This window comes from Macaca fascicularis, chromosome X, assembly GCF_037993035.2.
Source record: "Macaca fascicularis isolate 582-1 chromosome X, T2T-MFA8v1.1".
Classification (NCBI taxonomy): domain Eukaryota; kingdom Metazoa; phylum Chordata; class Mammalia; order Primates; family Cercopithecidae; genus Macaca; species Macaca fascicularis.
The window spans coordinates 16558735-16702913 of NC_088395.1; the positions used below are offsets into that span (position 1 = coordinate 16558735).

The following is a 144179-nucleotide window of genomic DNA, read 5'->3' on the forward strand; positions in this document are numbered from 1 at the left end:
GCCTCCCAAGTAGCTGGGACTACTGGCACATGCCACCACATTGGCTAATTTTTATATTTTTTGCAGAGATGTGATTTCACCATATTGCCCAGGCTGGTCTCAAACTCCTGAACTTGCATTCCTCCTCCCTTGGCCTCCCAAAGCATTGGGACTACAGATGTAGGCCACCATGCCTGACCCATTTTGCTTTTAGTTTTGTTTTTCATATTCAACCCTCAAGATTTTTATTTAATTTCTCTGAAGTGAGCACAGTTATCAATTGATGATATGATGATGATGATTATTATTATTTTGAAACACAAACTTACAGAAAAATTGGGGATACAACATAAAGAACTTTCTTGAAATCACTTGAAACCTAATGTTGCATCACTCCCAAATGCTGTAGTGTTATACAAGCATTCTCCTACATGACCACAGTGTGCCCATCCAAATCAGGAAATGATCATTTACACATTATTGCCATCTCACTCTCAGACCCTATTGAGGTTTTTCCATTCATCCCAATAATGTCCTTTTTAGCAAAAGAGCCCAGTTCACACTCACAGGTTACATTTGGTTTTCATGTCTCATCAGTCTCCTTCTGTCTGTTGCATGCTGTCTGGTGGCACATGCAGCCATTTGTCCCATTACTGTTCATACTTGGGTCATTTGATGCAGGTGGTGTTTGCCAGGTTTCTTGACTGTAAAGTTACTCTTTTCCTCTTTGAATTAGTATTTTTCTGGGATGTGCTCTGAAACTGTGAATATTCTGTTCATCAGACTTTCCATGTATATATATTTGTACAGACTCATGCAGTGGATTATAATCCGACGCTGTTGTTTATTTTCATGCTCAAATTATTACCAGTTTGAGGCCAAGCATGGTGGCTCACACCTATAATCCCAGCACTTTGGGAGGCCTAGTTGGGAGGATCACTTGAGCCCAGGAGTTCAAGACTAGCCTGGGCAACATGGTGAAACCTCATCTCTACAAAAAATTAGCTGGGCATAGCCGGGTGTGGTGGTGGGCGCCTGTGATCCCAGCTACTCGGGAGGTTGAGGCAGGAGAATTGCTTGAATCTGGGAGGTGGAAATTGCAGTGAGCCAAGATCACGCCACTGCACTCCAGCCTGGGTGACGACAGAGTGAGACTCCATCTCAAAAAAAAAAAAAAAAATTAGCCAGGCATGGTGGCATGTGCCCGTAGTCTCAGCTACCCGGGAGGCTGAGGCAGAAGCATCACCTGGGCTGGGGAGATCAAGGCCACAGTGAGCCATGTTCATGCCACTGCACTCTGGCCTGGGTGACAGAGTGAGACCCTGTCTCAAAAAAAAAAATTACCAGTTTCGCCAGTGGGAGACTATTCAAACTGACTTGTGTCTTTCTAACTCGTCCCCATCATTTCTTCACACGTTTCCTTGCTTTCTGGCACAAGATAGTGTTCTTCCTCTGCTCTTACCCTGGAATCGGCCATTTACCCAGGGAGCTCTGGATCCTTTTAGTGGAAAGTCTAAATCTTGGTATTTAGAAAGCAAGATCTGGATGCTAGGTGTGCTCATTGCCATTGGGGTGCCACTGCTCTGCATGCTCTCAGTGGACACAGCCAGGGAATGTGTGTGTGCTCATTTCTATGTGGAATGAAAACCATGTGTTCATGGTGCTACCTCATGACAGGGATCATTTTCATTTTTTCCCTCCCCATGTTTGTAACTCTCCTCTCTGGTGGTGAGAAACCTGGTTTCTACTATCTTTAATATTTTTACTTATTCCCCATGCATGTGGCTGATCTGTCATTTTTGCTGCCACTCACTCCTCTACTCAAATACCTTTCTCTCCCTGCTTGGTTCTCATTCTCCATTCTAGGCCACCCCCCTGTGTGGACACTTACCTGACCCACTTGGGCACCAACACATTACACCAGGTGATTCTAATAGGTAGCTAGGTTTGAGAACCACCAAGAGTTTTCAGATTGAACTGCACTTCAATCTTTTTATCAAGCATTTCCCACCCCATTGCTAACTCTTACTGGTTACTGGTTACTAGTTTAGCAAGCTGCCAAACATTCTCTTTCATAAGGAACAACAGCCACAATGCTTTCTTCTCACTGCTGGAAAGCATTTAATTGTCTGAGAAACAGCAAGTGATTGGTGGAGTCCTGACTCTGCTTCTCGTTTCCCAGGTTGATTATGCTAGTTTCACAGCAATGCCCTGTTTTCTTCTACTGAGAGCAGTATTGGTATCATTAAGATACCAAGAAATGTTGAGGTTTCATTGGTATTCTGTAACTTGTATTTTGCTGCTACGGGGAAGATAGCTGTTATGTTTATCCTGTTGTTAGCTTTCAATTCTAAAGCGAATACGGACTGGGCGCAGTGGCTCACGCCTGTAATCCCAGCACTTTGGGAGGCTGGGGCGGGCAGATCATGAGGTCAGGAGTTTGAGACCAGCCAGGCCAACATGGTGAAACCCCGTCTCTACTAAAAATGCAAAAATTAGCTGGGCATGGTCACGGCGACCTATAATCCCAGCTACTCAGGAGGCTGAGGCAAGAGAATTGTTGGAACCCAGGAGACAGAGGTTGCAGTGAGCTGAGATCACACCACTGCACTCCAACATGGGCAACAGAGCAAGACTCCGTGTCAAAAAAAAAATTGTTAAAGCCAGTACGAACCCCCTCTGAACCTCACTCAGCTTTGAAAGTGCTCCTGCAAATCATCTACTCCAGTCCCCTCTACAACAAATAACCCCTGCGTGCACTTGTCTTTGTACGTTCTCAAATGTGTTCTTGTCTATCTGCTTTTTATTCATTTTTAATTTTGCCTTTTTCCACTGTTCTAATTTGCCTTTCTTTAAAAGTGTGAAGGAAGAAGTGTTCTGGAGGAACTACTTTTACCGCGTCTCCCTGATTAAGCAGTCAGCCCAGCTCACGGCCCTGGCCGCCCAACAGCAGGCCGCAGGGAAGGAGGAGAAGAGCAATGGCAGAGAGCAGGATTTGCCGCTGACAGGTACATTCCGGGTAGAAGACAGCACTCTACAGAAAACATTGTTCTTAGAGACTCAAATGAGCTTGACCTTTTATACATACCAGAAATGTCATTGTCTTAGGGAAAAATTATTTTCCTCCTGGAGGAAATCTTCATTTTTCTCTTACTGCCTTCTCTCTAACCCATCTCAATCATGTCTTCCCCAAGCTTTCCTTTACTTTGCTTATCTCCTTTCTCATTCCTTGTTTTTATTTTTGTTTTTTTTTTAGACACGGGTCTCACTATGTTGCCCAGGCTGTCCTCAAACTCCTAGACTCAAGCGATCCTCCTGCCTCAGCTTCCCAAGTAGCTGGGACTTACAGGCATGAGCCACTGTGCCTGGCGAGTTTTTTTTTCTTTTTTTTTCTCTCTCAAACATCTGTCATCTTCCCCACCTCTCATTTTTGGCCCTTAACCATGTGATTCTTTATACTTCTGTCCCCTACTCTGATTCAGTCCGCCTCCTTTTTGTTTCTTTCAACCTGATGTTTCTCCAGTGCATGTAGTCTATAGAGCAGAACAAAGCTCCATTCCACTCCAAGTTACAAGGATCTATCTAGTTCTGAGCTAGGCACTGATGAACATTGGACTCATTGTGACACTAACTTACCACTGGTTGTGGGAATGTGTTGTATAATAATGGCAGCTGTTTGAAATCTGTAATAATTAAAACAAGAAACACATTTTGTGTCATATTTTAAATTTTTAGTGAGTACCTGCTGTGTATAGTAGGTACTCATTACAACTGGACATGCATCCCACGAGAAGCGGGGTGATTTCATTCACGGAATTTTAAATGATTAAGCAAAACAGCATGTCCTGAGGTACAGGTTATATAGAATACTAGGACAGGATCCGACACTGCTCTTAGTGTCAGCGAAATGGAGTGAAGTTGCTCTACACAGGAAAATTTGTCATTTTGTATATCAGTGTTAACATGCATCCCAATTGTCTATCATTCTTTAGCATTTATGTTCATTTTGTTGGAAAATTCCATTTTATCAAATACTGCCTTAACAAAATGGACTTATGACAGTATTCCATAAAGACTGCCTTTTTCTAGCACTCATGTCAGCAGGCAAACTTGATAAGTAACTTAATCCTCATTATCCTAAAAAAGTACAGAACTATTCTTCAATGAATTTTGCTCACACTGTAGTTAAAAATTATTTCCTGCTGGAAATTTTATATAAGGAGTATTGAATATGATGACATGTTAAAAATATCCCCAGAAGGCTGAGGCAGGAGGATCACTTGAGCCCAGAAGTTTGAGTCCAGCCTGGGCAACATACTGACACTCCATGTCTAAAAACAAATAAATGAATAGATAGGTAGGTAGATAGATAAAAATATCCCCAAAGTAAGAGGTTGAGATGGTTTCACCATGGCTGTTTCTTATAACTTAAGAAAAGCTGAAAGCATAACATAAAAATTCATTTCTGAAAATTATTTAGTATCATAATACTTGTGGATATTTTACTGTGATTATAATATATATTCAGAACTGAACCAAGCAATTATTGTCTCTCTTATTCTCACTTCTTAGAGGCAGTACGGCCCAAAACGCCACCCGTTGTAATCAAATCTCAGCTTAAAACTCAAGAGGTAATCCAGTTTTACATTGTACCTAGTAGTTGATATCTGGAAATAAAGTAACTGTGTTAACTATCTCTGATACCATTTAAAACTGTGTATGAATATGGGTTTGGAAGAAGCAGCATCTGGTACTTGAATAGTCAAGGAACTATGGCTGAGACTTGAGGGTGATTTACTGGCATATGTAATTCTAGATGTGCTCATCAGGGATTGGAGAGAACGGTTGGAGTGATTCAAGCTGTGAGGGAGAATAATAGCCTCAGGTGGTAACTCATGTAGTTACCAAGCAACTGCATGTTAGAAGGTTGGAGAGCAGTGCTCATTGTCTTACAGCTCACGGAGAAAAGAAATAAAAATAGCATGGCATTAAATTGTGAGACAGTAGCAAACCAGAATAACACAAATGTCGCTTAGCAAACCATTTCAAGAGCTCATTTGTTGCATTTCAGGATGAGGAAGAAATTTCTACTAGCCCAGGTGTTTCTGAGTTTGTCAGTGATGCCTTCGATGCCTGTAACTTAAATCAGGAAGATCTAAGGAAAGAAATGGAGCAACTAGTGCTTGACAAAAAGCAAGAAGAGACAGCTGTACTGGAAGGTAAAAAACAAAACAAAGAAACTATTCACCTCCCTAATTCCAAAGCCAATTGTAGAAAATTGTTATTCTGAAGCCAGTGCACAATCTTGTAAATTTTGCATCAAAATTGATTCTTGGCCGGGCGCGGTGGCTCAAGCCTGTAATCCCAGCACTTTGGGAGGCCGAGACGGGCGGATCACGAGGTCAGGAGATCGAGACCATCCTGGCTAACACGGTGAAACCCCGTCTCTACTAAAAAATACAAAAAACTAGCCGGGCGAGGTGGCGGGCGCCTGTAGTCCCAGCTACTCGGGAGGCTGAGGCAGGAGAATGGTCTAAACCCGGGAGGCGGAGCTTGCAGTGAGCTGAGATCCGGCCACTGCACCCCAGCCTGGGCGACAAAGCAAGACTCTGTCTCAAAAAAAAAAAAAAAAAAAAAAAAATTTATTCTTACTGGACGCGGTGGCTCATGCTTATAATCCCAGCACTTTGAGAGGCCGAGGCGGGTGGATTGCTTGAGGTCAGGAGTTTGAGACCAGCCTGGCCAACACTGCAAAACCCTGTCTCTACCAAAAATACAAAAATTAGCCCGGCATGGCGGCATGGGCCTGTGGTCCCAGCTATTCGGGAGGCTGAGGTGGAAGGATGGCTTGAGCCCAGGAGCTCCAGGTTGCAGTAAGCCGTGATCACACCACTGCATTCCAGCCTGGGCGACAGAGTGAGACCCTGTCTCAAATAAATAAATAAATAAAATTGATATTCTGTTCCCTACTAGAAGGTGGAGTCTAACAAACATGACCAGACCTCACTCATGTCCTTCTGCCTTAAGCACTCACAGAAGCAAATCAAAGGGTTAGGGAGTCTGGTGTGACTATAGAGCTCCTCTGATGAAACCCCCAATGTAAAGGGGAAAGCCTGAGACTCAGAGAGGTTAAGTAATTCACCCAGGGCATCTCAGCCCCAAGGACATGTAACTAGGAATGGGGTGAGGGCATGTACCCCTGGGCACATGGAGATACTGCCCTCCAGCCTTCTGCTTTAAAAGCTGGCATTTTGCTGGTATGTTGTCACGTGCCTATGGTCCCAGCTACTCAGGAGGCTGAGGCAGGAGGATCACTTGAGCCCAGGATAATTTTTTTTTTTTTTTTTAAAGACAGAGTTTCTGTCACCCAGGCCGGAGTGCAATGGCACGATCTCAGCTCACCGCAACCTCTGCCTCCTGGGTTCAAGCGATTCTCCTGCCTCAACCTCCCGAGTAGCTGGGATTACAGGCACATGCCACCATGCCCGCTAATTTTTGTATTTTTACTAGAGATGGGGTTTCACCATGTTAGGCTGGTCTCGAACTCGCAACCTCAGGTGATCCACCTGCCTTGGCCTCCCAAAGTGCTGGGATTACAGATGTGAGCCACCGCACCCAGCTGAGCCAGGACTTGAAGGCTACAGCAAGCTATGATCACACAACTGCACTCCAGACTGGGACACAGAGCAAGACCCTGTGTCTGAAAAATTTAATAAAATAAATTTTTGGCAGCCGGGCACAGTGGCTCACGCCTGTAATCCCAGCACTTTGGTAGGCCAAGGCAGGCAGATCACGAGGTCAGGAGATAGAGACCATACTGGCTAACATGGTGAAACCCCGTCTTTACTAAAAATACAAAATAAATTAGCCGGGCGTGGTGGCAGGCGCCTGTAGTCCCAGCTTCTCGGGAGGCTGAGGCAGGAGAATGGCGTGAATCGAGGAGGCGGAGCTTGCGGCGAGCCGAGATCGTGCCACTGCACTCCAGCCTGAGTGACAGAGCGAGACTCCGTCTCAAAAATAAATAAATAATAATAAATGTTTGGACCTGGTGCAGTGGCTCACGTCTATAATTCTAGCTACTCAGGAGGACGCCGAGGTGGGACGATCACTTGAACCTGGGAGGTGGAGGTTGCAGTGAGCCGATATCGCGCCACTGCACTCCAACCTGAGTGACAGAGCAAGACTTCATCTCAAAATAATAATAATAATAAATTTTTAAAAGCTAGCGTTCTGCTTGACTGTAGACATGTACATGGAAGATTCTTTTCCCAGCTGCTGCATGCCAAAAGAGCATTGCTTCTGGGAAGGACCAGGCTGCTTTTAAAAACCAGTTTTTCGGCCAGGCGCGGTGGCTCAAGCCTGTAATCCCAGCACTTTGGGAGGCCGAGACGGGCGGATCACGAGGTCAGGAGATCGAGACCATCCTGGCTAACACGGTGAAACCCCGTCTCTACTAAAAAGTACAAAAAAACTAGCTGGGCGAGGTGGCGGGCGCCTGTAGTCCCAGCTACTCGGGAGGCTGAGGCAGGAGAATGGCGTAAACCCGGGAGGCGGAGCTTACAGTGAGCTGAGATCCAGCCACTGCACTCCAGCCTGGGCGACAGAGCGAGACTCCGTCTCAAAAAAAAAAAAAAAAACCAGTTTTCTTTTTGAGATAGGGTGTCACTCTGTCACCCAGGCTGAAGTGCAATAGTGCCATCATAGCTCACTGCAGCCTCAAACTCCTAGGCTCACACCATCCTCCCACCTCAGGCTCCAGTGCAGCTGGGACTACAGACCTGTGCCACCACATCAGGCTAATTTTTTAAATTTTTTATAGAGGTGGAGTCTTGCCGGATTGCCCAGGCTGATCTCAAACTCTTGGGCTCAAGCAATCCTCCCACCTCAGTGTCTCTAAGTGCTAGAATTACAGGTATGTGCCACCACACGCAGCCCAACAACCTTTTTTTTTTTTTCTTTTCTTTTTTTTGAAATGGAGTCTTACTCTGTTGCCCAGGCTGGAGTGCAGTGGCACAACTGTGACTCACTACAACCTCCACCTTCCAGGTTGAAGCAATTCTCCTGCCTCAGCCTCCCAAGTAGCTGGGACTACAGGCGCACACCACCACACCGGGCTAATTTTTGTATTTTTTGTATCGCTATGTTGGTGGGCTGGTCTCGAACTCCTGGTCTCTAGTGCTCTGTCTGCCTCGGCCTCCCAAAGTGCTGGTATTACAGGCATGAGCCACCATGCCTGGCCCCAATAGTCTTTTATTTATTATATGTCTTGGCTCCAGGACTAAATTATAAGCTCCCCAAGGGCAGTTACACATTGTCTTTCTATCCCCCTACAGTACCTAACATGGAACTTAGCACTCAGTAAGCACCCTAATAAATATTTGTGAAATTGGTGGCTTCCTGCATAACACAGGGTGTCTTTTCCTTTGAGGTTGCTGCTGTAGAACAATTAAAGCATTTCATTTTTTGTTTTCTCTATAGCTAAGTTTAAGGTTTATTTTTAAAGACAAGCCGGGCGCGGTGGTTCACGCCTGTAATCCCAGCACTTTGGGAGGCCAAGGCAGGCAGATCACGCGGTCAGGAGATCGAGACCATCCTGGCTAACATGGTGAAACCCCGTCTCTACTAAAAATACAAAAAAAATTAGCCTGGCCTGGTGGTGGGCGCCTGTAGTCCCAGCTACGCGGGAGGCTGAGGCAGGAGAATGGCGTGAACCCAGGAGGCGGAGCTAGCAGTGAGCCGAGATTGCACCACTGCACTCCAGCCTGGGCGACAGAACGAGACTCTGTCTCAAAAAAAAAAAAAAAATACAAAAAGTAGCTGGGCATGGTGGCGGCACCTGTAATCCCAGCTACTTGGGAGGCTGAGGCAGGAGAATCGCTTGAATCTGGGAGGTAGAGGTTGCAGTGAGCCGAGACCATACCATTGCACTCCAGCCTGGGCAACAGAGTGAGACTCTGTCTCAAAAAACAAAAGACAAAAATGAATCTTAGCTTTACTTTTTAAATAGCCAGTTTGTTTTATAACATTACATAGCAGATGCATTATCCCACACACACACAGGTATATTGAGTGTCCACACAGAAAGTTGCAGCTCTACATCTCAACGTGAAAGACCAGTGTGAGAGCTCCAGTCAGAACACCATCAGAGAGTCCAGGCTGACTTCAGACCCCGGTGTCTGTCTCCACTCTTAAGGAGACAACTCTTTGTCTGCATAGTGGTTAAGCATAGACTGTGGAGCCTGCAGATTTGGTTCCATTCTTACATCTGTCGCTGTCAAACGGTGTGATCTTGGCCAAGTTGCTTAACCTCTCCTAAGTCTCCATTTCCCCATCTGTAAGATGTGGCTAATAGTAATACCTTGTCCATGGACTGTTCTAAGGATGAAAAGCATGATACACAGAAAGCAGTTAGGCCAGTGCCCAGCTCAGTAAGTGCTCAATAAACATTAGCTGCTTTTGCTACCATCATCATCATTGGTAGTGGTAAAAATTAACTTGCAACCAAGTATTAATTATCAATTACCCATTTAAATAAAAGGAAAAGCAGAGGCATAGGGAAAGCAAAATAATACCCAAAATATATTGATGACATCTGATACCTTTGCTTCTACATTAACAGATACATCTTTCTAATTGTATTTATCCTTGGTCACTTAAAATTTACTGAGTTTTTCTGAGCACACACAGTAATGAAGGCTGAGATGTTAAAAATTACGGCAGCTAGGCCTTTACGTAGGTAATTGAGATGGACCGAATTGTGAACACTAGCAGTACGAATTCAGAGAGAATCTTTTTCTTCTCCTTTGTTTCTTTTAGAGGATTCTGCAGATTGGGAAAAAGAACTGCAGCAGGAACTTCAAGAATATGAAGTGGTGACAGAATCTGAAAAACGAGATGAAAACTGGGATAAGGAAATAGAGAAAATGCTTCAAGAGGAAAATTAGCTGTTCCTGAAATAGAATAATAATCCTTAACAGTCTGCAAACTGACATTAAATTCTAGATGTTGACGCTCACTGAATCAGAAGGCATAAAAAAGTATAACTTTATGAAATTCAAAATTACCCTTTTTTCAGGTTGAAACTTGCCTCTTCTACTTTAAAAAAGTATATAGAACAGTTACTTCTAATAATCAGAAAGAGATGTTTTGTAGAACGTTTCTTTAGTATAAATAGAGTTAGAGATGTCCTCGTAGGCAGTATGGCTATCTTTACCACAGAAACATAAGTAAAATTTTAGAGTTCTGTTTTCCATGAGGTCAAAAATACAATTTATTCCTCAGTCATGGTTTTCTAAATATCTGTACTCTACATTCCATTTTAATTGATATGTGGGTGTTAAAGTACCTACTTAATGGGTTGATTACTATCAAAATGACCAAATTATACCAAAGAACTTAAGAGGAAGCACTTTCAGAACTATTCGCTTGCCAGGTATTTTCTAAAATTCCACCTGAGCCGGGCACGGTGGCTCAAGCCTGTAATCCCAGCACTTTGGGAGGCTGAGACGGGCGGATCACAAGGTCAGGAGATCGAGACCATCCTGGCTAACACGGTGAAACCCCGTCTCTACTAAAAAATACAAAAAACTAGCCGGGCGAGGTGGCGGGCGCCTGTGGTCCCAGCTACTCCGGAGGCTGAGGCAGGAGAATGGCGTGAACCCGGGAGGCGGAGCTTGCAGTGAGCTGAGATCCGGCCACTGCACTCCAGCCTGGGCGACAGAGCCAGACTCAGTCTCAAAAAAAAAATAAAATAAAAAATAAAATTCCACCTGAAAGCCAAAAGATAAAATAAATAAGTTGATTTTAATGATATAAACATCACACAATTTTACATTAAGAAATACTGTGCAGGCCAGGCGTGGTGGCTCAGGCCTGTAATCCCAGCTCTTTGGGAGGCCGAGGTGGGTAGATCGCTGGAGGTCAGGAGTTCAAGATCAGCCTGGCCAACATAGTGAAACCCTGTCTCTATTAAAAATACAAAAATTAGCCGGTCATGGTGGCGGGCGCCTGTAATCCCAGCTGCTAGGGAGGCTGAGGCAGGAGAATCTCTTGAACCCAGGAGGCAGAGGTTGCAGTGAGCCGAAATGGTGCCACTGCACTCTAGCCTGGGCGATAAAGCGAGACTCAGTCTCAAAAAAAAAAAAAAAAAAAAAAAAAAACTGTGTGAAAATATTTGTTTTTCTCTGGGGCCTTTTCTTTCTTTTATTTTTAAACTATACCAGAAATTTTACATCACAGTTTTTATACAAAGTAGGACCTTCCATCCTTTTTCTATTATAATAACCTTCAGAAGCTCATTCCCCTGCAAGGCTGTTGTTCTTGTTTTTTGTTGTTGTTGTTGTTGTTGTTCTTGTTTTAATCATCACCACATACAAATGTTTGAGCTTTGTCTTAAACTGAATCTTCATAAAATTGTGTTCCTCCGAGTTCACCTTCTAGGACTTTATTGATTAATCCTTCTGTTTCTGCTACACCAGCAGACACATGTTCATAGAATATGATTATTTTTAAAGAACAAGGTGAGGAGGCTGAGGCAGGAGAATCACTTGAACCTGGGAGGTGGAGGTTGCAGTGAGCTGAGATCACGCCACTGCACTCCAGCCTGGGTGACAGAGTGAGACTCTGTCTCAAAAATGAATGAATGAATGAATGAATGAATGAATGAACAAGGTGGTTTAATGTCAGAAAACTTCCTAAGTATTTGCTCGCCAAACCTTTCATGTTTTTCAAGAAGCCTTTATTACATAAAGGGGAATAGAATTAAAATGTTTCTTTATAAGAAAAATATACATATTTGTGTTCTTGGCCCCATTAAAACTAGTCAGTAGTCCTTTGGCAAAGATAGAGTCAACAGGAGAACTGGGTATGGGTCCAGGCATTACTCCTGTTCATAGTTGCGGATGCATGTGTCTGAATGAGCCAGACTGTCTCAACTGGAGTCTCTTGGGTTATAGCAGTAAACCCGTGTATTCCATGAAACCACTGGCCCCATCATCAAAAGGTTTCCACTTGTGGTCCCACAGTTGCTTATTACTGAGTTTGGGTTCCAAGATGACTGGCAACTTCTGAAATAATCTCATTGCAGGAAAGAGTTTCTTTTTTTTTTTAAAAAATAGAGTTTGCTGGAGGAAAAGAGGCATGTTAAATGTGTTTAAGCAGCTAAAAGTCCTAGATGGAAGCATATCAGGATGTGTCGGTGCTTGGCTCTTAGTGAATGCACTAAAATTCTTATTGATAAATGTTGAATAAACACACCAAAAAAAGTATCAGAGAAAGAGAAAAACCCTAAAATGACAATAGAGGTGTGTGACAGTTATTGCTATCAATTTTATATTTAAAAACAACCTAATTATGCATTGCCCTGTGAAAATAAAAGGATAAAATAAGATTTTGTACATACTGTAAGAATACAGTTATGCTGTATTTTTATGGATTCATCAAGGAGTAAAATGTTCTGCTTTAGTAAATTATATAGGTAATAAGTGTTATTCCTTTAAAGAGCAAAATAATTTATCACCATGTTTGGTAGAAAATTTCTAAGTATTTATTACATGCCCAGGGATTAGCCACCAAGATATACCGAGCATGAAAACCTGTAAAACTTAATAAAATGCTAAAATATGAACATCACACTATGGAGATTATGCCTCACTGCTCAGAGTGTGGCTCAGGAACCAGTGTAGCTCGGCCATGGCCTGGTAGTATGTTAGAAATGCACCATCTCAAGCCTGCCCCAGACCAGTTGATGTTACCAAGAACCCCCAGGGGATGAGAATGGACTTTATTTACAGTTTGGGAAGCACTGATCTAATATGCTCTCAGGGAAGCTGAGGTTTCTACTGCTTTTTACTTTTTACCCTTCCACTAGATGTCCTTTGCAGCAGTGTTTTTCTAGTTGGCATTACAGGTGTCTTCTCTGAGGTTCCGATTATTTCTATACTACCAAAATTAAAGAGACCCAAGGGCTGGGCGTGGTGGCTCACACCTGTAATCCCAGCACTTTGGGAGGCTGAGGCAGGCAGATTACTTGAGCTCAGGAGTTCAAGACCAGCCTGGGCAACATAGGGAGACCCTTGCCTCTACAAAAGTACAAATGAGCCAGGCATGGTAGCCCGCACCTGTGGTCCTAGCTACTTGGAAGGCTGAGGCAGGAGAATCGCTTGAGCCCAGGAGATCCAGGCTGTAGTGAGCCGTGATCATGCCACTGCACTCCAGTCTGGGTGACAGAGACCCTGTTTCAAAAAAGGGGGGGGGGGGGCAAGTTTTTAGGGGGATGAGAAATATTCTTGGTAAATCAGGCCTTGTTTTATTTTGTTTTGTTTTGTTTTGGAGACAGTCTTGTTCTGTCGTCCAGACTGGAGTGCAGTGGCTTGATCTCGGCTCACTGCAACCTCCACCTCCCAAGTTCAAGCGATTCTCCTGCCTCAGCCTCCGGAGTAGCTGGGATTACAGGCACCCACCACCATGCCCGGCTAATTTTTTTGTATTTTTAGCAGAGATGGGGTTTCACTGTGTTGGCCAGGCTGGTCTCGAGCTCCTGATCTCAAATGATCCGCCCGCCTTGACCTCCCAAAGTGCTGGGATTACAGGCGTGAACCACCGTGCCGACCTTAATTGGTAATTTTTGAAAAAAAAAAAAACTAGAGAAACACCATTTCAGAGATAAAGCAGCAATTACACTTGTACTCCCAGTGATTTAAGATGCACTATTGTAATCAAGATGATTTGCTTTAATCAAAATATTGTTAAAAATAGGATTTCAAGACATTTAAAAGGTTTCAGCAGAAATCTTATGATTATGTCTGACTTGCAGTATTTTATTTGCCTGTTTGACAGCTTTTTTTTTTTCTTTTTTGAAACAGAGCCTCACACTGTTGCCTGGGCTGGAGTGTAATGGTGCAGTCTCGGCTCACTGAAACCTCTGGCTCCCAAGTTCAAGAAATTCTCCTGCCTCAGCCTCCCTAGTAGCTGGGATTACAGGCATGCACCACCACACCCGGCTAATTTTTGTATTTTTAGTAGAGACAGGGTTTCACCATGTTGGTCAGGCTGGTCTTGAACTCCCAACCTCAGGTGATCCGCCTGCCTGGGCCTCCCAAAGTGCTGGGATTACAGGCGTGAGCCACCGCGCCCGGCCTTGATGGCTTTTTGGTATTAAAAACCAGGACTCTGAATGTGCATCAGTAATTCAAATTATTTTATATAGTTACTCTTTCTAGTAATAGTGAGATATCCCCCTCCAGTTTTAAGTAAAGATAAACATTTTTTAATTAGGAAAATTAGGCACATTTAATTTTAGCAAATTTAGTTTTCAACTTTTTTTTCTTTTTTCTTTTTTCTTTTTTTTTTTTTTTTTGAGATGGAGGCTCACTCTGTTTCCCTGGCTGGAGTGCAATGGCCACAATCTCGTCTCGTCTCACTGCAACCTCTGCCTCCTGGGTTCAAGTGATTCTTCTGCCTCAGCCTCCAGAGTAGCTGGGATTATAGGCCTGTGCCACCACACCTGGCTAATTTTTGTATTTTTAGTAGAGATGGGGTTTCACCATGTTGGCCAGGCTGGTCTTGAACTCCTGGCCTCAGGTGATCCGCCCACCTCGCCCTCCCAAAGTGCTGGGATCACAGGCATGAGTGGTAGAATTTTTTTTTTTTTTTTTTTTTTTTTTTGAGACAGGGTCTCACTGTGTCACCCGGTCTGGAGTACAGTGGTGGGATCTCAGCTCACTGCAGCCTCTGCCTCCCAGGCTCAAGGGATCCTCCCGCCTCAGCCTCCTGAGTACCTGGGACCACAGGCACACACCACCACACCTGGCTACTTTTTGTATTTTTTGTAGAGATGGGTGTCTCCCCATGTTGCTCAGGCTGGTCTTGAACTTCTGAGCTCAGGTGATCCATCTGCCTCGGCCTTCCACAGTGCTGGGATTACAGGCATGAGCCACTACGCCTGACCAAAAGTGGCAGAAATTTTGATATGGTTTATAATCAGTTTTATTGTGGAGAAGATGGGCCATTTTAATGAATGATTACTTCTGTAGGCTAAACTACCGAGTCATGACATGACAAATACACATGAAGCTTTAATCACATGCAGTTACATACTTCTCACAAATCATCAAATGATTTATCTGGTCTTCACACTAAGGGATTTACTTAGATAAAGCCATCTATGATTTCAGTTGTTGAAAGTATGGCTTTTAAAACAGCATTTATTCAATGCATCCTGATTTATTTCAAAATGAAAAATTGTATTACCCTTTTTTTCTGAATAAATAAACCTTACTTTTAGTGGCAAGGTATAAGTTATAATGGTTGTTCCTGGGTAACTAAAATTTCAGATAAAGAGGACCTGTAAATATTTCAAAGCCATCTGGTATGTAGGCTCCTATTGTTAGAATTAAAACTGCCTCGAGATAGTATTGCATTTTAAGAACACATTTTACTTTCACTGTAGACTTCTCAAATTCAATGGGTTGTCCTTCATAATGAAAGACCATTCTAACCCACAGTCAGTAGCTCTGGTATTCCAAGGCTGTTGTGGGATTTTTCCTTCACTGCCACCCGCCCCCAAGGAGTGATAATACGTAGTGATTTTTCTTTTTTCTTTTTTTTTGAGACGGAGTCTCGCGCTGTCACCCAGGCTGGAGTGCAGTGGCCGGATCTCAGCTCACTGCAAGCTCCGCCTCCCGGGTTCACGCCATTCTCCTGCCTCAGCTTCCCGAGTAGCTGGGACTACAGGCGTCCGCCACCTCGCCCGGCTAGTTTTTTGTATTTTTTAGTAGAGACGGGGTTTCACCATGTTAACCAGGATGGTCTCGATCTCCTGACCTCGTGATCCACCCGTCTCGGCCTCCCAAAGTGCTGGGATTACAGGCTTGAGCCACCGCGCCCGGCCCGTAGTGATTTTTCTTGTTCTTCCCTGCTAACCATAATAAACAGTGACTGTGCTTTTTGCTGGCCAGAGCTAAAACTCAGCGACGTTAACCAGCTCCTATGACCTAATAAATAGAGATAATAGATCAATTCATCATAATGGAGGTTTCGAGTAACTACTCCTACAGTATCCAGTGTCCAGCTATAATCAGCATAGTAGCCATAAAGTGCGTAATGTTCTCTGCCATTACTGCACTTAGACAATGAAAACATCCTGATATAGCAAAATGACTACATCACTCAGCAATTTTAAACTGTTTCATGGAGATTTGCTTTAGGGTATAAGTGGCATGTGAGAACTGAGCTAAATAATATGCCACTATCAAAGGACTGTGGCACAAGAACACCATATTGATGCCACTAACAAAATTGTTGAGTGTTCATTGTTAATTGGATTAACAGAATACATGCTTGTGAAATTGAGGCATGAAAATAGATACTATTTTAAATCTGGGGCCGGGTGTGGTGGCTCACGCCTGTAATCTCAGCACTTTGGGAGGCCAAGGTGGGCGGATCACAAGGTCAGGAGTTTGAGACCAGTCTGGCCAACATAGTGAAACCCCATCTCTACTAAAAATACAAAAAATTAGCCGGGTGTGGTGGTGTGCTCCTGTAATTCCAGCTACTCGGGAGGCTTAGGCAGGAGAATCGCGTGAACCGGGAGGCAGAGGTTGCAGTGAGCCGACATCATGCCGTTACACTACAGCCTGGGTGACAGTGCGAGACTCCGTCTCAAAAAAAAAAAAAATCTGGATAACACACAAAGGTAATTAATAAAAGTAGGCCAGGCACAGAGGCTCACGCCTGTAATCCCAACACTTTCGGAGACCAAGGTGGGCAGATCACTTGAACTCAGGAGTTAGAGACCAGCCTGGGCAACAGGATGAAAGCCCGTCTGTATTTAAAAAAAAAAATTAACCAGGCGTGATGGCGGGCACCTGGAATCCCAGCTATTCGGGAGGCTGAGGTGGGAGGATGGCTTGAGCCCGGGAGGAGGAGATTGCAGTGAGCTGTGATCAGGCCACTGCACTCCAGCCTGGGCAACAGAGCCAGACCCTGTCTGAAACAAATAATAATGAGCTTGTGATGGATGTCTTGATGTCCACATTACCATGCTTTTAGAAATGGGGCTAAACTGGTCAATCTCCTGGCAGCAGGTAGTCATCCTCAAGCATGGCTGCACAGTAGGACCTCCTGGCAAGTCCAGGTGCTACTGATGCCCAGGCTCCCCTGCAGAGAGACTGATTTATTTGGCGGGGGATGTAGCCCTGAGGGTACAGGGTTGTTTGAAACTCTCCAAGACTTTGTAACAGCAGCCAAGATTGAGAACCATGGGGCTGGGGAAAGAGATTCGAGTGGAAAGTCAGGAAACTTGGTGAAAATACTCAGCCTGACACACTCAGCTTCTTTAACAGTACAATGAAAGGGTTGGACTGCACGTTTTTTAACAACCTGTGTCTAAAATGTCATCCTATTTTTAAAGAGGCCTTTGTAAAATAAATACTGTTTTAGTTCTGTTTTTAAAGTGGGGTTTGGTTTTTTAGTTTTCTGAAATGTACAATATCTTAGGTTTTCACACAAATATATGCATTTATCGCCACTCCATCCACAAACCCCACTGAATGACAATAAAGGAATGAAAAGAAAAGCTGTAAATTCATAGTGACAAAAACAGAAGGGCCAGCAACAGTCAAGTGATAACAAGAACACTTTCATGCTTCAGAAGCCTGGAAAGGCTCAGGAATTCTGGAGGTGCAATAGCTCTGAAGGCTGAGGAAAAGCTGGTATCAGAGTGGGCAATTTGCAGTCTATGCACAATCTACAACTGAAAATCAAGGGCAAGTGGCGTAAGCATATTGTTATGAGACATAGATGCAAACAGACAAAACTGCTAAGAGTTGTAAATGGCTCCTGGGAAGTGGGAATTGGGGATGTGAAACGGCCTTTGCAAAAATTATAACAGTGAGACAGTTATGGCAGTGTGTAGATTTGACCTAACTGACTCCATCTTGCTTCTGTGTTCATTCCTGGGCATAGGCCAAACTAACTTTGGGAAGAACTTAGTTTATAATTTAACTTTGACACAAATTATAACAGCCCTTTCCTGAAACAAACCCCATTCTTGCGTGGGAACCAGACTGCCTTTGTAGGACTAACAAATTAGCCACAATATTATGGTTTAGTGTTACAGCTGTTTTAGAATTTATCTAGCAGGTTTTCTGGTCTTTACTGGAAAGCCCAAGAAAGTAAAAATAGCCGGGTGCGGTGGCTCATGCCTGTAATCCCAGCACTTTGGGAGGCCGAGGCGGGAGGATCACTAGGTCAGGAGATCGAGACCATCCTGGCTTACACGGTGAAACCCCGTCTCTACCAAATATACAAAAAAAATTAGCCGGGCTTGGTGTTGGACGCCTGTAGTCCCAGCTACTTGGGAGGCTGAGGCAGGAGAATGGCGTAAACCCGGGAGGCGGAGCTTGCAGTGAGCCGAAATGGCGCCACTGCACTCGAGCCTGGGCGACAGAGCGAGACTCCGTCTCAAAAAAAAAAAAAAAAAAAAAAAAAAAAAAAAAAAAAAGGCCGGGCGCGGTGGCTCAAGCCTGTAATCCCAGCACTTTGGGAGGCCGAGACGGGCGGATCACGAGGTCAGGAGATCGAGACCATCCTGGCTAACACGGTGAAACCCTGTCTCTACTAAAAAATACAAAAAACTAGCCGGGCAAGGTGGCGGGCGCCTGTAGTTCCAGCTACTTCGGAGGCTGAGGCAGGAGAATGGCGTGAACCCGGGAGGCGGAGCTTGCAGTGAGCTGAGATCCGGCCACTGCACTCCAACCTGGGCTACAGAGCGAGACTCCGTCTCAAAAAAAAAAAAAAAAAAAAGGAAAAAATAATAATAATAAAAGAAAAATAGCCTGGGCACGGTGGCTCACCCCTGTAATCCCAGCACTTTGGGAGACTGAGGTGGGCGGATCACCTGAGGTCAGGAGTTCGAGACCAGCCTGGCCAACATGGTGAAACCCCGTCTCTACTAAAAATACAAAAATTAGCCGGGCGTGGTGGCGGGTGCCTGTAATCCCAACTACTCAGGAGGCTGAGGCAGGAGAATCGCTTGAACCTGGGAGGCAGAGGTTGCAGCGAGCCGAGGTAGTGCCATTGCACTGCAGACTGGGCAACAAGAGTGAAACTCTGTCTCAAAAATAAATAAATAAATAAAAATTAAAAAATAAATTATGGTTCTGGAGTCTTGCAGCTAGAGGCCACAGGATTCTAAACCTCCTCAATTGCTCCTAGGGATAACATCACTACCCACTACCGTAAAACCTAAGGTTGGTGTTCAAGATATTTTTCAGTCCCTGCACTGAATGGACTAGCTGGCGCCACCCAGATCAATAAACTGGCTCATCTGGTGTTGTGGTCCCCACCCAGGAACCGACTCATTGCTAGAGGACAGCTTCGACTGACTCCCTAGGATTTCATCTCTGACCTGACCAATCAGCGCTCCCCACTCCTTAGCCCTCTACCCACCAAATTATCCTTTAAAAACCTCAGTTTCCAAATCTTCAGGGAGACTGACTTAAGTAAAGTGAACCTCAAAAATCTGAGACAGGCCTCAGTTAATTTAGAAATTTTATTTTGCCAAGGTTGAGGATGGGTGCCCATGATACAGTCTCAGGAGGTCCTGACGACATGTGCCCAAAGTGGTCAGAGCACAGCTTGGTTTTGTACATTTTAGGGAGACATGAGACACCAATCAACATATGTAAGATGAACATTGGTTTGGTCCGGAAAGGCGGGACAAGTGGAATCAAAAGGTGACAACTCCAAGCAGGGAGAGGGCTTTCAGGTCACAAGTAGGTGAGAGACAATGGTTTGCATTGAGTTTCTGATTAGCTTTTCCAAAGGAGGCAATCGGATATGCATTTATCTCAGTGAGCAGCGGGATGGCTTTGAATAGAATGGGAGGCAAGTTTGCCCTGAGCAGTTCCCAGCTTGAATTTTCCCTTCAGCTTAGTGATTTTGGGGGCCCAAGATATTTTCTATTCACAGTAATAATAAAACTCCGGTCTCCTGTTCGGCCAGCTCTGTGTGAATTAAACTCTATTACAATTCCCTTGTTTTGATAAATCGGCTCTATCTGGGCAGTGGGTAAAATGAACCCATTGGTAGTTACAGAGAGAGAAGCACTGGTCAGGGGTCTCCGTTGTTTTAAAAGCCTTGTGTAATTTGACTTCTAAAATTAAGGACATGCATCCTTTAGAATTTTTTGTTTTTTTTTTGTTTTTTTTTTGAGACAGAGTCTCGCTCTGTCGCCCAGGCTGGAGTGCAGTGGTGCGATCTCCACTCACTGCAACCTCTGCCTCCAGGGTTCAAGCGGTTCTCCTGCCTCAGCCTCTGGAGTAGTGGGATTACAGGCACCAGCCACCATGCCCAGCTAATTTTTGTAGATTTCTTTTAATACCTAATTTTGACACAGGGATGGGGAAAAAGCATAAAAATACTGTAAATGGGAATGTAAAATTGTTAAATCTTTCCAAATGGCAGTCGGGTAACAAGCATCAAAATGTTAAATGTGAGGAACATTTAACCCAACATTTCTACTATTGGAATTCATGCTAAGGAAGTAATTAGACAAGCACTGCTTTGAGTATACAACAGAAAAATTGGCAGCTACCTATATGTCGTACACCAGAACCTTGATTCGAACAAATGATTGTTCATCCACACGATGGAATTGTGTGCAAATATTTTAAGTGATACATTTTACACCCATCAGATAGTCAAAAATGTAGAAGTCTGAAGGCTGGGCTCAGTGGCTCACGCCTGTAATCAATCCTAGGACTTTGGGAGGCTGAGGTGGGCAGACTGCCTGAACTCAGGAGTTCGAGGCCAGCCTGGGCAACATGATGAAACCCCATCTCTACTAAAATACAAAAAATTAGCTGGGCATGGTGGTGCACGCCTGTAGTCCCAGCTGCTTGGGAGACTGTGGTGGGAGAACCACTTGAACCTGGGAGGCAGAGGTTGCAGGAAGCTGAGATCATGCCACTGCACTCCAACCTGGGCGACAGAGTGAGACCCCATCTCCAAAAAAAAAAAAAAAAAAAAAAAAAGAAGTCTGAAAATATCAAGAGTTAGTAAGCATGTGAAACAACAGGAACATTGACATGCTATTGGCGCGACTATATACTGGCACAATCTCTTTGGAAGAAAGCCAAAACTGGCATTACTTCAATGAAAAGTTGAATATGTACTTCTCTTTGCCCAGCAAGCAGTTCCTCTCCTGGGGAGTACCAAATGTATTAACCACTTATGAAAATAACTACCATTACTTAGTAAAGTGGAAAATAAAAACAACATATGGCATGTGCTAGTAGGTGGTACATGCACAACTGTCAATAAAAGTGATGTTCTAGTGACCTCAGGCTGCACCCAACCCAAATGTGCATCAACAGTAGAATGGAATTATAATGACAATGTAATAACCATAGAGAAGAGCCAAGAACACGAAAAAAAACCAGCTGTGCACAATGCTGTGAGTGAATCTATGAATCTCATAAATGTAATGTTAAACAGAAAATGCAAGATTGGAGAGAAGACCTATGTAAACTCCAAATATAGGTATAACTATACTACATATGTAGTAGAACTAAAAGAAACAGCTACCGTAAAAGTCAGATATTACATAGCATAAGATAAATCAAGAAACTACAGCTACATAAAACAAGAAGACAGGTCCCAACATTACACACGTCAATAAAACACCCAGTTAAAACTCTACTGACTGGGCCTGGCACACATATAATCTCAGCACCTTGGGAGCCCAAGGCTAGCAGATCCCTTAAGCCCAGGAGTTCTATACCAGCCTGAGCAACATAGTGAGACTCCATCTCTAATAAAAAAACTAAAAATTTGCCAGGCATGGTGGCATGCATTTGTAGTCCCAGCTACTCGGGAGGCTGAGGTGGGAGGATCACTTGAGCCTGGGAGGTCAAGGTTGCAGTGAGCTGTGACTGCACCACTGTACTCCAGCCTGGGCGACTGGGCAACTGTCTCAAAAAACAAACAAAAACCCAACAAAGACTATCTCATAAAACAAACAAAAAAACCCCCAACAAACTCTACCGTCTCAAAAAAACCAAATACATAAAAAGTAAAAATAAAAGATTAGCTGGGCATTTACTGCAGTGGCAAGAGAATGGCCTGAGCCCAGGAGGCCAAAGCTATTGTGAGCCATATTTGCACCACTGCAATCCAGTGTGGATAGCAGAACAAGACCCTGTCTCATAAAACAATAAAAATTTAAAAAAAAAAAAAAAAAAAGCGACTAACTCAAACAATCTAAAGAGAAAAAACCGCAACAACAGTAACCTCGGAAAGGCAGTTGCCAGGTAACAGCCACCTCTGGTACACTGAGGGTGAAATTAAGCCCAGCTCAAATACATACAGCAGTTCTTTCAGGCGAAAGTGTAAAGAAAAGTATCATTCTTCAAAACAATAGGTTTAAAGGACACCTACGGCTTTTAACTTGTAAATGTTTTGCATGCAGTGCACCATGGTTATGCAAATGAAGCTGAGTCATTGCCCTTTAGATTAATGCTGTAGCTCCCAAGCATGACTGCAGCCTGCAAGGCAGGGAAAAGGCCCAGTCCAGAGTCCACCTGGGAAACTGAACCAATTTGTTTTGTTCATCAATGCCCTGACTGTGATTTCTTTTGGATAAAGGATTTCTTGAATGCTTTAAAAAATGACGTCAAAGCGCTACATTTGACATGAGAGAAGGTTCACAAAATAATGTTAAATGAAATATAAAAGGGAATTTACAAAAATATTTAATATGATTACACTTTTTCTTCCAAAAATGCCCGTGTATGTGTGTGTTGGGCATGCGTATGTGTTACTGGTGGAGGGTGTCCAGGTTCTTGGCGTTTTGAACAAAGAATTGGACAAAACGCACAAAGCAAGGAAAGAATGAAGCAACAAAAGCAGAGATTTATTGAAAACAAAAGTACATCCCACAAGGCAGGAGCAGGCCTAGTATAGCAGCTCAAGAGCCCCAGAATTTTCTGGGGTTTAAATACCCTCTAGAGGTTTTCCATTGGTTACGTGGTGTACATCCTATGTAAATGAAATAGTGGCCTGCAATCAGTCTGATTGGTTGTGGAAAGCAACCAATCAGAGGATGAAGTGTAGTTACAAAGTTACACTCACTCCTATGCAAACGTCTGATTGGCTAAGAAAGCAACCAATCAGGCTAGGCGTGGTGGCTCACGCCTGGAACCCCAGCACTTTGGGAGGCCAAGGCGGGTGGATCACCTGAGGGCAGGAGTTTGAGACCAGTCTGGCCAACATGATGAAACCCCATCTCTACTAAAAATACAAAAATTAGCCGGGTGTGGTGGCACATGCCTGTAATTCCAGCTACTTGAGAGGCTGAGGCACAAGAATCGCCTGAACCTGGGAGGCAGAGATTGCAGTGAGCGGAGATCGCGCCACTGCACTCCAGCCTGGGCCACAGAGGTAGACTCCTTCCGAAAAGAGGAAAGAGAAGAGGGAAGAGACGAGGGGGGGAGGGGGGGAGGGGGGAGGGGGAGGGGAGCAACCAATCAGAAGAGAAGAGAGCAACCAATCAGAAATGCTTTCAATTTTCCATCTGCCACACAGAAAAGGTGTGGAGCGGGGGATTTGCAAAGGGAGTAGCTTCCAATCCTTTTGTTATTTAGGTGTGGAAAGTCGGGGTTTTCCTTTTGACTTAGTTCTAGGAAGCTAGCGTGAATTGGCCTTAGGTTCCCTGCCTCCAGACCCTATTCTCCTGCCTCATATGCATAGAAAAAAAAAAACTGAAGGCTTACACCAAAATGGCGGCTATATCTTTTTTTTTTTTTTCTTAGAGGGCGTTTTGCTCTTGCCGCCCAGGCTGGAGTGCAATGGTGTGATCTCGGCTCTCCGCAACCTCTGCCTCCCGGGTTCAAGCGATTCTCCTGCCTCAGCCTCCCAAGTAGCTGGGATTACAGGCATGTGCCACCATACCTGGCTAATTTTGTATTTTTAGTAGAGACGAGGTTTCTCCATGTTGGTCAGGCTGGTGTCGAACTCTGGACCTCAGGTGATCCACCCTCCCGGGCCTCCCAAAGTGCTGGGATTACAGACGTGAGCCACCCGCGCCTGGCCATCTTTTTTTTTTTTTTTTTTAAACTATTTGTGGTTATGTTTTTGGGAATTTCTGTGCTTAACATAGTAAGAAAAAAATAAGAAAAATCGGTAATAATTTACATTTCCTTCCCTCAGACCTGGAAGCAGGCAATTCTTCGAGGAATCTTGATTCCTTTTGATGGGAAAAGGTATTTACTCTTCAAGAATTGTCAGCCTGGGCCGGGCGCGGTGGCTCAAGCCTGTAATCCCAGCACTTTGGGAGGCCGAGATGGGCGGATCACGAGGTCAGGAGATCAAGACCATCCTGGCTAACACGGTGAAACCCCGTCTCCACTAAAAAATACAAAAAACTAGCCGGGCAAAGTGGCGGGCGCCTGTAGTCCCAGCTACTTGGGAGGCTGAGGCAGGAGAATGGCGTGTACCCGGGAGGCGGAGCTTGCAGTGAGCTGAGATCCGGCCCCTGCACTCCAGCCTGGGCGACAGAGCATGACTCCGTCTCAAAAAAAAAAAAAAAAAAGAATTGTCAGCCTGGGCCGGGCGCGGTGGCTCAAGCTGTAATCCCAGCACTTTGGGAGGACGAGAGGGGTGGATCACGAGGTCAGGAGATCGAGACCATCCTGGCTAACACGGTGAAACCCCGTCTCTACTAAGAAATACAAAAAAAAACTAGCCGGGCGAGGTGGCGGGCGCCTGTAGTCCCAGCTACTTGGGAGGCTGAGGCCAGAGAATGGCGTGAACCCGGGAGGCGGAGCTTGCAGTGAGCTGAGATCCGGCCAGCCTGGGCTACACAGCGAGACTCGGTCTCAAAAAAAAAAAAAAAAAAAAAAAAATTGTCAGCCTGGCACCGTGGCTCACGCCTGTAATCCCAGCACTTTGGGATGCCAAGGCAGGCGGATCACCTGATGTCAGTAGTTCGAGACCAGCTTGAACAACATGGTGAAACCCCGTCTCTACTAAAAATACAAAATTAGCCAAGCATGGTGGTGGTGCATGCCTGTAATCCCAACTACTTGGGAGGCTGAGGCAGGAGAATTGCTTGACCCCGGGAGGCAGAGATTACAGTGAGCCAAGATCAGGCCATTGCACTCCAGCCTGGGCAACAAGAGTGAAACTCCATCTCAAAAAAAAAAAAGAATTGTCCTGCAGGCTGGGTGCAGTGGCTCACACCTGTAATCCCAGCACTTTGGAAGGCCAAGGAGGGAGGATCCTTTGAGCCCAGGAGTTCAAGACCAGCCTGGGCAACATAGTAACACCAAGTCTCTACCAATAAAATGAAATAAATAAATAAACAAATAAATAAATAAATAAAAATTAGCCAGGCATGGTGGTGCATGCCTCTAGTCCCAGCTATTTGGGAGGCTGAGGTGGGAGGATCACTTTGTTACCGGGGAAGAGTGTCCAGGTTCTTGGCGTCTTGAACAAAGAATTAGACAAAACGCACAAACAAAGCAAGGAAGGAATTAAGGGATTTATTGAAAATGAAAGTACACTCCACAGTGTTCGAGTGGGCCTGAGCATAGCTCAAAGGCCCTGTTTCAGAATTTTTGGGAGTTTAAAAATACCCTCTACTTGAGGTATGCCCTATGTAAATGAAGAGGATAAAGTTACAAAGTCATTTACTTGGCCTACGCCCTATGGAGAGGATATTTCATGTCATAGCTGAAGTGTGAATCGGCCTTATAGTCCCTGCCTCCAGACCCTATTTTCCTGCCTCAACTTGAGCCCTGGAGGTCAAGGCTGCAGTGAGCTATGATCATACCACTGCACTCAGCCTCGGTGACAGAGCAAGACCTTGTCTCAAAAATTAATAATTAAATAAAAATTAAATAAAATATAATGACATTGATCAAAACTTCGTTAGTAGTATTAGAAGACAAAGTTGAGATCATCTACAAAGTACAGATGTTCCCTGACTTATGATGGGGTTATGTTCCAATAAACCCATCAGAAGTTTAAAATATCATAAGAGGAAAATGCATTTAATACACTTAACGTGGCTGGGTGCGGTGGCTCACGCCTGTAAGCCCAGCACTTTGGGAGGCCAAGGCAGGTGGATCACCTGAGGTCAGGAGTTCGAGACCAGCCTGGCCAACATGGTAAAACCCCTTCTCTACTAAAAATACAAAATTAGCAAAGTGTAGTGGCACATGCCTGTAGTCCCAGCTACTCGGGAGGCTGAGACAGGAGAATTGCTCGAACCTGGGAGGCAGAGGTTGCGCAAAGCCAAGATCACACCATTGCACTCCAGCCTGGGTAAGACAGAGCAAGACTCCGTCTCAAAAAAAAAAAAAAAAAAAAACAATCTACCAAACATCATAATTTAGTCTAGCCCACCTTAATGTAAGCTCATAATACGTTTGTTTGTTTATTTGTTTGAGATGGAGTCTTGCTCTATCGCGCAGGCTGGAGTGCAGTGGCACGATCTCAGCACACTGCAACCTCCACCTCCCAGGTTGGAGCGATTCGCCTGCCTCAGCCTCCCAACTAGCTGGGATTACAGGTGCCAGCCACCATGCCCGGCTAATTTTTGTATTTTAGTAGAGATGAGGGTTCACCATGTTAGCCAGGGTGGTCTCGAACTTCTGACCTCAGGTGATCCGCCCACCTTGGCCTCCCAAAGTGCTGGGATTACAGGCATGAGCCACTACGCCCGGCCAAGCTCATAATACTTACATTAGCCTACAGTTGGTCAAAATCATCAAACACAAAGCTGTTTTACAATAAAGTGTTGAATATCTCATGTGCTTTATTGAATACTTGTACTGAAAGTGAAAAACAGAATGGTTGTATGGGTACTCGAAGTCAATCTACTGAATTCATATCACTTTGGCACCATTGTAACATCAAAAAATTGTAACCCTGGAACTGTCTGTAGCAAAACAGGATATAGGAAAATAGAAGAGAAAAGAAACATGGAGCAGGGCACCGTGGCTCCCACTGAGGCGGGAGGATCACTTGAGTCCAGGAGTTTGAGACCAGCCTGGGCAACAGAGCAAGACCCTATCTCAATTAAAAAAAACAAAAAAAGAAACATAAAAAAGAAATTACTAATAGGATACTATACAACTAGGTTGTGGATAATATTTACATGAAAATAATGTAAAAAAATTAAGATATTAAATTAACAAAATGAAAACACCCATTTCCAGAGGATGGTGATGGGAGGAAGTGAGCATCTGTGTGTGTGTGTGTGTGTGTATGTGACTGTGAGTGAAAAAGCATAGACCCTCTTCCCTAGAAGCAAATCTATATATATCTTTCTGTGATTTCAGAATCAGTTTGATGGCAAGTGACAGAAAAATCCAAAATTACAGTGGTGTAAACTGGATGTTGATTTCTTTCTTTTCTTTCTTTCTTTTTTTTTTTTTTTTTGAGTCTCACTCTGTCGCCCAGGATAGAATGCAGTGGCACAATCTCGGCTCACTGCAACCTCCACCTTCTGGGTTCAAGGGATTCTCCTGCCTCAGCCTCTCGGGTAGCTGAGATTACAGGTGCCCGCCACTATGCCTGGCTAATTTTTTGTATTTTTAGTAGAGATGGGGTTTCACCAGGTTGCCCAGGATGGTTCTCTTTTCTTTTCTTCTCTTCTTTTTTCTTTTTCTTGAGTTGGATTCTTGCTCTGTCGTCCAGGCTGGAGTGCAGTGGCGCGATCTCAGTTCACTGCAACCTCCGCCTCCCAGGTTCAAGCAATTCTCCTGCCTCAGCCTCCCAAGAAGCTGGGATTACAGGCACGCGCTCCCACATCCAGTTAATTTTTTGTTTTTTTGAGATGGAGTTTTGCTCTTATTGCCCAGGCTGGAGTGTGATTGTGCGATCTTGGCTGACCGCAACCTCCGCCTCCCAGGTTCAAGCGATTCTCCTGCCTCAACCTCCCAAGTAGCTGGAATTACAGGCATGCGCCACCACGGCCGGCTAGTTTTGTATTTTTTAGTAGAGACGGGGTTTCTCCATGTTGGTCAGCCTGGTCGCGAACTCCCAACCTCAGGTGATCTGCCCACCTCAGCCTCCCAAAGTGCTGGGAGTACAGGCATGAGCCACTGTGCCTGGCCTAATTTTTGTGTTTTCTTAGTAGAGATGAGGTGTCACCATGTTGGCCAGGCTGGTCTCGAACTCCTGACCTCAGGTGATCCACCCGCCTTGGCCTCCCAAAACGCTGGGATTACAGGCGTCAACCACCGAGCCCGGCCCTTTCTTTTCTCTTTTTTTTTGAGACAGAGTCTTGCTCTGTTGCCCAATTCGAGGCTGTAGTGGGCTAGGATGAAAACCACTACACTCCAGCCAGGGTAACAGAGAGAGAGAGATTCTGTCACTTAAACCAAAAAAACAACAACAAAAAACACAACTTAAAAAAAAATTGTTTGACTGGGCACAGTGGCTCACACCTGTGATCCCAGCACTTCGGGAGGCTGAGGCCAGCGGATCACGAGGTCGGGAGTTTGAGACCAGCCTGACCAACACGGTGAAACCCCATCTCTACTAAAAATACAAAAATTAGCTGGGCATGGTGGCTCGTGCCTGTAATCCCAGCTACTCAGGAGGCTGAGGCAAGAGAATCACTTGAACCCAGGATTGCATTGAGCCGAGATCATGCCAACTGCACTCTAGCCTGGGTAACAGAGTGAGACTCTGTCTCAAAAAAAAAAAAAGTTTTAATTGTTTTGAGTCAGGGTCTCACTTTGCACGCTAGCCTAGGTGACACAGCAAGACTCCGTCTCAAAAAAAAAATTTGCTTTGTTTTGAGACAGAGTCTTACTCTGTCACCCAGGCTGGAATGCACTGGCATGATCACAGCTCACTGCAGCCTCAACTTCTCAGGCTCAAACAATCCTCCTGCCTCAGCCTCCCAAGTAGCTGTGACTACAGGTACGCACCACCACACTTGGCTAAGGCTAATTTTTTATTTTTTTGTGGAGATGGGGTCTCCCTATGTTGCCCAGGCTGGTCTTGAACTCCTGGCCTCAAGCAATCCCCCTGCCTTGAACTCCCAAAGTGCTGGGATTACAGATATGTGCTACCACGCCGGGCCCCGTGATTTTCAATAAAGCCTAAACTTACTTGTATTTTGTATTTTTCTTTTCCATTGTCTCTATACATGAACGTTGTTTCCATGTCCTTGAAGTTTATAATTATAGGCGAGACTTGGGGAAGTATATCAGAACAAAATTAATGAATCCCAATACTCTGAAATATGCAATATACGTATTCGAATTTTCGAAATGCACATACTCTCTCCCAATAGTTCATACATGAGAAGAGTTTTTATTTTAAAAATCCTCTTTCTGCTAGAGCTGGCACCCTGGTGTGTGCCAATCTAATAGTACACTCCATAGCCTGCCATCAGTATGCCTGAGTGATCTGTGTATAAAGTACAATCATTTTCTAAATCTTTCAGTGTCTGCCAGAAATGTGGACATCTATAGCAAATGCAGAAACTGGCCAAATTCCTACAAGGACTAAAATCAGGGTTAGCTCAGAAAGATGGTATTGTGTAATCATATTAAACAATAAGCTCTTTGTTCTGTGAAGAGGCAAACACTCTTTTTCACTACCTACAACCCCAATAGTATGCAACAAACATGAAATTCAACTCTTTTGATGAAACAATACTCTTGGCTGATTTAAAAGTTAGTAGGAGCTTTTCTTTCTTTGAAAGTACTCTGAGGTGGACAAGTCAGAATAGTGTGGCTAACTTAACTTCTGTTGCCCTTTAGACACAGCTCAGATGTCACCTTAAAACATCCTTAAACCACCCACCACCAGTAGAAAATAACCCTCAAGAGGTTACCCTGCAATACCTCCATTTTATACATTATTGTTTGTTGTACATGTTCAGTGTTGTACGTGTTCAGTGTTATACATGTTCAGTGTTGGCCTGGGTGCCCCTTATTCTAAATCAAGGTATGCCCGGTGGCTAATACAGTGCTCCTGTTTAACTGATGAATGAAAACTTTCTATTGCCACCAAGTTTATACTGGGTTGACCTTGGTCCGGTGGCTGCTGGAGGGTCTACACAGTGTTGCAGAGGGACATTGCTATCAGAAAACTCTCCAAGATGTTTCAACAAGGGATAGGATATCACCTTGGGGAACTGAAGGTTTGGTCCTCATCTGAACAGATTCAGAAAATTGATTTATTAATGCAGTTATCTATTCAGGGGTTCTTTTTCTCAGTAAGTATGTGTGGAGAGCTTTCTCTGTGCCTGGCTTTTTTTTTTTTTTGGTGGAGTCTCACTCTGTTGCCCAAGCTGGAGTGCAGTGGCACGATCTCGGCTCACGGCAACCTCTGCCTTCAGGGTTCAAGCAATTCTCTTGCCTCAGCCTCCTTAGTAGCTGGGATTACAGGTGCCCACCACCACGCCTGGCTAATTTTTGTATTTTTGATAGAGGTGGGTTTCAACATGTTGGCCAGGCTGGACAGATCACCTCAAGTGATCTGTCTGCCTCAGCCTCCCAAAATGCTGAGATTACAGGCGTGAACTACCATGTGCAAACTGTGCCTGGCATTCTGCTGGGCACTGGGAACACAGGAGTCTCATGGGTACAGTCCTTGCCCTCACTTTGTTCACCATCTGGCTGGGGGAAAGAGTCAATTAGACAAGCCACTGCCTTGAAGAGTGGGGACTGGCCTGGTATGGGAAGTACAGTATGCTAGGGGTGCATAACATGGGCAACTAAGCTACTCGGGAGGCTGAGACAGGAGAATTGTTTGAACCTGGGAGGTGGAGGTTGCAGTGAGCCGAGATCATGCCACTGCACTCCAGCTTTGGGCGACAGCAAGACTCCGTCTGGGGAAAAAAAAAAGAAAAGAAAAAAGAAAAGCCCATCACCACACCACGACCTGCTAATTTTTGTATTTTTAGTAGAGACGGGGTTTCACCATGTTGGCCAGTCTGGTCTCGAACTCCTGACCTTCGGCAATCCATCAGCCTCGGCCTCCCAAAGTGCTGGGATTACAGGTGTGAGCCACTGCTCCCAGCCACCTTTTTTTTTTTTTTTTTTTCTGAGACAGGATCTCACTCTGTGGCTCAGACTGGAGTGAGTGGCACAATCATAATTTGCTGTAATCTTGAACTCCTGGGCTGAAGAGTTTCCTCCCACCTCAGACTCCCCAGTAGTGGTGACTACAGGCACCCACCACCAGGCTGGGCTAGCTTTTCTATTTTCTGTAGAGATGGGCACTCACTATGTTGCCCAGGCTGGTCTCAGACTCCTGGCCTCAAGTGATCCTCCCACTTCCACTTCCCAAAGTGTTTGGGATTACAGGCATGAGCCACTGCACGGAGCCCCAAAGAGCCTTCTAAAAACCTCTTTATAAACATACTTGGAGGTTGGCTGGGCGCGGTGGCTCACGCCTGTAATCCCAGCACTTTGGGAGGCCGAGGCGAGCGCATCACGAGGTCAGGAGATCGAGACGAGCGTGGCTAACACGGTGAAACCCCGTCTCTACTAAAAATACAAAAAAATTAGCCGGGTGTGGCAGCGTGCGCCTGTAGTCCCAGCTACTCGGGAGGCTGAGGCAGGAGAATGACGTGAACTCGGGAGGCGGAGCTTGCAGTGAGCAGAGACCGTGCCACTGAACTGCAGCCTGGGCGACAGAGCGAGACTCGACTCAACAAACAAACAAAAAACACACTCGGAGGCAATTCTACATAAATGGAATATTTTTTCTATATCAATTTTTTTTTTTTTTTTTGAGACAGAGTCTTGCTCTGTCGCCCAGGCTGGGGTGCAGTGGCCGGATCTCAGCTCACTGCAAGCTCCGCCTCCCGGGTTTAGACCATTCTCCTGCCTCAGCCTCCCGAGTAGCTGGGACTACAGGCGCCCGCCACCTCGCCTGGCTAGTTTTTTGTATTTTTTAGTAGAGACGGGGTTTCACCGTGTCAGCCAGGATGGTCTCGATCTCCTGACCTCGTGATCCGCCCGTCTCGGCCTCCCAAAGTGCTGGGATTACAGGCTTGAGCCACCGCGCCCGGGCTTCTATATCAATTTTTAAAAAACGTTCATCAGTTTTAATGGCTTCGTGGCATTCTATTGTACCATTATTTAACTACAGTGCATTTGCCACTTGATCCCTGGAGAATTGCATTACCGATAGATTTATTCTGCATCTTGTTGGGACTTGCCTTTAAGAATATGAGACATGGTGGCTAAGGTCATCAGTTTTATAGAGTCCAGTTATCAGTTCATTATCAGTTGTCACCTACGTCTCAAACTATGCTTTGGTTTTGAAATCGCAAAGCTAGACTGCGATGTTCTGCCCAGGAAACAAAATAATGATACTTTTTTCTTTTCTTTTTTTTTTTTTTTGAGACGGAGTCTCGCTCTGCCGCCCAGGCTGGAGTGCAGTGGCCGGATCTCAGCTCACTGCAAGCTCCGCCTCCCGGGTTCACGCCATTCTCCTGCCTCAGCCTCCCGAGTAGCTGGGATTACAGGCGCCCGCCACCTCGCCCGGCTAGTTTTTTGTATTTTTTAGTAGAGACGGGGTTTCACCGTGTCAGCCAGGATGGTCTCGATCTCCTGACCTCGTGATCCGCCCATCTCGGCCTCCCAAAGTGCTGGGATTACAGGCTTGAGCCACCGCGCCCGGCCTCATAATGAATTATTTAAGACAATCTATCAGGCTTTCATGACGGTCTGTGCCTTTCAGAGGCTCGGCCATTGGAGATCTGGTTCCATCAGATGGAAATAGGGAATATTCCTGAGGAAAACTCCCCTCTCTCCCCCAACATCATATCAAGAAAAAAAAATTCGGTTCAGCAAACCGAGTTTGTTGAACAATTTAGGTAATGAAACGAGTAAATGGGGTGGGAGAAAGCAGGATACATTCAACGTGAATGAAGTGCCAAGTAAGTGTGCAGAAGCCGGGGCGGTTCAACCAAGGTGAATAGAATGCGGCACCTATCCTGCAGGAGCTCGGGACAAGTAAACCGTGGTGACAACTCTGGTGGAGGGCAGGACTCTGAGCAGGTGCCCGAGCACGAAACTTCAAATTCTAAGAGCCAATACGCCTTCCGTCTTGAAAGTCGCGAAGTATTTTCCCTTACCCCAAATCATTCGCGCCCGATTCCTAAGAACGGCAACAAAAACAAAAACACAAGAATGTGTCGCCGATCGTGCTCCTTCTCAAACACGGGGATATTTCTTAACTTTCCCCGAAGGATCATAACGAATACATTCCTGTAGCCAGACATCGCCCCCAGAAACCGCAAGTCCCACTAGGCTGCACACGAAGCACACTGGGTGCAGCACTCTCTCCTTCTCAGAACGCCGCTTTATGTTGTTCCAATCCCGATCCGAGCCTGCTAGCTGTGGCCGCACGCCCTGCTGGGACTTGTAGTCCACTCCCGAGTCCTAGTCCCGATCGCGCAGACTCACACGGCCTCTATCTGCCCTTCGGTCTTGCAGAAGCCCAGCCCAATATTCAACGCTCCCCACCCCCATCTCGCTCCGTCCCCTCGGGGGCCAACCTCCTCCGGTCACGTGGGAAGTCTCGCATGCGGCGATTGGTCATGGGGGCTCGGGGGCGGGGCGACAGGCCCTGCGAGATTCCGTGCCCCTTGTCGGGCCGCTTGTTTGGCTGCTGCCGTCACCTCATGGCGACGCGGGTAGAGGAGGCAGCGCGGGGAAGAGGCGGCGGCGCCGAAGAGGCGACTGAGGCCGGACGGGGCGGACGGCGACGCAGCCCGCGACAGAAGGTCAGTCAGGGGGACGCCCTCGTTGTTGCTGGGCCGGGGGGATGTTTGGGCTCCCTTTTTTGGGGTCCACCTCTTCTCTCTCCCTGGTTACCTTTAGCCACGGGACGAACATCCGGTCCTCTTCCCTCCCGGGGGTGACGACAGTGGGAGCAGGTGGGGGGGGTGGGACCGCGATGGATGGGGTGGGAAGGGACGACGGTTGGGGTTTGGCGGCTCGCGGCTGGGAAGCCGGGAGGGAGGGCAGGGGGCGCACGCGGTTCTAAGGGGGTAGGGGTGCGAGGCGGGGGTGCGCCAGGTGTGACAGCCACGTGCGGCCAGCACCGCGGGGATCCGGGCGCCAGGCGTTCGGTCTCCCAGTCCCCGCCGTCACCGTGCTCCCGGCGCTGAGTGCCGCCGTCTGGGGGCGCGCAGGGGTCGTGGACTTGCCCTCCTGGCGTCGGGCAGGTGCGCAGGGCGCGCTGCGGGGTGCCCCCGGGCTGCTCAGGCTAGGCTGTTGCGCAGTAAGATAACCGCGCCGGAGCCGGGGTGTGCTTGGCCCCCCTTCCCCCGCCCCCCTGCGCTCCCCGCCACTGCGCGGGCGGGCAGGCGAGCGGGTGAGCGTCGCAGGGCCGGTGCGAGCGGGACGCTCGGCCCCCGGGACCTAGATCCCGGCGCTCCGCGGGCTTGGCTGCACGTGGGGCCAGGGATGGATGGGGAGGCGATGCGATGCTGTAGGACCTTTTTTGGTTCCTGCAGAGTTGGGATGTCGCGTGATAGCTGGTCCTCCCAGTCCTATTTACCACCCTCCCCTTTTTTTTTCCTCTTTTCTTTCTTTCATTTATTATTAGTTTTTTTTTTTAATTTGATGAGCGGAAACTTGAACGCCTTCCGGACCCTGGCCTTGGGTCTTTCTTAATCTGGGAAACAGGCCGGACTGTTCCCCTTGCCTTACTTGACTCACGTCAAGGAGTTTTCAGTCCCTCCCTAGATACAGGAAAATTGAAACCTCTTTCAGAATGGGATAATTCCACTTGTTCTGGAGCTCAGTGGGTGGAGTTTGAAAAAGATTGCACAACGAATGGGGTACAGGGCTTTCGGGGCCCTGGAATGGATAACTGCGGGGACTGAGGCTGGGAAGATGGGAACCCCATCTCTTTTTTTCCTTGCAGGCAAACATATTGAAACGTTCAGCTTGTTGGATGTCTTGCTTCATCACCGAGGGCTATTTAATATTACTTAATTATGTATTTGAACACTCTTAACTCCTGTATGAAATTACGAAATAATATTTTTCTAATGCAATTCATAAACTTCAAATGGGAGAACAAAGGTCCAGTTTACATCTGAGCAGTGTGTTAAGAATTAGCTTTTTGGGGCCTGTTTCTAAGGTCAGGTATTTTCATGTTTTTGCATGACAGTGTTACTACTTCTCAATTACCTCTCTTTCTTTCTCTCCCTCTCTTTGTATTCTAAGAGAAAGATCCAGTGCTTGCAGGACTGAAAAAGAAGCTGTGGACCAATGTCCTGTAAGGGATTCAACACGTCACTTTGGACACTTTACTTATTCCCTGAGGGTGGGGTGCCAATCTCAGTATTTGATTTCATAGGTTCCCCAGGGGAGGAGGACTCCGAGGTTGAATTAGGAACTGAGGTTTAATCAACTAGCATTTTAAATAACCAAGATAGGAGGTAATGATCCTTTGGGGTGCAGAGCTCTGCTTAACAGCTGGATAGGAATAGTCATGTGTATGTGTACTTATTTTTGTTTACGTACCTCATATTCCATTCTTCTTTGCTTATGCTCTTCTGGGCATCTTTTTCCTTTTGATTTCTAACTGACAGTGACGGCATTCAAATACATGGTAAAATATTAATCTTTGAATTTTCATTTAGCAAATTGGGTGAATATCTTGTGTTTGCAAAAATCATTTTTAAGCCAGCTATGGTGGCATGCACCTGTAGTACCACCTAGTCGGGAGGCTGAAGCAGGAGGTTAGCCTGGGCCACAAAGTAAGACCCTGTCTCTTAAAAAAAAAAAAAAGTTTGTTTTTTTAAGTCAGAGTCTCACTCTGTTACCTAGGCTGGAGTGCAGTGGTGTGATCTTGGCTCACTGCATCTTCTACCTCCTGGGTTCCAGTGATTCTCGTGCCTCAGCCTCCTGAGTAGCTGGGATTACAGGTGTGCGCCACCACACCCAGCTAATTTTTGTATTTTTAGTAGAAACAGGGTTTCACCATGTTGGCCAGGCTGGTCTTGAACTCCTGGCCTCAAGTAAACCACCCACCTCGGACTTCCAGAGCGGCGGGATTACAGGCATGAGCCACTGCAACTGGCCAAAAATTTTTTAAAAAATCATTTTTACATTACTTCTTTATGTCCCTTAGTTTTTAAAATTTCCTTTGGGTCACTGACTTGAAAAAATATGCTTTAATTCCAACTTAACCTCTCCCCTTTTTTTTCAGGAAGCAGAAATGATGTTTAATGAATTGAGTTTTTTGAAAATATTGAAAGAATGAAAAGAAAAGTGACTGTTTTGTCGTTATCTAGTTACATCATGGGACCTGAAGTGAGGAACAATTGGAGATGGGCTTTTTTGGTTCCTGGTTGCTTTAACCATTTGCCTAGTCGTGACCTGCTCAGTTAATTGTGGCATTGTTTCATAACTACATTCATTTGAATGGTCTCTTGAGGTAACCTTTTGCTTCTAAAGGTAATGTTACAGTACATTACTGGGGTCTGTTGGAGTTGTCTAAAACTGTGCTGATAGTAGCTGCTAGTGACAGGTAGCTAAATTTGTTAACTATCATTAAAATTAAAATTTTTTTTCTTCAGTCCTACTAACCAAGTTTCAGGTATTCAGTAGCCATTGTGGCTAGTGGCTACTGTATTAGAGCAGATCTGGAATATTTCCATCATTGCATAAAAATTTTATAGAACAGCATTGGGCTAAAAAGATGAGTACACAATATCTAGTTTGTCAGGCATTTTTAAGAACACCAGGCTCATTCCTTTTACTTCCTAAATCCCTAAGTAGAATTTGCTTTATAAGGTTGATTTAAAAAAAAAAATTAATAGACTTTTTTTGGGGAATGGTTTTTAGTTTTACATCAAAATTGAGTAGAAAGTACAGAGTTTCCATATACCCTTTCACATACCCTCTTTCCCCCTATTATTATTATTATTTTTGAGATGGAGTTTTGCTCTTGTTGCCCAGGCTGGAGTGCAATGGTGTGATCTCGGCTCACCACAATCTCCGACTCCCAGGTTCAAGCAATTCTCCTGCCTCAGCCTCCCGAGTAGCTGGGATTACAGGCATGTGCCAGCATGCCTGGCTAATTTTTTTGTATTTTTAGTAGAGACGGGGTTTCTCCATGTTCGTCAGGCTAGTCTCAAACTCCCGACCTCAGGTGATCTGCCTGCTTTGGCCTCCGAAAGTGCTGAGGTTACAGGCGTGAGCCACTGCGCCCGGCCCTTATCCCCTATTATTTACATCTTGCATTAGTATGATACTTGTGTTAAAATTCATGAGCCAATATTGATATATTATTATTGACTAAGTCCATAGTTTACGTTAGGGTTCACTCTGGTGCTATATATTCTATGCATTTTGACAAATGTGTAGTGACATGGATCCACGATTACAGTATCACACAGAAGAGTTTCACAGTCCTATAAATCCCTTGTGCTCTACCTATTCATCCCTCTCTCCCTTTCTCTAGACTACTGGCAGCCACTGATCTTATTTTATGTTTTTGAAATTTTATTGAGATGGGAGTCCTGCTGTGTTGCCCAGGCTGGTCTTGAACTCCTAGGCTCAGGCGATCCTTCTGCCTTGGCCTCCTGAAGTGCTGGGATTATAAGTATGAGCCACCACACCTGGCCTGATCTTTTTACTGTCTCCATAGTTTTGCCTTTTCCACATGTCTAAGGTTGATATATTTTTTTTGTTTACTAGATTTTTGCTTGGGAATGTTAAAAATTATTTAACTACTATTAAACTAATTTTTAGGTCCATAAACCATGTGGAAGAATAATACAAGGTACCCAGGCCCAAATTAACAAAACCTTGCATTTACATAATGCCCTGTAGTTTTTATGGCACATTTGCACATACATTAACTCTTTCAACACCAGTCAGATGCTGTGGAAAAGGCTGGGCAGCTGTCACTGCCCTCATTTGCTGATGACAAGCTGCTCAACAAGGTTAACTCACTTGCCTAAGGGGTGAAGCTGAGTCTGGAACCCAATACTCTTTCATCTATACTACAGTAATAAGTAGTGTAGTACTGGGTAAATCTATGGATTTTGGAGTCAGGACTCCTGGCTTTCTGCCGCCCATAGCTCTGCAACCTTGGGCAAGTTTCTCAATCTTTCTAAGCTTCAGTTGCATCATCTGTAAAGAGGGGATAATGCTCATCCCTACCATAGAGGATTACTGTGAAGAAGGAGTTAATGGGACACATTTGGCACAGTGTGGGACATGTAGAATTTTACATGGTTTGGAGGGGAGGACATATGGAAGAGATTCATTTCTCTTGCATTTAGGGTGCTAATTTTGTAAATCCATCTTCCAACCTTTGTATTCTCTCCTCTTCCCAGAATCTCTCCGTGATAGACATAATGAGGAGAAATCAGGTCAGGGTTGGGCAAGAGTATGGGGGCAGGAAGAAGCCATTTCATTAATCTTGTTTTTCTCCTCATTTGCCAACTTGATGAACTTCCACTCTTCTGGTACAGAGATTAAGTAATGAGAAGTAAAGTGATCTTCTGCTTACACCATTGTTTTCTAATTGTATCACCAAGCTTTGGTAAATTTATTTTTTTCTTTTACTGGGATCAAATAGGACAAGCAATAATGAGAACAAACCAGATACAGCATATTCTGCTATTCATGCCACATTTTCATATCATATTATGCCATATTTATTGTTATTGGAAGGTGTTTTATTTATCTTTAATTTATTTTGTGTTTTTGAGATGGAGTCTTGTTCTGTCGCCCAGGCAGGAGTGCAATGGCGCAATCTCAGCTTACTGCAACCTCTACTTCCCGGGTTCAAGTGATTCTCCTCCATCAGCCTCCCGAGTAGCTGGGATTACAGGCATGCTCCACCAGGCCTGGCTAATTTTTGTATTTTTAGTAGAGACGGGGTTTCACCATGTTGGCCTGGCTGGTCTTGAACTCCTGACCTCAAGTGATCCACCTGCCTCGGCCTCCCAAAGTGCTGGGATTACAGGAGTGAGCCACCGCGCCCGGCCTGGAAGGTGTTTTATATGTTACTTTGTGTGTTATTTATATTGGTCTTGCTTAGAGAAGTTTTATTTAGGGAGGTATATATCAAATCCAAATGACATAAAACTGCTTTTGTGGGATTCTTCACAAGATTCACTATAATGGGCTTCTGTTAAATAGATATGCTGTTACAATTTTACACTTCTCAGAGTTACGTTTCAAAGGAAAGAAATTTTGAGGCCGGGCGCGGTGGCTCAAGCCTGTAATCCCAGTACTTTGGGAGGCCGAGGCGGGTGGATCACGAAGTCAGGAGATCGAGACCATCCTGGCTAACATGGTGAAACCCCGTCTCTACTAAAAATACAAAAAACTAGCCGGGCGTGGTGGCGGGCGCCTGTAGTCCCAGCTGCTCGGAGGCTGAGGCAGGAGAATGGCGTAAACCCGGGAGGCGGAGCTTGCAGTGAGCCGAGATCGGGCCACTACACTCCAGCCTGGGTGACACAGCGAGACTCCGTCTCAAAAAAAAAAAAAAAAAAAAAAAAAAAAAAAGAAATTTTGAGGCCTCAAATTTCATTTGTGTTTCATGCACTGTGTTAGTCACTTAAGGTGTGAATGCATTCTAATATCTCCTTAACTCTGCAAGGTAGGTGGTATCCCCAGGTATATAGGTAGGGCATCTGAGTCTCAGTCAGAAACAAACTTGCTTGAATAATAGAGCCCACAGTTGGTGAAGTTTGCTAGAGTGTATAGTGTGATTGATAATATGACAGATGTCTCCTAATGCATGGGAAGTTTCTGCTTACTTCCTTAAGTTTTAACTTAATACCTCAAGAAATCTGTTTGCCTGTTCCTCCTCTTCCTGCTGCCCTCCCCCTAATTCCTTTTGTTTGGTTCTAATGTGATTATGAATAACTTTTAGTTAATATAACAGATGTGTCAGTATTTATAAAGTGTGGGCCAGGCATGGTGGCTCATGCTTGTAATCCCAGTGCTTTGGGAGACTGAGACAGGAGGACTGCTTGAGGCCAGGATTTTGAGACCAGCTTGGGCAACACAGGGAGACTCCCGTCTCTATGAAGAATAAAAAACTTAGCCAGGCACAATGGTATATGCCTGTAGTTCCAGCTACTTGGGAGGCTGAGGTGGAAGGATCACTTGAGTCCAGGAGGTCAAGGCTGCAGTGAGCCATGATTGGGCCACTGCACTCTAGCCTGGGCAAGGGAGTGAGATCCTGTCTCTAAAAATAATAATAATAATAATAATAATAAAAAGTAAAGGCCGGGTGTGGTGGCTCATGTCTGTAATCCCAGCACTTTGGGAGACCAAGGCAGGTGGATCACCTGAGGTCAGGAGTTCAAGACCAGCCTGGTCAACATGGTGAAACCCCATCTCTACTAAAAATATAAAAATTAGCTGGGCATGGTAGTGCATGCCTGTAATCCCAGCTACTCGGGAGGGTGAGGCAGGAGAATCACTTGAACTTGGGAGGCAGATAATGCAGTGAGCTGAGATTGCGCCACTACACTCCAGCCTGGGTGACATAAAGGGAGACTCCGTGTCCAAAAAAAAAAAAAGTATACAATAATATACAAATTTAATATCATATTCATCAGCATTGAGATGGGGCATTTCTAGAAGAGGGTAGAAATAGGTAAGGTGACCTTTAAGATCCATTAAGACCCTGGGAGTATATTTTTATGATTGAATTTGCCTCCTAGTTGAAATTCTGTTGGCACTTATAAATACTTGCATTTTATTATTTGAAGGAAAAGATACATAAAATAACAGTTGTCCTCCTATGCTATCAAAATAATTGTATTAGCATTTATTGCTTAAGGTGTTGATTTGCATTCTGTGTTGCATTTCCAAAATGTCCCTAGAATGACCTCTGTTATCTCCTACTTCCCACCTTATAGTCTGTCCTGAGTAATATTTACTGGCTATTTTTTTTTTTTTTTCGTGTTTCTTTCCCTACTCTCAAGGTAGAATGGTTTGGCAAGAAAGATGTGCCAGTAGCTTAGAAACTCATTTCTTTATGGGTCTTTTGGATTGCAAAATGGGCCGTATTGGCCGGGCGCGGTGGCTCAAGCCTGTAATCCCAGCACTTTGGGAGGCCGAGGCGGGCGGATCACAAGGTCAGGAGATCGAGACCACAGTGAAACCCCGTCTCTACTAAAAATACAAAAAATTAGCCGGGCGCGGTGGCGGGCGCCTGTAGTCCCAGCTACTCAGGAGGCTGAGGCAGGAGAATGGCGGGAACCCGGGAGGCGGAGCTTGCAGTGAGCCGAGATCGCGCCACTGCACTCCAGCCTGGGCAACAGCGTGAGACTCCGTCTGAAAAAAAAAAAAAAAAAAAAAAAAAAGTGAGAATGGGCCGGGCGCGGTGGCTCAAGCCTGTAATCCCAGCACTTTGGGAGGCCGAGACGGGTGGATCACGAGGTCAGGAGATCGAGACCATCCTGGCTAACACGGTGAAACCCCATCTCTACTAAAAAATACAAAAAACTAGCCGGGCGAGGTGGTGGGTGCCTGTAGTCCCAGCTACTCAGGAGGCTGAGGCAGGAGAATGGTGTAAACCTGGGAGGTGGAGCTTTCAGTGAGCTGAGATCCGGCCACTGCACCCCAGCCTGGGCGACAGAGCAAGACTCCGTCTCAAAAAAAAAAAAAAAAAAAAGTGAGAATGAATACATTTTGTAAAATCTTTTTTTTTTTTTTTTTTTTTTTTTTTTTGAGACAGGATCTCCCTGTGTCACACAGGCTGGAGTGCAGTTAATGCTTATTGCAACCTTGAACTCCTGGTCTCAAGTGATCTTCCTGCCTCAGCCTTCCTACTAGCTAGGACTATAGGTGTGTGTACCACCATGCCCGGCTATTTTTTTTTTCTTTTTTTTTTTTTTTTGAGAGACAGGGTCTTCCTATGTTGCGCAGGCTGGTTTTAAACTCTTAGGCCCAAGCATGATTCTCCTGCCTTGGCCTCCCAAACTGCTGGGATTACAGGTGTGAACCACTGCACCCAGCCTATAAAATGTCTTCATTCAAATATCATAACAGTTCTGCTATGTGTCAGCAATTTATATCTATTATATCTACTTATGGCTCTAAGAAGCTAAGTACTGTACATCTCAGTTTACAGATAAGGAAACTGAGAGGTTGGCCTCCCTATGGTCACACAGGAGATGCTAAGTGGTATATTCAGAGTTTCGGCTCTTTGGGCTCCAAAGCCATTGTCCATATTTCGTATCTCTCATGTTAACATTTCCTCAGATAGTAAAGGTCACAAAAGTGCTCCTAGTTGAAAGTGAGCAAAACATGCTGGTAGGTAAAATAGTAATAGTAATAGTTTTTGCTAAACGAAGACAAATTATGAGGGATGGAGTTGGGTGATTAGGGAGTATCAAAAATTGATTGTAATTTGGGGACCAGAGGAGTTTTGAGCCTCTTAATATCTTTTGCTTCATTCACTTAGGCCCTAGGTTAACCTTAAGATTTATGATTTAGGAGGTATGCCATGCTGCAACTTCCTGCAACAGTACCTCCAAGTGTAATTTAAATAAATGGAAAGGTAGAGAGTTTAGAGAGACTCTCTTTAATTTCTTCTAAATAAAGTCCATATAACCTGGTGTTAGCACAGAGTTGAAGTGGTCTGGGGAAGTAAGACAAATAAAAAGAAGGCTTGATGTTTCAGAGGTGTATCAGGATTGGTCCATATGGAGCTAGGGAAGGATGACTTCATAAAATTGGGACAGAAATGTTCACTTAGGTAACCCATAAAAGTAAAGGACCATTTTACATGTAAGAGTCTGTGGCTTAAAGATGCTAGTTGTGTGACCCAGCCCCTGTCCTGTAAAATAGATCAGGCCCAAGTATATTTCAGTGGCTTTGGGCATTAAAATCTTTGAATTTATTGCTCCTTTGCTACTGAGATAGGTACCTACGCTAATACAAGTATCTTTCAGGTTGCCGATATTCACTGAGTTACAGTTTTAGAACTAGAAGTGATTTTGCAAATCATGGAATCCAGTATCTTTTATTTTTATAAAAGAATAATTTGTAAAAGACATAGCCACAGAAGTTAAATGCAAAATTTAATGCAGTCATTAACATTCACTTATTAAAAGGCACATGATGACACAGTCTAATATAGATGTTACCGGTAAATGTACAGTATTAGCACTTATACTGCTAGGTTATGAGACTAAAGAAGCTGTGTCCAAAGTAGACCTTTCCCGGATCCTTTTGCTCATTCTTGGCTTCTTCACCAGTGGGGGAGATCAGGTTCCCTCATCCCTTAGTTTAGCACTAGTCTGCCTCTCTTTTCTTGTCATTTACCTATTAATGGTTCCATGTGTTCTTTGTGCTCTTACATGCTGTGACAGTTACTCTGGATCCTTTAGCCGCCTGCCCCCAGATAGTAGTTAGGACAACTCCTAGAACTTACCCTGCCTCCAATTTATGATCCCTCCTCAGAACTCCATCATTTCTCTGGCTTCATTTATTTATTAATTTGTTTGGGTAACATGCCACACAGTTTGCCCATTTATAGTGTATAATTCAACTTTTTTTTTTTTTTTGAGTTGGAGTTTCACTCTTGTTGCCCAAGCTGGAGTGCAATGGTGCAATCTCAGCTCACTGCAACCTCTGCCTCCCGGGTTCAAGCAATTCTCCAGCCTCAGTCTCCTGAGTAGCTGGGATTACAGGCACACGCCACCGCGCCTGGCTAATTTTTTGTATTTTTGTAGAAATGGGGTTTCATCATGTTAGCCAGGGTGGTCTTAAACTCCTGACCTCAGGTGATCCACCCACCTCAGCCTCCCAAAGTGCTGGGATTACAGGTGTGAGTCATGGTGCCCGGCCTCACTTTTTTTTAGTATATATGCAGAGTTGTGTGACCATCACTACACTTGTTTATTTTTATTATTTTTTATTAGAGGCGGAGTTTCACCATGTTGTCCAGGCTGGTCTCAAACTCCTGGGCTCAAGGGATCCTCCTGCCTTGGCCTCTCAAGGTGCTGGGATTACAGGCGTGAGCCACTGTGCCTGGCCGCACTTGTTTATTTTTAATATAACCTGGGAAGAGCATGCTCTTTAGAGAGTATGCTCTTTACAGAGAAAGACAGGAATTCAGTCTCTGCTTTCCTTTCCTAGGTTCCTGACCGTGGACGTGGTACTTAAATTACCTTATCAGTGAGGCTGCTTGTTTATCATACCTGCCTATAAGATAGTTCTGAGAATTAAATGAGGAAGTAGTCTATCAGATACTGTTACAGAGGCTTCTGAATGAGCCAGAGCAATGAAGGTCAAGGGAAAGTGTTTATACCAGTTGTCCCTCACCACCCATTTGGATTCCACTGATTGGCACACCTGTCACTTAACAAAAAGGGGGAAAGACGCCTGTTTGTTAGGTGTAGTTGAATAAGAAGGAAGTGGCACTCTTCTCCCTGTTCTCCTCCCTCCCTGGTCCCAGGGCATATTCCCTAGGGGTGGATCTGCCTGCTTATTGCTGCCAAGATGTGGACCCCTTTCTGGTCATGATTTGACAGAGCTGGCCTTCTAGTCTCTCTATTCCTGCTCCCACCACAACCGGGACAGCAGTTCTCAAACTTTGGTTTGGGGATCTTTTTGTACACTTACACATTATTGACAGTCTCAAGGAACTTTTGTTCTTGTGGGCTTCTTTACCTAATTTACCATATTAGAAATTAAATAAAAATTTTAACATTATTAATTCACTTAAAAAATGAAATGAGGCCAGGTGCGGTGGCTCATGTCTAATCCCAGCACTTTGGGAGACTGAGGTGGGTGGATCACCAAGGTCAGGAGTTCGAGACCAGCCTGGCTGACACGGGGAAACGCTGTCTCTACTGAAAATATAAAAATTAGCCAGACGTGGTCGCGCATGCCTGTAATCCCAGCTACTGCGGAGGCTGAGGCAGGAAAATAGCTTGAACCTAGGAGTTGGAGGTTGCAGTGAGCCGAGATCATACCATTACACTCCAGCTTGGTCGACAGAGCAAGACTGTCTCAAAAAAAAAAAAAAAAAAAAGAAAGAAATAAATGATGTTGTACTCTAGTTATCTATCGCTGTGTAACAGATCACCCCAAAACTTACTGACTTGAAACGTTTGTGATCTCACAGTTTAGGGGTTTAGGAATCTGGGTGTGGCTTAGCCAAGTTCTTTGCCTTAGGGTCTCTCGAGGGCTGCAGTCACCTGAAGGCTTGACTGGGAAGGATCCACTTCCGAGCTCACTCTTGTGGCTGTTGGCAGGATTCAGTTCCTCGTGGGCTGTTGGACTGAGGCCTCAGTTCCTCATGAGCAGTTGGCCGGAGGCCTTCCTTGGTTCCTTGCCACATGGGTCTTTCTGTAAGCATCTCACAACATGGCAGCTGCTTCATCAGAGTGAGTAAGAGAGAGTGCCAGCACGAAAGAGAAGGAAGTTGCAGTCTTTTGTATCGTAATCATAGAAATGAGATCTTCTCACTTTTGATGAATTCTGTCTTCATTAGAAGCCAGTCACTAGGTTCAGCTCACACTCAAGGGGAGGGGACCATTGGGGGCCATGGCAGAAGCTGCCTACCATACATGTTAACATAAGTAACATTTTTAAAAAATTAAAAATAGCTGATTTTCCAAAATGTTATTGGGAAGAGTGGCATTCTTTTACATTTTTGCAGATCTCTTTAATGAATGGCTTAATAGAAGACATCTGCTTCTGCATTCAATCTGTTGTAATATGCCCTTTCAACCTACGTATATGAAGAGAATGTGGCCTCACACATGTATGTAGTTGGAACAGGGAGGGGTACTATAATAGTCTGTGGATAATTGTGGAAATCCTTTGATTCTGTTGATCTGTCTTGCATGTCAAATGGGTCTCTTTTCCTCATGTATCATTTTGTAATACCATCCATTAGTCATTTGGAAAATACTGGTTAACTGAACTGTGTTCATCTTCCAAATGTTGGTACGTTTTGGTATACTATATAAAAATCCCATTTGTTAATAAATCACTGATTTCATCAGAAAAGTCTTTTTAAGAATTGGGAAGCTGTTTAGCTCATGGTGGCAGATAGTTTTCAAAAATTCTATTTTTTGCTTGAAAGCTCAAATTTTATCATTGGCAACAAGTACTGTTGTTTGCTTGCCTTGAAGTGACAGGCTCTCTTCGTATATTTTGGAGAAAATGTCTGCCAAATACCCAGGTCTGAACAAACAACCATAGTTTGTCTATTTAAAAAATGTTCCATGGAAAGAGCAGCAAGTTGGGTTCATAATTCAAACAGCACTTGTGCTTTTTTCGAAGACCACCAGCATACTGTGGTGTACAGCAAAAGTTGTTTTTTTTTTTTTTGTTCTTAGAGACAGAGTCTTGCTCTGTCGCCCAGGCTGGAATGCAGTGGCATGATCATAGCTCACTGCAGCCTTGAACTCCTAGGCTCAAGCAGGCCTCCTGCTTCAGCCTCCCAAGTAGCTGGGGCTACAGGAATGTGCCACTGTACAAGACTAATATTTTTATTTTTTGTAGAGACAGGGTCTCACTATGGCTGGTCTTCAACTCCCAGGCTCAAGTGATCCTACTGCCTTGGCCTCCCAGAATGCTAGGATTACAGGTATGAGCCACTGCGCCCAGCCAGCATTTCCTTTTTTTTTTTTTTTTTTTTTTTAAAGACAGAGTTTTGCTCTTGTTTCCCAGGCTGGAGTGCAGTGGTGGGATCTCACCTCACCGCACCCGCTGCCTCCCGGGTTCAAGCAATTCTCCTGCCTCAGCCTCCCGAGTAACTGGGATTACAGGCATGCGCCACCACGCCTGGCTAATTTTGTATTTTTAGTAGAGACGGGGTTTCTCCATGTTGGTCAGGGTGGTTTCGAACTTGCAACCTCATGTGATCTGCCCGCCTTGGCTTCCCAAAGTGCTGGGATTACCGGTGTGAGCCACCACGCCTGGCCACATTTCCTTTTTAAGGTGGAATGATATTCTACGTTATGTATTAACCACATTTTGTATATCCATTCATCTGGCTATAGATACTTGGGTATTCATCATGATTCTTAGCTTTAAATGTGGTTCTTTAGGACGTCCCCTTATAGAAGCATCAACCTCCACACCAGGCTTAATAAATGTAGGTCTGAAATAATGGCTTCCCCCCCTCACTTCCTACTCTGCTCCCTAGTTTCTTTAGCTATACAATGGGGTAATGTTCTTACTATCTTAGAATTGTAACACTGAACTAAATAATGTATTTAAAATGTCAGGCGTTAGGCCGGGCATGGTGGCTCATGCCTGTAATCCCAGCACTTTGGGAGGCCAAGGTGGGCGGGTCATGAGGTCAGGAGTTTGAGACCAGCCTGGCCAACATGGTGAAACCCCATCTCTACTAAAAATACAAAAATTAGCTGAGCATGGTGGCGTGTGCCTGTAACATTAATTCACTTAAAAAATGAAATGAGGCTGGATGCGGTGGCTCACGCCTGTAATCCCAGCACTTTGTTAGGCTGAGGCGGGCGGATCACCTGAGGTCAGCTGTTTGAGACCAGCCTGGCCAATATGGTGAAACCCCGTCTCTACTAAAAATACAGAAATTAGCCAAGTGTGGTGGCTCATGCCTGTAGTCCCAGCTACTCGGGAGGCTGAGGCAGGAGAATTGTTTGAACCCAGGAGGCGGAGGTTGCAGTGAGCCAAGATAGTGCCACTGAACTCCAGTCTGGGCGACAGAGCGAGACTCTGTCTCGAAAAAATAAATAAAATGTCAGGCATTTAGTAATGTTAGTTTTTTTTCTTCCTTTTTTTCACTTAGAACTTAGCCTTGCATGTATTCTGTTAGCCATCTTGTGTATTCCATTTATCTCACATAGTAAACTTAGATATTGACCATCTAATTCCACTTGGGAATAATTATCCATCATCAAATCTTTTTTTTTTGAGACAGAGTCGTTGCTCTGTAGCCCAGACTGGAATGCAGTGGCATGATCTTGGCTCGCTGCAACCTTCGCCTCCCGGGTTCAAGCGACTCTCTTGCCTCAGTCTCCCGAGTAGCTGGGATTACAGGCATCTGCCACCATGCCTGGCTAATTTTTGTATTTTTAGTAGAGACAGGGTTTTACCATGTTGGCTAGGCTGGTCTCAAACTCCTGACCTTGGGCGATCCACCCACCTTGGTCTCCCAAAGTACTGGGATTACAGGCGTGAGCCACTGTGCCCAGCCACTTTATTATTATTTTTAATTTTTAATTTTTTTTAGACAGGGTCTCACTCTGTCACCCAGGCTGGAGTGCAGTGGCACAGTCTCAGCTCACTGCAGCCTCAACCTCCCAGGCTCAGGTGATCCTCCTGTCTATGCCTCCTGATTAGTTGGGACTATAGGCGTTCACCACCACACCTGGCAAATTTTTGTTTAGAGACGGGAGAGTTGCTGTATTGCCCAGGCTGGTTTGGAACTGCTGGACTCAAACAATCTGCCCACCTCAGCCTCCCAAAGTGCTGGAATTACAGGCGTAAGCCACCGAGGCAGGCCTGGAGAGGAGGAAACTTTTTTTTTTTTTGAGATGGATTCTCACTCTGTCACCCAGGCTGGAGTGCAGTTGCGTTATCTCAGCTCCCTGCAACCTCCACCTCCCGGGTTCAAGCTAGTCTCCTGTCTCAGCCTCCTGGGTAGCTGGGATTACAGGTGTGTGCCAACACATCTGGCCATGAGGAGGTACTTCTGAAAAATACTTATTTGTTAGTGTATTTCCTGTGAAGCAGTTCTTGGCTTCAGCAGCCTTAGACCTGATTTGGTTTGGATCTTGTTCCCTCCAAATCTCATGTTATATTGTAATCCCAGTGTTGGAGGTGGGGCCTGGTGGGAGGTGATTGGATCATAGGGGCCCTCGTGGCTTGGTGCCAACTATCCCCATGATAGTGAGTTCTAGTGAGATCTGGTTTTTAAAAATGTGTGGCACCCCTGACCCCTTAGCTCTCCTGCTCCTGCTCTCGCCGTGTGGCACGCCTGCTGCTGTTTTGCCTTCCATCATGAATAAGAGCTCCCTGGGCCTCTCCAGAAGCAGATGCCAGCACCGTGCTTCCTGTACAGCCAACAGAACTGTGAGCCAATTAAGCCTCTTTTCTTATAAATTACCCAGTCTCAGGCATTCTTTTTTTGTTTGTTTTTTGAGACGAAGTCTCGCTCTGTCGCCCAGGCTGGAGTGCAGTGGTGCGATCTCAGCTCACTGCAACCTCCACCTCCCAGGTTCATGCAATTCTCCTGCCTCAGCCTTCTGAGTAGCTGGGATTACAGGCACATGCCACCACACCCGGCTAATTTTTGTATTTTTAGTAGAGACGGGGTTTTACCATGTTGGCCAGGCTGGTCTCGAACTTCTGACCTCAGGTGATCTGCCCACCTCGGCCTCCCAAAGTGCTGGGATTACAGGCGTTGGTCACTGTGCTCGGCCTCAGGCATTCTTTTATAGCAATATGAGAATGACCTAACACACCTCCCTTTCCATTATGCTTACCTGAAGTCTACTCCCCAAAACATCCAGATAGTCAAGGACTTTCCCCCTTTACTCAGTGGTCAACTGATTTATTTAAAGGCAACCTACCTTTCTCCCAAAGATAGTGATTTCTTTTTTTTTTTTTTTTTTTTTTTGAGACGGAGTCTCGCTCTGTCACCCAGGCTGGAGTGCAGTGGCCGGATCTCAGCTCACTGCAAGCTCCGCCTCCCGGGTTCACGCCATTCTCCTGCCTCAGCCTCCCGAGTAGCTGGGACTACAGGTGCCTGCCACCTCGCCCGGCTAAGTTTTTGTATTTTTAGTAGAGACGGGGTTTCACTGTTACCCAGGATGGTCTCGATCTCCTGACCTCGTGATCCGCCCGTCTCGGCCTCCCAAAGTGCTGGGATTACAGGCTTGAGCCACCGCGCCCGGCCCAAAGATAGTGATTTCTTTAGCGTTATGATAGATTAATTCTCCACCTAGTGGGGTTGGAGGGAAAGAGGTTGGCTATTTTCTCTGCTTATAAACGAGTCCAGTCGTTGGTGAGTTCTCCTTCTGAAGCCCATGTCATGCATGTATTTTATTCTTAATGTTAGTGTTGCCTGTGAACCCTCTGACAGTAATAAAAAGCCCGGGCTTTGAACAAAGCCAGACTCCCTGTGTTTAGATCTTGGCCTGTTACATAATCTTGGGCAAATAAGGGATACTTTTTATTAGCGATTTATTTTTTTTATTTTTATTTTTTGAGACGGAGTCTTGCTCTGTCGCCCAGACTGGAGTGCAGTGGCGTGATCTCGGCTCACTGCAACCTCTGCCTCCTGGGTTCACGCGATTCTCTTGCCTCAGCCTCCCGAGTAGCTGGGATTACAGGCGCACACCACCACGCCTGGCTAATTTTTTTTTTTGTATTTTTAGTAGAGACGTCTAGGGTTTCACTATGTTGGCCAGATTGGTCTCGAACTCCTGACCTCGTGATCTGCCCACCTCGGCTTCCTAAAGTGCTGGGATTACAGGGGTGAGCCACCGCGCCTGGCCTTTTTTTTTTTTTTTTAAGGCAGAGTCTCACTCTGTCACCCAGGCTGGAATGCAGTGGCACAATATTGGCTCACTGCAGCCTCTGCCTCCCAGGTTGAAGCAATTCTCCTGACTGAGCCTCCCGAGTAGCTGGGATTAAAAGCGCACACCACCACGCCCAGCTAATTTTTGTATTTTTAGTAGAGACGGATTTTGCCATGTTGGCCAGGCTGGTCTGGAACTCCTGACCTCAGGTGATCTGTCCACCTCAGCCTCCCAAAGTGCACCTGGCCCCTTTTATTAGTGATTCTGACAGCTACTTGTGTTAAGTTGGCTTGGTTGCATTTCCCACTGGCATAGAGCAAGGCGAAGGGAAAAGATGACATGAAATAATGTATGACCTCCTGCCATGTACAGATTCTGAGCTTGCATTAGTAATGGAAAAGTGAGTAAGTATAACACTGTGATATTCAACCAAAATCTCAACTTAAAAGGTCTTTTTTAAAAAATAAAAGTAATACATTCATACAATAAAAAACACTGCTTTCGGTTTTCTGCTCGGAGGAGGCCAAAATGCTTTCTTTTTTTTTTTTTTTTTTTTTGAGACAGAGTTTTGCTCTTTTGCCCAGGTTGGAGTGCAGTGGCACGATCTTGGCTCACTGCAACCCCTGTCTCCCAGGTTCAAGCAATTCTCTGCCTCAGCCTCCCGAGTAGATGGGGTTACAGGTGCCTGCCACCACGCCCAGCTAATTTTTGTATTTTTGGTAGAGATGGGGTTTCACCATCTTGGCCAGGCTGGTCTTGTACTCCTGACCTCGTGATCTACCCTCCTCGGCCTCCCAAAGTGCTGCGATTACAGACGTGAGCCACCGCCCCCGGCCTGCTACTTTGATGGTCCCAAATCTGCATTCGTCGGACACCCGCTGCCTCCACCATGCAGCCTAAGTTTGACCTAATGAACTTTGCCTTACAGATGTGGCACGGATCTTTAAGAACTCTCCGTAACCATTAGAGATCCTGGGGACTGCCCAGTCTGGATTGCAGTGTTGATGGCTGTCACTGTCATGACATTGTAGATGACATCAATAGTGATGCAGTGCAATGCCCAGTTATTTAAGAAGCACAAAGGGGCCAGGCACGGTGGCTCACGCCTGTAATCCCAGCACTTTGGGAGGCCGAGGCAGGCGGATCACGAGGTCAGGAGTTCAAGAACAGCCTGACCAACATAGTGAACACTCCATCTCTACTAAAAATACAAAAATTAGCCGGGTCTGGTGGCCCACCTGTAATCCCAGCTACTCGGAGGGCTGAGGAAGGAGAATTGCTTGAACTCCGGGAGGCGGAGGTTGTGGTGAGCCGAGATTGTGCCATTGCACTCCAGCCTGGGCAGCAGAGTGAGACTCTGTCTCAAAAAAAAAGAAGCACAAAAGAAAATATTCCAATAAAGGATCATTTGACAGCCAAAATGTAAAATAAGGCAGAGCCAAGAATTATAAAAAGAAAAAATAATTCTTATTTCCAACTTCTAGGCCCACAATCCAAACAAAGGTAATTATGGTGAACAATTTTGGGGATATTCTTGTAGGAAAATTGTACATATATTGGCTTATGTAGTATATGGATATTTTAAATTTATACTGATGTATTCATCCTGTACTGGCCATTTGCCTTTTTTCCTACCTAATTATACTGTGTCAACATATGATCTATTTTATTCGTTTGAATGACTGCATAGTTTTACCTTGTATGGTTGACCATTATTTAACGAGTTCCCTCTTGGTAGATATTTAGGTTATTTTCTGGTTTGGTGAGTAACCATTTACACTTGAGTGAGAATATCTGGAATAAACTCCAAGTGGTAGAATAGCTGGGTGAAAGTGCATGTGAGTTCAGACATTGATAGAGCTTGCTAAATACCTCTACAAACCTACTCTACCAATTTAGAGCCCCCCACCCCCCGCCAAGAGTATGCTGAGTGCCCTCTTTGCCCACACCAAAGTTGTTTTTTTACTCCTTTAAAATGTGGTTAGTTAAAGATGGTACCTTGGTTTGCTTTGCATTTTTATTTGTATATTGGGCATTTTTAGTTCTTTAATCATGATCTGCTTGTTCACAAACCCTTGAAAACTGCGTCTCTGGCTCATTTGTAAGGGCTTCCTGCAGTCTTTTGGTTAGTCTGAAAGTTTTAGTTTTTAAAAATTTGTTGTAGATTTAGGGGGTACAAGTTTCGTTACATGGATACATTATGTAGTGGTGAAGTCTGGGATTTTAGTATAACCATCACCCGGAATAGTATAAGTTGGGCCCAATAGGTAATTTCTCATACCTCACTGCCCGTTGTCCCTCCACCTCAGGAATTTCAAAGATTTTAATTATTCAGTAAACTAATCTCCAATCACCACCACTGACCCTGCCTCCTTTTTTTTTTTTTTTTTGAGACAGAGCCTGGCTGTGTAGACCAGGCTAGAGTGCAGTGGTGCAGTCATACCTTGCTGATCTTCCAAGCTCAAGACATCCTCCCACCTCAGCCTCCTGAGTAGCTGGGACCGCAGATGTGTGCCGTCACACACGGCTGATTTTTAAATTTTTATTAGAGACAGGTCTTGCTGTGCTGTGCAGGCCAGTCTTGAACTCCTGAGCTCAAGCAGTCCTCCTACCTCCGCCTTCCATAGTGTTGGGATTACAGGCGTGAGCCACCACACACGCCCCCCACCCCCTTTTTAAAAATAGCTTCTGGGTTTTTTGCTTTCCTTTGTTTTTTTTTTTTTTTTTTTTTTTTTTTTTTTTTTTTTTTTGAGACGGAGTCTCACGCTGTTGCCCAGGCTGGAGTGCAGTGGCGCGATCTCGGCTCACTGCAAGCTCCGCCTCCCGGGTTCCCGCCATTCTCCTGCCTCAGCCTCCTGAGTAGCTGGGACTACAGGCGCCCGCCACCGCGCCCGGCAAATTTTTTTGTATTTTTTAGTAGAGACGGGGTTTCACCATGTTAACCAGGATGGTCTCGATCTCCTGACCTTGTGATCCGCCCGCCTCGGCCTCCCAAAGTGCTGGGATTACAGGCTTGAGCCACCGCGCCCGGCTTTTGCTTTCCTTTGAAAGGCCTTCTTGGCTACTCTGTGCTACTGAGATAGCCATGCTCTGTCTATGGAGCAGTCATTCTGCTGTATATAATTTCATAAAAATAAAAAAACCAAAACAATAACAACAAAAGAAAGGCCTTCTTCATGCCAAGGTTATGGAAAAAAATTTGTTTAGGACTTCTTCAAGCTCTTTGTGGTTTTCATTTTTCATGTTTCAATCTTGGTATATCTGGAGGGGGTAAGACAGGATACCCCTTTGTTTCCGCATATGGTTTGGGAGATATCATAAATCATTTATTTCCTTTACCAATTTGAAATGACATCATTTTTAATGTAGTAAATTCCCATGTATGGGTCTGTGTGGTCTGTTTTTAAAGACAGTGCTATATAATTTAGGAAGTCTTAGACAAGTATTTCATGCCTAAAATTTAAATAAGATCTCACCTTTGGGAGTTTATATTTGGAAACATTGAGAATTTATTATCTTAAAGAATATAGTCATGTTGTAGAGACATGTATACCAGAATCTAATTATATAATAGTGCACAATAATATATCATTTTTATCTGTTAAAAATAAAAATCCTTTCATTTCTTTGTTCTAACACAGTAAAACAGACTACTATTTAAGGAGGCATTGAGTTATGTAATACATATTATAAAGGCTTTGATCCAAAATGGTTAAAACAGGAATTTGAGATAAATGATTGATAAAGTATTAGCCGTGAGGAAAACTGTGCTATCCAGAATAGTTCTTTGGAAGATTAAAATAGCCTTAGTGTATACACTATTTTAAATGACTTGTACAAAGCTAAAGTCATTGTTGTAATTTAGCCACATGACAATGTAATTTTTATAATAGGTTTGTTTGTAAAACTTTGTATTTGGAAATGTGAAAGCCCCTCAAAATACTGGAAGAGTTTAGGAGGAAGGTTTATGTTTTACAAAATCAAATAAGGCCAATAGCTGATGCCCTGAGAGTATGGGGTATCTTTGATATCTTTCACTATTTCTTCATCTATTTCTGCCTCCACTGCCCCTCCCAGGGCAGCGCGAGCATGGTTGCACATACACTGTTGTCCGTACAGTCCTGGTTGAAGTTAACAACTCTTAGGGTAAATTATTAGACACATAGGGTTGGAAAGATTTTTAGAGATACTTTGGTTTATCCTAAAACACAAAATTAAGGCCAGGCATAGTGGCTCACTCCTGTAATTCCAGCACTTTGGGAGGCTGAGGTGGGTGGATCATCTGAGGTCAGGAGTTTGAGACCAGCCTGGCCAACATGACAAAACCCCGTCTCTACTAAAAAATATAAAAATTGGCCGGGCACGGTGGCTCACGCCTGTAATCCCAGCACTTTCGGAGGCAGAGGCCAGTGGATCACGAGGGCAAGAGATCAGGACCATCCTGGTTAACACAGTGAAACCCCATCTCTACTAAAAATACAAAAAAATTAGCTGGGCGTGGTGGCACGCGCCTGTAGTCCCAACTACTCGGGAGGCTGAGGCAGGAGAATTGCTTGAACCCGGGAGGCGGAGGTTGTAGTGAGCTGAGGTCGTGCCACTGCACTCCATCCTGGGTGACAGAGTGAGACTCCATTTCAAAAAAAAAAAAAAAAAGCCAGGCGTGGTGGCACACGCATGTGGTCCCAACTATTCAGGAGGCCGAGGCAGGAGAACTGCTTGAACCCGGATCGTGGAGGTTGCAGTGAGCCGAGATAGCGCCACTGCACTCCAGCCTGGGCGATGGAGCAAGACTCTGTCTTAAAACAAACCACAAAATTAAAAAACAACAACAAACTAACCTCAGTTCCTTAAATAATCACTTCAAATTATTTGAAGCTATCCCTACCCCCAAATTAGATGTGTCTTACCTCCCCAAATCCCAGAGTTAATCCCTGCTAAAAATTCTACATATCTTTCATGATGTTTTCTAAATGCATATTGGTATTTCTAGTGTGCTGTGTATTTTTAGACATTTAATTTAGATTTGTTTTATAACTGCGTCAGAGATCTGTTTGACTTTGAACTTGGCGTTTTCCAAAAGCTGATTAACGGTGTAATAGAGAGAACATTGACTCTTGAGTTTGGTGGACCTGGTTTTGAATTTTCCCAGCCCCTTTTATCGGTTTTAATATGATTTTGAGCGAGTTACTTAATCTCATCAAGTCTCATTTTCTGTACCTGGGAACAATAAGGCCTGTATTTCAGTGAGGCAGGGAAGGTTAAATGGGGTCACTTTGAGAACACCACGCACAGTGTCAGCCTGAGGTGCTAAAGGTTCCCTTTACTTATTTGATAAGTTCCTCCTAGACTGTTTGGGAATCTGAGGCAAGCTAAGGATGTCTGTCTAGGAAAATGGAGAAATATAGACAACCTCTCCCACCTGCTGCCTCTGAAGGTCCACTCTAGCTCTTGCTGGCAAGGACTGGGTAATTTGTGTCCTCTGCACATGCCTGGCCCTGGTCAAAGGTGTTTGAGCTCATGTGAGCAAGCAGTAGTTGAAATAATTAGGAAGTGAATGTAGGTGTTGGTAGAAGGGAAAGAAACCTAAAAAAGTTTTTTTTCCTTTAGGTTTTAATTTCCATGTTCTCAATTTTGAATGTTTTGATCCAAAAAGCTATTACAAGTAGTTGATGAATGCAGAGTACTTCCTTATGTCCATTTGCAAAAGTTTCTATGATAGTTGTTCTTTGCTCCTGCCATTTATTATTGATAAACTGGTGGCCGCCCATTTTGAAGGCATCTCTTGGTCAGTTAGCGAGTCCTCTTAACTCCAAGTATTGAGACAGTGGAAGGAAGATTGCGAAATATATCTTTTGACCGGAGGGGAGTGGCTAGGGTGGAGGATTATTGGTGTTTAAGGCTCTTGTAAACAAACATTTGTAGCACAGTGTTGTGCTTCTCTAAGAGGTACACATACTGCTCACAAGATGCAGATGTGTTAGCTTTTGTGTCATGATTTTCTATAGGGAAGGGTTCTAATAGAAATCCAGCTGGAAACTACTCAGTGTTGGTTTCATTTTCATTTGAGATTGGAATTTAAATAAACATTTCCTCCCCTTTTGTTTTTCCTAATAAGGCACTATATTAGAGAGCTCTCTTCATTTTGCTGTTAAAAAAAAATGTTAAAGCTCTTGTAAAGGTAACTCATGGCACCAAACTTAAAAGGTGAAAACACGCCTGCTGTGAAAGTCTTGTCCCCACTCACTCAGTTTGTCTCCAGTAATGTTTCTTTGTGTCTGGCCAGAGATTGGATATACTTCTCTGCTCATAAATTTATACAGTACCTCCTCAAGCCCCACATCATGGCATATGGTAGGTACTACAGGGTATTTTGCTTTTTCCCTTATCAACCTATCCTTACCAGTAATTATATAACTGCCTTATTCTTTTTTTTAACAGATACTACGGTACTCAATTGGATGGATGTACGGCAGTTTATTCATCCAGTCTATTATTTATTGATATTTAGGATATTTTGGATTTTTTGCTACCATAAATAATGCTGCATAAATAACTTTATATATTATGTCATTCACAAATGTACTGGTATATCTGTAGGAAAAACTGATAAGAAATGAATTTGGTGGATCAAAGCATATGTGACTTGATGTTTTCTCCCTCCAACATCTTATAAAAAATTTAAAAGATACTGCAAAGTTGATACTAAACATCAATTTTTCCACCACCTAGATTTTACCTTTGACATTTTACTCTGGTTGCTTTTTCAGTTATCTGTCCATTTAACTGTCGCTTCACCCATGAAGCCTTCAGAAGTGTATATGTGCTAAATTTTAGCAAATGCATGCAGCTCTGTAACTCAAATCCCCATCAAGATACAGAGCATTGCCAACACCCCAGAGGTTCCTTTGTGCTGGTTCCCGGTCAGTCCCTTCCGCAACTGGACTCTTTGGTGGTTAAGTCAATTTATCCTCCCACCAGGAATGCTTGAGAATGCCCCACACCCTCTCCAACAGTGTTGTCGAAGTTTTTGATGTGTAAAATGATATCTTATTTATTTATTTATTTATTTTTTGAGATGAAGTCTTGCTCTGTTGCCCAGGTTGGAGTACAGTGGTGTGATCTCGGCTCTCTGCAACCTCCGTCTCCCAGGTTCAAGCAATTATCCTGCCTCAGCCTCCCGAGTAGCTGGAATTACAGGCACCCGCCACCACGCCTGGCTAATTTTTGTATTTTTAGTAGAGATGGGGTTTCACCATGTTGGCCAGGCTGGCCTTGAACTCCTGACCTCAGGTTATCTGCCTGCCTCAGCCTCCCAAAGTGCTAGGATTACAGGTGTGAGCCACCACGCCAGGCCAAGATATTTTCTTCCAACACTTCTCTGTGAGTGTGTGTATATACATACGTACATGCACACATATGGTTCCTGGCTTACTGTGGTTCAACTTGCATTGTTGACTTTAGGATGGATTTATCACTGTGTAACCCCAACGTATGTTGAGGAGCATCTGTATACATATATATACTGCGTATACAAAATATACAGTACATTCTGTTTTGTAATTCATTTTTGTACATCGTATTTTGGGAGAATCTCTTCCCATTATTAAATAGGCTTCTCTAAGATGGCTGGGCCAGGACAAGGATGTTTGAACAGTGGTAGACAAAGGGTAATTATGAAGCGGTATATTTTTGTAGTTAAGAGCATGGACTCGGCAGCTAGACTGCTAGAGTTCAAATCTTTGCTCTGCAGTTTACTAACTGTGACCTTAGGCAGGATACTTAACTTTACATGCCATAGTTTGCTCATCTCTAAAATGGAGAAAATAATAGTGCCTACCTTGTGGCATTGTTGTGAGGATTAAGCTAGTTAATATAGGAAAGTTCTCACAGTAGTGCCTGGATGTACTAGTTACTGTTTGTTAGCTGCCACTACTATTATTTATATAAGAGATTGATCCAAGAAAAGGCGTCCAGAATGGGCATCAGAGAGAGAAGACAGAGTAGGAAATTGTACTGGGCATATGATATAGAATTCTCTGGTTGAGGAGATGAGGTCTGAGAAATCATTTACAATTTAATAAAGTTATTGGCCTAAGAATTTGCTTAATATTCAATAGCCCAGGTACAGAGCCTCAAGTATAGGTTGTTAATTGAATAGTCCTTGGGGTAGAAAAATTGGGGCCTGCTATTTCAAGAGTATTTGTAGACTGTGGTGTGAATCAAGTCCTGTTGGAACTGGGTTTATTAATAAACAAAAGGATTTTGTAGAGTCAAAGTATATCTTCCATTAGCAAATGTAAAAAATACCCCAATACTACATCAAAATTAGTTGTACAAGAGAGAAGGGAAATGTAATACTGTCTTGCTTCTAATGATAAAAATAGTGGTATTTTCTTTTTTCTTTTTTTTTTTTTTTTTTGAGACAGAGTCTCTCTCTGTATCCCAGACTGGAGTGCAGTGGTGTGATCTCAGCTCACTGCAGCCTCTACCTCCTGGGTTCAAACAATTCTTGTGCCTCAGCCTCCCGAGTAAACTGGGATTCCAGGCATGTACCACCATGCCCAGCTAATTTTTATATTTTTACCAGAGATGGTGTTTTGCCATGTTGGCCAGGCTGGTCTTGAACTCCTGACCTCAAGTGATCTACCCACCTCAGCCCCCCAAATTTCTGGGTTACAGGCATGAGCTACCGTGCCTGGCCAGTAGTGGTATTTTCTTTAACTTGTGTATTAATGCCTAGGTTCTTTTCGTGGACTGTTTTCAGCAGCCATTTTTGCCCCTGTATGCTCCTCATCAGTTGGCATTTGAGTACTATTTGTGCATAAGAAGCTGTTGCTACCTAGGAGGATGTATACATCAAATATGTGATATTGTAGTATGTGATAGGAGTTCAGAGGCAGGAGTGTCTGGAAAGACAAAAAAAATCAGAAGTATTAACTACAAATAGGAAGTGATGACATACATTAAAAGGAAAATAGGTGATGTGGTATTTGTGCAATATACAGATTAATTTAATGTTCTTGTTTATGCCATATGGCACCAGCTATTATTACACAATAGTTTTTTGGCCTTTTTTGAATCTTTTTTTTTTTTTTGAGACGGAGTTTTCACTCTTATCGCCCAGGCTGGAGTGCAATGACGCGATCTCGGCTCACTGCAACCTCTGCCTCCCAGGTTCAAGCAGTTCTTTGGCCTCAGCTTCCTGAGTAGCTGGGATTAAAGGCATGCGCCACCACGGCCGGCTGATTTTTGTGTATTTAGTAGAAACGGGGTTTCACCATGTTGGCCAGGCTGTTCTTGAACTCTTGACCTTGGGTGATCTGCTTGCCTCGGCCTCCCAAAGTGCTGGGATTACAGGCGTGAGCCACCGCGACCGGCCTGTAGTGCCATTCTTATACCTAATGGGTTTCAGGGAATAGGTTTGAAACTACTATTATTCTTTTTTTTGAGATGGAGTCTTGCTGTGTCACTCAGGCTAGAGTGCAGTGGCGTGATCTCAGCTCACTGCAACCTCCGCTTCCCGGGTTCAAGCAATTCTCCTGCCTCAGCTTCCCGAGTAGCTGGAATTACAGGCGTGCTCCACCATGCCCGGCTAATTTTTGTATTTGTAGTAGAGGTGGGGTTTCACCATGTTGGTCAGGCTCGTCTTCAACTCCTAACCTCGTGATCTGCCCGTCTCGGTCTCCCAAAGTGTTGGGATTACAGGCGTAAGCCACTGCGCCTGTCCGAAAATTTTTTTTTTTTAAATTGGGGAAAATGGTATTAATAGTACTCACTTTTTCCCTCTCTATTGCTTTTGTGTAAAGGGTCTCTTTATATATCTGTGCACCCAATTAGTACATGACATTTTATTTTTTTTATTTTTTTTATTTTTATTTTTTTTGAGACGGAGTCTCGCTCTGTCGCCCAGGCTGGAGTGCAGTGGCCGCGATCTCGGCTCACTGCAAGCTCCGCCTCCCGGGTTCACGCCATTCTCCTGCCTCAGCCTCCCGAGTAGCTGGGACTACAGGCGCCCACAACCGCGCCCGGCTAAGTTTTTGTATTTTTAGTAGAGACGGGGTTTCACCGTGGTCTCGATCTCCTGACCTTGTGATCCGCCCGCCTCAGCCTCCCAAAGTGCTGGGATTACAGGCGTGAGCCACCGCGCCCGGCCACATGACATTTTAATATTTGATTAAAGTAGAGGCGAAACTAGTAGTTACATGTGAAATGTAGCATTGAAATTATCACTTTGCACCTGTTCTGTTAATAATACTGCTATAGTATGTTATTCGGGTATATTAATGATTTTTTTTTTTTTTTTTTTGAGATGGAGTCTCGCTTTATCACCCAGGCTGGAGTGCAATGGCGCAATCTCGGCTCACTACAACCTCTGCCCGGCTAATTTTTGTATTTTTAGTAGAGACGGGGTTTCACCATGTTGGCCAGGCTGGTCTTAAACTCCTGACCTCAAGTGATTTGTCCACCTCAGCCTCCCAAAGTGCTGGGATTACAGGCATGAGCCACCTCGCCCGGCCTATTAACAATTTTAAGAAGTTTCTACAGTAGTGAAATCATACAAATGATTTTTCCTGAAACTTGATTGTGAATCCTCTCCCACCCCAAGAGATGAGGTCTCACTGTATTGCCCAGGCTGTCCTCAGACTTGCCTTAGCCCCACAAACAACTAGGACTACAGGCATGTGCCACGATGCGTGCCATCGTGAATTTTTGAAAAACTTTATGGGTTATGTTTGAGAAACATTGCTCTATAGAATATGATACATATGGAAGTGAATTTTTGAAATCTTTTCAAATAATTTAAGAGTTTCAGTATTTGTAAGTTTTTTCTATCTGAATTAGACTTAGAGTGTGGCATCAAACCACAACTGAAATAGATAACCCATTTCCCCTTAATGTGTTACTTTTTTTAAGAAATCAAAGTATTACATGTACATTATTTTAGAAGTGTCATGAAAAGCAGCGTATCTTTAATCTGTCTTCTTAGAGGAAAATATTTGTTTTGGTTCCTCTTGAATAATGTATAAATTGCAACTTTTAAAATAAGCTTTACTGAAATAAAACATAAATTGAGAAAAGTATACAAATCATAAATGTTAGGCCTAATGAATTTTCACAAAGTGAATGCGTCAACCTCATTTAGACCAAGAAATAGAACACTACAAGCACCCCAGGAGGCCCCACCCCCAATGGTAACCGCTATCCTGATTTCTAGCACCATTTATTAACTTGCCTTGTTTTCGAACTTTATACATAAATGATTTCCTATAGTAGATACTCTTCTGGCACCTTTTTCACAACATAGGTCTGTGAAACTCATCTATGTGGTTGCATCTAACAGTAGTTCATTCTTACTGCTTATATACTACAGTTTATCCATTCTGCTACTGATAGCAATTTGGGTTGATTCCATTTTGGAGCTATTACGACTAGTGCTCCTTTATTCTTGGCCTTTGGATACACATATGTACACACTTGGGCAAAATCCCAGGAGTAGAGTTAACTAGGTTAGAAGGTATCCATATTGCCAAAGAGTTTTTCAAAGTGTCCTTGCCAATTTGTTCTTATGAAAGCACAGTATTGGATTTATCAACATTAGACTATAAAATATAAGATTTTATTTTCCTTAACTTCTCCATCCCCTCCTACTTTGATACTTTGACTTCTTCAGTTGCATAAAATGATTATAACCTAAAATCTCAAATATCTGCTCTCCCATACATTTTTGAATGTAGCTTTTGTCCATTTGTGATAAGAGAAGGATACTAAACACCTCCTCACCTCAACTGTATTATTCAGAAAAGGAAGAGGCCCTCTTTCATATGGAGAGTAAATGCACAGAATTTAAATTTGTGCCACATCATGACCAGGTAGTGTTCACAAGGGGAAAAACCTCAAATAGGGTTAACAATGTGATAGAAGAGAGAGTAAGGTAAAATTACTGACGTAAGAATAACATACTGGAATAAAGGCATCTTTACCATGTGTATTACCTGTATGAAGGCTGGGATAGTTGCTTAAAATATCAGTCTCAAAATTTCCATGGCTTAGCATGAGAGAAGTTTATTTCTTGTTCACCTATACTCCAGTGTAGGTTTTCTTTGTAAGTAAGGTGGCTTTCCTGTATGTACATAGGATATGGAGGCCCAGGCTGCATTTATCCTGTGGCTCTGCCATCCCTTAGGGTCTTGGAGATGTCTGCGTTTTACCAGAGTTGGGGAGAGATGGTGGAGAAAGAACTTGTGCTTCTGAGAATAAAAGTCTTGTTACAGAAAGGACAGTCGTGTCCTATACCCACATTCAGTTGGTGGGAACTTCATGCGGAAGTCGCCCCTTGGTGTAAGGGGCCTGGGGAATGTAGTCCCTGGCTGGGCACTTGTCTCATAGTGTCAGCTCCACAGGAACTTGGGGGAGCATGGGAGTTTAATGGATAGCTAGCTAGCTATCCCTGCTGTACTCTCTCCTTGAGGATAAGATCAGAATAATTAATATTCATTAACTGGGGACAGTTTCACTTCTGTTAAGGTGCTAATTATGTTAAGTGGTGAATTTTTATATGGAAATCAATTTAGATTTATAACTAAATGGCTTTCTTGCCTCCTTTGGTACTGCATAGTTGTGTGATTCATTTTAACTTTAATTTCCTTATACTTTATAGTTAGGTCACCTCTCAGTGAAACCTAGAAAGTACCATATTTACATCAATTTTGCATACCACTAAGGAAGAAAAAACCGTCAGGCTATGATGTTCCGTTGCTTGTGAACATTGATTACATTTGATTTAACCCCTTCTCCATCTTTTTTCTCCTTCTCCTTTCCTCTAGTTTGAAATTGGCACAATGGAAGAAGCTGGAATTTGTGGGCTAGGGGTGAAAGCAGATGTGTTGTGTAACTCTCAATCAAATGATATTCTTCAACATCAAGACTCAAATTGTGGTGGCACAAGTAACAAGCATTCATTGGAAGAGGATGAAGGCAGTGACTTTATAACAGAGAACAGGAATTTGGTGAGCCCAGCATACTGCACACAGGAGTCAAGAGAGGAAATCCCTGGGGGAGAAGCTCGAACAGATCCCCCTGATGGTCAGCAAGATTCAGAGTGCAACAGGAACAAAGAAAAAACCTTAGGTAATAATCCGTTCAGTGGTTGGACGTTTCACATGCTAATCATTTTGCTTGTGTTTTCTGCAGCCCAGATCATTTTGAACACAACCACTTTAGAGGTGCTTAGCCAACACACCTAGTGTCTTCAGTGAGGTTAGTCCATGTGTCTGCTGCAGTTATGTGCAGGAGGCCAAAACAGCAGGGAGGACGCTTAGCTTTTTTTCCAAAATAATCAAGAATTGGCTAATTAAAAATTTTTTTTTTTAGAGACAGGGTCTCACTGTGTTGCCCAGGCTAGTCTCAAACTCCTAAGCTCAAGCAGTCCTCTCCTGCCTTGGCCTCCCAAAGTGCTGAGATTTCAGGTGTGAGCCTCTGTGCCCGGCCACACTGCAGTTATTTCTGATCATATTCAGTAATCATGTTTAATCGTCTCTTAAAGGTCTTATTGACTTTGGGTTAAATGAGAGAAGATTTCACTAATAAAATTTTATATGAGTAGAAAAGCATTCTTTTTTGAAGTCACTCTTTCCCCCCCACGGCAGTCCATATGTCAGAATTATTTTAAGATATATATTTTGATGCAATATCTTACATACAAGAATGAACATTACAAAAATAAAAATGGTACCTATCACCTAGCTTAAGAAATAAAAGATTACCCTGTACTTTGAAATGCCATTAGTCCCCTCCTGTTTCAGCCACCTGCCTCTCTCTGCCAAAGTCCTTACAGTATTGTTAAGGTCTTTTCCCCACGGGAAGAGCTATCTTGTCATCCTTTAGTTAGTTGACCTTAGTTAACACATAGAATATACTTAGTAAATCGTAAGAAAAGCATACGTTTTAAAATTGTTCATAGGAAAAGATATGTTCACCTGTGATTATGTGTGTCTTAGGCAAAGTGTAGTACCAACGGAAACTCCCTTTGAACTTGCTTCTATATTCGAACTTGGTTAGGAGGAAGCTTTAAAAAAATTTCCATGCAATTTGTAACTTGCCCTTTGTCTTAACTTGGACATCAGTGATTAGGCAAGGAAATTTATAAGCTTTTAACCAGAGTTCTTAAAAATAGCTAGCAGTGGCCGGGCGCGGTGGCTCACGCCTGTAATCCCAGCACTTTGGGAGGCCGAGGCGGGCGGATCACAAGGTCAGGAGATCGAGACCACGGTGAAACCCCGTCTCTACTAAAAATACAAAAAATTAGCCGGGCGCGGTGGCGGGCGCCTGTAGTCCCAGCTACTCAGGAGGCTGAGGCAGGAGAATGGCGTAAACCCAGGAGGCGGAGCTTGCAGTGAGCCGAGATCGCGCCACTGCACTCCAGCCTGGGCGACAGAGCGAGACTCCGTCTCAAAAAACAAACAAACAAACAAAAAAAAAAAAAAAAAGAAATTTGGGGTGGGGGTGGGGAGGGAAGCGAGGCCTGCTAATCCAGAATTTAAAAATTGCCTTTTTCATTGAGCTGGTAAATCTCTTGTTTATAATCATAGGTGTAAGTTACTTTACTCTGGATGTCAGAGCACAGGAATCGTTAGTAGAATTTACAGGTTAGATTTGATCTCATTCTTCTGGGACTTATTTCTTTTCTTGTTAATCATCAGGAAAAGAAGTTTTATTACTGATGCAAGCCCTAAACACCCTTTCAACCCCAGAGGAGAAGCTGGCAGCTCTCTGTAAGAAATATGCTGATCTTGTGAGTATTAAATCAAGGATGTGAGCCATATAAAATATAGTGAAATGTGTGTGTGCTTGGTAAGTTTCTTAAAGTACAAATTTGATATGGCCTTAAATGTAAAATTGTATTTTATTCTGAAATTGAAGAAGAGAATCTGCTTTGTTGGGGCTTTTTGTTGGTTGTATAGTTTCATTTTATGAGGTAGTATTTAGGGAACATTGTAATACTAAGATGTGGCAAAGATTTTCTAAAACTCAGTTTTAGAGTATAAGTCAGCCTTTGCATTGTTATGTTGTGATGCCTTAGGTGCCACTCAGTTGGGGTGAGGTGGTTCCTGTCTTAAACTTTTCCTAGTGGAATTCTAGAGATCAAGGGCTGTTTTGATTGAGATTGTGAGTTACATGAAATCGTCTGCTAAAACAATACTGTGTCTCAGAAATACTTATTTAGCGGCCGGGTGCGGTGGCTCACGCCTGTAATCCCCGCACTTTGGGAGGCTGAGGCGGGCGGATCGCGAGGTCAGGAGATCGAGACCATCTGGCTAACATGGTGAAACCCCCGTCTCTACTAAAAATACAAAAACATTAGCTAAGCTTGGTGGCGGGTGCCTGTAGTCCCAGCTACTCAGGAGGCTGAGGCAGGAGAATGGCGTGAACCTGGAAGGCAGAACTTGCAGTGAGCCGAGATCGCACCATTGCACTCCAGCCTGGGCGACAGAGCGAGACTCTGTCTCAAAAAAGAAATACTTATTTAGCATCTACTGTGTGTCAAGCATCCTTTTTTCCATCTTCCAAAAAACATTGACCTTATCAAAGAGTTTGTTCTCAGCTACATTATTACAGGTAGCATTAATTCTGTTTTTGGAGTTTCTTTCTTTCTTTCTTTCTTTTTTTTTTTTTTTTTTTTGAGACGGAGTCTCGCTGTGTCCCCCAGGCTGGATTTCAGTGGCGTGATCTTGGCTAACTGTAACCTCCGCTTCCCGGGTTCAAGCGATTCTCCTGCCTCAGCCTCCTGAGTAGCTGGGACTACAGGTGCGTGCCACCACGCCTGGCTAATTTTTTGTATTTTTAGTAGAGACGGGGTTTCACCGTGTTAACCAGGATGCTCTCCATCTCCTGACCTCGTGATCCGCCTGCCGTGGCCTCCCAAAGTGCTGGAATTACAGGCGTGAGCCACCGTGCCCAGCCCGTGAAGGTAGTTTCAACTTGGAAACCCTGCCATCCTATATGAATTGAAGAATGGGAAAGTCATAGAATCCTTGGAGGGAATGGTTGGGGGAAACTTTTAGAATAAGTGGTTCTAATATAAATGCTGGCATTATTGGCTTTTGTGAAATACTTAGGTGAATTCTCATGTACAATTTATGTGCATCTTCATCTGTTAAAACAGTTAATTCCGTATCAGAAGCATATATATATATATATATATATATATATATATATTTTTTTTTTTTTTTTTTTTTTTTTTTTTTTTTGAGACGGAGTCTCACTCTGTCGCCCAGGCTGGAGCACAGTAGTGCAATCTCGGCTCACTGCAAGCTCCACCTCCTGGGTTCACACCATTCTCCTGCCTCAACCTCCCGAGTAGCTGGGACTACAGGTGCCCGCCACTACGCCTGGCTAATTTTTTGTGTTTTTAGTAGAGACAGGGTTTCACTGTGTTAGCCAGGATGATCTCGATCTCCTGACCTCGTGATCCACCCACCTCGGTCTCCCAAAGTGCTGGGATTACAGGCATGAGCCACCGCGCTCGGCCCACGCCATTACGTTTTTTAAATCAATGATTAGCTCAAAAAAACCAAAAAAAACCAAAAACTGAATCCTATTAGTTTGTTGCTTCAAGAATGACAGTTACAGGCCAGGCAAGGTGGCTCATACCTGTAATCCCAGCACTTTGGGAGGCCAAGGTGGGCGGATCACGAGGTCAAGAGATTGAGAGCGTCCTGGCTAACATGGTGAAAACCTGTCTCTACTAAAAATACAAAAAAAGGTAGCCGGGCGTGGTGGCAGGTGCCTGTAGTCCCAGCTACTGGGGAGGCTGAGACAGGAGAATGGCATGAACCCGGGAGGCGGAGCTTGCAGTCAGCTGAGATCACGCCACTGCACTCCAGCCTGGGTGACAGTGAGACTCTGTCTCAAAAAAAAAAAAAAAAAAGAAGAAAGAATGACAGTTACTTTCCCTTAGTTTATGAAGTGGTCCAGGTATACCTCACTTAGCTGGCATTCAGCAGCCTGGCACCTTCCACTGTTTGTAGCAACAGCACGCCCTGTGCATCAGTGAAAATGTCCCAGAACAGTCACAAATGCAAAGATGGAAGAAAACAGCGTGGTTGGATTGATGGCTTCAGGAAAGGAATGCTTCCATTGTCTGTGGAAGCCAGTTCCCCTTGGTGCCTTTCACATGGGGAGAATCATGCAAGAAATGGTGGAAAAAGAAGAAAGACAAGAATAGAAAAGGGAAAAGAAAAAATGGAGAAAAGAGTAAAAACCAGAAAAAGCGGTGTCAAAGGTTAGCTACCCAACCCAGTGATGTGACAATGACAGCCAGCCTTGAATTAGTTAGAAGAGAGAACAAATAGTGATCTGGGATAGTTGTTCTCAGACTCACACCGATCATTGAACTTTTGGTTAAAATGCACATTCTCGGCCGGGCGCGGTGGCTCAAGCCTGTAATCCCAGCACTTTGGGAGGCCGAGACCATCCTGGCAAACACATTGAAACCCTGTCTCTACTAAAAAAAATACAAAAAAAAAAAAAAAAAAAAAAAAAAATGCACATTCTCATTCACTAGGTCTTGGTTGGGGCCTGAGGATCTGCATTTTAACAAATGCCCGGGCAACAGTGATGATGCTGCCAGACCTTGGATCACACTTGAAGTAGCAGGGGCGTAGGGTGTTTTTGTTTGTGGCTTTTGATTTTATTGTTTTGATTGTGGGTTTGGTTATTGCTAAGCACCAGCAGTAATGACTGTGTTCATTTCAGGATGTGACACATCGAAGACTTGCCTAGTGAGTAATCTCTCTTTTATACAGATTTGTGCCGAAAATTTGAAAAACAAAATATGTATTGTTTCCAGAAAATGTTCTAAAGCTTGATTTCTTGAAGCTAGCACATATTTCACTTAAAAGGTAGATATAGGCTGGGCATGGTGGCTTACGCCTGTAATCCCAGCACTTTGGGAGGCCAAGGCAGGCGGATCACCTGAGGTCAGGAGTTCGAGACCAGCCTTACCAACATGGAGAAACCCCGTCTCTACTAAAAATACAAAATTAGCTGGGCGTGGTGGCGCATGCCTGTAATCCCAGCTACTCAGGAGGCTGAGGCAGGAGAATCGCTCCAACCCAGGAGGCGGAGGTTGTGGTGAGCTGAGATCGTGCCATTGCACTCCAGCCTGGGCAACAAGAGTGAAACTCTGTCTCAAAAAAAAAAAAAAAGAAAGAAAGGTAGAGTATATATAGGTTGTATAGCAGTGAGGCCACCAAGGGAGTCATAGCCTTTCCCAAGGATTATTCTGAAAAGTTCCCTTTTGCCATCACTGTCCTCTGCCCTTTTGTGACACATATCATCTGATGTCATTGTGCTTGTTGCACTGACATGCATAACTGTTTTGTGGAGCAGTTGGAATGGATTTCTGTGCACTGTAACTGGGATTGTCCATTGGGGAGACCCTATGGCCAACATGTTCACCAGATCACACAGATTCATGAAATTGTAGCATTTTGCTTTTAGCTGTGGATACCATTAACATGATCCTTAAGTACTTTATAATGCTTTTCTTTCCCATCCTGTAGTCAGTTTGTATAGATTATTATAGTGTAATAATCTTAATGTATGCTTGGGTAGGTTCCATTCTCCTTACTCTTTTCTTCTGAAGTATCTTGGCTCTTCTTGGCCCTTTACTCTCTATAGATTTTAGATTCAATTTAGTAGTTCCGTATGTTGGGGGGCACTATTTGGGATTTCAAAGAGCATTTCACAGAATCTGTAGATACATTTGGGGGAGAATTGCCGTCCTCATATTAATGTAACTTAAAAAGTGGTTATCCTGGCTGGGTATGGTAGCTCAGCCCTGTAATGTCTGCACTTCGGGAGGCTGAAGCAGGATTACTTGCTATCAGGAGTTCAAGACCAGCCTGGGCAATGTCGCAAGACCCTGTACACACACAGACTCACACACACACACACACACTCACACGCCTGTAGTCCCAGCTACTTGGGAGGCTGAAGTGGAAGAATCACTTGAGCCCAGGAATTGGAAGCTGCAGTGAGTTCGTGCCATATGGCACCCTAGCCTGGGCGACAGAGCAAGATGCTATCTCCAAAAAAAAAAAAAAAAAAAAAAAAGGTTCTCCTTATGAGAAAAAAGTGAAATTAGATCCTTACACACCCGAGGCAACAATCAATTCCAAATAGATTAAAGGCTTAAATGTCAAAAATTAAGCTTTAAAATTTTTAGATATTATTTTGACTTATCAATAGGTAAATATTTTTCCAATCTTGAGTTAAGGAAATATTTCTTATAGCACAAAAAGCATTGTCAGAGGAAAGATTGTACAAATTGGCTTTATTGAAATCAAGACTCTCTTTTTGTCAAGAGATGCCCTGAAAAAAGTGAGAAGATGGCCAGGCTTGGTGGCTCACACCTGTAATCCCAGCGCTTTGGGCGGCTGAGGCAGGCGGATCACGAGGTCAGGAGTTCAAGACGAGCCTGGCCAATATGGTGAAAGCCCGTCTCTACTAAAAAAATTAAAAAAAAAAAGCCGGGTGTGGTGGTAGCGCGCCTGTAGTTCCAGCTTCTCAGGAGGTTGAGGCAGGAGAGTTGCTTGAACTGGGGAGGTGGAAGTTGCAGTGAGCCAAGATCACGCCACTGCACTCCAGCCTGGGCAACAGAGTGAGACTTCATCTCAAAAAAAAAAAAAAAAAAAAAAAAAGAGCGAGAAGACATTACAAACTGGAGAGAACATATTTCCAACAAATATAACCAGCAGGAGATTTAGTATCAAGAATATCTAAAGAACACTAATGTGAAAAGGACAAATATCCCTATGGAAAGCTGGATGAGAGACATGAAAGGGACATTTCATAGAAGTGGAAAAACAAAGATACGAAGATACCTTAACATAAGGGTCCATAAACATTCAAAGAGGTGTTCTACCTGATAAGTGATTAGGGAAATGCAAATCAGGACCACAATGAGATGCCATTTTACGTCTGTTATAGTGGCATAAATGAAGAAATCTGATTATTTTGGAGAGGATGTGGATCTATATGGTCTCTTATATATTGCTGTTGGGAATATCAATTCGCCATTGTCATGTGAAATCAAACATTTAGAAATCATTGCCCGGCAACCTCATTTCTGATGTTTGTGCACAGAAGAGAAATTCCTGACACGTGTATACCAGGAAACACATGAGAATGTTCATACCACTGTGAATAATAACAAAACCTAGAAACAGCCCAGATGCCCATTTATACAAGAAGATGGATTAATAAAGAGTTTCGTGTGCCATGTGTGTTGTGTTTTTATTTTTTATCTATTTGTTTATTTTTGAGACAGGGTCTCACTCTGCCACCCAAGCTGGAGTGCAGTGGCACGATCATGGCTCACTGTTTATTTTTTAGAGATAAGATCTTATTTTGTGTGGTATGTTTGTGTGTGTGCTGTGTTTTTAAAAAGTAGAATATTAGACAGCCTGTGGGCCAAATCCATCCAGAGTCTGTTTTTACACTGCCCACAAGCTAAGAATGGTTTTAATTTTTAAGATGTTTAAAAATAAAGAACACATGACAGAGACCATATGTGGCCTGCAGTGCCTAAACTATTTACTTGCTGGCCCTTTACAGAAAAAATCTGCTAAGTCCTGATCTGCAGCTACACGCCAACAATGTGGATGAGTCCTAGCAACGTAATCGAGTTGTGCTGTCCAAGACGGTAGCCATCAGCCACATGTGGCTTATTAAACTAGTATAAATTAAAGAAAATGAAAATTTCAATTCCTCATCTGCACTAGCTACAATAAAGTCAAAACAGCTAAAACCAAAAGGATTGTTTTTTTTTTTGAGAAGTACACACAGAAGAAATGAAATAATACAGAAAGGAAAGCGAAGGAATAATGAACACCGGATTCAGGATTGCATTAACCCTGGGTCAGGAAAGGCAGGAGCTCCGCACCCTGGTGAAAGTACAGCTAGTGTGTGCTGGACCTGCAGCCTCTTAAACTGGGTGGTCGCATGTAGTTCGCAGTAATTTTGCTTTACAAAATTATGCAAAAACAATGATTTTTTTCCTGCAAGAATTCCAGTAAAGGTGTTTTTGGTATCTGTAAATGTGGCTGTAAGGATGCGTGATATGTTTTGGTAGGCCACAAGATGTCACTCTTGCTCTTCAAATTGTGACTCAGCATCATTTCCTTTTTCAGTAAAAGCTTTATTGAAAGGTCAGTAAGGCTGCCATCTTATCTGTTCATGTTGATTTAACCTTGAAACAGACTGATTTGTTCCATATCTAAAATTGCAGCAGTTCTTCTCACGAAGAACCCTGAGTGCTGTTTACTGAGTTTTAGATTCTGATGACTGTTTCAGTATAGTAGCCTGTGGGTGTAAAACTTGATAGTATTGACTCCTAAAACATCATTTAAAAAAACAAAACCCTGCCAGGCACAGTGGATCATGCCTGTAATCTCAGCACTTGGGAGGCCGAGGTGGGTGGATCACCTGAGGTTGGGAGTTTGAGACCAGCCTGACCAACATGGAGAAACCCCATCTCTACTAAAAATATAAAATTAGCCGGGCATGGTGGCGCATGCCTGTAATCCCAGCTACTTGGGAAGCTGAGGCAGGAGAATCGCTTTAACTCTTGTTGCCCAGGCTGGAGTGCAATAGATCGTGCCATTGCACTCCAGCCTGGGCAACAAGAGCAAAACTCCATCTCAAAAAAACAACAAAAAACCAAAAACAAAACCCGGCCAGGCAATGGTGGCTTATGCTTGTAATCCCAGCACTTTGGGAGGCCAAGGCAGGTGGATCAATTGAGGTCATGAGTTTGAGACCAGCCTGGCCAACATAGTGAAACCCTGTCTCTACTAAAAATACAAAAATTAGCTGGGAGTGGTGGCAGGTGCCTGTAGTCCTAGCTACTTGGGAGGCTGAGGCAGGAGAATCGCTTGAACCCGGGAGGCAGGAGCTGCAGCGAACTGAGATTATGCCACTGCACTCCAGCCTGGACAACAGATTAATAGTCTGTCTAAAAAAAAATAACAAAAATAAACCCCCAAAGAAAATAAAAAAAAATACCCCCCCCCCAAAAAAAAAATAAAACCCCAAAGCACAATAAATTTGATTGTTAAAATATTTGGATTTCAGCAGGTTTTTTGCCAGGTAGGAAATGATCTAGACAGACATTCACCCAGCAAACAGCAATTCGGGACATGCCTGGCTTTAGCACTGAGTCACTCCTGGCCTTCAACATTGGAGTAGGTTTCAGTGAGAACTAGGGCTGGTTTATTTTCCAAAAGGTTAAGGCTGGAATACTTGGGCAGTGTTCCCAGTGGGCCCAGGAAGATTCTGGGGCAGGAGGTATCCGGTTGAAGGGCATCATCCTTCCAAAAGCACAGGATTGTAGCTAGAAGTTGAGGAGCCCATGTTGCTTGTGAGTTGTTGGGTTGAGAGCAGGAAGAAGATCTGTGATCAGTGTCTGAAGTCAGGAAGCTGGCAAAATTCAGGACCCCAGGGGATAGGAGGCCAATACAGAAGTCAAGAAAGCCAGAGATTCAGGCTGCTGGCTTCAAATCCCAACCTCACCCCATACTGATTATCTGTACTAATTAAAGAATGTTGGGCAACTTATTGATGTCTCCAGGCTTATACATTTTTTTCTGTAAAACCTGGATAATAAAGGGTTGTGAAAATTAAATCTGTCTAAAGGATTTTTTTTAGAAAGAAAAAGATTGATTATTTTCTGCTACCCTAAATTTGCTTACTTTTCTGTCACAACTGGAAGAGAGGAAAAGGGTGTCAATGTAGCATGGCATGAAACAATTTAAATAATATATTATAGGCCGGGCACGGTGGCTCAAGCCTGTAATCCCAGCACTTTGGGAGGCCGAGACGGGTGGATCACGAGGTCAGGAGATCGAGACCATCCTGGCTAACACAGTGAAACCCCGTCTCTACTAAAAATACAAAAACTTAGCCGGGCGAGGTGGCAGGCGCCTGTAGTCCCAGCTACTCGGGAGGCTGAGGCAGGAGAATGGCGGGAACCCGGGAGGCGGAGCTTGCAGTGAGCTGAGATCCGGCCACTGCACTCCAGCCTGGGTGACAGAGCGAGACTCCGTCTCAAAAAAAAAAAAAAAAAAAAATATATATATATATATATATTATACTATAGTATTTGACTTTTTGAAAATGTGTTCCATAGCTCTCATTATAATTCTTCTAGCCATAACTGTAAGGTTTTTACTGTACTTCCTAAATGTAAAGTGCTTATGAATTTTAGCTGGAGGAGAGCAGGAATGTTCAGAAGCAAATGAAGATCCTGCAGAAGAAGCAAGCCCAGATTGTGAAAGAGAAAGTTCACTTGCAGAGTGAACACAGCAAGGCCATCTTGGCAAGAAGCAAGCTAGAGTCTCTTTGCAGAGAACTTCAGCGTCACAATAAGACGTTAAAGGTTAGTTGGTTCGTTTGTCTGTTTTTTTCAGGAGGGACTTAGCTGATTTCATAATCAACCTTGTGCCTATCTGAAATAAATCCTTGTCTCTACTTGGAGACAGATACTGCCTTGCTTTTTATTTTGCTTGGCCTGATGCCTTGTGTGAGGTCATTGTAAATGTAAGACCAATTCTTTCTACGTAAGTTTTGGTTTCCTGTTCAAGGAAGATCGCCTTAGTTGCCTCATCCTTGGCCCCAGGGAATCTATGCCCAAGGCCCTCCTGCTTAGAGCCGTGGCTTAGGAAGCTCAGAATTGCCATTTTTCTGCTGAGCACTGATACAGCTGATCACCAAGTAGGAAAAACTGCAGTGAAATGAGAAACTAGTAACAGTCTGGGAAGGGAGAACTCCTGCTGAACTCTTGGGTGGAGCATTGCCCAGGAGTTCACCCCCAGCTATTCAGTTGCTAAGTACTTTTAGGAAACCACTTAACACCTTGGCTGATTGTAAAGGAAGAGGGAATAGGTATCCAGAGATTCATTGGTATCAACAGGGGAAGAAGGAAAGGAGCAGAGCCGCAGGAAGGAATCTGCCTGTTAGAATGGGACAGGCTTGTCCCCATGTACAGTTGCAGTATGACTTTGAGCAGGATCTCTGATCAAACTCCCTTTATGCTGTAACAAACCCCCAAGGCCCTAGACTATAAGAGCATTCTTGAAATGGATCTTCACCTGGTATGGGAGCCATGATTATCTTCTTTGCTTTTGAGCCCTTGGATTTAGATGTCAAAGTAAGTGATATTTTTTTTTTTCCCATAGGAAATCAATATTTTGAGTAGGCTCGTAACTGTTCAGACACGTAAAGGTCTTTTGACACACATATCCTAGCAAGAATTGAAAGTAAGCTTTGAATTTTTTTTGTTTTTTTCTTTTTCATCATCAGAAAGTAGTTACAGAAAGGAAGCTTTTTGAGATGAGGATTCCATTTGTCCTTTGCCCTTTAGGGAGTAGCAGTTGTGACCCAGAAAGTAAGCGGCAAGGGAGCAGAGGGAGCAGGATCTCTTCCGACCCATCTAAGATGATGGCCTTTGTAACCGGCGAGTATTGCAGTAGAGTGAATTGCGGACAGCCATAACATTTATTTTGTAGCAGGACAGTTTGCATCTCTCTGGTTATCTGTCTACTTAGGAAAAAATGCTTGCTTTTCTTTTTTTTTTTTTTTTTTTTTTTTTTTTTTTTTTTTGAGACGGAGTCTCGCTCTGTCGCCCAGGCTGGAGTGCAGTGGCGCAATCTCGGCTCACTGCAAGCTCCGCCTCCCGGGTTCACGCCATTCTCCTGCCTCAGCCTCCCGAGTAGCTGGGACTACAGGCGCCCGCCCCTGCGCCCGGCTAATTTTTTCTATTTTTAGTAGAGACGGGGTTTCACCATGGTCTCGATCTCCTGACCTTGTGATCCGCCCACCTCGGCCTCCCAAAGTGCTGGGATTACAGGCGTGAGCCACCACGCCCGGCCAGCTTGCTTTTCAATGAGAGCCTTCTGGTCATAAATAAGGGGGAGGAATTGTAGTTCAGAAGCAATATGTCAGGGCAGCAACAAATGAACCCACACGGCAGCAGCTTCTCTTGTGAGCATCTTCTCTATAGGTCTGTATTAACAAAAATTATTTTGGGTAATAAGGAGGAAAATATGCAGCAGGCACGAGAGGAAGAAGAACGACGTAAAGAAGCAACTGCACATTTCCAGATTACCTTAAATGAAATTCAAGCCCAGCTGGAGCAGCACGACATCCACAACGCCAAACTCCGACAGGAGAACATCGAGCTGGGGGAGAAGCTGAAGAAGCTCATCGAACAGTATGCACTGAGGGAAGAGGTAACGGAGTTTGGTTTATTTAAACGGCTTCTCAAGATTAGCAAAAATGTCACCATTCACACCTAAAGTAAAATCGCTGTCACGGGGTGTTTCAGAACTTTGCATATGCATAGTGCATAGTGGCAGTCGGTTATTTATTATTTATTAGGCAGTCGGTTATTTATCAGGCACCTCAAGTGAGATCATCACTTGATGTCCCAGGAGTCACTGGATTTGGATAAAGGAGGTTATTTCTAGGAGACATGTTAAGTACTGCTTGTCTTCATGAAATACTGGAAGATTGCAGTTTTTGCATGCAGATTGTTTTCCCTTATCCAGACTAATAATGAATAAATATTTGGGCCCCAAATACCCTGTATCTCAGACATCTGATAATCTGTACAGTATCCACTGTCATGGTATTATACCTATATACTTATGTTTCAGATTTTTTTTTTTTTTAAAACGAGGGCTTTATATTATTTGAGAGGAAAAACTTACTTCTAACCCCTCACACATAAGCCCATTGAGGGTAAAAAGTTTACTGGGAAGATCCATGGCTAATGAACTTGGCCATTGGCCTTCAATGAAGACTTTTGGAATTCTTTTATAAGCTAATCTGAAAGTTCAGAGGTAGTATCCTCTGAACAAAGTGAGGAACTTTAAAAACCAGGTTTGTACCTATTTGCTAGAAGGTACAAACCTGGTTTTTAAAGTTCCTCACTTTTAGAGGTTTGATGGACAGGGTTAGAGGCTTTAGGTTTCTTTAAATGGTGCATCTCTGCCTTTAACTTTAGTGAAATGTTGGGCTTTTATGTTCCTTACAGAAAGGAATTCAAAAAGCTGATTCAAATTAAAAAAAAAAAAAAAGATCAGGTATCTGTGTGTTACTTTATCCTGTTTTCAACTCAAACTTTATAGTTTTACATACAGCCCTTCAAAAACTGCTGTTTTTTTTTTTTTAAGGATTTTATTTTTCTTACTGGCTTTTGCTTTTTTTAAAAAAAAATTATGAAAAATTTCAAGCTTAACAAAAAGTAGAGAGATAATATAGTACCTGGCTTCAGCAGATGAAACCATAATTCGTGTGTGTGTGTGTGTGTGTGTATGAGAGAGAGAGAGAGTATGTGTGTGTGTGTGTGTGTGTAGACAGTTTCTGGCTAAATTGCCCAGGCTGGTCTTGAACTCCTGGGCTCAGGCGATCCTCCCTGTCTTGGCTTCCCAAAGTGCTGGGATTGTAGATGTGAGCCACTGTACCTGGCTGATAATTTCATCTCTGTTCCCCTAGATTATTTTGAAGCAAATCCAAGATGTCAGATATTCCATGGATAGATATTTGAATGTGTAGCTCAAAAAAATAAGGATTTAAGTATAACCACAATACCAGTTTCATACCTAAAAAATTAACAGATAGGCCAGATGCAGTGGCTCACGCCTGTAATCCCAGCACTTTGGGAGGCCAAGGCAGGAGGATTGCTTGAGCCTAGGAGTTCGAGACCAGCTTGGGTAATATGGCGAAAGCCTGTCTCTACAAAAAACACGAAGACTAGCCGGGTGAGGTTGTACTCACCTGTAGTCCCAGCTACTCAGAAGAGTGAGGCAGGAGGATCACCTGAGGCCGGGAAGTCGAGGCTGCAGTGAGCCATGAGTGCACCACTGTACTCATGGCTGGGTGACGGGAGTGAGACTGTCTCTAAATAAATAAATAAATAAATAACAATTACTGAATATTAAGTATCTAGTCACTATTCAAATTTTTTGGATTGGCTTCTTTTTAAAAGAGAAATTGTTTGAAACAAGATCCAAAGAAAGTCCATTTCACTGATTTATATAACGCCAGTCTCTAAAATATAGGCCCCCCCCTTTATTCTTGCAGTGTACTTATTGAAGAAACGTCTTTTTTGTTGTAGAGGTGAAATTTTGTTTTTATTAGATTATAAAGCCCTTAATTGTCTTAAAGTGGTTCTTTTAGTTTTGTTGTTTGTTTTGACAGTCTATGTACCTCATAATTGATGGAGCAGATTAGAAAATGAGATTTGTTTAAATCATATTGTGTGTGTCTTATGTAATGTCCTTTGGTCAGAATATAATGATCAGATTACTTGCAGGCGAAGATCAGTTGTGTGTGGTGCTCTCAATACATAGTTAGACCACCTTATTTTACCAACCAGCATTTTCCCCTCTCATATAGGGTATTGTAACTAGAAGAGTTCTGTTTCTCCAGCTGGGAAGGGATTGTTCTGTTGACTTTATTATACATCAGTAACCACTTAACAGTTTTGTTTGGAAATACTAATGAGCTTTTACCTAATGTCTAAAGTGTGCCAGGCACCAAGCACCTTACCTAGTGCCACCGTCGCATTTACTGTTACAGCTCTGCAAGGTAGGTGGAGGTATCCCCCTGTACAGAGGAGGGCACTGCGCTTCAGCGTGGAGAGGAATTAGCCCAGGGCCACACACTGGCCAGGGTTTGACCTGGGCCATTCCTACCGTCATACCATGTTGCCTCCAGCTGAGGAATTTGGGAAAATTTGGGGAGGACGAAAAGGAACTGTGTGCATGATGTATGGTTTAGTACTTTGCTCTTCTTACCCTTCTTTGTCTTGGTGCACTCTGAGCCTTGTTTTCAGTGTGGGGCAGAAATAGGAAGTACTAAGCTGGTGAGGGGGACAGCCCATGTCTGACAGGGCGGGGGAACAGGCAGCAGCAGTCAGAGGGCCGTGCTCCTGCCGGTGTGGGATGGTTTGCAAGGTGGTGTCCAGTAGCCACTTCTCTAAGTGGAGTATACAGGGAGAGAGATCTGGTGTTCTTAGCTGCAGTGGTAGCAGCAGAACAGCAGGGTGAGCAGGGTGCTGTAACTGTTGTGACGTTTCCTCCCCACTGTGCTCCTTTCTTTGGTGAGTGATGGAAGAAACTCTCCTTTTCCCATAGCACATTGATAAGGTGTTCAAACATAAGGAACTGCAACAACAGCTCGTGGATGCCAAACTGCAGCAAACTACACAACTGATAAAAGAAGCTGATGAAAAACATCAGAGAGAGAGAGAGTTTGTAAGTTCTACTTCTTAAAAACAAAGACATTATTGCCAACATTGTGCATGAGGCCATTTGAAACATCAAATTGTAACCAAGGCTGTTTGAAACATTTATCTATTCTACCTTTAATGTAGCACCTGGGGCCATGCCAGCTGGTGTTTTGCTCCATTTAGAAGAGAGTGTGTGGTGTGTGTGTGCTAGAAAGTATTTGGCTGTTTATTTCTGTTTAACCTTTTATACGGAAAATACACTGGAGAGATTACACCAAATCAGTGGGAAGACCTGTACTTGTTGTTTTTCTGTGCTTAGAATATTTAGTTCCCATCTTAGATAATGGTCATCAGGTTCAAGAGTTGTGCTCACATTTAGCATGTTAAATTTGGTGATTCAGTTTAACAGCAAGCTTACCAAGCCACAGGTCTCCTATATATGGTTACATTTTGTTTTCAAACAAGTAACTTGAAACTGGGGAAGTCATTTATTTACTTTCTCTGGTATAATTTTCTGATAAAAATTTTAACAGAATTTTCTACCCTAATCACTCACCATTGTTGCCAGTGTATGCTGAGATTCTGTTGCCTGTCAGTAATTGTGAATACAGTGGAATCTCATTGGGTGTGTATATTACCATGTGCAAATTCAGCTGTGTGCGCTTATCCACAAGGGAGAAATGATTGCAATAATGCAGACTGTTGGATCCACAACCCTGACATGAGCACGGTGTGAAGATTCAGTTCCTGAGTGGCCCTCATCATACGGGCGTGTCACACTGAGTGCATCTAGGGTTTAGAGAGACATGTTTTTCATACAGTGTGATCCTTCAATATGAACTGACAGTGGTATCCAGTGTTTAGCTGAGAAATGGTTATCATTTCCAAAGTTGGAGTATAAATTGTATATACACACACATACATACATACATACATTACATGTGTGTACTTTCTGGTTGCTTCAGTAGGACTTTTCTAGGCTTCTTTGGACTATGCGTGATATTTTACTTCAGGGACTGAATTTCACAGCTGCCTACTATGCAACTTTGTAATTTTTTTGAAAGCACAAGTACTATATATAAATGAAAATGCCCATCCCCTCCCTGCTTTCTAAAAAAGTGCTCAGAAACCAGGTCTCAGATTGATTGCGTTGCTTTCCCCATACCCTTTCACCCTGCCTCATCTTGCCTCAGGGAATAGCGAGGCTTTCTGAGTCACCCAGACAATATCAAGGTTCCCAGCCATGTTTTCTGCTAATACTGTACGTGTAATTATTTTCACCTAAAACACAACAATTTAACTGAGTTTTATAAACCATATTAGGCCCCCAGGGTACTTTATCTGCTTCAGCAATAAAAGATAATTCCTACATTCCTAAGTGTTAACCAGCGGGACAGATAGAAGATACAGGTAAATGGCAATTTGTGGGAATAGAATGTTTCATCTGTAGACCTGTGGTTCTTGCTAAAATAGCAGAAGGATGAAGCCTAACTCTGATCATTTGATATTTAGTCCTGTTTGTAATTACTATTAGCATTTTGCCAGAATGTTTCTGTTTTCTAGTTATTAAAAGAAGCGACAGAATCGAGGCACAAATACGAACAAATGAAACAGCAAGAAGTACAACTAAAACAGCAGGTAACTTCACAGCAGGGGAGAGTACAATTTGTAAGAAAAATCTGTGGTTCCTTTGATTCTGCGTATCTTCAGTCTCCTCTAAGATGGTTTTGCTTTTTGCTTTTTCCCAGCCAGAGCTGACCAGGATTGAGGCAGAAATCTCATGGCCCTCTTGGGATTTTCCACTTCATTTAGGTTAACTACCTCATCGCAATTTGCCCAGCACTTTCCTGGGTTTAGTACTGAAAGCCTTGTGTCCCAGGAGATGCCCCATCTCAGCCAGCCTGGGATGGTTGGTCAGCCTGTCTCCAGTAACCTTTCCAAGAGTCCAGATAATTCCTCCCTTTTTCAGTCTGTTCCCACTACATTTCCCACTAAAGGAAAACTGAGACATCTGCATATTTTATTTATTTTGTATTAAGTTGAACTGCATGAAATTGCTAAAGAAGACAAGAATATGTCCTTGGCCTAAAAAAATGGCAGTTTCATGTCGTGAACTCTAATATTTTTAGAGTTTTGTGCTATAAGCACATAAGTTATTTTAAAAACTACATATAGCTGGGCGTGGTGGCATGCGCCTGTAGTCCCAGCTACTCAGGAGTCCGAGGCAGCAGGATCGCTTGTGCTGGTGTTTTTCATCAGGGCCTTCCCTCTCGCTCAGTCCAGACCCTGTAAGTGTGTCCTACTGTGATTTCTCTCTGTGGTTACCTTGTGTGGAATGAGTGTAGGAGGAGCTATCTCCTTAAAAAAAAAAAAAAAAAAAAAAAAAAGGTACAGGAAAGACTTGCTGTGGCTTTACAGATGGGTAAAATTAGGCGTTTGTACCTGTACATTCATCCTTTTTTCAGTTAACTAGATTACATTTGGCTGAAAGAAGTGTTACTTATTTAAAAGTTTATCATAAGTTTTCGTGAAGACTCTAGATTAGCTGTGATATAACACTGATATCTTGAGACTGACGTGGTCTTCACGCGCACCTCTTTGGAGCGCTGCTTTTCTTTGGGAACATCTTACAATGTGGTGAATTTAAGGTCCTATAAAGCTAGCCTAACTGAGTGTGAATATTCAAGAGTGTCAGATATGAAGAATCTTTGGAACTGAAGATCATGCCAGAAAGCTTCAAGATTTGAATCCCTTACTTATCAGCCCTATCCAGTCAGTTGTCCATGTAAATAGAGATGAGAATTGATGTGGAGAAGGTGTAAAGTCTCCAGATGGTTTTGGAAGATGTTCCTGAATGTGGGAGTCATTGATAATGCTGCAGAAGTCACCAGAGGGCCCTTTTACCAAGCCCGCAGGCCAGCTCCCATTCTGTTGTACTGTCACCACCGTAGCTTCTGTTGTCTGTGATCTGTACCACTCAGAGTCCTCTTATCCAGTCACTATTTTGTTTCCTTTGCTGTCACCTCTTGTTTTCCTCTACCTAAATGTGGCCGTCCTTCCCAAGCATATCTCCCCTTTTCTGCTGTCACTATGTCATTTCCCAGCATCTGCTGGTGATACTTTGTGCTGTCTTGACCCGCTGTTTTATAATCTAGCCATGGAGGTCCATGTGTGATGATAGGGGCCACTTACTGGCTACCCATCGGGCCAGCGTTGAACTCTCACATGGGACAGTCTTTATTTGGATGTTCCATCTTCAATAAAAGTGGACCATGGCTGCCAGGCACAGTGGCTCATGCCTGTAATCCCAGCCAAGGCGGGCGGATCGCTTGAGCTTAGGAGTTTGAGACCAGCCAGAGCAACATGGTGAAACCCCATCTCTATAAAAAATACAAAAATTAGCTGGGCGCAGTGGCTCACGCTTGTAATCTCAGCACTTTGGGAGGCTGAGGCAGGTGGATCACTAGGTCAAGAGTTCAAGACCATCCTGGCTAACATGGTGAAACCCTGTCTCTACTAAAAATATAAAAAATTAGCTGGGCATGGTGGCACGCACCTGTAGTCCCAGCTACTTGGGAGGCTGAGGCAGGAGAATCACTTGAACCAGGGAGGCGGAGGTTGCAGTGAGCCAAGATTGCACCACTGCACTCCAGCCTGGGCGACAGAGTGAAACTCTGTCTCAAAAAAAAAAAAAAAAAAAAAAGCCAGGCGTGGTGATGTGTGCCTGTAGTCCCCTCTATTCAGGAGGCTGAGATGGGAGGATTGCTTGAGCCCAAGAGGGAGGTCAAGGCTGCAGTGAGCCGTGATTGCTCCACTGCACTCCAACCTGAGTGACCGAGTGAGACCCTAAAGGACCACATCAAAACTGCTGTAACTTCTAAATGTCCCTCAGGCACTAATACTGCTCCCTCCCTCTGCGTGAGCACCACTCTTGGCCCCAACCCCAGGCTTGCTTTGTCAGAGGCCCCGTCAGTGTCTGCTAACAAATCCTGTGTATTCTCCAGGTCACCCTGCATTTATCTTCCTGCTTTGTCCTCATCCCAGGCCAGGCCCTTGGGCAGACGTGGCTTGGCCATCTCACAGGGACCTCGTCTAGCCTGACAAACACAAGGTCACTGTGAGATGACTAACTTTCAGTTGGCTTCTGCGTCCACCACACCACAGTGTGTGCTGCTAACGTGCTTCCTGCATGGCCCGTCCCCCTGCTGGCTGTGGTTGGGCGGGCACCATCATATTCCACCCTGCCCCGCATCCTGTGTGCTAGGTGGTGCTGGTGAATATTCTGCATCCAGCACTGCTTATGCTCTTTCTTGGCCTCTGAAGAGCCTTTATTCTTCTCTGCTTTTCTTGTATCTATCGTGTGATCTTGCCCAAAATACTTTATTCCTCTGGGTCTCTCTCTGTTCCCCTATCCTGAAAATAATGTCATTATGTTGGATGGTCTCTGAAAGGTTTCCTCCTGGTCTAAGACGAACTCATTCAGCTCACCCATGAGGCCCAGCTCAGGCCTCCCACAGGAAGCTTCCCCTAAGTATCCTGAGCCTCACTGTGCCCTTCCCCTTGCACTTCTCTAGACTCCTTTCTAAGGGGGAGAAGATGGTGACTGCATTTTATATTCTGATTGCCTTGTTGGTTGGCATTTTTTTCCTCATCCTTAAATAAAAATTCCTTGAGGGTAGGACTATGTTAAGAGTAGATCTCGGCAGGGCGCAGTGGCTCACGCCTGTAATCCCAGCACTTTAGGAGGCCAAGGTGGGCGGATCACAAGGTCAGGAGATCGAGACCATCCTGGCTAACATGGTGAAACCCCGTCTCTCCTAAAAATACAAAAAATTAGCCGGGCGTGGTGGCGGGCGCCTGTAGTCACAGCTACTCGGGAGGCTGAGGCAGGAGAATGGTGTGAACCCGGGAGGCAGAGCTTGCAGTGAGCCGAGATTGCGCCACTGCACTCCAGTCTGGGCGACAGAGTGAGACTCCGTCTCAAAAAAAAAAAAAAAAAAGGAGTAGATCTCTACGTTTTCTTTTAATTTTACTCTCACCGAATTCTTCTTCCCCAGCCAAACCAATTCTTTGGCTTCTGTTGCATTTTCCTCCCTACATTAAGGAAAGAGATACCATTGCTATCAAACTAAACTCTGCAGGTGGTATTCTAAAGGAATGATCTTTTCCCTAGGACAGTTTTCACATGGCAGGAGAGGGGTAGTTGGGCGAGCACTCCACATGCATGACGTTTCTAGTCACCACATCCTTCAGGCTGTGTTATGATCAATGGGTGGAGATCTAATATTAAAGTCAACAGAATGTCCTCAGTTTTCATGCATTTCTGTGGGTTGTCAGAACTTTAGCCATCTATGTCTGGTGTCCAAGGATTGGATGTGCATTTGTTTGTATTTCTATCACTTGTAATAAGTAACTGTACTACGTTCTTTTGAAAGTTTGGGAACGGAAATTGTTTGCGTGGAACTCAGAATGTTTCATACTTTTTTTCCGGTAGCTTTCTCTTTATATGGATAAGTTTGAAGAATTCCAGACTACCATGGCAAAAAGCAATGAACTGTTTACAACCTTCAGACAGGAAATGGAAAAGGTATTTGCATATTTTTAGTAGAATATTATATCAAATGGAATTTGTATAAGCTCTTTTAAGTGTGATTACTACTTTGCTGAGTTCCCATTGTTATGATACTGTCTTCATTTTCTCTTTAGTGATCTCCAGTGGCATTTTTGGTCATTTTGCCCTCAGTGTACCCCAAGTAGCTAATGTCCTCTGTGCTCTCTTTTATTATAGTGAAATCCTATATTAAATGCAACTTGTTAGAAATAAAGTGGTGATTTTTTGGTGTGTTGCTGTTTTTTGTTTGTTTTAACCACTTTAGAGGATCATCCTCACCCCTCTCATAAAACTCTGTGACCTTGGAGATTAAACTGTTGAAAGACGTCCAAGCCTAGAAGAATAATCACGTTTTGGTTGGTTGATGTATCAGTGTTTCTACCTTTTTTAGCTTCTCTGTTTTTCTTATCTTTACTCCCATGGAATTCTTTCTCCCCTGACCAAACCAATTCTTTTGCTTCTGTTGCATTTTGTTGCCTATGTTAAGGAAAGAGATATCCTTGAGATCAAGCTAAGGACCAAAATATGTAATTCTATACATATCCAGCCAGCCAGCCAGCCAGCCTTATTTTACTTGGCATCCTTCCCTTAAAAATGGAGGATTTAAAAACACAGTGTTGGGTTGGGGAGAAGTACAGTAGTGCCTGGCACTTTGTTAGCATTCAATAGATGTTAGTCATGACTATTATTAGATCTCACACAGTGATGGAGACCATGTGCCCTGGGTTAATGTCCCAGTTGCATCATAGAACGTGTGACTGTGGACAAGTTGTTTAACCTTTCTGTTCCTTCACTGTTAAAAATGGTAACAAAAAACCTGTCCTTCATGAAATAGAGTATTTCAGACAGTGCTTGGCACATTAACATGTACTCAGTTACCATGTGGCTGATTGGTGCTCAAATTACCACCTCCAGGTATTTTTAGACCTGGTAATCTGGAGAATTCCATGAGCAGCAGATTCGTTCTGCCTGCCAGTCCTTTCCGTTGAGGCTGCAGTCGAGGGGGCGCTGTTAGGCACAGTGCAAGTGATAGCTGGACGCCAGCACAGACTCACTGGTGAGGTGGAACAGAGTTCCCGCCTCCTGGATCTGCCATCCTTCTGGTCCTCTGGGACTGGAACACATTCCTCTCTGTCCGTGGCTGCAGAGGTCACTATGGGTCAGCAGTCAACCTGGGTCTTCCACCAGCTCTTCCCACGGCCTTTGTCCCAGTTTGCCTTGTGTTACAGTTTTGTGGGTAATTACCCAAGGCACAGGGTGCTGGCTGTGTCTTGTCCTTGTTTCCCTTAACGCCACCTGGCTCAGTGCCCCGACCTGGATCAGAGCTGGTGTGCAGTCAACAGTGGATGAAGGCATATTGGGAATGTAGCTGGTTACAGGCATGGATAAATGCATCCTGAATTTCTGAAAACTGTGTTCTGGTAGCGTAGGTTTAACACTTCCCTGATTTGGGGACCCACTTTATCTTTAGCAAAATCTGAAGTAAATCAGCCTCATGACTTGTGAGGATGACCAAAGCTGAGGTATTAACTACTTTTATCTTCTTGGTCACTGGAGTCTTATCTGAATCATGCTGCCTTGAGTTCTAAAACTGATGTGTTCTTGGAGGTTGTGGTGGAGCATCAGTTCTTAATGTCTTGTGGGGCTGAAGATCGCTGTCTTCCCAAGAATCTGAGGAATTCGTTTAATGGACAGAAAACTCAGTCATGGGCATTTTTTTCATACAACTTAGGGATAAGGAGGGCTTGTCTCTCACTACCCAGAGCTGGGATGAAAGCTGCACTTCAGCCTTAACTGAGTTCAGAGTGTGGTGGCTGACAGCTTCCTCCATGTGCTGCTGCCTCTGAAATGGAGATTGAATTTGGTTTTCTCATAATACAAACCCCCTTTGGTTCCACCCTCGGAGCTTCTGAGATAAGCTCTGCTACCGACAGGCAGGCACAGCTACTTCTATAAAGACACACACAGCTGTCAGCCGGGTGAGGCAGGTGCAGGGATGGGGGAGTGGAGGGGCACAGCAGCATTTTTGTGTAGTGGGACAGGGAGTAGAGATAAGGAAGGGAACTTAGAATTTAAATGTGCAATTGTGTTCACAGATGACAAAGAAAATTAAAAAACTGGAAAAAGAAACAATAATATGGCGTACCAAATGGGAAAACAATAATAAAGCACTTCTGCAAATGGCTGAAGAGGTGAGATGGTTTCCTGCGACTAAAGTGTAGTCTTAGTCATGGGGACTCCTTGAGTTCAGGTATCTATCCGGGCCGGGGACGTGTGCTCTAACACTACTGCCATAGCTGAGGACTCCAGCCCGAGTTGGGGCGGGGGTGGGGTTGAGTTGCTGGGTAAGAATCTGTGACTTCTTTCCTGGAAGTTAGGTTAGGGACAGGGCCCCAAGTGAGGGGCTGAGCTTCCTAACACCCAGTTAGCCAGCCCAGGCTTGTGTCAGAGATAGCGTAAAACGTCTAGATTTTGCTTTTTTCTACAGCAATGATTTTTCAAACTTGAGCTTGTTAAGACCAGGATTGCTGGGCTCCACCCGGAGGCTCTGAGTCACTAGTCCTCAGGGCCGGAGGCAGGTAATCTGCCTTTCTAAAAAGCATGCAGGTGATGCTGATGCAGCATGTAGGGCCTTTCTAGCTTGACTTACTAGGCTTTCAAAAAAGCAACAAAGTACATTTTGCCTGTTTTATTATAACACTTCAGGAAAGAATATGCTGGGGCACATGTGTACAAGAACCTTGTTCTCGGCTGGGCGCAGTGGCTCACGCCTGTAATCCCAGCACTTTGGGAGGCTGAGGCGGGCAGATCACGAGGCCAAGAGATCGAGACCTTCCTGGCCAACATGGTGAAACCCCATCTCTACTAAAAATACAAAAATTAGCTGGGTGTGGTGGTGCATGCCTATAATCCCAGCTACTCAGGAGGCTGAGGCAGCAGAATTGCTTGAACCTGGGGGACAGAGGTTGCAGTGAGCCGAGACTGCACCACTGCACTCCAGCCTGGGCGACAGAGCAAGACTCTGTCTCAGAAAAAAAAAAAGTCGTCTTCTCATCTAAAAATTGGTAGAGGAGAAATCTATGTAGAAGTGAGTCATGTTCTGTATGTAGGCCTTTGTGTCTGCTAGTCTTTATGATGAATATCTTGAATTTCCTAATAGTTCAATAGGAAATGTCTTAAAAAGTTTATCTTTGGCTCACGCCTGTAATACCAGCACTGTGGGAGGCCGAGGCAGACAGATCACGAGGTCAGGAGATCAAGACCATCCTGGCCAACATGGTGAAACCCCGTCTCTACTAAAAATACAAAAATTAGCTGAGCGTGGTGGCGCTTGCCTATAATCCCAGCTACTCGGGAGGCTGAGGCAGGAGAATCACTTCAACCCAGGAGGTGGAGGTTGCAGTGAGCCGAGATCACGCCACTGCACTCCACCCTGGCGACAGAGCGAGACTCCATCTCAAAAAAAAGTGACAAAAGGAATTTAATTTTGTCCCCCTGAAACAGTATCATGGTGCTAAATCTCATTTGGTATAAAGTTATAGGTGCAGTCACGCTAGCTAGCTAGAATGTTAGGAGGCTGAAAAGATGGAACACGTTCCATAGGTGAGAAGTGTCCAATAAGGCTCAGCTGGCTTAATTTTTTTGTAACCTGATTGATACTTAACAAAGTTACAGAAATCCTCTTTTTTCTTACAGAAAACAGTCCGTGATAAAGAGTACAAGGCCCTTCAAATAAAACTGGAACGGTTAGAGAAGCTGTGCAGGGCTCTTCAAACAGAAAGGAACGAGCTCAATGAGAAGGTAGAAGTCCTGAAAGAGCAGGTATCCCTCAAAGCGGCTGACAGGGATTTAGCAACACCTGTGATACAGCCCTGTGCTGCTCTGGATTCTCACAAGGAGCTGAACACTTCCTCGAAAAGAGCCCTGGGAGCGTACCTGGAGGCCGAGTCCAAGAGCCAGAGAAGCGCCGTGCAAAAGCCCCCGTCCACAGGCTCTGCTCCGGCCATTGAGTCGGTTGACTAAGATGAGGTGTGATCACTGTATTGAGAGATATATTTTGTGTATAACTTTCTCTGTTAGTAGTTAACTATTGGTTTTGTGGTGAAAATTTTCTTACTTTTTCTACCATATCTGTATTTTCTTAGAACTACTGGACTTACATGGTACAGGAGGCTGCTTAGCAGTTTTGAATAGTTTTAATCTATAAATTTTCCTCGGCTGTGTTGCACATCGGCCTCATTCTCCCTCCACTGGAATGCATGTGTTCATTGCCTTGTCCTTTCTCTCCCTGCTACTTGCACATTATCATCCTAATGAAAATTTCACTGACAGGGCCGACCATTACAAGGGAACTTTGTTCTGATGATGGTTCCTTAATGTGAAAACAATATTAATTTAAACGTCTTAGGTCCCCCCCCCAATTAATATTATTCAAAAAAAAGAAAATACCAAGGTGATTAGTTTTGTCTAATAACCCATTTAAATGCCAAGTAAAAATAAAACTCTAATGTTGGGTCAGAAACAAGCATATTTGACTGAAATTAGCTTTTTGAAAATATATCTTGGGACAAATTGAGATGGCCACATGGCTAGAATCCAAGTTTCAGCAGAATATGTATATAAAGATGTCACTTGTCGACAAAATAGTATATGCAGGCAAATCACTAGACAAATAAGCTTAGTGTTTATGTGACTGAACAGTCATCCCGCTTTGGTTTCAGGTGTGGGATTTGGACCATGAGGGGCTTCTGTAGAGGATGGCGGTTTGTGTTTGATTCTGATTTGGGATTTGAGTACATATTCTCCACTTCCCATAGAAGGTCACTTATTCTTTGAAAACTGGTGTTGGTGTTTCCCGTTCAATGAAGTCCCTTGTCAAAGACAAGGATGGTCAATTCACATGTAGCTTTCACGAGGCAGAAGTTTCTCCAATACTTTCTGGCTACTTGAAAGCTATTACAAAAGTTCCACCAGCAAAATACTCCAGGTTTTTCAAAAGGGAATTTTCATTATCGATCAGTAGTACCAACTGAAATTGATTTTCATTTGCAAAGCAAACACTGGCACCAACATTTTTACTTTGGGAAGACTTGGCAGAGTGTTAGTCAGGATCTATTACTTATGTGTTCAGTCTGTTTCTCACCCCCTTCTTAGTTACCATCTCTTTTTTTAAGAAGGAAAAAAAAGCCACAGTATTATCAAGGTCTCTACACTTGGAATGGGGGAACATTTGAAATTAAGCACGTAACTTTTGAATTAGTTCTTTGTTTCAATGTTGAATGTGGCTCAGTTATGCAGATGATTAATCAGGCTGCACTGATGGAAGTTTTGACTTTGTCCCTGGTATAATTTGCATTGAAATGCTTTATGAAATAAAAGGTTCTACTAGAACTGATGTTAGCACATTCCACTGAGCAAAACTATCAGACTGACACTTGTTAAATTGCTTACTGGACTGAATAAACTCTGTTTTGTCCAGTTAAAAGGGTTTTCTCTTTGTTACAAGTTTTATTTGTAAAGTCCTGTCACATTCATGGTCTAAACTGGGTTGAAAGAATTGAAAATTGTCCAACAGATAGGAAACCGCCTGGAGTGGAGGGTTGTATCTAAGCCTCCACCATCAGTCATGTTAATTCAAGGGGCCAAACAGTGGAGGAAAAGAAATCCACAAAGTAGATTATCTAATTACCATTCAAAATGAGTCAGAAACAAAAAACAATACCCTCCAACAGCCTCTTATGAGTACACCCCGTTCTGCTACTAAAGAAATACTAGGCTCATTTCCCTGGGTGGGTGGGGGGGGAAATGCAGGTATAGATCAGAAATATAATCTACCTTAAAATTAGTACTAATGATCACATTTCACAAGAAGTCTGCTGGATGTACAGCTCTTAACATTTTATTAAGCCATTTGTGTAGCCCACCACATTTCTTTGTGGTGCTTGTCCTGTGTGGAAGATTGTCAATCTTCGGCCTGTTGCATACTTCCAAGGGCTTTAAAGCAATGTGATTAACCGTACTTGGCCTGCTGCTTTTGGCTTACTTTGTATTTTTAGCTAGATGCTACTGTAGTCTTGAAAGGATATGGATTCTGTCTGGGATGCATCTGTTCCTTTCAGAACCCTTCCTCCCATTACCCTGTGAATAAAAACAAATGGGGACCCCCTGAGAAGGACATCTTCCTACAGTGATCACCTCACCAGCCCAGTGTTGTGGCTTTGTAGCACACCCCCTTATCTATCATATTCTAGAACACTGTAATGCTACTAGGCTGGCCCAGAAAAGGTTTAAATGTTGAATTCACTTAAGTTGCATTTGTTGCACCATCATGGAATCATGATGTGTATTATTTATAGTGGCAGTAGACTCCAAGGTGTAGAGAAAACTTGGGTCTTGGGTAATATGGACCATTTCATCCTCAGACTTGTTAGGAGTACATTTCTTGGTCTTGAGACCAGTATTTTTCAGTTACGTATGCAACTGCCTTTATTACACCTGGTTATCACAATTCAATTCTCAGGTGTTGCAGAAAAATCTACCTCTTTCAGACTGTAGATGGAAATAACTGTGAAAAAATGATGCAGATATCTTCTAGTTTGTGCTAAACACACTGCTTTATTTTTACAGCCCACGTCTTTCATTGAGGATACGAATTGTTAAGAGGCAGTCTTGTTTTGCTTTTCAAAGACATTTTGTAGAGATTTTTCACTAATGTGAATCTGATTTTATCTACTTGATTCTGTATAGATTAAGTAAATATGTATGATAAACTTAACAGCTTCTGTGTATTCTTTTATTATCCATGTGGCCTTAACTGTACGAGTCCAAAGGTACCATTTTACCCATTTCTACTCAAAAAGTAGACCCCCCCACCATGCTTCTAAAAAAACACAAGTTTTATTTTAAAACTTTATTTCTGCAAAGCCAATCAAGAAGTGTTGGAAGGAAAAAGTGTAAAAGTTATTCTTGCATATTTGGGAACAGCAAGCACTTAGTTTGAGAAAATGAGGACTTAAAACAGTTGAATCAAAGGCAATACCCTGCTACTTGTATTTAAAATCAATGATGTTCTTTCTTAAGTAACATTCTTCTCTTCCCTAATAGCTACAATATGATACAGTACGCAACAGCTCACTTGAAAGTGCTAGAATCAGAGAATAAAGAAGCCATAAGCCAACCCACTTACATTTCCTACTATACAATGCCTTTTTGGCGCTTGACAAATCAAGCATTCATGTAGCATTACATTCAACAGAAACATCTCTCGTACTTTGGGTTTAAGATCCTTGTCCCTCCAGTTCGGATGTCGTGACATCTGACTCTTCATCGTTGTAAATATTTTCAGCCTGGAGATAACCAAATAAATTCATAGGTGTAAAAACTCCCTATGGTTTTCACAAGGTCATCTAAAAACTAAAAATTTAATCTATTTAAAACTTACTAGTTTCACTTTTACATTTCTTTCTAAAAGCTTCAATAAGGAAATGGCAGGCTAGCCAGTATTTTGAAAAATTCTTTGCCAGTGTGTAATTCCACATGTATACTTAGCCACCCATCCATGCACTAATTTCAATCACTGTTCATAAGAGATGTTTTCCAAAAGCACTTCAAGCATCGTTTAGAGGAAGTGGTAGCCCAGATGTTATGGAAGTCTCAGTTAACACCTTAGAAATGTCAATTACTCAGTGCTCATCCTCAGAGAACTTGGTGTCATTTGAATGCCTTGACATCCCCTTCCCGTATCCCTCATATCTACCACACAGAACAGACACTGGAGACAGAGCAGCGATGCCAAGACTCCAGTGTATGAAGAGCGCAGCAACAATGAAAATCAGTGCAGATGCAGAGATTTCTCCTGACCTGACAGGTGCTACAAATAGCAAACAGTGGACGAAGCACCATATGGGACTAAAGATTGTATTGTTGAAATGGAAAAAGTTCTTTTAAACTGTTTCTGTAAATGTTTGGCATAATATGCACCTACACATTCGAAATAACTTCATTACATTATGTAACTAGTAAATCTCTACAAGATAGTTATTCAAGAAAAACATTTTAACTCACCATTTGCCATATCTGCATGATGTTATCCTCAGACACTGAGCAAATGACCCAAGGCTCATTGGGGTTCCAGCTAAAATCTGAAATCTTAGCAGTGTGTCCTCCATGAATAAACTGTTACAAGAACAAAAACAACTTTGGTTTCATATACTCTCCTGTTAATCCTAATAAAGATTTTAAAAAGTCTTTAGAGCATCAGTATTTCAACTGGGGGTGTGTGCTGTCTGGTTTTGAAGAGAGGGTGGTACAGGCTCAGTATCTATTTTTACCTGTTTTGCAAATTTCCAAACCTCCAGAAAAGGTGACAGAATATAGTACAATGGATACCTGTATACCCTTTACCTAGATTCAACAAGTACTAATAGCATAACCGATGCTTTATCCACGTGCCTATACAATGAAATGGCTGAAGACTTCAGCCTGCATCCCTTAAGAATGAGGACATTTTCCTATATAATCAAAATGCCATTTCTATACTGATTATGATGAACATTAATCCAGCATCATTTGCTCATATACAGTTACGTGCAAATATCTAAGGTAATCAATCCATTATATGCCATGTAACATACTCTTCTATTATACAAGGGGCCTGAGGAGTCTTCTGGTTCTTCCCCTCTGCACTTAAGATAGGCATACTTCTTGCCCATCTTTCCAAGGTACACAAACAGCGCCAGGGTGAAAGAAAATCCCTGGCTCCAAAAGCATAGCTCCAGATAGTCCCTCATAAGTTATGCCTAAGGTGAGACAGCTTTGCTAAACAATTCTGAAGAAAGCAGTTGTTCCCTGAAAGAGAGAACCTCGTGGGAAGGCACTATGCCTTATTTATCTTAGAATTAAGACTTAAACAGTTCTTCACAAGGATAGTATTAAATACATTGCTTGGAATTGGGACATCACACTTTCTGACAAAGTCTGATTTGACTCTAGTTTGACAATGAGGTCCCTGCCTGCCGACAACTATGTCTTATGCAATGTATCTATTTTACCGAATAATCTTATCAGGTTAAAAATATGAGGTGGGGCTGCGTAAAACTCAACGCCTGTAATCCCAGCACTTTGGGAGGCCAAGGCAGGCAGATGGCTCAGGCTCAGGAGTTCAAGACCAGCCTGGGCAACATGACAAAACCCTGTCTACAAAAAATATGAAAATTAGCCGGGCGTGGTGGGGTGTGCCTGTAGTCCCAGCTACAAACTGGGAGGAGGAGGTTGAAACTGGGAGGTGGAGGTTGAGTGAGCTAAGACTGCGCCACTGCACTCCAGCCTGGGTGACAGAACCAGACCTTAACTTAAAAAAAAAAAGAGGTAAACAGCTTTTTAAAGTACTCTTAAGGGGTACACAAGTGAATATATTGGCTGGGTGCAGTGCCTCATGCCTGTAATCCCACCACTTTGGGAGGCTGAGGCAGGTGGATCATGAGGTCAAGAGACCGAGACCATCCTGGCCAACATGGTGAAACCCCATCTCTACTAAAAATACTAAAATTAGCTGGACACGGTGGTGTGCACCTGTAGTCTCAGCTACTCAGGAGGCTGAGGCAGGAGAATCGCTTGAACCCGGGAGTCGGAGGTTGCAGTGAGCTGAGATCGTGCCACTGCACTCCAGCCTGGGCGACAAAGCGAGTACTCTTTTTTTTTTTTTTTTTTTTTTTGAGACGGAGTCTCGCTCTGTCACCCAGGCTGGAGTGCAGTGGCCGGATCTCAGCTCACTGCAAGCTCCGCCTCCCGGGTTCACGCCATTCTCCTGCCTCAGCCTCCCGAGTAGCTGGGACTACAGGCGCCCGCCACCTCGCCCGGCTAGTTTTTTTGTATTTTTTAGTAGAGACGGGGTTTCACCGTGTTAACCAGGATGGTCTCGATCTCCCGACCTCGTGATCCGCCCGTCTCGGCCTCCCAAAGTGCTGGGATTACAGGCTTGAGCCACCGCGCCCGGCCAAAGCGAGTACTCTTAAGGGGTACACAAGTGAATATATTTTAAGATCACTGGGGCTTAGAATACATACAGGAGTTATCAAAGCATACTGGTGGAATAGTTCACTACTTTCTTTTTGGGACCGGGTCTCAGTCCCATTGCTCAGGCTGGAGTGCAGTGGTGTCATCATGGCTCACTGCAGCCTCAACTTCCCCGGGCTCAGGTTTCTCCTACCTCAGTCTCCCGAGTAGCTGGGACTACAGGCACACGCCACCACGCCTGGCTAATTTTAATTTATGTTTTTTTTTTTTTTTGGTAGAGACAGGGTTTTGCCATGTTTCCCAGCCTGGTCTTGAACTTTTGGGCCCACGTGATCCACCTACCTTGGCCTCCCAAAGTGCTGGGATTCCAGGCAGGAGCCACCATGCTCAGGCCCAGTTTAATTCTCTCAAATGTCCCTTGATTTCAAGCTTTCTTGTGAAAAACAAAATCCTAGTGTATTTTCTCAAGCACCTTGGAATTGTTGCAGAGCCATAATATACAAAGTAATACGCTTTCCTTTCTCCCTAAAAAAATTGCTGGAGACCTTGAAAACACTGTACTATGTGAAAGAATCAGTCCCAGAAGACAAAAGTCACATTTACATGAAATATCTAGAATAGCCCAAACCTATAGTGCCAGAAAGTCTCGTAGTAGTTGCCAAGGGCTGGAGGAAGAAGCGAATTCAGAGGTGATAGCCACAGTTTCTTTTGGAGGGTATGAATAATGTTCTAGAATTGATTTGTGGTGATGGTTGTACAAGTCTATGAATATACTAAAAACCACTGCCTTCAAGAACAAAAAAAGGAGGAAAAAAATCCCCCAAAACCCAAGAACACCCCCTCCCCACTGAACTGTACACTTTAAAGAGGTGAACTGTGTAGTATGTAAATTATATCTCAGCAAAGCTGTCATCAAAACAAAAGGGATTGGGGCATTCTTACAAGGTGGGCTTAGTGAACATCTTCTGTGTGCAGGGCTTGCTCTCAAGGGCCTTCTTTACCTTTGAAAATGTGTGGACATTCAATATAATCCATAGGTTCAGACAAAAAAATAAATAAAACTCATGGACAAAGTACAAGTGTGCCAAAAATGAGTACTGGCATTAGAACTAAAATCATAAATGACAAGAGTGATGAGTGACTATCTGCCAAATGATAGGGAGGAAACAAATGTTAGATTCAGAGCAAGGACAAGGAACCATTGCTAAATCCGGCAATGTTTCACAGAAAAATGACGAAGTGAGCACTGAAGGACTCAGACGGGAAGAATGAGGATGGGCAGATACCACCATATAAGCTTTCAAAGGGCCAAGGAGATGCATGTGCTTCAATTGGGCATGGGAGGGAGGTAGTGGGCTCTGCTAGCATCAAGATCGAGAAAGCCCTCCTTTTCTGGGCAGGAAACTTAAAAAGCATTTAAAATTTTTTCTATACTGTTAGGAAATGTTAAGTATTGCCAACTGAATAGCAGTTATACTCACTCCCCATCCCCAAACCATCACAAATACCAGAGTTGAAATCAGTGAGAAATCACTACACACTATTTTCCAGGACCTCAAACCATTCCCAGTGAAACATTCATAAAAACCTACTGGGCACCATTTACTATTTTTGATAAATGTCAAAGCCCAATCGCAATAACCTTCAGGACCTCCATTTTGAAACCATCTGCAAGAGCTAGAATTCGAAGTTCTGACTCATTCTCGAAATAAATGGATCAATGACAATCCAATCTGCATATGGCATTTCATCTTCTATAAGCCAATGCGTACCAGGAGTTCTGGAGGCCCATCTTCTGCATCTTCTGCTGATTGTTCTTCCCCAATTTTACTGTAAGAATAAAGAATATAATGCTTTCATCAGTGACATTCTTGTAGCACGAACATCTGCTAAACCAGTATCAGCCCAGAAAGTAATCTTAAAACACAAACACACTCACAAAAATAACTTATTTCTATACTACAATCAATTAGGTTTTTTTTCTTTTTCCTTAGAGACATGGCCTCTCTGTTTCCCAGGCTGCAGTGCAGTGGCTATTCATTCACACGCACGATCACTGTGCACTAGAGCCTTGAACTCCTGGGCTCAAAAGCGATCCTCTCGCCTCGGCCTCACCACACCTGGCTACTGTTTATATTTCGTGTAAGGGTGGAATGTTTACTTTCTGGAAATTAAAAGTTAGAGTTGTTCATAATTAAAGCTGCAGAATGAGGAATTATTGTCAATAATAACTCAAAATCCCTTCATTATTTTAACTATTTATTGCCTTAGAACTAAAAGGTGAAATGTATAGTTAAAAAAATCTACACATGAACTGACGTGTAATCCCTATACTTCACTCAAAGCCTTTTGCATCCCAGGAGTAAAATATAATTACATATCAGTACTATAGATCTGTCTAAAGATATGGCAATAAAACTTTACACAATGTGTAAGCCAAGGAAAGGTTTCTAAGGTTTTTCTCTTAAAAACTTCAATTTGTAGAATTTGCCAGTGCTCAACAGTGAAATCACTCTTTATATATCAGTATCAGCCCTATCCTTTTACCTAACCCAAAGACTTTACTAGTAACAACTGCTAAAAAACAAAACCCAGCCCTCCAAGTGAGACATTTTTTTCCTTCCCATAAAATTAACCAAACAATCTCAAACCTGTGGGATTGCTAGACAATTATATTTCTCTTCCACCTGTCAGTACAGTTGCTAACACTCACCCATTTTAATCCCAAATTTTATCAAATATTTTTAAATTTTTTGTAGAGACAGGGTCTATGTTGCCCAGGCTGGTTTTGAACTCCTGGGTTCAAGCGATCCTCCTGCTTCAGCCTCACAAAGTACCGGGATTATAGACATAAGCCGCTATGCCTGGCCCCCTATCTAATGTAATTTTAATATTAAACAAGCTAAGAAATAATTGTAATAAGAAATTACACACAATGGTCACAAATTATTGGCACCTTCAGGGGCAATTCAGTTGCCAGGGCATCAGACTTCCAAACCTTACTGTACACTTCATACAACCTCTTTATAGTTTTGATTTAGGTTTTTTAATTTTACTACTAAAATTGTTTTTAAATGAAATACAATGCCCCGAACTGTCTGCTTTAAAGGTTTTCTACATCTTCACGTATTTATCACGGCAAGAGTTTGCTCCATCAGAACCCTGAATATTAGTTATTTTAAGTTTTATATACAAGCATTTTATTCTCCAGTGTCTCTTCTATATACTGAGGATTACTGCCTCTGTAATTAAGGTAGCCTTGGTTTTAATATACAGGTTGAGGATCCCAAATCCAAAATGTTACAAAATCCAAAACTTTAAGCACCACACGACACTCAGAATTTGGACTTTCACACCGAGTGCAATGGCTCATGCCTGTAATCCCAGCACTTTGGGAGGCCAAGGCGGGAGAATCACTTGGGGTCAGGAGTTTGAGACCAGGCTGGCCAATATGGCAAAGCCTTTTTTTTTTTTTTTTTAAAGTAAAAAATACAAAACCGGGCATGGTGGCTGTGGCAGTGCCTGTAGACCCAGCTCCTCAGGAAGCTGAGGCACGAGAACCGCGTGAACCTGGGAGACAGAGGTTACAGTGAGCCAAGATTGTGCCACTGCACTCCAGCCTGCGTGATAGAGCAAGATTCAGTCTCAAAAAAAAAAAAAAAAAAAAAAAAAGCAGAATAATAATAATTTGGACTTTCAGTTCAGATTTGAGATGCTCAACCAGTTAAGTATAATGCAAATATTCCGAAATCCTAAAAATTCCAAAATCCCAAACACTTCTTATTCCAAGTATTTTGGATAAGGGATACTCAACCTGTACTAAATTCAGTCCACTTCAAAGCAATATATTTAATACAAGCAGAAAATAAGTTATTTTTTGGTAATTTAACGATTTAAACTTAAGATGACATCTTATGGAGAAGTATGTAACTGAGCAACTTTATTAAGTTGTAAAGGCTCAGATGAAAAAAGTAAAGAAGTCTAAAATTCTTAGAACAGCAAGCTGAAGTAAAGGAACTTTTAAAAATTGGGAGAAACTCTTTATACAATGAGGCCCCAGAGAACATAAGCTCTCTGACAGCTTGGGCTGTCCTTGTCCCCTTCACAAAGGTCTCCCCGGCAGTTACACAACCCACAGCGGGAGTGCACATCTGCAGAATGAATCACTGAAAGCAAAGTAAATGGTACAAAAACTCAGAATAAATAGTCCTGCCTACATGTACTATGAGATCCAGTGAGACATAAAATAGCTAACATCTTGATCTCTCAAGTGTTTTAAATACAGTCATTTGAATGCAAAAACAGACAGACACATACACCTTCATGCCTGAATATTAAGAGACAAAACTCACACCAGAGAAATTTATTTTATAGTTCATTTGCTGCTTCACTTCCATTTTACAAAACAAAGACTCTTTAGGAAGATACTTAAAAGTTTCTTTAACATTAGGTTTCTTGAAGGGGGATTACCAAATTGCTTTTCTAGTTATGAATTACTATGTAACTTGCCAGATGAGCATATTTATGCAGTATCTTGTCAAGGGAATGTAAGTTACCTTAAATCCCACACATTCAGGCGGCGGTCAGTACCACTTGAAGCCAGAATAGTTTCATTATGTGGAGACCAGTGGACCTAGTAATAGATAATTTTGAAAATGTATTTAAAGAATCATCCGCTGCTAGGTTTGTGGCTGCTGTTTTAATCTTGTATTTTCCCATCTTGCGCTCTATGATCTTATCCTTGGCCTGATGTCCTCACTCTCTTGTCCCGGACTTTCAAGTGCTCTGAAAGGGCTCAGCTCCATCCTGTCCTCAGGAAGGCTGCACTCCCCAGCACTGAGGAACTCAGCCTGGGATTTCAATAAATTTATTCAACCCCATAACCATCCCACAAGCTTTTTAATTTTTCAATAAGGTGTACCTTACCCTATGAATATCTCCATGTAACCATGGACAAGGCATTTTTTTCAATAGTGGACCCACCAGTCTGGTATAGCTTAACTGACGAATCCCTGGATTTCATTTCTTGACATACAGACACCAGAAAACTGTCACATACCTGGAAAATTTCATCTTTATGAGATTCGAAGGTATGGAGTTTTAATTTTAAGTTACGCAGATCCCATAAAGCTACGGTCTAAAAAAAATAACAAGTGAAAATGATTTCTATGCTTTACCTAAGAATTTTCAAATATCTGATTAAAGCACAAGAGAACTGGGTTTTATAAACACCAAATAATGCAAAACCTTATCCGCAGAGCCGGTGGCTAGAATAAATTCGCTGTAGGGATTGAATGAGAGGCAGTTGACTTCGGCAGTGTGCGCATCCACCAAGTGGCTCGGCTTGGAGGTGGTATTGGACCTGGTGTCCCATCTAAAACACAAAGGTAAAGTCACACAGCACCCAGGGAGGACACACTCACATTTGGCCCCACGTCACTGTCACTACACTCCACAACTAGCTCCACTATGTGAGCCCCTTCATGAGGAAACCAACCACACAGCTGGTGATTCAGACCTTGACCACTAAATGATGGTTTTTTAAATTAGATTTTTAAATTAGATTTTAAATTAGATTCCTATTTTAATTACCAGCTACTTCAAGCATACACAAAATACAGACTATGTAGAGAATAATGTTAACAATCTGATACCTACAACTGGTTTTGACAAATGCCCAGTATTTTGTCACATTTGCCTCAGGTTATTTGTTTATAAGATTACAGGTGAATGAAGCCCTGTGGCCATACCTTGATGCAATCATTTTCCTCCCTGACCTCCAACTGGCATCACTCTGGATTCCAATCTTGATATTTACCACCACACCAAGTATGTTCCTTCACATGTCCATACCTATTTTTTTTTTTTTTTCTAAATAATAAGCAATCCTCCCACTTCAGCCTCCTGAGTAGCTAGGACTACAGGTGCACACTATCATACCTAGCTAATTTTTTGTTTTTAAATTTTGTGTAGAGACGGAGTCTCACACTCCTGGTCTCAAGCAATCCTTCTGCCTCAGCTTCCCAAGGTGTTGGGATTACAAGGGTAAGCTACCTAAAGCCGTTTTTTTAAAGCCATAACTTAAAAAAAAATAATCAAACTACAGCCTGCAGCAATCACTGATGGTCATTCAGGTCACCCATTTAACAAGATCCCACTGAACTTTCCACCTTACATCATAAGTTTCTGATCATCAGCAACAGATCCAAACAATGACTCGTGCAGCAGGTGCCAGGCCACATCCTCTACAACAGCTGAGTGGCCAGTAAAGATCGCTTTAGCATCCACAATTTTGCCTTCTTTTGGTCCTGCGTTTATATCCCACAGACAGACAGTCTAAGAGAGAAGCAGAGAAAAAAAAAAGAACAAGGGCTATAAGAGACTATTTTTCCCCCCCTCGAGACAGTGTCTCAGTCTGTCACCCAGGCTGGAGCACAGTAGTGCGATCTCGGCTCACTGCAGCCTCCGTCTTCCAGGCTCAAGCGATTCTCCTGCCTCAGCCTCCTGAGTAGCTGGGATAACAGGTACAAGCCACCAGGCCTGGCTCATTTTTTTTGTATTTTCAGTAGAGACGGGGGTCTCACCATGTTGGCCAGGCTGGTCTTGAAAACTCCTCACCTCAAGTGATCCACCTGCTGCCTTGGCCTCCCGAAGTGCTGGGACTACAGGTGTGAGACACTGTGCCCGGCCAAGAGATTGAATTTAAATGCTAACATCTTATTTAAAATAATTTCATTACAAACAAAACTATTCAACTATATAAAAGTTTGAGGTAAACACAAGAGAGAAAATATAAGCAAACAGAAGAGTATGTGGGTGCAGCCTCCATGTGAGGTGCAGAGGAAAAGGAAACTCCACTGTAATGAGGGGGAGGGGAGACTGAGTATGGTGGCAGGCAAGGACACTGACGCTGGAGTTTCTACCTACATACATTCAGACATTCAAGTACCCCAAATTCACTTAGACAACACAACAAATCACCAACAGCCCGGCGCTCAGCATCTACTGAACACAAATGCACATCCTAAAGTTTACACTGGGATGGGAAGACTGGGAATTAAAATCAAATTGTGCCTCTCACATACCAAAAGCCTCATGGACAAGTCTTTCACTTCATGGCAGAAACCACCATAAACATCAGGAGATGTGACAGGTAAATGACACTGGGCCAGAAATCTCTACTAGTCTACTCTGAGAGGTCAAGGCCTGGGGCCCACAGACAGATCCCCAATGATATGCTCCTTGAAGCATCAGCAGAGTCCAAGGAGGGGCCATGGGGCCTTGCTTGGGCCTCAAAGGTCACAGCAGCCCACAAATAAGGAGGTCTCATGTGGGCCTTGACATCCTATCACAGAAAGAATTAAGAGGAAAGTCTTAAGTTTTTAATGAAAAAATATTGCAAGGTATAGGGCAACGATTCTCATTCAATGGTTAATAAGAAATAATCCCATGAAGGTATATTAGCACTATAGTTCCACTGACACTGGTATGGGCTTCATGTTTTGTTTTTTGTTTTTTAAAATTCAGAGCACGTGACCATGAAAAGGCTTCATCTCTTTTTATTAAATCACTTTCTTAGAAGAGTTTCTTTTCTATTTTTTTTTTTGAGACGAAGTCTCGCTCTCTTACCCAGACTGGAATGCAATGGCACAATCTGGGCTCACTGCAACCTCCACCTCCCGGGTTCAAGCAATCCTCCTGCCTCAGCCTCCTGAGTAGATGGGATTACAGGTGTGTGCCACCACGCCAATATTTTTGTATTTTCAGTAGAGACGGAGTTTAACCATGTTGGCCAGGCTGGTCTTACACTCCTGACTTCAGGTGATCCACCTGCCTCGGCCTCCCAAAGTGCTGGGATTCCAGGCATGAGCCACTGTGCCCAGCCACATGAAGGACTTTCTGTAACAAAGTTATTTCCCAGTAATGGCTATTTTCCCAGTAACAAAACTTTTTTTTACACAATACATATGCCCTCAAGTCTCTGTTGTTACTTACACATGAAGACACTCAATGTACGTAAACTGAAGAGAAAGGAACATGTGGCGCTGCTGCCATTCACACCGACTCAGAAGGACCTGGCAAGATTAGCATGATGCTTGGCATGGGGGGAGCCCCTGGTAAATGTCAGCTATTATTACTACTACCAAATTCCCAGCCTGGTCTCTTCAAAAGGTACTAGTAATTGGGTTAATGAGTACAGTCCACTTTCCCTACTTGGGAAACCATCTCATATACACTTTGAGGGAAGCATCCTTTCAGAAAGCCTGTAATCCCAGCTCTTTGGGAGGCCAAGGAGGGTGGATCACTTGAGCCCGAGAGTTCAAGACCAGTTTGGGCAATATGGCAAAACTCCATCTCTACAAAAAATACAAAAATTTGCTGGGGTGGTTGGTGGGCGCCTGTAGTACCAGCTACTTGAGAGGCTGAGGTAGATAGCCACTTGAGCTGGAGAGGTGGAGGTTGCAATGAGCCGAGACTGAGCCACTGCGCTTTAGCCTGGGCGACAGAGCAAGACCCTGTCTAAAAAAGTGAAAAGACAATCAACAGAATGGGAGAAAATTTTTGAAAATCAGAGGGACTTATACCTAGAATACATAAGAAACTCTTATAACTTGACAATAAAAAGACAAAATTAAAATATGGGCAAATAATTTGAATACCTATTTCTCCAAAGGAGATATGCAAATGGCAAGTACAAGAAAAGATGCTCATCATTAGTTGTCAGGGAAATGCAAATTAAAACCACAATGAGCCAGGTGTAGTGACTCATGCCTGTAATCCCAGCACTTTGGGAGGCCAAGGCAGGAGTATTGCTTGAGCCCAGGAGTTCAAGACCAGCATGGCCAACATGGTGGAACCCTGTCTCTTACTGAAAGTACAAAAATTAGCTGGGCTTCATGGCGCATGCCTGTAATCTCAGCTACTTGGGAGGCTAAGGCAGAAGAATTGCTTGGACCTGGGAGGTGGAGGTTGCAGTGAGCTGAGATCGTGCCACTATACTCCAGCCTGGGTGACAGAGACAGACTCCATCTCAAAACAAAAACAAAAACAAAAACAAACAAAAAAACCCCAGGAGATACCACTTTACACACACTAGGATAGCTATAATAAAAAAGACAAGCATTGGTGAGGATGTAGAGAAACTGGAACATTTGTACATTGCTTGTGGAAATGTAAAATGGACAGCCACTTTGGAAAATAGTTTGGTAGTTCTTCAAAAAATTAAACAGAGATACCATATGATCCAGTAATTCCACTCCTAGGTATATATCCAAGAGAAATGAAAACATACATCCACATAAAAACTTGTAAACAAATGTTCATAACATAATTCAAAGTAGCCCAAAAGTAGAAAGAACTCAAATGGTTCATTGACTGACAAATAAGTGAACTGTGGTATATCCATACAGTGGAATATTGTTCATCCGTAAAAAGGAATGGAATGTAAGTAATGTTACTTGAGAACATTATGCTAAGTGAAAGAAGCCAAACAGAAAAGGCTACATATATGATTTCATTTATATGAAATATCAAGAACAGATAACTCTATAGAGACAGAAAATAAACTAGTGCTTACCAGGAACTGGGGGAAGGCAGCGAATGAGTGGGGAGTCACTGCTTAATGGGTATGGAATTTCTCTTTCAGAGAGCGAAAACATTCTAGAATTAGTGGTGACAGTTGTGCACTTTTGTGAATATACTAAAACCCACTGAATTGTACACTTAAAAAATACTTTGTATTAATCAGGTCCCACAAACATTCTAGAGTTTCCATTATAAGGGCCTGGAGGATCATCTTTTAAATAATGGGAGGCCTTTTGCCTATGCTCCCTCCATCCTAAGGCTACTTCAAAAGAGCTTTGTGGAATCCAAAGACTCATACAGGACAGTATGAAAACTATGTCTCTAAGTCCTGGGGGAATGTTACCACAATAATCAGCAGTATTATCTTAGAAAACCTTTCATCTATATAGCACTCCTTCAGTACAGCTGTGACACATCAGCTCTCACTATATGAACAAATTACAAAGACTACGTTTCTCACATGGTCATCAGATGCACTTAGGAGATGTCCACTCAAATTCGAATTCCAGGAGAGACCATAGCCTTCCTTCTGGTGACCTCTTAACCTGAGATCAGGATTACATTCTCCACTTGGGTCTAAGAAAAGATGAAAAAACATTAAGTTGTTCTCTGTTTATCAGAACTGGTGAGAATAAATTCTCACTCCTTCATTGAGTGAGCCATTACAGCAATTGCACATGAACAAGATCTGGTCTGACCCATAACCACTTTAAAAAGCTGTTCTCTTTGCTTCGTTCTTAATACCCAATGCAAATTGAGCCTCATGACCATCAAACGATTGGTTTCTTTGGAAAACCTAATATTATCCCCAACACAAAAATACTAAAAACTATAGCTATCCTACAAATTTGGGCAGTGGTAACCCTATCCCCCCAACTCCCCAATTTTTTAGAAATATTTCTAACACAGCAGGTCTGGTTGCTCAGTCCTTGCATGCCTCTAGGGTAGCCTGCAACCATAAATGACCCTTAGCCAACCCCTGGGAATGTGACCCTCAGAAAGTTCTTCACGTCACTGACTGGTAAAGTTGTGTAAGCCCAGAGCAGTGGGGTATGCCATAGGAACCTGTCAAGACTTGTAGGATTGTTTAGCAAGATTCACAATGTATTTGGCTTCACTATTGGGGTTCTCAATTTTGTTACCATGGCTGGTCATAGAACAGGATGTGCCCATGCCAACAGACCTCCACAAAAATCCCAGATTCTGAAACTCAAATGGGCTGCCCTGGGTAGAGACATTTGGCACATGTTCCTATGGTTTGCTGCTAGAGACAAAGTATGTCCCACGTGACCCTGGATGGGAAGGACTCAGACACCTGTAGCTAACCTCTCTGGACTTCCCCTGATGTATATCTTTTTCTTCCTACTTTTGCTCTGGATCCTTTGCTGTAATAAACTTTAGCTGTTAGTATAAGCTGCTTTTAGGCAGTTCTGGCAAATCCCTGAACTTGAGGATGGTTATGGGACCCCCCCAAAGCAATTTTTAAACCTTTAAATATTACAAAGTATGCTACTTTGACTTAAAAACATTACCAGTTTGAATCAAGAAAACTGCTCAAGTAATGACCTGACTTTATTATTACGTACCTGGTTTAGCAGGGTGTTTTGTATAGTCAAAAACCAACACATCAGAAGATGGTGTTTTTGTAGCAATGATGTGAGGATTCTGCGGCATGTAACGAGCACGGTTTACTTCTCCTTCATGATTGATTTTAATTTCACATTCAATTTTTCCTGTTACAGAACCAAAGCCACCAAATTCTAATGTGAGGAGAAAGAAACACACACACACTCAGGATTAAAATTCACAAATTACTTAGTTCAATCAACCCAACAGATTTTGACCTGGCAGAATACAACACAAATTGACAAGCCAAAGACAGAGACATGCATAGAGAAAATCCAAAAATGTGGGTTCATTTGCCACATCAATTTATTCTTTTTTTTTTTTTTTTTTTTGAGACGGAGTCTCGCTGTGTCTCCCAGGCTGGAGTGCAGTGGCGTGATCTCGGCTCACTGCAAGCTCCGCCTCCCGGGTTCACGCCATTCTCCCGCCTCAGCCTCCCAAGTAGCTGAGACTACAGGCGCCTGCCACCACGCCCGGCTAGTTTTTTGTATTTTTAGTAGAGACGGGGTTTCACCATGTTAGCCAGGATAGTCTCGATCTCCTGACCTCGTGATCCACCCGCCTCGGCCTCCCAAAGTGCTGGGATTACAGGCTTGAGCCACCGCGCCCGGCCCAATTTATTCTTAAAGCCCATTTGCACTGGAAAACATTGGTAGCTGCCTTATGCAACTTAATTCAGTTCCACCTTGGATCTAAAACAACTGTCCTCTTTCAGTTATGAAGATGATACAGTTATTCACTGAAATTTCAAATAACCATAAATAAGCAGACCAACAGCTTTTTAGTTCAAATACAACTCACTGGAAGTGCTGCACTGATTTAGCATCTTATTTTAGGATTCATCAAAACAGGAAAAGTTTTAACCCTCAGGAGTATGAACACCCTTTGAGTCTAAAGTCAGAAGCATCCTCAAATCAGTGTGAAACCCATGCTAACCCCTAGCTGTCCCTTAACACACATACGTTGGCCCTGCTAGCATCCTTGGTTTAACTGCTAGTGCAATGCCAAGGTTAACCTCTCCGCCCATCTGGTGTGTGAATAAGACTGTAGTATTAAATAATCATGAAAAAGGCCTTGTAAAGTAACAAAGCCATATAAAAAGCACAGTAACTTCCAAGAAGTAGCAACATATTAGCAGAAAGAATACAAATAGAGAATATCTAAGCAAATACAGCAAACAAGAACATTCTTTTTTGTGCTCATAGATAAAAAACTTGAATTAGTTGCTGAGGCTTAAAAAGATAGGAGAGTTCACACTACAATTGTGTTATCCTTCCTGACCTATATTGCCTTTTCTTTGCACATTCCATTTTAGCTCACCCTATGTCTCAGGTCAGGGACAACTAGCACAAATGCCTACTGGAGCCAGGCTGATAAGTAGTAAAACAGACCGGGGCCTGGAGCAACCACCAAAAGGAGAAAACCATTTCTCAGTTCCAGGCAGCTCCTTCTATGTGGAATGCTTAATGAACATTGGCTTCCATGTCTTAATATTAGTATCTAGCTGTTCTCTCTGAAGCAAACATAGCTTACTATTGCAGTGCGGCTGAAAAAACCGTATCTCAAATCCACGATTACTTCAAAGCTCCTTTACCCACTACTCTCACGTGACAACATGCAAAAGGACCCTTTTTCCTCGTAGCACCTTCTGTTCCATGGTGTCAATGGAAGAAGTGTGCCTCAGCATGCTAAGACCCCTCCTGATCCAATAGTCTCCTGCCTCCTGAGACTGCTCCAAACCTGCTTCACTTTGACCTTCAACATCCCATTGCATGGACTCCAGTGGCTCTAACCCTTCTGCTACAAAGATACTCAAATTTCCTGATTCCTTTAGCTAAAACAACCTGAAGAGCTCTCCAAAAAAAAGGGGGGGCAGGGGCGCTTCCAAGTAGGATTTACTTTGAACACAAGAGTTTTGTTTTCTCAAACTTAAAATTTTGAAGTCACTGTCTTAATGATCACATCCATTAAAAAATATAACTGAATATTGGCCAGGCGCAGTGGCTCACACCTGTAATCCCAGCACTTTGGGAGGCTGAGGCGGGCGGATCACAAGGTCAGGAGATCAAGACCATCCTGGCTAACAATGTGAAACCTTGTCCCTAACTAAAAATACAAAAAATTAGCTGGCTGTGGTGGCGGGCGCCTGTAGTCCCAGCTACTCGGGAAATCACTTGAACCCAGGAAGCAGAGGTTGCAGTGAGCCGAGATCGCACCACTGCACTCCAGCCTGGGTGAAAGAGTAAGACTTTGTCTCAAAAAAAAAAAAATATACACACACACACACACATATAAACGTAAACTGAATATTAACAAAGGTATTAAATTATTTCAGCTACTTTTTAGAATACATTGGATGTGTAACTTTAAGATTTTAATAGTATATTAATATCGTTATGCAGAGACTGTTAAACTGCAAGCCCAGTAAATACATACTTCAGGGCTAAAAGCCATTTAAAAATTTCTGATTACAATATATTCAGGCCGGGAGTGGTGGCTCATGCCTGTAATTCCAGCACTTTGGGAAGTTTAGGCAGGCGAATCACTTGAGGCCAGGAGTTTGAGACCAGCCTGGCCAACATGACAAAACTCAGTCTCTACTAAAAATACAAAAATTAGCTGGACGTGTTGGTGGGCGCCTGTAATCCTGGCTACTCTCGAGGCTGAGGCATGAGTATCACTTGAACCCCAGAGGTGGAGGTTGTAGTGAGCCGAGATCGCACCACTGCACTCCAGCCTGGGCGACAGAGCGAGACCCTGCCTCATAACAAACAAAAACAAAACACAAAAAACTCCCAATATTTAAAGAAATAATGCATACAGTTGTCGGGGAATGAACGATAAATTGTGGGAGGGGTAAACTGGGTGAATCACTTTGGAGAACAGTTTTCTATGAAGTTGACAATGAATACACCATACAACCCAGCAGTTTCGCTACACTAGAGAATGTAATATTTTTGAGACAGGATCTTGCTCTGTTGTTCAGGGTGGAGTGCAGTGGTGTGATCCTAGCTCACTACAGCTTCGAACTCCTGGGCTCAAGAGATCCTCAGCCTCCCAAGTAGCTAGGACTATAGGCATGCGCCACCACACATGGCTAGTTTTTAATCTATTTTTTGATAGAGACAATGTCTCACTGTGTGCCCTGAGTGGTCTTAAACTCCTGGGCTCAAGCGTTCCTCCTGCCTTGGCCTCCCAAAGTGTTGGGACTATGGGTGTGAGCCACTGTGCCTGGCCAGTATTTTATTTTCAATAAAAAAAAAACCCCTAAGGCACGTATTAGAAAATGCTAACGGCATTAAGCTATTTGGGACTGTGAAGAGAGAGTTAATACAGCAGTCTGGGTGCTTAGCCCTGGAGTCTCTGAGGAACACTGGGACCCCATTACTGACCCTTGGCAAGCTCCTGGGAACATGCACCTCAGAATGTTCCTTCTGTCACTGATGAACTGATGATTTTGTGGTGTGCACCTGGAGCAATGGACCGCGTTGTACCAGTTTGTCAGGTTTACTTTGCAGATATCAAGATCGATGATACATACCTTCTTTTATTACTGGGTCCTCAGTTTGTATTACTGGGGTCCTCAAGTTTCAGTCACCGTGGCTGGCTGTCAGCAGGATGTGCCTATGTAACTAGTCCCCCAAGAAAACCTCAGACCCCAAGGCCCAAACAGGCTTCCCTGAGCAGAGATATTTCACACATGTCCCTGCAGTTTGCTGCCAGAGAGAAAGCACATCCTGTGTGGCCTTGGACAAGACTTGTGCCAGATCTCCCTGAGCTTGCCGATGTACATCTTTTCCCTGCTGCTTTTGTTTTGTGTTCTTTACTGTAACAAACTTTAGCCACAAGTATAATTTGCTCTTGGGAGTCCTAGCGAAATCACCAAACTTGGGGTGGTCATGGGAATACCAAAAACAGGAGAGTATGTGTTTGACTAAATTAAAAAAAGAAAAAAAAAAAGCCAAGAGATTCCTAAATTAACCCTACCACTACTGCCACTCTCCTCAAACAAAAAAATACCCACTGCACACACCAACACATATTACTTCTACCAAAGAGGAATATCTTAATTACACATAGCAGTTATTCACTTAATTTATCTTAGATACCTTCCTATACCAGTGTGTACAGATTTTTCTAATTAAAAAAAATTTTTTTTTGAAATTTTGGTAGAAACGAGGTCTGTGTTTTTCTTACTGGACTTGAACTCCTGAGCTCAAGCAATCCTCCCACCTCGGCCTCCCCAAGTGCTGGGATTATAGGTATGAGCCATGGCACCTGGCCTTTCTTTCTTCTTAATTGCTGAGTAGTATTTCAAACATACCATGTGCTTAACCAACTTTCTATGAACCAACATCTGGGTTACAAGGTTGATCCTAATTTTTCAATTATGCAATTATGGCTAAAATCCTTGCGCACATGTAGGTGAGTAGTTCTGTAGGATAAAGTCCTAGAAGTTAAATTACTGGGCCAACAGCTAATAGTATAGTTTTAATAGCATATGCTTTGAAAGAGACATTTTCCCTTTGACATCAATATTGGAATATATGATATACCTACCACCCTTGTCACTGTCACAATGGGAAGCATCAAACTGTGCATCATCATTGGGAATATGTACTCGAGCAACCACCAGATGATTCTGTTCATCAGACGTATGAGTCCCCAGCACTAGCCAATGAAGGGCATAATCTTTTCCTTCCGGTCTGTTTAAGAAAGAAAATAAGTCACACTGATCTGACAAGAAATCTCCAGTTGCTAACAAATTCAGTCTAGTTCCCTCAAAATACATTCAAATTTCTTTAGCAAATATATACTTAGCATCAACTGTGTATCTTCTCCCCCTCTGGTTACCAACTTTACAATCCCCACATATGCAAATATAAGAAAATATTCTAGTTACAATATGCAGAGGGCTTGCTTCTTTCTCAAAGACCCATCCTCCTGTGCCTCAATTATCAATGTGAACACTACCTTTTATAGAGCAGCACTCTGGGGAAGGCAGGCCCAACTCAGTATAACACAGACAAACATCTACACAGGAATCCACCAACAATCCCCACACTCATAAATCACAACTTCCCACCTAAAGAAATCTTCTTCCCACCTAAAAATATCTTACACACTAGATGTTTCCTATTTCCCAATAAGAAATTCTACAAGATAGTATGGACAGAAAGTACTGAATCAAAAAAACAGCTTAAATCCTGGATCAAACTAAAATGCAATTGCTTAAAACACAACCTCCCTGGGGCCTCAGTTTCTTCACTGAATAAAACAGGCTATAAGTGCAAATGGCATGATGTGAACTCCTTGATGTTTATGATACCTAAGTTTATGAAACGAACATTCTCAATTTTACTGAGCCATCTTTGTTACCTTGTTCTGTGGAAACTCACCTTGAGGCTGAAGAACTTGCCCAAACCTCTTGGCACCCTGGTCCAAGCAGTGATTTTTTGCATCAGTATCTATCAAAAAGGCTTCCCCATTTGTATTATCTAGAACACAATTTTCAACTGTGCTCCATGGTCCCACTTCAATGAAGAGGACTGAGAAGTAGGGCTCTAGGCCCCAACACAAGACAAGTTAGGCCATTTATCTGTTTCTAAATTTCAGCTGCACAAAGGACTCAATGTTTTTTTTGTTTTTTGTTTTTTTTTTTCCTAAAAAGATTGAAGGTTACTTCTAGGCAAGTAATTTAGTAATAACTTAAGAAAATACAAGGCCGGGCGCGGTGGCTCACGCCTGTAATCCAGCACTCTGGGAGGCTGAAGCGGGCGGATCACGAGGTCAGGAGACTGAAACCATCCTGGCTAACACAATGAAACCCCGTCTCTACTAAAATACAAAAAATTAGCCAGGTGTGGTGGTGGGCACCTGTAGTCCCAGCGACTTGGGAGGCTGAGGTGGGAGAATGGAGTGAACCTGCGAGGCGGAGCTTGCAGTGAGCCGAGATCGTTCCACTGCACTCCAGCCTAGGCGACAGAGCGAGACTCCATCTCAAAAGAAAAAAAAAAAAAAAGAAAACACAAGATGCAATTTTACCAAGATTTGGCTTACAGTAAAAAAGTGCGCGCGCACACACACACACACACACTCCCCCAAGAAGAGAGTAAGGCAGCCATGACTATGCAATAGCAACGTGTTTGAAAAAAAGACACCTGGGCACGGTGGCTCATGCTTGTAATCCCAGCACTTTGGGAGGCCAAGGCAGGCGGATCACCTGAGGTTGGGAGTTTGAGACAAGCCTGTCCAACATGGAGAAATCCCGTCTCTACTAAAAATACAAAATTAGCCGGGCATGGTGGCACATGCCTGTAATCCCAGCTACTCAGGAGGCTGAGGCAGGAGGATCACTTTAACCTGGGAGGCGGAGCTTGCAGTGAGCCAAGATCACACCATTGCACTCCAGCCTGAGCAACAAGAGTGAAACTCAGTCTCAAAAAAAAAAAAAAAAAAGACGACGACGACGACATGGGTCTTGATTGATACATGCACAGTGGGCCAAGAATATGATGTGGCTACCAAAAAAGTAATTAATTCCATCTTAGGTGGTCTTTATACGCGTGTAGGGGGCAATGCACATGAGCCCATGTGCCCCCGCCCCCACTTTTTTTTTTTTTTTTTTTTAAGAGACAAGGTCTCCCTATGTTGCCCAGGCTGGTCTCCAACTCTTGGGCTCAAATTGATCCTCCTGCATCAACCTCTTCAGTAGCTGGGACTACAGATGTGTGCCACCACATCTGGCTTGCCCACTTATTTTTAACCAGTAAAACCAACATACTTTATGAGGACTTGGACAGAAATCAAACCTTTACAGGGAATAGTGGCTTAAAATGAAAGGGTAAGCCAGGTACAGTGCTGTGCACCCACAGTACCAGCTACTAGGGAGGACTGCTTAAGCCTAGGAGTTCATGTCCAGTCTGGGCAACATAGCAAGATCCTGTCTAAAAAAACAAAACAAAACAAAACAAAAACCAGTCTGGGCAACATAGCAAGACCCTGTCAAAAAAAAAAAAAAAAAGAAAGAAAGAAGAAATATTTGGCCACATGTGGTGGCTCATGCCTCTAATCCCAGCACTTAGAGAGGCCAAGGCAGGCGGATCACTTGAGCCCAGGAGTTCGAGACCAGCCTGGGCAACATGGCAAAATCCCATCTCCACCAAAAAAAAAAAAAAAAAAAAAAAAGTAAATATTTAAAAAGAGAAATAAGAATGCTTGAGAGAAAGAAGGCACCACAAAGCAATGCCGGGACTGACATCAAAGGAAAAAAGTGACTTGTTTTTTGTGGAGTTAAGCAAGAAAACTGAGACTCACAGGTAAAAAATTACAGGTAGACAGGTCAGTTTATCATAGGCCCTTTCTAATGAACACTGTCCCAAGATGGACTGGAGGAGCTTAAAAATCCCTCTGGACTCAAATTTAATTATTCCAGTTTTCCCCAACTTGATCATCATATGAGGACTTTTCTTTCTACTAGAAATCCTTTCACCTCCATCACTAAAACACAGCCTGTTTTCCTAAACTAATCAATATGACACTACTTTCCTCCAAAACTGGATGTATTTAAAGGCTGCAGAAGCACTAATGGTTAAGAGAGCCTATTCATTTTCAGTGCAGAATCCTCTGACCCCAGTAACTACCACTAGGAAATTTAGCCAAGCATCACATAAATATGGCCTATTACAAGATTATTCTCAGCAGTATTGTTTATAGCAGCAAAAAGACTGAAAATAACTAAACATCCATCAGTAACGAACTGGTATCATATATTACACAGTGTATCTATAAACAAAATTCTATGGCACCCTTGAAAAGAACAAGCATATCCAAGCATGCTGACAGGAAAATCTCCAATATGTACTCTTACTGACAAACTCAAGAACTTGCTACCATAAAAAATGAAGATACAGGTATGCACTTCTACACGCTGGCAAGGATGGGTTAGGAAATTGAAAACAATGACTGGGGAAAGGAAGTAGGACAGTAAGGGATGTGGAAAGGGGACTTATTCTTCACTCTACATCCTTTTGTACTTCCTGAATTTGAAAAACTACAAAGCTTTTTAGGTAGACAATAACTTAGTCTCAATATATTTAAAACATTATTCAACAAGAGATATGAAATAACTACCTAATTTAAAAAAAAACAATTTCTTAGAGATATCTAAACAAAACCTTTTAAAAGTCAAATCAACAATTGTAATCCCAGCATTCTGGGAGGCTGAGGTGGGTAGATCATGAGGTCAGGAGTTTGAGACCAGCCTGACCAACATGGTGAAACGCTGTCTTTACTAAAAATACAAAAATTAGCTGGGTGTGGTGGTACACACCTGTAATCCCACCTGCTCAGGAGGTTGAGGCAGGAGAAACGCTTGAACCTGGGAGGTGGAGGGCGCAGTGAGCCAAGATGGTGCCACTGCACTCCAGCCTGGGAGACAGAGTCTTGCTCTGTCTCCAAAAAAAAAAAAAAAAAAAAAAAAAAAAAAAAAAAAGCAAGCCAAATCAATTATTTGGACAATTACCTAACTCAACTGAAGGACAATAGCTCAGAAAGTCCAAGTAATCGTTATGAAGCATGTTGTAAGTCGGCAGAAGAAAGGCTTATGAGGTGGAGCAGGGTCTTGTTCCTCAGAGTCAGACACTGAGGAACAGTCAACATTTTTACTGTTCTGTATGGTGATAAAACACAGTCCCTTTATACCCCTAACTGAACCCTGCAAAGCACCACACAGCAATCCTCAACATCCAAGAATGCAGGCTGCTTGGCATTTTCTTACATTCTCTAAGGCACTGCACGTCCCACAACTCAATCCCACAACAGCTTTGTATACAAAGAACACCATGATACATATTAAATAATTTAATTAAAGCATTTTCTGTTACATTCCTAAGTATTACATATTATAGGTAACATTTAAAAAAAAAAACTTCAGCAAGTAGCTTCCATTGAAATCCAAATGAAGAAACACAGAGCTATTTCAATCCTGACAAATTATTTCTGAACAGGAAGGGGTGGGAGAATCAGCATCAGTCACCACTTACTGTGTACTTATGCTGCACCAGGCACTTTAACATGCATGATCTCATTTAATTCCCTCAAATGTAGGTAGTCAGTACGACCAACATCTCCATTTACAGCCCAGACAACACGGCCCCAGTTCACAAAGCTAAGAAGAAGCAGGGGCATGATTCTAACCCAGGTCTCTAAGTTTAAAGTCCCTGCTGTTTTCCATTATGTTACAGTGGGTCAAAAAGATCCCCAAAAAGGTAAATTTAGTTAATACATTTTAAATCTGCTTAACAGACCAAAGAGGCAAATGCACACAATGCTCAAACCAGAACTTGAATACCCCTGGGCATACGATGCTTAATCTAGTTTTCAATCTGTTCAAAGGTGACTGTAAACGTCAATGCTTCCAAGTGTCCATCACTTAGTTCTTCTCTACTCTTCCCACATCTGTACATTTACATTTAGATTTTTGGGAAGCCCAGTGGAAATTCCTATCTGTATGGAAATCAATGTTTGCATATGGAGAACCTAGCCATTGTAAGAGCAGTTTTATATACAATTAGATTATTATTGTAATTATTTTTATTTTTAAGAGATAGAGTCTTGCTCTCGCTCAGGCCGGAGTGCAGTAGTGCGGTCTTGGCTCACTGCAACCTCCGCCTCCCAGGTTCAAGCAATTCTTCTGCCTCAGCCTCCCTGTAGCTGAGACTACAGGCACACGCTGCCACGCCCGGCTAATTTTTTTTTTTTTTTGTATTTTAGTAGAGACAGGGTTTCACCGTGTTGCCTGGGCTGGTTTCGAACTCCTGAGCTCAGGCAATCCACCTGCCTCGGCCTCCCAAAGTGCTAGGATTACAGGCGTGAGCCACCACGCCCAGCCAAAATTAGCTTATTATTTTTATAACTTGTTGCAAAATCCTCTTTTTAGGTTAGAGTTTCATTTAATCCTCTTTAAATTATATGCCCACAACACTCAAATTTAAGATGCTTTTTTGTTGTTTCTTTGGAAGACAGGGTCTCACTCTGTTGGCTAAGCTGGAATGCAGTGGCGCAATCATGGCTCACTGCAGCCTTGAACTCCTGAGCTCAAGCTAACCTTCCAAAGCGCTAGGATTACAGGAGTATAAGCCACTGTGCCTGGCCCCATATTTAATACACTTTAAAAGTACATGGTCAAGTTCCTACTAGAAAAGGTTCAAGTGAATGAGAAAGGCAGACTAACGCAGGGACCAGCTGTGTGATCTTGGGATGGCACTTAAACGCTCACTCCCAGTTCCCCTATCAGTAAAACAAGGATAATGAAAATCACCTACAGCATAGTACTACTGTGAGGATTACAACAAGACGTAGATTCTTCAGCTGTGCCAGGCCCTGTTGAGTGCTCAATAAATGCCAGCAATTATTACCAGAGAAACCGTAGATCTAACAGAAAAGAATACTCTTATGAAGACTAACGGCAATCTCAAAGTGTATTCCATAAGCCGATAACATCTTTTCTTTGGTCAATTGTTGACAAGGTCTTTTTGCCTTTACCAATTAAAATGTATTTATCTTGGGTGACTGTTACGTGTGTTCACTTTGCAAAAATTTATGAAGCCATACAACACTTATGATGTGTGAACTTTTCTGTAAATATTCTCTTTTTCAATAAAGTTTTAAAGAAACGCATTAGTTTGGGCCCAGAGAGATGCTGCTCTACATTCGAGCCCAGGAACTGTCAAATACATTCAGTGTTTCCTCCAAATACCATTAATCTCACAACGGATTCTTTCTCCCCTTTTACCACCACACTATACGCCAGAAATCATCCCATAAATCACGTTAAGTTTTGAAAATAAAAACCACCTGCCACCCCATGCAAGGGCTGATTACATACTTATGTTCTAGGTATAAAACGCCAAAACTAGGAAATTCAGAACGACAGTTAAATTTAAGCAAAAAAAAAAAAAAAAAAAAAAAAGTTGCCAGAAACCCTTACTTAGTCACTTCAGGAAGCCACTGAACGGTAAGACTGGGCCACTGAAGAGCATGGGTCATAACCAGGTCATACAGAAACGGTGTATTCTTCTTCCAGATTTTATATTCTTCATTGATGACACGCTCCTCCACAGTATCTTCAAACACTGAAATTTGGAGAAAGCCCACACAATTAAGTGGCTGAGATGGATCGAAGTCAGAAATTGGAGGTCACCTCAAGATGGCCACACCTCATGTACTCTTTCCTTTTACCTCTAATTTGGACACGGACAACTAACTGCTCTTCCAGAAGGTGAAGAAAATACTACCAACCACGAAGCCTCTTTTTTTCCGTTGAGATCAATACCCTCTGCGTATACCATGTTGGGTAGTCAATTACACGGACATGGAAATTGTTTACCCTGTTACAGCTGTTCGCACCTGTTCTAAGATGACGACCTGTACGTACAGGGGCTGAGCGACCCACTCGGGAAGATAACTGCACGTGTACCAGAAGCCCACAGGCCTGGTCCCTCCAATCCCCATCAGGGGAGGCCCCAGCTCCCACGACACCCGCCTCGGCAGCCATAGGCCTGAGGGCTCCAGCAACCCCCGGACAAGGGCCGCGACCCCGAGGCGGTCAACGCGCGCGCGTAGAAGGAGCCGCGGCGCTCGCTTCCCGGCGGCGGCGGCCGCCTCCGCCCCGGGGCCGAGGGCGCCGGAGGGAGCGCAGCCTCTGGAGGAGGGAAGAGAAGAGAGGGGCCCAGCCCTCGGCCCCGCGCCCGGCTCCGGAAGTGCTCGGAGCCCTCGGCACGGCGGTCCCGTCCCGCGCAGGCCCCTCGAGGCGCGCGCCCAGCCTCGCGCCCGGCCCCGCCCCCTGCTCCGCACGCCAATTCGCGCCTTTCGCCGGCGCGTGCCGCGGCCTCGCGCGCCCGCCGCCCCCCGCGGCCCCGGCGCGCGCCGCCCCGCAGGGCCTCTTACTCTCTTTACTCGCCATCTTGCGTCGGGTCGTTCGCCCCTCGCCGCCGCCTCGGACTCCCCTCGTTAGCCAAGAGCAGCCCGACCACTGGCGCTCCTGCCTTTCCCAAACGCGTCACACACTCCCCGCGGTCGAAAGCCCGGGCCCAGTCTTGCTGCCTGGGTGCTCCCCAGACGCCGCGTCCTTGTTTCCTGCCTCCTCCCCGCTCGCGGGTACCGAGGTCTGAGGCGCTCTTCTCTCTCTCTCCAAACTTGGAACGAGACTTTTCAACCCGCGCCTCCCAGCCCGCCCAGGCAGCTAAGCGCAGGCGCATCCGCCCTGGGAAAAGTGAGAGGAGGCGGAGAGGCGGGTCTGGGAGCCAACGGCTCCAGCGCCGCGACCAATGACGCGCGGCGGGCGGGTTTCACGCGGCGTTCGGAGGCGGGCTTCTGGGGGTGGGCGGAGCGTGCCGCGGCAGGAAGTTGGCGATGCGCAGGCGCGAGGGCTCGCCCGGTGCTCCCAGGGCCGGCCGCGGGGGCGGATGGGGGCCGCGGGGGCGGGGCGGATGAGGGCCCGAGGGGGCGGGGCGGATGGGGGCGCGCGAGGGTGGGGTGGATGGAGGCGCGGCTGGCCGGCTGAGCGGGGGCCGCGAGCCCCGGGGCGGCTAGCCTTGGGGCCCGCGGGGCGTGGTTGCTTGTAGCGGCAGCGGTGGTGGGGGTGAGAGGGGGGCAGGGAGGCTGCTGCCGCTTAGCCAAGCAAAATCTCAGAGCAAGAGGGGAAAATGGTTCCTGTTCTCGAGAGATTACTGTGCCTTCAAAGTCTCCCTGATAATCACGGACATGCAATTCTCTGCACCCCTGAAATGTTCTCCTCCAGCCGACTGGCCTTTCCTGGGGCCCGGTCGGGCCGAGGTGGGGCTGGTCTCAGAGGGAAGAGAGCTTCTGGAGAGGCCGCGGGCGTTTTTTGCCTGCAAAAGCCGCCGGGCCGCCTTGTTAGGCTAAATGTGCAGCCTGTAGCGGCACAGGCCGCCGGCGGGCCGAAACCGATTTACGTTGTTACATTTTAATTTGTTCGATGTTTGGGTCCTTAAGATGATGGTTTGAGGCCTCTTCGTGCTTCAGGGGATTTTGTTCCAGCACTGGCATTCCTTTCGCATCCCAGCCCCGGCCCCTGCTGAGTCATTTTTGTCACCTGCAGGGGTCCCAGGGCGACCCCACCCCAAGCTGGCGGAGCTGGAGAGAGCAGGGCTGAACTGCCCTGGGCCTGCTTACCTGAGCCATGCTCTGCTCGGGAACTTCGTAGCCCCTGGGGAGTGTATCGGGGGAGGAGAAAACTGGCTGCAAGGCCAAAAGGGGAATAAAAGAAAATGAGGGCCAGGAGCAGAGGGGACGGAGTTGGGGGAGGCGACCAAGGTGCCTGCGTGCAAAGGGAACCGAAGTGTACGTCCAGCTCCGAGAGAGGCTCCTCTTGCAAAAGCACCCCCGGAACATTTGCTGCCTTGATACCTTTCCAAGTGCCTTCATGCTCAGATGCTATCTTGCAGATGCCGCTGTCATGCCCACTTTTCTGACCGGGACGCAAACCTAGACGTTAGTCAGTGGCAGAACCAGTCACACATTCCCTTCTGTAGATATTTACTGTCTTGTTTCCGATACAATACAGTTCATTATTATAACGCCCTCCCCCTATGCCGGGTCAAAGAATCTTGTTAGTGCCTAAGGCTGAGGGGGTGGCTGGAGAGGGAAAAGAGTTGGAAGGGTGTTTAAGCAATACAGCCCTCATATTCTAGGACGCTGGTTGGCAAGACTTTTTCTAACAGGACCGAGATAGTAAATATTTTAGGCTTCGGGGGCAACTGCTCGACTCTGTCGCGTTGTAGCGCAAAGCAGCCGTGGAAAATGTGGATACATTTGGCCGTGTTCCAATAAAACTACAGACACTGAAATCGTTTTCAGGGTCACAAAATCTTTTTTTCAACCGCTTGAAAACGGAAAAACCATTCTCAGCTCGAGGGCCATACAAAAACATGGTGGGTTAGATTTAGTCGGAGGACTGTAGTTTGCCCACCTTGTTCTAGAATAATTGTACCTTATGGCTCTGCTTCAAAGAGAACCTCGTGTGCAAAAGAAGAGGCGGCTTGGGAGATGGTTTGTATCCCTTTAATACAGTGTACTGATTTCTGATAAGTAGGCATGATTTCCAAAACCTATTAAAAGAAATGTTTGAAGGACTGAAAGAAAAGAAATCTTCCCAGACGACGTGGCTTTAAAATCTTGATACTGTTGACCTCAGTGAGGGTCAGAGAAGGAAATACGGAACAAATATTTTGGGAGTTTCTGAGAATATTCACACGCTATCATGCATTTAATCCGAAGGTATCATGTACAGCATATTTCATTGGTTTTGCATTTTTGTTGTTGTTAAATTGAATCTGTCAATTCTATTTAATTTTTTTTGGCCTTTTTTCCATCAACTACTTTTTTTTGAATTAAAAAAAAGTGATGTTTTCTCTCTCGTATTGCTTATCTGTTGGGTTTGCCTTTCTCCCCAACCTCTTAGCTCTGGTCCTAATCTTTTCTGGCACTTTTCTGGGGTTGTTCTTTTTGTCTCTTCTGTGCTCAGCTAATAGAGTCAGGCACAAACAGGTGCACACACACAAGAAAGGGATGAATTTTATTTCATTTTTCCAAAAATGCAAATTCTAAATGGACTTCATGATTGAGCTTAGTCACAACTTGAAGTTTGAAAAACACTATACTATGATTTTTTAAATTTCTCTTTCCTTTTTCTTTTATTTTCTTTTTCTTTTTTTTTCTTTTTTCTTTTTTCTTTTTTTGTTCTTTTGAAAGAGGCTCTCATTCTGTCACCCAGGCTGGAGTGCAGTGGCACGATCACAGCTCACTGCAGCCTCAACCTCCTGGGCTCAGGCGAACCTCACACCTCAGCCTCCCGAGTAGCTGGGACCACAGGCACAGGCCACCATTCCCAGATTTTGTTTTGTTTTGTTTTTAGTAGAGACAGGGTTTCACCGTGTTGCCCAGGCTGGTCTTGAACTCCTGAGCTCAAGGATCTGCCCACCTTGGCCTCTCAAAGTGCTGGGATTACAGGCATGAGCCACCATGCTGGGCCTAGTGTTTAAACCTTTAGCTGTTCCCGACTACCCTTTATAAAATAGCAACATGCCCCCATCCACCCCCACAGGTAATCACCTTCTATTCCCTTTACTCTATTTTCTGCTTTTTCACAGTGCTTATCGCTTATCGCCATCTGACAGATGTTTGTCCACAGGCTTTTTCTTGCACACTAGAATGTAAATTAGAGGGTAGGATTCTTGTTTTGTTGCACCCTCAGCACCTGGACCTGTGCTTACCAGATGAGGAAGCTGAGCCAGAGTGGTGAGGTTTCTTGCCAAGGTGCCATAGCTAGTGAGTGCTGGAGTTGGAATTTGAATTTAATCAGTCTTATATTAAGACAGCAAAAGTGATCCTATGGATAGAATAAACTATTTACTAAAAGGAATCAGAGACATAATACCCAGACATACCTGCAGAGTGATTCCATGTTCATTAGCAACTATGGTTCACTAGGTTGGGGGCAAAAAAGTTTTAGCCATTCAAAAAAATTTTTTGAAGTACCTACTGTGAGCCAAACAGTGTTCTGGAAACTGCAGCTAGCTGGATGAACAAGACATACAGAGATCCTGCTCTTTTATACTCTCCTTTATTGTTTGTTTTCTTATTACAAAAACAAAGCTTGTTACAGAAAGATCTGAAAATTATACAAGCAAAAGAGGAGCATAACGAATACCAATTTTGTTTCTGGCCAAATTGTTTTCATCCAGTCATTATTAGGAGCAGAAGAAAATACACTAAGATATTAATAGCCATTGTCTCTTGATACTAGTATATTGTTATTTTATTCTTCATATATTGCCCTATTTTAACATTTTTTCCACTGGACGCATAATGCTCATATCAATAGAAAAAACGCATGCATTTTAGAAAAAAAATGTCGGAGTAATACAAATGAAGAGTTGTCTTAATGCGGTAAAATTCTAAGTAATTTAAAATATTGTTTAATGCAGTTGGGTGAGAGGGAGTTGAAGGAAAATTATTATAATAGAAAACACACTGTTCTTTGAACTTGTACTTTGTTTGCATTGACTATTGTGCTATTTTATTAGGTAAAGTGAAGTGACTGTTTTATACTTACAAATGTGTTAATATGTAACCTTTGTGGGGTGTCCCTCTGGACTTCTAAAAGACCAACCTACCCTGTTGCTAGCTGTTGAGGCTCAGCCACTTGAGCTCTGCATTGGGGACAGTGAATAAAGGAAATGACCTAGACCAGAATCACTGAGGCTTAGGCTTAGAATCACTGGGGCGTGGTAAATAAATATTTGTCAAATGAAAAATAATGAACAAGAAACTCCTCTTAGGCTTGTCCCAATCCATAAGCATCAATAAGAAAGCTTCGCATGTAAACCTTTTTTAAATTTTATTTTTAATGGACATCACAATCATATAAATGTATGGGGTACAATGTGATTTTTTTTTTTTTTTTTTTTTTTTTTTTTGAGACGGAGTCTCGCTCTGTAGCCCAGGCTGGAGTGCAGTGGCTGGATCTCAGCTCACTGCAAGCTCCGCCTCCCGGGTTCACGCCATTCTCCAGCCTCAGCCTCCCGAGTAGCTGGGACTACAGGCGCCTGCCACCTCGCCCGGCTAGTTTTTTGTATTTCTTAGTAGAGACGGGGTTTCACCGTGTTAGCCAGGATGGTCTCGATCTCCTGACCTCGTGATCCGCCCGTCTCGGCCTCCCAAAGTGCTGGGATTACAGGCTTGAGCCACCGCGCCCGGCCACAATGTGATGTTTTGATATATGTTTACATTGTGAGATGATTAAATCAAGCTAATTAACAAATTCATCACCTCTCATAGTTAACATTTTTTTGTGGTGAAAGCATTTAAAATATATCTTTCAGCAATTTTGAAATATATAACACATTACTATTTATTATAGTCACCATTCTGTAGAATAGATCACTAAAACTTATTTCTCCTAACTGTAGAATCTTCTTGTAGACATATAGCCCTGAGTGTTTCACTCCAAGCACAGTGTTCTTTTATTCAAAGTTTTCATATACAATGCATTCTTATTTACCGCTGAAGACCTCTTCTGAAATTCATTGTAGTGTACGTTTGTTGTAATTTCTGGCCACCATCCATTTTTCCTTCTCCAGGAAACAGCATGCTGGAGTTCTTTTGAGTGAACTACTCTTCCTTAATCCATTACAGTTTGGGAGGACTGTCCATCAGGATGTCCAACTCTCCACCAGCTAAAAGGTAGGGCGCCCGACCCCAGTGGGCAACACCCTTCTTGGAATGTGAATTCTATAGATTCATGCTGGTGAAACACCTGGAGGTGCAAGTCCATTGATTCCTGCTTCCTGGATCTCTGGAATGGCTCTGGTTCCTACCCTTTCCAAGTTGGCTCCTTTGATTCTGTGAGCTCCTACGTAGCTTTTCAATTAGCAATAATCGCGCCTCAGATAAACCTCATTGGCTATGATACTGCCACTGCGCAAAGCTCCTATGTAGCTTTTATGGATTTCCTTTTTGCTTAAGTTAGCCTGTGTCCATTTGTTGCCTACCATCAAATAAATCTGATATTTGCACAAACCTACCCCCTTCTCTCTCCAAGTTCTGAATTTAACCACAGATTATCCCGAATAAGGAACATGACCTTTGTAGCTGGAGAGGACACAGACATGATACTAAAAAATTCGCAAAATTGTTCTTGCAATTGTATAAGAAAGCTACAACACTCTGTAAGGCAAAAGCTATGCTAAGTATTTCACATAGAGCTGATTCAATACCGAGAATTGGGTACATATCAGCTACTTCACCTGCTGGCTGGCACTCCCCACAGTCATTGCTCTGACAACTGAAAAGTGTACTACTCAGCTGAGACTCAGATCACCAAGGAAGGTGTGGCTGGTTGGTGCTGACAGCTATGTGGTATGGTGATGCTGGGAAGACTGAAAGAAAGTGGAGGCTGGAGCCATGTGTGTTGGGCATCTGTTGATAGGAGTTGGCAGCAAGAAGACCCTTCTCACCCCTTCCAATCTCCCATCAGAACCTTCCATTGACAGAACCTAACAGGAAGGCAACCAGCAAGGGAGTTTGGGAAAAGCAGTTTGCAGTGCCAGCCCTAGCATCACAAACAAAGTGAAAGGGGGTTAGCTTAGCATTAAGAGGAGGCAGGAAAATAACCACAACAAAACCATGCTTCACTTTTAAGAGGATCAGTAATGGTTTTTGAAAATAGAATTCCCTAGTAAATTGGAAATTTGCAATATAACTGTGGCTGAATGTAAGTTACTTCATTATTGTACTATGCTGAAAGACCTAAGGGCACAAATTTCAAATCTGTAACATGTTCTCTGGCCCTCAGTGATGGCATATGGGTATATCAGTCAGAAAATATGCCTTTGAATACATATTTATGAGGTACAGGAGGTACAGCAAGATTGTTTAGTTTGATTATTACAAAGAGGAAACTGACACTGATGTAAAGCTATCATAGCCTTCAAAAGGTCTGTAATTATAAGGTCACTTACAAATTCCTATTGAGAATTGCTTTTCAAAATAAGTTAGAGGAAAAACCAGAGACACTCATTATATTGTTGAAAAAATACTTCACAATCTCTAAAGGGAAATTATACATGCTTCAAATGTACAGATCTATTAAGCCAACAGATTTTATTCAGAAAGTTTGCAAACTTACTGCTCATCTGAGATTAACCGATAGAAGGGGAAATTATTATACTAGTAGAAAACAAAATGTTAGATGAAAATGCATCTGTGAATGTTCACAGCACTTTATTTGTAAAAGCTAAAAACTGAAATCAGACTAGATGTCCTTCAACTAGTAAATGGTTAAACAAACAAACATATGTATGGTACATACATATCATCAATGTACAAGAAAAAGGAAGAAACTATTGATACACACAATGACTTGGATGAAGCTCCAGGGAATTAGACTGAGTGAAAAAAGTCAATTTCAAAAGGTTACATACTATATAATTCCATTCATATTACATTTTTGAAATAAAAATCAGGACAGATTAGTTGTGCCAGGGAATAGGGATGGGGGGTGGTGTATAGGAAGGTAAGTATGGTTATAAAAGGGCAAAATGAAAAATCCTTGTGCTTGTGTAGTATTGAAACTGTTCAATATCTTGACTTTGGTGGTAGATACAAGAACCTACAATTTTGGGTGATAAAATTATGTAGTACTTTACACACACATACACACACACACGCACACACAGACAAGTAAAACTGGGAGAATCTAAATCAGATGAGTGGATTATATCAATGTCAATATCCTGATTGAGATATTATACTATTCTTTTGCAAGATGTTACCTTTGTGGGAAACTGGGTGAAGTATACAGGGGATCTCTCTATATTATTTCTTTTTTTTTTTTTTTTTTTTTTTTTTTTTTTTTTTTTGAGACGGAGTCTCACGCTGTTGCCCAGGCTGGAGTGCAGTGGCGCTATCTCGGCTCACTGCAAGCTCCGCCTCCCGGGTTCACGCCATTTTCCTGCCTCAGCCTCCTGAGTAGCTGGGACTACAGGCGCCCGCCACCGCGCCCGCCACCGCGCCCGGCTAATTTTTTGTATTTTTAGTAGAGACGGGGTTTCACTGTGGTCTCGATCTCCTGACCTTGTGATCCGCCCGCCTCGGCCTCCCAAAGTGCTGGGATTACAGGCTTGAGCCACCGCGCCCGGCCTTCCTCTCTATATTATTTCTTACAACTGTGTGTGAATCTATAATTATCTTTAAAATTATAATTAAAAATTATAAATGGTGCGCAGACCGCATGTTCTCACTCATAGGTGGGAATTGAACAATGAGAACACTCGGACACAGGAAGGGGAGCATTACACACTGGAGCCTGTCGTGGGGTGGGGGGAGGGGAGGGATAGCATTAGGAAATATACCTAATGTAAATGACGAGTTAATGGTGCAGCACACCAACATGGCACATGTATACATATGTAACAAACCTGCACGTTGTGCACATCATGTACCCTAGAACTTTAAGTATAATAAAAAATAAAATAAATAAAAAATAAATGGTGTGCAGAAAAAAATCGAAAAACCTTAATGATGCTTTCAGTACTGTTCCATTTATCAACTGAAATAAAGGCAACAGTTTCTGTATCTGTGGAGCGGTTTGAAATAAAGGCAACAGTTTCTGTATCTGTGGAGTGGTTCTTTAAAACGCTTTAAAATTATAGACAATTTTATTTTTTTATTTTTATTTTTTATTTATTTATTTTTTTTGAGACGGAGTCTCGCTCTGTCGCCGGGGCTGGAGCGCAGTGGCCGGATCTCAGCTCACTGCAAGCTCCGCCTCCCGGGTTTACGCCATTCTCCTGCCTCAGCCTCCTGTGTAGCTGGGACTACAGGCGCCCGCCACCTCGCCCGGCTAGTTTTTTGTATTTTTTTAGTAGAGACCGGGTTTCACCGTGTTCGCCAGGATGGTCTCGATCTCCTGACCTCATGATCCGCCCGTCTCGGCCTCCCAAAGTGCTGGGATTACAGGCTTGAGCCACCGCGCCCGGCCTATAGACAATTTTAAACACAAAAAGAAAACAGAATAGTGGAATGAACTATCTATGTACATGCCATCCAACTGCAATAGTTATCAGCTCATAGTCAAATGTGTTTCATCTCTCTCCCCAATCCACCCTTCCCATCTCTTATTATTTTGATGCAAATATTACATATCACACTATTTCATCTGCAAGTATTTCTCTATGCATCTCTAAAAGATAAGGACTTTTCAAAAAATTCAAATAACTACAATACATTCTCATATGTAAAAAAGTAGCAATAATTCCTTGGTATCAATATCCAGATAGTATTTACGTTTCCTCCTTGTGTGTGTTTTAGCTTTATGGAGGTATAATTTATGTACAATACACTGCACCCATTTAAAGTATGCAATTCAACGAGTTTTGACAGATATAAACACCCATGAAACCACAACTACAATTAAAAAAAAGAAAAAGAACATTTCAATCACACCCAGAAGTTTCCTTGTGCCCCTTCCTCTATCAATGACCACTGAGCAACTACGAATCTGGCTGCTGCCACCACAGATGAATTTGCAGAGAACGTGATTTTGGAAAAAAACCTACATAAATGGTACATAATTTTATAAAAATTAGAAGGGGGTTTAGAGAATGAAGAAAGATATGTATATATTTTTGTCTGATATATTTCAATAGTGAGCCCCAAGGCAGAAAGCAAGTTAAATTTTGAATACTCCAATAGTAGCAGCCCTTACTCAACACTTATTGGGGGCTTACTATGTGCCAGGTATTTTGCCTGTATTATCTAATCTGTCTCATGATAACCTTACAATTATTATTAATCATGTTGTTATCATCAACCCCATTGTACAGTTGAGTATACTGAGGCCGAGAGAGGTTAAGTAACTTGCCCATGATCTCACAGCTTGCAACTGAAAATGTTTAGATAAAAAAAAGATCATCTGACTCCAGAGACAATTCCCTTAAACACTTAGCTGTAGTCAGTTTATCAGCAAAAAGAACTGATACAAAAATAACACCTCGAGGTATTGCTAAAAAGTCTTACCTCTCTTTGACAAAGGAGCAAAGGCAATTAATGCACAAAGGACAATCCTTTTAAAAAATGGTGCTGGAATAACTGGACATCCACATGCAAAAAAACCAACAAAACAAAACAAAACAAAACAAAAACGAAGCTAGACATAGGCCTTACACCTTTCACAAAAATTAACTCAAAATGAATCAGAGACCTAAATGTAAAATGCAAAACTACAAAACTCCTAAAAGATAATATAAGAGAAAATCTAGATGACTTTGAGATTGGTGATCACTGCTTAGACACAGCACCCAAAGTATGATCTACCAAAAAGAAAAATTGATAAATAGGACTCCATGAAAACTTAAAACTTCTGCTCTGCAAAAGACATTGTTAAGAGAACAAAAAGATAAGCCATAGAGAAAATATTTGCAAAACATTTATCTGATAAGGACTGGTATCCAAAACATACAAGCAGTTCTTAAACACAACCTTAAGAAAACAAACAGCTCAATTTAAAAACGCAAAATATCTGAACAGACACCTCACCAAAGAAGATCTACAGATGGCAGATAAGCATATGAAAAGATGCTCCACATCATATGCCATTACAGAATTGCAAATTAAAACAAGAAAATACCATTACACACATATTAAAATGGCTAAAATCTACGGAACAGTAAAAAGATCATTGCTTGCCGGAGATTCAGGAGCGGGGAGGCAGGGATGAATAGATGGGATTTTTAGGACAGTAAAACTATTCTGTATGGTACTGTAATGGTGGATACATGTCATTATATCTTTCTCAAAAGCCATATAAGCATATGAAAAGATGCTCACAAAGACTGAACCCTAATGTAAACTATGGACTTTGGTTAATAATAATGCATCTATATTGGCTGATCAATTATAACAAATGTGCCATATTAATGCAAAATTAATGTGTGAAATTAAAGTAATAGAGATTAACATGTGTGAATTAACATGGGAAACTGTATTGATGGGAACTGTACTTTCAGCTCAATTATTCTGTAAACCTAAAACTGTTCACAAAAATAGTCTATTAATTTAAAAAGCCTTATCCTCTCTAAGACTCATTTTCCTCATCTCTGAAGTGAGGAGTTGGACTAGATCTCAGAATGAAATGCTGTATTTATTAGAGATAAATTGTTTTTTTTATCCCCTTACATTTCCAAAAGGATTCACTTTATTATTTTTCCTTCTCTCTGCCATGTGGCTTTCAATGATTGCATTGATAGATCAGCCAAGCTGGCATCACTTGGCTGTGGGTGTTCCGGCAAATAGGCTCACACAGAGGAGTCAAAAGTTTTCTTTATCAAGTCTTTTTGGTGATCTTTTAAATAAAACTTTGGGGGAAAACGTGTTTCTCAGGTCTAGCAAATGTTTTCTGTTTCTTAGTTTGAAGGTCATTTTGTGTATTCATCTATAATTTAGCTTCAGCAACCTTGAAAATATGATCATTTCAAGTTATAGTAAATATTCAAATTTTAGGGGGAAATCCCTTCCTTCCTTCCCTCCCTCCCTCCCTTCCCTCCCTCCCTCCCTCCATCCCTCCCTCCCTCTCTCCCTCTCTCTCTCTCTCTCTCTCTCTCTCTCTCTCTCTTTCTCTCTCTCTTTCTCTCTCTCTTTCTCTCTCTCTTTCTCTCTCTCTTTCTCTCTCTCTTTCTCTCTCTCTTTCTCTCTCTCTTTCTCTCTCTCTCTCTCTCTCTCTCTTTCTCTCTCTCTTTCTCTCTCTCTTTCTCTCTCTCTTTCTCTCTCTCTTTCTCTCTCTCTTTCTCTCTTTCTTTCTCTCTTTCTTTCCTTCCTTCCTTCCTTCCTTCCTTCCTTCCTTCCTTCCTTCCTTCCTTCCTTCCTTCCTTCCTTCCTTCCTTCCTTCCTTCCTTCCTTCCTTCTCTTTGATATAGGATCTCGGTCCGCCACCCAGGCTAGAATGCAACGATGTGACCACAGCTTATTGTAGACTTGACCTCTGGGACACGAGCAATCCTCCCTGGACTCTAGGTAAATGCCACCACGCCTGGCTATTTTTTGCATGTTCTGTAGTGACATGGTCTCACTATATTCCAGGCTGGTCTCAAACTCCTGGGTTTAAGCCATCCTCCCATGTGGGGATCACAGGAGTGAGCCACTGCACCCGGCCAGGAAATCTTAATTATCCTATGATTTTAGTGAAATCCTTTGTTAACCATGCCGTGTAGCCAAATATCACAGTAGTCTCGCTCTGTCACCCAGGCTGGAGTGCTGTGGCCGGATCTCAGCTCACTGCAAGCTCCGCCTCCCGGGTTCCCGCCATTCTCCTGACTCAGCCTCCCGAGTAGCCGGGACTACAGGCGCCCGCCACCTCGCCCGGCTAGTTTTTTGTATTTTTTTTTTAGTAGAGACGGAGTTTCACCGTGTTAGCCAGGATGGTCTCGATCTCCTGACCTCGTGATCCACCCGTCTCGGCCTCCCAAAGTGCTGGGATTACAGGCTTGAGCCACCGCGCCCGTCCGTAAGTTAGTCTTAAATGAACATAAAGATTTATATAGTAGTGTAAATTGGTCACATGGACTTTATTGTTTCATCCTGGCATTAAATTAAAAGACATTCAAGAGCATCATGGCCATATAAACTCTGCCATTCTAACTTCTCCTTGCTAAGGGGAGGTACAACATTTATATAAGCCACCATGTCCCATTCTCCCTACTGGCAGCCATAAGCGTTTGGTCATGTTTAATGAGACAAACTGAGTGAAGAATGAGGTACAAGAGAACTAGATTTTAAAGAATCAGCAACCATCACAATGTATACCATAATGTTATTTAAGTTGTAAATGTATAAACGTGCTGTGGATGATTCCTATTGAATCATTTATTTTATTTCATTTATTTTTTTGTGAGACGGAATCTCATTCTGTTGCCCAGGCTTCCCAGGTTCAAGTGATTCTCCTGCCCCCAGCCTCCCAAGTAGCTGGAACTATAGGCACCTGCCACCACGCCTGGCGTTTTTTGTTTGTTTGTTTGTTTGTTTTGAGATGGAGTCTCACTCTGTAGCCCAGGCTAGAGTGCAGTGGAATGATCTCACTGCAACCTCCGCCTCCCGGGTTCAAGTGATTCTCCTCTCTCAGCCTCCCGAGTAGCTGGGACTACAGGCGCGTGCCACCACACCCTGCTATTTTTTTTGTATGTTTAGTAGAGACGGGGATTCACCGTGTTAGCCAGGATGGTATTGATCTCCTGACCTCGTGATCCGCCCGCCTCAGCCTCCCAAAGTGCTGGGATTACAGGCGTAAGCCACCACGCCCGGCCTAATTTTTGTATTTTTGGTAGATACAGGATTTCACCATGTTGGCCAGGCTGGTCTCGAACTCCTGACCTCAAGTGATCCACCCGCTTCAGCCTCCCAAAGTGCTGGGATTACAGGCGTGAGCCATTACACCAGTCTGCATGTTATCATTTAATTCCTAAGGAGTCAGGGTAATTTGAGTTGATGGACCTTAAGTTTATATTAAATAGTATTTTGTTGTTCTGGGGGTAACTTAAATTTACATTAAATAGGTGTTGTTTTTCTGGGGGTAACTGTTAACACTAAGTATTTTTGCTTATGTTATATTAATTATTCTTTTCTAGTCAAGAAAGAAGAGACTTGTCCCATCCGCTACTTTACTAACATTATAGAAAGGAATGTTATATATATTTAGATTGCTTACAGCAGTGGCTTTTACATTTTTCTTGGCTGTAACCTATAGTTACGCATATATTTTTCATCTATCTGTCTGTCTCATCTGTCTATCTGATACTGAAACAATTTTTTCAAAAAATAGTACTTATTTTTGTTATGTATAATATACTCTGATATGATCTGTTTTGTTCTATTTCATTTTAAAAAGTGCTGCTCGTGACCCTCTAATTTGATTCCATGAATGGGCCAAGACCAGCAGCTCGAAAAATGTGGCTTGGAGAGCTCCAGATAAAATGTGCAGTGAATAGACCAAATTATCACATGTAATGATCAAAATGCACTAAAAGAAGGTTTTTACCACTTCACTTCTGAATAAATGTAAAAATTTAAAACTAACATACCATACACTATTTCTGGGGAGTAGGATTGAGAGATAAATCCTTTTAATTTTAGCTTCAAAATTGTTTGAAAAAATAATTTTCATGTAGAACTTTTATAGTAAAAAAAAAAATCTAACATGATATAGTTATTTACCCCAACGAGCTGATGTTGTACTTTCTAAAAGTAATGTTTTATAAAAAATAGTAAAAAATTGGGCGTAACAGGAACGTGGAATTATAGGGTATTAGTTGCATAAATTGTAGATTATTCATGGGATGTACTATGGAATCATCATAAATGATTATGTAAGGTCTAGCTCAGTGGTTCTCAACCAAGGGTAATTTTGCCTCCCAGGGGCCATTTGCCAATGTCTGGAGACATTTTTGGTTGTCATAACTGGGAGGGGGAATACTCCTGGAGTCTAGTGGGTAGAGGCCAGGAATGCTGCTAAACATCTTCCAATGTACAAGACAGTCCCCCCACGACAAAGAATAATCCCCAGATATCAATAATGCTGAGACCAAGAAACCCTAGTCTAGCTAAAAGCCTGTATCTATATTTACCTCATTTTGTAAAGCTGTAAGTAATCTTTTTTTGTACATGTATCCCACCCAGAAAAAAAAGAAGCTTTCTACCTAGGAAACCAGACCACCTGGTTTCTTGTAATTATTTAATAAATATTTGTTGAATTATTACATAAGAAAGAAGATGAACTTTATAATTACTGAAATGGAAAGATGTCCACAATATATTTAACTGAAAAGCAAGCAGGTTATAAACAGTATAAGTGATCTACAGATTTAACGCAATCCCTAACTCAGTTAAATTCTGTGCAGAAATTGATAAGCTGATCCTCAAATTCATATGAAAAGTCAGGGGATCTGGAAAAGCCAAAACAATCTCGAACAAAGTTGGAGGACTCACACTTCCCTAGATCAAGACTTACTACAAGCTACAGTAATCAAGACAGTGTGGTACTGGTGTAAGGATACACATATATATTAATGGGATTCCATCAACTGGCAAATGGGTAAATAAAATGCATTATGTCTATACAATGAAATACTACTTGGCAATAAAAAGAAATGAAGTCCTGACACATGCTACAACATGGATAAACCTTGAAAACATCATACTAAGTGAAAGAAGCCAGACACAAAAAACACATATTCTATGGTTCCTTTATTTATTTATTTGTTTATTTATTTATGAGACGGAGTCTGGCTCTGTTGCCCAGGCTGGAGTGCAGTGGTACGATCTCGGCTCACTGCAACCTCTGCCTCCCAGGTTTAAGCAATTCCCCTGCCTTGGCCTCCCGTGCAGCTGGTTTTACAGGCGTGTGCCACCACACCCGGCTATTTTTTTTTTGTATTTTTAGTACAGTTTCACCATGTTGGTCAGGATGGTCTTGAACTCCTGGCCTCAAGTGATCTGCCCACCTCGGCCTCCCAAAGTACTGGGATAACAGGCGTGAGCCACCTCGCCCGACCGTATGGTTCCATTTATATGAAATGGCCATAAAGACACAAAATAGATTAGTGATTACCTAACGTTGGAAGGTTTGGGGGAAAATGAGGAGTGATTGCTAATTTGTCTGCTTTCTTTTAGGAGGTATGGAAATGTTCTGTAATTAGTTTGTGAATGTACTAAAAACTAGTCACTTGTATGCTTTAATTGGGTGAATTGTATAGTATGTGATTTCATCTCAATAAAGCTAATTTTTTAAAAAAGAAGAGCCAACACGATGTGTCTCTGTGCCCCAGAATGTAGCGGGCTCAGATAAATGTGGAACATTAGCGGGTCAGTGTGTACCTGGTTTCCAAAAACATTCTTTGTGAAACTCTTGATTGATGAGTTGCAGCTGCACGAGAAGGGATGTGACTTGGCACTTGCTCCCAAACAGGGACAATGCACCGAACACAGTGTACACACGTAGGTGCCCATTTGAAGGGGTAGCTGTTCTGAGTTGAAGAACTGCACCGGGTTCAACCCAATTCTTGTACTGTGCATGTCCTGCGTGGGGGAGGGACCTGGAAACTGTGCCAGACCTCAGGAGGCAGCTGCTGTTTGGCCACGTGCATTGCTCACTGAATATCTCTTAAAAATAAGTAAACCAGTGTAGGGAGAAATGCCATTATGTGTAGTATAACCGTATATTTAGCTGTATTAGTGATTTTATCTGGGTGACAGGATTTTGAGTGATCTTTATTTTCTTTGTATTTCTCTGTGTTTACTATTTTGTGTGTGTGTGGAAATATTAATATACTAATGTCTTCAGAAAAAAATCTGTACAAAGAGGTTTAGCTCTCCGCCCGCCCCGCCCCTCCCCAGCACCAGGGGTGTCACTGGTGAGGCTGAAATCCCAGGCAGAAGTCAGCGGCCGCCCAGGTCCCTCATGTTTTTTGCATCCTGTGGCGAGGGTGCTTGGGGACCCGCAGAACTCAGGCGGGGACTGCTTCACGGGAAGCCCCACCCCGCCGCCACGGTTTTTCATTTCTAATGCGCAAGCGTGAGAACAGCCTTGCATGGGTGGTAGGTCGGGCATAAACTCTTGGGCTCAGGCTCCAGGCAGGCTAAGCTCTGGTGCCAGCTGTGTGGGGGAGTGCCCGGAAGGGCCAGGTGCCCGGCACCCAGAAACAGGAGTCCCCTTCATCCAGTGGGAAGTGGAGTCTCAGTCTAGTCCTCCCAGTCCCCACAGGGGGAGCCACAGGTTCCAGCTTGTTTGTTGCCAGGTGCCACTGAGAGAGCGCCTGGGATCATTCATCGAATAATCCTGCCTGTCTCTCCTCACTTTTAAACAGCCATATAGTACCATCCTTTGTTTAAACAGAGAATGTCTTTATCCCACAAGGGTAGGTAGTCCAGGAAATACTGAGATACAGGAATAATAGGATTACGTGATCAAACCTTCTCAAACAGATTTTTCTTAGTAGTCTCTAGAGCATTCAAAATACATATTCTATTTTATGTCGCTTTTCTTTCTAGTGGTCAGATTAATGAAGATTTCTAAGCTATCCCTTTTATAAATGTGCCGCTTCATCTGCTAAACGCATACTAGTTTCCACCTCTAGCCACGGGAGGGCGCACGAATCAAGTGACGTTTGGTATAACATGTTTTGGGACCCTCTTGCTTGGGTTGAGGAAAAAAACAGGGGCATCGTGGTCCTCTCATGAATGTAGAGCAGCGCTATCCAATGGAACTTTCTGCAATGATGGAAATGTCCAATATCTGTGTTGTCCAGCACGGCAGCCACTAGCCACAAGTGGATATGTAGCTAAAATGACTGAAGAAATGAAAATTTAATTTTAGTTCGTTTAACTATACATTTATTTTTATTTTTACTTTATTTTATTTTATTTTATTTTGTTTTTTTGAGACCGGGTCTTGCTCCGTCATCCAGGCTGGAGTGCAGTGGCGAAAACACGGCTCACTGCAACCTCAACCTCCTCGGCTCAAGTAATTCTCCCACCTCAGCCTCCCAAGTAACTGGGACTACAGGCCTGAGCCACTGTGCATGGACAATTTTAAATATTTTTATAGAGACAGAGTCTCCCTTGTGTTTCTCAGGCTGATCTCGCACTCCCACCTCGGCCTCCCAAAGCACTGGGATTACAAGCGTGAGCCAACACACCTGGCTAATTACACATTTAAATAGTCACACTTGGCTACTGGCTACTACTATATTGGAGAAGAGTATTAGACTGTATAGGAATATTGATTTTTCTGAATGACTTTACAAAGTTGGCATTTAAACGATTTTGAATCTAACAACAATACCTTAAGGGTGAAGAAAACTAACATTGGTGTTCCCACCATTGACCAGCTTCTGTGTCAGGCAGACTTACATTTCCATCTCATTTAACCTTTGCTATGCCCCTCAGTGAAGGATATTAGTATGCCCATTTGATGAAGATGCAGCAGACCCAGAGAGATGAAGTAACTGGTTCAAAGTCATCAAGAAAGTCACTGAGCTAGATAAATGCATCTAACATTCATTGAGAACTTGCAATATGCCAATAAATATTTCAGCAAGACACTGTTACAGACACTGGAAATTTATAATAGAAACCAATGTTAGGCTGGGCACAGTGGCTCACGCCTGTAATCCCAGCACTCTGGGAGGCCGAGGTGGGCGGATCACCTGAGGTCAGGAGTTCAAGACCAGCCTGGCCAACATAATGAAATCCTGTCTCTACTAAAAAAAAACCAAAAAACAAAACAAAACAAAAAAAAAACAGAAATTAGCCGGGCATGGTGGCGGGTGCCTGTAATCCCAGCTTCTAGGGAGGCTGAGGCAGGAGAATCACTTGAACTCGGGAGGCAGAGGTTGCAGTGAGCAGAGATCACACCACTGCACTCCAGCCTGGTAGGCAGAGTGAGACTCCGTCTCAAAACAAACAAACAAACAAACAAAAAAAAACCAGAAATAAAGAAACCAATGCTAGATATGGGGACCTTTTTAGCAGATGCTGTCATTTTGTCCTATACAGCATTTTCTGATTTATCAGAGGACAATCCATACATTTTAGCACATTGTATTCTCAGAGGTAAAAGGTACTTCCACACCAGCCCCTTATCGCTGTCTCTGATGTATGAAATTCTCTAATCACTGTGAGCTCTGATCAAGGCAGGGAGATAATTGCATTTCATTTCCAACTCTGTCACTAACTAGGCCTATCCCCTTAAGTAGATGGTTTGCTCTTCCGGATCTACAATTTCCTCGTTTCTCAAACAATGTTTTTAGCCCAGGAGAGATCCAAAGGTTATTTCATATTTCACTGATTATGAGACTCATTCTCTTTTTCTCCCACATTTTAACATCTCTGAATTCACATTTCATCTGAAACATGTCATAGTATAGTTGGCAACATTTTTTTCTTAGTTTTATATATAAAATAATAGTGTGTCTTATAATCATGACACCTTAAACTAGATGAAATATGATCTGTGTAATTTAATAACGTCATTGAAAATATGTATCTTCATATTTATTTTAATGTATCTTCAAAGTCCCCCAGAAACAAAGACAATGACCTTTTATTGTGATTCTAAATCCAATTTAGAATATTAAATTACATATGCTATAATCAGAGCTTCCCCAAGTAATCATGCAACACACAAACTCAAAAATCTCCACTGCAGGCCGGGTGTGGTGGCTCACATTTGTAATCCCAGCACTGTGGGAGGCCAAGGTGGGCAGACCATTTGAGGCCAGGAGTTCCAGACCAGGCGGGCCCACATGGAGAAACCCATATCTACTAAAAATACAGAAATTTGCTAGGCGTGGTAGCGTGCACCTGTGATCCCAGCTATTCGGGAGGCTGAGACAGGAGAATCACCCGAACCTGGGAAGCAGAGGTTATAGTGAGCCAAGATTGCACCACTGCTCTCCAGCCTGGGCGACAGAGGAAGACTCTGTCTCAAAACAACAACAACAACAACAACAACAACAACAAACTTCACTGCAGTGTGCTCCCATGTAGAATGGAAGATCAGCAGGATTCATCTTAGGCAAAGTTGGGGGATGGGTACAATTTTGTTTCTCTTGAGTTTCCCATCCTTTTCCTTTATTTTTCTCCTTCAGGTACTCAAAGCTTTTAAGCAACTTCTCTGTGATGCCTTCTACCTTTTCTTCCCTCCCTAACCCCCATCTCTATCAGCTACACTTGAGAGTAAATTCATTCCAGGGATATTTTCTCATGAAGATTCATGACCAAGGGAATCACCTGGTATTATACCAGTGATGTGTTGTTATATGTTTAACAACTGGCTCTCTGGTGGCGGGGGAAGGCCTGATTTGCAGCACTTGCCAATTTCTGTGGTATAAATACTCCCGCAGTGGCTGATTTCAAGCTACCGACCTGACGTTAGTCACCTCGTAAAATTCCTGAAAACTTCACAATGAGCTCTCATGAGCCAATATGATCCTTCTCCAACACATCACTGCTTGGTACAGATCTGATTATTCCATTCTTCTGCCAGAATCCTGTGATGGTTGCTGATTGGCTCCAGAGTGGATTCCAGTTTCTCCAGCTTGATATTTAAGAGGAGAAGATGATCTCATGGGTGCTGAAGCTTATGCAGTTTGGGGGCCCTCTTTAAGAGCAGTAATACAAACTTCATAGTATAACATTAGATACAAAAGTGAATAATTATTTGGAATGAGAAATCACGACACATTACAAATGTTAAAGAGCTGACAAATACCAGAAACATCACAAAATCTGGAAAAATCACATAATATGCTTGGAAGAACTTTCCCCAGACTTGCTTCTGGCTTTGTGTGTTTGAAGCCTTATTATTATTATTTTTGTTTTTGAGACAGAGTCTTGCTCTGCCGCTCAGACTGCAGTGCAGAGGCACGATCTCAGCTCACTGCAACCTCCGCCTCCCAGGTTCAAGTGGTTCCTCTGCCTCAGCCTCTTGAATAGCTGGGATTACGGAAGCACGCCACCAAGCCTGGCTAATTTTTGTAGTTTTAGTAAAGACGGGGTTTCACCATGTTGGCCAGGCTGGTTTCAAACTCCTGACCTCAGGTGATCTGCCCGCCTCAGCCTTCCAAAGTGCTGGGATTACAGGCATGAGCCACTGCACCTGACCATAAGCCTTGTTTTTTGTCCACTACCCACATCTGGTGCCAGGTGCCCTCGGACATGATCATATTGTGATATGTCCTCTGGCAGTGGGGTGTAGGAGCATTCCTGAGAGCTATTCCTTATTTGGATGGCTAATGCATGACTTAACCATTCATGGAAATGACCGTCAAACATGTATGTTTCTCTAAACCCTAGCCAAATATATCTCCAACTCAACTTCCCCTAGCTAGATCCCCAAAATGCCTGTAGCCACTCTAATGTCACTGAGCATAGTGGGAAGTGTATCAGTCAGGGGTCGATCTGACAAGCAGAACTGCCAGAGATCTAAAATAAGGGATTCATTATAGGGATTCGATCCTATGCCACTGTGGGGTCCAGGGGAAGAATATGTGTAAGCTGTCACCTCCGTGTTTATTGTTGAGCCTGAAGTTGCTGTAGATCAGCCAGGCCGGCATTTAGGAAGGAGAACTGCATGTGGATAACAATTGGAATGCTTGGGGACAAACTGGAACACGTGTCCAACCTCTCACCACCTCTTGTCATGGTGTCGTGTGTGGCCTGCACGATAAGCTGGTACTCTTTGCCATGGAACTACACATGCATTTGACCCAGGCTTTGAAGTCGCTGAAGGAGCTGCCCAGTGTTGCCTAAGTGAGGGATCAGATCAGTGACACTGCCTGCAAGCTGCCACAGTGCCACACCCCCAGACTAACCTTCAGAGCTTCAAAAATATGGCCGCTGGTGTACATCTACCCTCTGCATCGCCTACAGAATGTCTCTAGTGGCCAGTGCTAACCTGGAATCACGTAGAGCTGAGAACTCTGGGAAAAAGCTCCAGCTTAGCACCATGCTCTGTGCATATATTGAGATGGAGGGGAAGTTGGAATGGAGACAGTGTTTCTAACTGATTGCAGCTTAAGCATTTTACTTTTACAAATTTATTTTATTTTATTTTTGAGACAGGGTCTCACTCTGTCTCCCAGGCTGGAATGCAGCGGTGCAAGCTCGCCTTACTGCAGCCTCAATCTCCTGAGCTCAAGCAATGCTCCCGCTTCAGCCTCCCAAGTAGGTGGGACTACAGGTGTGTGCCACCATGCCCAGCTAATTTTTGTATTATTTATAGTGATGGAGTTTCACTATGTTGCTCAGGCTGGTTTCGAACACCTAGGCTCAAGTGAGCCTCCAGCCTTGGCCTCCCATAGTGCTGGGATTACAGGCATGAGTTACCGAACCTAGCCTACTTTTGCAAATTTAAACACATGGCCATGTGCATGTGCACATTGCTAGGACCTTTCCTTAAGCTTCATTATCTTCATGGTAAATCCATTGTGTTAGACAACCAATAAAATCTAGTTCCAACCTACCTCTCAACCTTATCTGATCTCCCTTTCCTTCGTTTTCTCTCTCTATCTCTCTCTGTCTCAGTCTCTCTCTCTCTCTCACACACACACACACTCACACACACACACACACACAAAGACACACACATTTACTGAGCTCTTATGCACCAGGCATGTTCTAGGCGCTGGGAATCCAGAAGTGAGCAAGACACAAAACTTCCTCGCCTCGTGGAGTTTGCATTCTAGTGGGATGTCAAAGACGAAGCAAAGAACCCCATTTGTCTGTTGGCTGATTATAAGTGCCCTGGAGAAAAGTAAAGCAAAGAAGGGAGGTAGGGAGGTAGCAGGGAGGATTTTGTGGGGGTTGGTCAGAGAAGGTCTTGCTGAGAAGGTTGAGCAGAAATCTGAAGGAGGAGAGGGAGGGAGCCACGTAGCTATCTGGGGACACAATGTCCCAGGCCCAGGGAGATAGCGCAAAGTCCTCGAGGCAGGGGAGGCGAGGCGAGGTGGGTGGGCTTGTTCTATTCTTGCAGGACTGGAGCAGAGCAGGTCTGCACTGCAAGGTCATTGAGCTATGGCAATCAGTGGGCGAAGAGGTCCCCAACGTGGGTGTGGGTGGCTCAGGCAGGACCCTGTGAGCCATTAGCCTTTCTTTCCAAGTGCAACTTCGAATTTTAAAGGATCACTTGGCTTTCCATGCTGAGAGAGACTGTAGGGAGACAAGGACGGACTTAGGGGCCCCAGTTACGAGGCCTTGACAGTCATCCCAACCACTACTCTCTGCTCCGAGTTTGCCCAGCAGATCCTGCCCTGTCCTGCTTGCTTTGCTTTTGTTATTTGATCCCCACCCACCTGGATTGCTCTTCCTGCTTTCTCTTTTCTTCTCATTTATGCCAAATTTGATGTCTTGATTTGATTTAAATTTCCTGTTAAAATTTTGATAGTATAATTTTATTTTTGCAAGATTTCCTCCTAAACCTGATAAGAGACGGTAGGTGAACTGATTATGTGACAAGGTGTCTTTAAAAAGGGAGACTAGGATCTCCCCATCAGGTCCTGGAGTACTGCTTACATCCCTAAGCCTCACTCACCTCAGCCTAGTCTGGACCCTGCAGGTAGATCCCCACAGATGACATCACAAAGGGAAATTAGTAACCTTATCATGATCACCTGACAGACACTAGACAGCGTCTTAGCCAAGTGATCAAAGCAAACATCACCAGCAATGGGGCAAGTTGACGTCATGAACCTTCTGATGTGGTTCCCCGAGAAGAACACATCATCTCTTATGTGGTATCCCCATCCAAAAATGTATAACTCGGCCGGGCGCAGTGGCTCATGCCTGTAATCCCAGCACTTTGGGAGGCCGAGGTGGGCAGATCACTTGAGGTCAGGAGTTCCAGACCAGACTGACCAACATGATGAAACCCTGTCTCTTCTAAAAATACAAAAAATTAGCCAGGCGTGGGTGTGGGTGCCTGTAATCCCAGCTACTGGAGAGGCTGAGGCATGAGAATTGCTTGAGCCCGGGAGCAGAGGTTGTATTCAGCCGTTATTGTGCCATTGCACTCCAGCCTGGGTGACAGAGGGAGGCGAGACTCTGCTTAAAAAAAAAAATGTGCCAGCCTGGCCAACATGGCGAAAACCTGTCTCTACTAAAAGTATAAACATTAGCTGGGCGTGGTGGCGGGTGCCTGTAATCCCAGCTACTCAGGAGGCTGAGGCAGGATAATCGCTTGAACCTGGGAGGCGGCGTTTGCAGTGAGCCAAAATCGTGCCACTGCACTCCAGCCTAAGTGACAGAGCGAGACTCTGTCTAAAAAAAAAAAAAAAAAAAAAAAAGAAGGGGTAGGTCAATCTACTCTTGAGAAAACATCACACAAACCCAGGCTGAAGGATTTTCTGCAATATATTAACAGAACCTTTTCAGATGAAAGGAGATCAAAGAGCCATGACATGATATATGCCATGTGTATTTGTGGATTAGATCCCGGACTGGGAGAAAGTGCTAGAAAGGACATTATGGATATAATTAAAAATTTTGAATATGAGCTGTAGATTGGATAATAGTGTTATCGCACCATTAAATTTCCAAATTCTTGTGATTGAACTGTGATTATGTCAGAGAATGTTCTTGTTTTTGGGACGTACACTCTGAAGTATTTAGGGGGTAAAGGGACGTGATAAACTTACTCTCTTATAAATCAAAACTGTAGCTATCTACATTCGTCTATCATCTGTCTATCTAGAGAATGGTAAAATGTTAACAATTGATAAGTTTGGGTGAAGGGGGTATATGGAAATTCTTTGTACTATTCTTGCAACTTTTCTGCAAGTTTGAAATTATTTCACAATAAAAACTTTTTCCAAAAAGTGACTACAATTTTAAAATTCTAGATGAAGGGACTGGAGATTAGAATCTTTCTTTATAACAGGCATCTCCTTTGGTTCTGAAATAACCATGAGTGTTATCAAATAATCATCTTTCTGCAACAACAGAAAGGTTCAATCATTAATTTTTTGATAGCTTTGAACTTGCAGTTTTCATTTGCATCTTAAGTCCATTAGTTCTGTTGAAGTGGGTAATTAATAAGGTTCAAAAAAATTTAAATGTCTAACCAACCTGTTCATCTTTAATTGTTTGAGAAGACTAAAATGCTCAAGGAAAAATTACTTTATGTAAAAATAGCATGTTATTAATAAGTGAAGTAACTCCGTATACAGGCGCACATTTTTTTTCTTTTAAAAAATATGTATTTATTTATTTATTTAAGCTATCTCCTACCAAAAGGAATATTTACTTTTAAAACTAGAGATGGCAGTCTCACTATGTTGCCCAGGTTGCTCTCAAACTCCTGGGCTCAAGTGATCTTCCCGCCTCGGCCTCCCAAAGTGCTGGGATTACAGTGGTGAACCACCACACCCAGCTGAGGCACACATTGCATGCTTTATTTATTTATTTTAACACCACTAGAATTTAGAATAGGACTTTGAATACAATAATAGTCTGTCAATTCTCAACCTTGGCTACCCATTGGAATTACCTGAGGAATTTTAAAAAATGCTGATGCTTGAGTCTTCCCCCCAAATTTTGACATAATTAGTCTGCTGTGCAGTGTGAGATGTTTAAAAGCACCCCGGATGAGCACACTGCAGTGGAGATCTATCTATCTATCTTTCTTTCTTTCTTTCTTTCTTTCTTTCTTTCTTTCTTTCTTTCTTTCTTTCTTTCTTTCTTTCTTTCTTTCTTTCAGACAGAGTCTCAATCTGTCACCTAGGCTGGAGTGCAGTGGTGAGGTCTCGGCTCACTGCAACCTCTGCCTCCCAGACTCAAGTGATCCTCCTGCATCAGCCTCTTGAGTAGCTGGGACTACAGGTGCGTGTCACCACACCCGGCTAATTTTTGTATCTTTAGTAGAGACGGGGTTTCACTCTGTTGGCCAGGCTCGTCTCGAACTCCTGACCTCAAGCGATCTGCCCACCTTGGCCTCCCAAAGTGCTGGGATTACAGGTGTGAGCCACTGTGCCCAGCGTAGTACATGACTTTTGCACATGCTCTTCTCTTGTCTCTTTGCCTGAATAGCTATTTATGTGTCCTTCAAATACCTGTCCAAGTGTCACTTCTTCGGGGAAGTCTTCTCTGACCTTTGACCTTCCTGACCATGTCACATACCCTATTAAAAACTCTCATGGATTACCTGGGTGTGGTGGCATGTGCCTGTACTCCTAGCTGCTTGGGAGGCTTAGGTGAGAGGATCACTTGAGCCTGGGAGCTGGAGGCTGCAGTAGAGCCATGATCACATCACTGCACTCTAGCCTGGATGACAGAGCAAGATGCTGTCTAAAAACATTATATATATATATATATATATATATATATATATATATATATATATATATATATATATATAAATTGCCGAGCCTGGTGGCTCATGCCTGTAATCCCAGCACTTTGGGAGGCCAAGGCGGGCGGATCACCTGAGGTCAGGAGTTCAAGACCAGCCTGGCTGACATGGCGAAACCCCGTTTCTACTAAACATACAAAAATTAGCCGGGCATGGTGGCACGTGTCTGTAATCCCAGCTCCTCGGGAGGTTGAGGCAGGAGAAGCGCTTGAACCCGGGAGGCAGAGGTTGCAGTGAGCCGAGATCGTGCCACTGCACTCCAGCCTGGGTGACAAAGGGAGACTCTACCTCAAAAAATATATATATAAAATAAATAAATAAATAAATAGCTCTCACAGAGCATGTGTTTGTGTGACTGTTCAAGAAATATCTGGCTTCCCTGAAGCTCCGTGAAGGACAGGACTTTAATTTAGGTCATAATTCTCTCCCCTGTTCCTGACTGTGTCTTGCATAATAATATGTTAAATTTCATTAATTTAACATATTAAATTAGGCCTGCTTCACCAGGATGATCCATGTCATGAGCCTCAACTGTTTTGCTGCTGAGTTTACTAAAATTGCATTTAGGATTTAGCGTTTGTATATAAGTGACACTGGCTGGGAATTTTCATTTTTTAGGCCTATATCTGCCATGGGTCAGTCAGGAAACAGAAACCACATCAGTCACTTAAACAAAAATTAATATAAAGGATCTTGATCTAGGAAAGACTCAAAAGAGAACTCTAGTGTAGCAAAGGAAGGCTGAGTGAGCAAAGGAAGAGGCTGGAATTATTAAAACTTAGAAACATTGAGGACGGGACTGGGACCCAGACCTCAGGGGGAGAGCGCGCCATCCCCTGCTGCAAGGAACTGCTGCAGTCAAGATGTAGGAAGCAGATGGGGAGGAGCAAGTCTATTTTCCCTTCTCCCGACTTACAGTCTCTATCTAGCTCCCCCTACTGGCAGAGCCTAGCAGAGAGCAGCTGGCAAAGCAGAAATGTTATGCAGAGTCCCAGCCCTGGCAAGGACCAGTTTGGAACTGGGAGACTAACGTACTATCTGGCACAAGGTCTTAGAAAAATAATCTTTTCCTACATGTACC

At 43.4% G+C, this 144179-nt stretch overlaps 3 protein-coding genes, 1 non-coding gene and 1 pseudogene across 7 annotated transcripts in view; 3 read left to right on the forward strand and 2 right to left on the reverse strand.

Annotated features, from left to right (window-relative positions):
• SYAP1 (synapse associated protein 1) overlaps positions 1-15270 on the forward strand; it is a 48012-nt gene extending 32742 nt beyond the window's left edge. The window contains exons 6-9 of the mRNA XM_005595526.5: positions 2839-2987; positions 4552-4610; positions 5051-5198; positions 9796-15270. Of these exons, the coding sequence (XP_005595583.1) occupies positions 2839-2987; positions 4552-4610; positions 5051-5198; positions 9796-9923 (484 nt within the window). The 3' untranslated portion in view covers positions 9924-15270. The remainder of the gene's footprint in view (positions 1-2838; positions 2988-4551; positions 4611-5050; positions 5199-9795) is intronic.
• A 2816-nt stretch (positions 15271-18086) lies between these two features.
• On the forward strand, positions 18087-18148 carry LOC123571470 (U7 small nuclear RNA). Its single transcript, XR_006695628.1, has one exon. It is a non-coding gene; the product is annotated as a U7 small nuclear RNA (small nuclear RNA).
• Positions 18149-33624: 15476 nt separating this feature from the next.
• On the forward strand, positions 33625-91171 carry TXLNG (taxilin gamma). Of its 3 annotated transcripts, XM_015443482.3 has the most exons (11): positions 33625-33748; positions 48910-49037; positions 63313-63616; positions 65188-65279; positions 73758-73928; positions 75586-75780; positions 78691-78810; positions 80349-80423; positions 84280-84372; positions 86493-86588; positions 88093-91171. In XM_015443482.3, the coding sequence occupies exons 2-11, from the start codon at positions 48966-48968 to the stop codon at positions 88417-88419; spliced, it is 1545 nt and encodes a 514-aa protein (XP_015298968.1). In that variant the 5' UTR covers positions 33625-33748; positions 48910-48965; the 3' UTR covers positions 88420-91171. The 3 variants fall into 3 exon arrangements, with proteins under 3 accessions (XP_015298968.1, XP_005593112.2, XP_065394011.1); XM_005593055.4 differs by lacking the exon at positions 48910-49037; XM_065537939.2 differs by lacking the exon at positions 48910-49037 and having other exon boundaries at positions 86493-86647; positions 88093-88842.
• A 120-nt stretch (positions 91172-91291) lies between these two features.
• On the reverse strand, positions 91292-117808 carry RBBP7 (RB binding protein 7, chromatin remodeling factor). Of its 2 annotated transcripts, none has more exons than XM_045383977.2 (12): positions 117571-117808; positions 116612-116756; positions 110182-110327; positions 105582-105755; positions 104456-104571; positions 100586-100746; positions 99658-99784; positions 99470-99547; positions 98967-99043; positions 96183-96240; positions 92461-92571; positions 91292-91742 (listed from the first exon to the last, which is right to left on the reverse strand). In XM_045383977.2, exons 1-12 carry the CDS (start codon positions 117584-117586, stop codon positions 91674-91676), a joined length of 1278 nt encoding a protein of 425 aa, XP_045239912.1. In that variant the 5' UTR covers positions 117587-117808; the 3' UTR covers positions 91292-91673. The 2 variants fall into 2 exon arrangements, with proteins under 2 accessions (XP_045239912.1, XP_005593110.2); XM_005593053.4 differs by lacking the exon at positions 117571-117808 and adding an exon at positions 117031-117419.
• A 5258-nt stretch (positions 117809-123066) lies between these two features.
• Positions 123067-123135, reverse strand: LOC123571555 (U4 spliceosomal RNA; annotated as a pseudogene).
• Between the last annotated feature and the right edge of the window lie 21044 nt (positions 123136-144179).

Bases quoted from the DNA above. Each gene is read 5' to 3' on its own strand.
- RBBP7 (XM_005593053.4), bottom strand. From the start codon at position 117,178: ATGGCTGCCGAGGCGGGTGTCGTGGGAGCTGGGGCCTCCCCTGATGGG. The intron at 105,756-110,181 runs GTAGGTATATCA...TCCTCACATTAG, and splicing joins TTGTGACAGTGACAAGGGTG to AATTTGGTGGCTTTGGTTCT. The intron at 96,241-98,966 runs GTAACTTACATT...TTATTCTTACAG, and splicing joins CTGAATGTGTGGGATTTAAG to TAAAATTGGGGAAGAACAAT.
- TXLNG (XM_005593055.4), top strand. From the start codon at position 33,647: ATGGCGACGCGGGTAGAGGAGGCAGCGCGGGGAAGAGGCGGCGGCGCC. The intron at 33,749-63,312 runs GTCAGTCAGGGG...CCTTTCCTCTAG, and splicing joins GACGCAGCCCGCGACAGAAG to TTTGAAATTGGCACAATGGA. The intron at 65,280-73,757 runs GTGAGTATTAAA...TATGAATTTTAG, and splicing joins GTAAGAAATATGCTGATCTT to CTGGAGGAGAGCAGGAATGT.